We start from the raw sequence: 144,179 nt of genomic DNA, 5'->3' as shown, positions 1-144,179 counted from the left end.
TTCTAAAATTTCATGGTCAGTTGTAATTGTGTGAACAATGATGAAGTAATACTAATATGAATTGGAATGCTTGAAGCTTACCAGATGAAAGTAGGAAAGTGGTTGTAATCATGTTTTATAGGTACTTGTCATAGAAGTGCCACAGAACCATGCCCACTTCAAGATCATCTCATTGATCGCTTTTGTGAGTGATACTTCACTAAAAAGTAATTTCTTTGTATCCTTAACACTTGATATAGATAGTGGGACTTGAGTGTATGGAGTGTTGTGCTTTGATATGGCTAAATGTTGATCCTTAAATGTGCAATTATAAAAACCATTTTCAAGTATGGTGTGATCTTTGCAAGAAATTTATGTAGTAAAGATGGGATTTGTTCCTCTTATGTGTTTAGAGTTATTCATGAATCGCGATACCCATAGTTGAACACCAAATGATATTGATTGAGATCGAAGTCGTATGTTAACCAGGATGACTATAACAAACAGATAACTGGTAAGCTTAACTTATAGATCAGTTGAAGCTTTGCACTTTTTGGAAATAGATGCCGATGAATGGCATTTTTTGTCGTATGTTAATCAGGGCAGGGAAATGTTGCTAGACGTTCACCACTATTTATATCAATCTATGACGAGTCTTGTGCAACTGGGAGATTGAAATATCTTGTATCCCAAAGACTCATGATACAACGATATTTCCAATAACATATAATTGTATATGTCACACCTTATAGCAATTTCCTACCTATTGATTTTTTTATTATTATAATTTATTATTAATAAATATACCAACACTTTAATAAGAAAAATATTTTTTGAAAAATAATATTTTACCAACATATTGGGAAGTATTATTTCTAGGAAATAATATTTAAAGAGACCAAAAGTAGTTATATATATATATATATATATATATATATATATATATATATATATATATATATATATATATATATATATATATATATATATATATATATCATACGGTATGATTATTAAAGTTGTGTACGAACTCCAGGCCACTTTAGGTAACCAAATGTTTACAACTTAACTAACTAGTTATGGTATATGTAATAAGCACTTAGATTTTGTCTCTTTTACTAGGCATGGGGCATGCGTTTGAGTTGTTTATTATTTAATTCTTTGCTTGTAAAAAATCCTTACCTCTTCACTTTTAGGTCCTGAATTTTTTTATACATTTGATGATATATAAAAAACGAATTTATTAGTGATTTGGGTTGTCTCACGAGAATTCTCTCAAATGGCAGCCAATTTTTGAAAATTCTAAGCCTTCCCTCTATTCTTCTTTATTCCATTTGATACTAGAAATAAAGTTATAAATTTGCTTCTCTTTAGGCACTTATTTGGTATATTTCCTAAAGCTTAAGAAAAACTTTATACAAGTTTTTAACGACATATTTTGGTGTTCCAAATCTTGTTTGGTGGATACATTATAGATAGCCTAATTTAGAGCTTAAAGCCATCTTCATCAACTTCCTAATTTCGAAAAGGAACCAAAGTCTTCAAATGATGTATCACTGTCTTCTTCTTTGGTTTTGTTTAATCTTTATATGTTCTTGCAAAATGATCTTGGTGGGTTTAAAAGTAGTTTTAGTTTGTTCAAAATCAAAGTCTTACATTGTTAATTATGTATTATTATGTGTTTATAATTAGACTATTTTGAATAAAAACCCAAAAATCATATGTTTATATGTGTAGGGTATGTTGATCTTTGGTACCGATCAGAGTTAGGTTGATATGACCAAAGATTTCTTAACATCTAAATTCTCATGAAGGATATGGGGGAGGTTGAAGTGATTCTTTGAATAAGAAACAAGCACGAAAAACAAGGAATCTCAATCTCATTACTTTGAGAAAGTACTTAAGAAATTCAATTGTTTTGATTGTTCACTTATGAGTACTCCTTTTGATCTAAATAAGAAGCTTATGCCTAATACTAGTTAATCACTTTCACAATTCTAATATTCAAAGTTCATATTTTTTTTAATTTATTCCATGACCAGTACAAGGCCTGATATTGCTTTTGTTTTAGGAAAGCTATGTAGGTTTACTAGCAATCTTACCACTCATCACTGGGAAATGGTAAGTTAGGTGTTAAATTTTTGAAAAAAAAAACATGGATTATGGTTTAACTTATGTAGGGTTTCCTTATATCATAGAAGTCTATACTTATGCTTGTTGGATTACAATCATTGAAGACCACTCTTCAATAAGTGGTTGGGTGTTTCTTCTTGGAGACGGCGTAATCTCCTGGGTATCTAACAAACAGACATGCACAACAAATTAACCTATGGAATTGGAATTTATAGCTATTCCAACTACTGAAAAAGAAGCATAATGGTTAAGGAATTTGATCTATGAGATTCCTTTGTGGAAAAAGACAATTACCCAAGAAAGTAACAATTTATATGTTGCAGACTTGGAAATTGGTGTTACAATGTCCTTGTTCTAAAATATATGCCTTCGAGTTCTGGGTTGACTATTTTTATATAATTTCCATTTTAGGTTTTCTTTTTAATTTAGTTGGCTGATAATATTTAGTATTTTTTAGGTCATAACTCGAAAAGCAGAAGCAGGACATGGTTTCTGGAGCGTCGAGTTTGAAGTTCTTAAAAACAAATCAACAACTGAAGTGTCTTATATGCTAAGAATATTTCAATTTAAGAAACCATAAATGATATTGGTAAGAAACAGTGGCATTCTAATTTCTATGTTAACTTTTTTGATCTCTATTATCCATCAATGTAGAAGCAGTCAAGCAATAGATGCCTTGTCATTTGATTATCATCAAATCGCACCCTCAATAACAAGATACACTAAACTCTCTCTTTTCTCCCATTTTCTCGATTAATTTCAATCTGTTTTATTTCTTTAGTCTCAAAGGATATGATGGAGATATCTGTTTTCCTATGAATTTAGTTATCTTATTGCAATATGAATCGACTTTTGATTATTATTATTATTTTCATTTATGTTTGAATTTATTGATCAATTTGTTGAAAGCTACACTTTTATCCATTGGGTGTTAATTTCTATATAGAAGCAACATAAGTAAGTTTCATGGTTTTCCACATCGCTATCGCTTTAATGAAAACACAATTCAAGCAGCCAATAATTCTCATGACAACTCAGTCACCTCTAACAATCAACCAGATGTTGCTATCAATGAATCTGCTAATGTCAATCCCATCACCAATCCTACAAATTTGCAATGTCAACAACTGATCATTGCTCTTACTGGTTAACTTACTTCATGTCGGTTCGGGTCAACGTTAAAAACTTTAGGTCTCCCATATTGATAAAGGTAACCATTATGTTCTTACTATTGCTTCATGAAAATATTAGTCAAATATGTGGATCTTAGATACCGTTGTAACTCAACATACATACTATAAGAAGTCCATGTTGATTGATTTATAATGTTTCAATGGTACAAGACTTATGTTACCAAATCATATTCTCATACAGATTGAATAGAAAGGACGTATTGATATAAATTACTATGTTGTCCTTGAGAAGTACATCATGTTTCTCGGTTTGAACTCAATCTTGTATTTTTCTCAAGGTTGGCTATGAATAAAACCATTAAAGCATATTTTTATTCCAACCATGTTATCATCAAACATATTTTAACCAAGAAGCATATTGACACTAATAAAGTTGAAGAAGGTGTGTATTTGCTACAAGGATTACATGAAAAAGAAGTCGATCTTTGTAGTTTCTTTTGATAAATAGAACAAGATATTTGGCTATCCTGCTAATGACAAGTTAAATCATCTTAGTACTAGTTTATATTTTAATAAAATAAGTTATAAACACTTTTTTTTCTATTTATCGTTTAGCCAAGCGGAAAAAAGGCCCTTTTTGTTCTGAAAATCGTGTAACAAGTACTCACTTTGCATTAATACATTATGATGTATGGGTACCATATCCTCTAGAATATTATAAAGGGAATAGATACTTTGTTACTTTTATGGATTATGACACCAAACTTACCAAGACATATTTAACGAAACACAAATTTGAAATTTAATTCATTATTCCAAGGCTCTTTTACATGATTGCTACTCAATTTGAGGCCAAACTTAAATAGTTTATATCTGATATTGCAAAAGAATTGGAATTTACAAATTGTTTTCATTCTCAAGGAGTTATTCGTCAATTATCATGTGTTGAATGGCCAGAGCAACACTCTGTTGTTGAATGAAAATAACAACATATGTTGAATGTTTCAAGAGTCCTTTTCTTCCAATCTATCAGTTCCAATTCCTATTGGTTTGAGTTCATCTGGTGTGTTACATTTCTTATCAACAGAAAACCATTCAAAACATTGAAACAACAAACTCCTTATGAGAAATTATATCTTAAACAACCTATTTATTCTATATTTAAGACTTATGGTTGCCTTGATTTTGCTTCTACACTCTTGAGTAGCATATCCAAATTCACACCAAGGGGAAAAAATTTGTATTTCTTGATGATCTAGTTTGCATGAGACCTGTAAATTAGTAAATATGGAAACAAAATAGATTTTTTTCTCTAGGTATTTTGTTTTCACGAAGATATATATATATATATATATATATATATATATATATATATATATTCCCTTATCATCATTCTTCTCACGAAGGTTAATCTAATCCTTTTCATAAGATTGTTGTTCCTTGTGTTCATGATGATGTGTCCATTGCCATTTTTGATCCTTCTAGTGAAAAACTTTAAAATGAGAGACATGGTGATATTCTACTACATGTTCCAAAAGAGCCATTATTTTCTCTTGAAGTGTCTTATAGACCTACTATAAATAAAAGACTTCCTTTTAACATCTAAAAATTCACAAAAATTTTAAACTTTTAAAACAATCCCAAATCATTACTTGTTTACAAAAATAGTTTCCTAAAACATGTTAATTATCAGATTTTTTCCAAAATCATAAATAATACATGAGGAAGTGCACGATCAAGTCTTCGCCTTACCACGATAATCTGAGGTACCTGAAACATAACCCAAAATTTTAAGCCCAAAGCTTAGTGAGTTCTCCCAAAATACTAACACAACACAAAACTAGAATAATAACAATAAACAACATGCATACAGAGCCTTCAATCTGACTGGAACACCCCAACAGCCTATAGTCTACCAGGTATGCTCATAGAACCTTCAACATGACTGGTACGCCACATCGGGCCTTCAGCCCATCTGGACCATTCACAGGGCCTTCGGCGTGACTAGTATGCCCTAGTGGCCTTTAGTCTGTCGGGGACGCCCTGGGTTTGTTGGCCTTCAGCACAAAGTAGGTATGCCTCAACCCAACCACTCATACACCATAACGACACACACACATGTATATATATATATATATATATATATATACATACATACATACATACATACATACATATAACAGATAATCATACAATTAACCAGCAAATAACAAACAAACAAATCTTACAGATCACTAAACTTAGCATCATCCTATCTACCAAGATACAGATCTAACAAATCACTACGATACTCAATCATGATATATTAATGATAACAATCCAAAAGAGCCGGCGTTAGTGCTTTCGACCCAACAAGTACAACGAGGAATACTCACCTCACACTACTAAAATCATAATGGAAGTCTCCGGCTGCTAACTCACTAAAATCCCCACACTATCACAACGTAAAATCATCCAATCAATACTTGGATTACAATCTAAGCTGATACTCCAATATTAGGGTAAATGGCTACTTTACCCTTATTCCTCAGTTGGGCTGAGACATAAACCCAAATCTTGATCCAAAAGGCCCAACCATTAAATAACCATCCATAACCCATTATTGCCCTAATCTTCCAAATTGGGCCCAAATCCATCTTGGGCTTTTCCCTAAGGCCCAATCCTTCACTTGGCCCAAAACATCAACACTCAAATGGCCCAAAGAGGACCGAAGCATCTAAGCCCAAAAATGTGGCCCAAACTCAAATCCCAAAACCGTAAGGCCCACAGACTAAGTACACAGGGCGTACCCAGCTGTACACTAAGTGTACACGTATCGGGGCTTGTACTGGCTTGTACGCCCAATGTACTCCTCTGTTAAGCCTAAAATCCCATTAAGCACTTAATACCTTAAGATAAGGTACCAAAACATAGATCTGACTTCCATAACTGAAATAAAACGTAAATTTGCTAACTTTACTTTCATGCATGCTTGTATGAAGCTATTAAGCTTAGAAATGACTTAATGAATGGCTTAATACATGAAAGATGACTAAAACCCCATTAAGTTGACACCTTTATGCCAAGGAAACCTCTAACAAAGTCATATCTAAAGAAATGATCCCATCAAGTCGACCCAAACCATAAATCCATGAAAAATGGACCAAAGTGAACCAAATCAATCCATAAAGGAAACTAGACATTGATAAGTCAAGGTTTGAACTTTATACCTTGAGAAGCTTGCAATGTGATGGAGAGTTCTAGATCTCAAATATCCCATGAAGCTATGAACTTCACTCTCTTCTTGGTTCTTCAAAGATGGAACCCAAACAACACAAATTTCTCTTCAATTGCTCAAAGATGGGAAATGGAGGCTAATGGGACGTTTAGGGTTTTCTGGAGGTTTAGGGAGTAAAGATGAGGCCAACCCTAATGGTTAAGGATGAATATATATCGGGTGCAACACCCTACATTAGGGTTTCTGAAAGATACACGTATACGCAGCTACCTTAGCGTACGCCTAGCATACGCACCCACTTGTCCCGATCCAACTATAGATAGTACACTGAGTTTACGAAGTGGTACACCCCGCGTACCAGCTTAAAACGCCAAAATGCGAAACTTGATAAATGAAGGGGGGAAACAATACATACCATAAACTTATCATGAAGTAGTCCAAGTCACTAAATGGTTTCAAGCCATGAATGAAGAACTTATTATTTTAGAGGCTAATGATGTTTAGAAAGTTGTTCCATTACTTAAAGGAAGAAAAACACTTTGCTTAAAATTGCTTTTTAAAATACAAAGAAAATCTAATGGAACAATTAAAAGGTATATCGCCTGCTCGGTTGCCAAAGTATTAATCAGCAAAAGGGTATTGATTTTTTAGACACCAATTCTCTGATTGCAAAATGGTGATAGTGAAATTACTTCTTACATTGGCTTCTCAACAAAATTTCCCCCTTGTACTATTGGATGTGAATAATGCCTTCCATAATGCTGATTTAGAGGATGAATTTTACATGAAATTGCCTCAAGGATATGCTAATTTTGTTATAGATTCACAAAAGACAAATCTGGTAGTAAAATTACAAAAATCATTATATGAATTAAGGCAAGCATCCAAACTATGGTACTCCAAATTCTCAACCTTTTTTATTTCTCAAGTCTTTACACAATCCAAGGCAGATTAGTTATTATTTTTCAAGGGACAAGGCAGGGATTATGTTACTTTATTAGTCGATATGGAAAACATAGTCTTAACGGGTGCTTCCTTAGATCACATTAAAGTAATTATAGAAACTCTAAGTAAGCAATTCAAACTAAAAGATTTGTGCAAATTGCAACATTTTCTTGCATTGGAAAATACAAGATCACTAGAAGGGATTTACATTTCTCAAAGACAATATATATTGGATTTATTGAAAGAAACTAGTTTTATCACATCTAATCCAACTCAATATGCCATCGAACCGACTTACAAAACATCCAATTTCCACGGTGCTCTTTAAGCATATACATCTCGATATAGACGATTGATTAGTCGGTTAGTGTAACTTAATATCATAGACTCAATATTACTCATGTGGTTAATTGTTTAAGTCACTTTGTTACTAATCCTCGATTACCAGATTTGCAATCTACAAGTCAACTTTTGAGATAGTTGAAACTCAATCATGGTCAAGGATGACTTTTATCAGCTAAACAATCTTTGAAAAATCGAGCTTTTAATCACACAAATTAGTTTGTTTGTCCAAATTTGTGACTAGTTTTTGCATCTTCATTAGTGAATCTTTGATTTCTTGGAAATCAAAGAAACAGAGCATTGTTTCCCGATCATCTACAGAAGCAAAATTATGATGCTTCACCGTTTGTTATATAACTTTTTGATTTATCATACTAAACCCACTTTGATGTTCTGCGGTAATGAATCCACAATCAAGTTAGCTTTTAATCCTATTTTTCATGAAAAGAAGAAGCATATAGGGATCTATTTCCAACACGGCTGAATTTTGGACAATACCATCAAGCTTATGCCAATGCAAAACTCACCTTGAGGGGGTAATAATCGTTGTAGAGAAGTTATTGTCTCAATTTGTTATTAGTTGACACTATTAGTCATTTGTTTGTTAGTTACTATAGTTAAATCTTTGTGTAGTTAAAAACATGGTTTGGTTAAGTGATTAGTTAGTTAGTTAACTTAACTCATTCTATTAGATGATGTAGGAGTTCGTATATAAGGCTTAATCCTCAACTTTACGAAAGCAACGAACATTAAGCATCTTCATTTTCTTACTTTGATAATATAGATAGGTTGGTGCTTTTAAAATCTTATTTTGAATGTTTGTATGCTTTTAAATTGGCCTACTAGAATACAATTTTGGTTGTGAATGCTGCTAAATATTTCATGCTTCAAATCTAATCAAGATTTATTTGAATTTGTTTGCTCTTAAATATATGGTTTTTTACCTTCATGATTTTCAATGAATACACTCACCAAAATGACAAAAAGAAGCTAAAACAAGAAACAAAACTGATTTAGATTTCTAGCACTTTTATAGTTGTGGTATTCGGTGATGGTGGTGGCAGATGGTGATAATGGTAGTTGTATGTGGTGTTCGTGGAAAATAAGTGGTGGATGGTGGTGATTTAAATGTATATTGAAGACGAAGATAGTTGTTGGTTCTAATCAATTAAGAGAACGGGAGAGAGACTTAAGAGTTTCTAGCCTAACGGTATCCGATGTTACCCTTATTTCTTGAGGTTGAAAGATCAAATCCTGTAATGGACATATGTGGAATAATTTAGATATAATTTAATATATTTGTTGTTTAAAAAAAAAAAAGGAGAGAGAGAGAGAGAGAGAGAGAGAGAGAGATTATGGCTTTATTTATATAAATATTGAAATAAAAAAATAAAATAAAAGTAAGGCTTATATTAGTCATTTTAAAACAATTTAATCATTGTTAGCAAACGCTGTTTGTCAAGGACTTTCGGTGCAATATTTGAAACCTTCAAGGACCAAGCCATGTTCTGAGTTCTTCATAGGGACTTGTAATGGTATTTTTTATGACCATATGGGCCATTTGTATAATTTTGTCTAAAAATATTGTTGATTCTTGATATCTAAAATTATTTTTACAAAATATAAATATTTAGTTAAAAATAGACAAAATCACATAAAATGTCCTTATGGTTCACAAAAAATATCTCTACAACTTCTTATGAACAAGAATTTTAAACATGGCCATTCTTTGAGATATTAACGCATGTACTTCGCATGTCCTTTTCTCTCACATTTGTCAATTATGGTCATTATCCCTTAATGCGTACCCCCATGTGAGAGCAAAATTATACTTTCATGTAAGGCCTTTTTATATATACCAACGTTCACTTGCAGGCATTAATACATACATTTTTTTTAAACCACAACTACGCAATAATATAATCCTAAAAACTATCTATATCTCATAGTGAGACTTGAACTCGTGGTCTTTTCTTTGAGAAAGTCATTCATTACGGTTAGGCAAAAAACTGTTTGATCATTATTAAGGACATTAAATTAAATAATTTAGTTAGATTCTACTTTCTTCCCCTTCTAGTTTTTTTTTTTTTTTTTTTTTTTTTTTTTTTTTTTTCTTGGAACCTCATACGGTTAGACACCAAATCTCAATACTAATTTGCTCTTGTGGTAGCCCAACAAATATGGTTATATTTTGGACCAAATTGAATCCTGGTAGAAGATTTTGGGGTTATCGGCGCCATGGGTTTATTTAGCCCTGTCAAAAATACCCGATACCCGAATTATTCGCCCGATTTTTTCGGGTATCGGGTAAATCGGGTATCGGGTAAATTTTTCCGGGTAATCGGGTTACCCGATTTTTTCGGGTCGGGTAAATGGTACGTTTTTTGGATTTCGGGTATACCCGAATTACCCAAATTATTTTAAATTTTCATTTTTTTATAGAGCTTGTACTATATAGCAGGTATTTGATCACGCTTAAACTAATATCGTTATTATAAAACATAAATATATTTATTATAACAATACGACACTAACAATATTAAAAGTAATTTTTATATATCATCACGTTCTTTAAAACTTAACTGTTTTCTATATTACAGTTTTTATTACAACTAACAAACTCATTATCTTGACGAAACTTTAGAACATTGCAAAACTTATGACTACATTTATCTTAAACATTTTAAACTTTTAAATTAAGATCTTTAGGTATTTGTTTTTTTAACATCTTATTAGATTAGATTAAGTCGTTACAAAAATACTTGATATCTCATGTATTATTGAGTAGAAAATCTCAATGTTCAAAGCTTGAGTAACTTCGTTTATGTCTCGTTTGTTTATATAAACAAGACTAATAAAGCACGACATATTTATTTCATTAAATTTATTTTTAGGTGAAATTCAAAAAAAAAAAAATCATATATTTCGGGTAATACCCGAATTACCCAAACCCGAACCGATACCCGAATTTAGTTTGGGTAGGATAACGGGTAATTTTTCTAACATGAAAAACCCGAATTACCCGACCCGAATTACCCGAAACCCAAAAAATTACCCGTTCAACACCCCTAGGTTTATTAGGTGGTTTTTCCATTAGCTCCAATAAATAAGCAATCCACATTTGAAGCTTTAGCTTCCATTAGCACCATTAACTCATCGTATTGAAGCACAATCTAATCGTTACATTGTTCTTGGAGCTGCTGAATATCTTGCTGTTTTGGTGTGTCATCTTGCATTATTTCCATTTTCCAAATAGGTATTATAATTATTCATTATTTTGAAGTTATTATTATTTATTAAATTATTTTCTTGTAGGTGGTTACATGAAACGTTGATAATGCAGAATTCCCTCTTGCAACGGTCCTTTCGAAAATATTGAAATAATTTTATTATATGGTAAACCATCCTATTATGCATCTTTATCGCATAATATTGACATCATTTGATATTTTTAAGGGTTAATTGTTTGATATTTTTAAGGGTTAATTGTGAGAAATAGAAACTTATTTTACCAAAGTTCTCGATTATGGCGTCATACATTATGAAGTAGCAATCTACTTTTTTCAAAGTTGTAATTGAGAATTATAGCAAAAGTACATTGCTATTATGAGTAAAAACTCACAATATGTTGTAAAATAATGAAAAAAAAATCAAAAATGGTTTGATATAAATCATTATTATTTGAAAGTATGTAGCTACAATGAGGAATTTCAGAAAAAATACATTGCTATTTCTCATCATTAAATTTTTTTTATTCAAACTTCATGTGAAGGAATATTGTACTTAAAATCAAATTTTTTAGGCATTATTAGAATTGCTACTTGTTAATATTATTCCTTTTTAATTTTTATTCTGCTTTAATGTCAACATTGGAGGGCATTTGTGGTATTTGATGATATATATATATATCTATCTAGCTAACAACTCTCAATGACTAGTATGAAATCCATCGAGCTAATCAAGAAGGATACTCTACATTGGTTTTTGACATCATGAGAATTATACATGAAACTTTTGATACCTTTTTAAAAATAGATTGCTACTATTTTTTTAGCATTATGCATTAAATGTCGAATATGAATTTAATGTATGTCACATATCGAAACTCACTTTTATATTTGTTGGTGTTAAAATATAAATTTGATGAATGTTCTAAGAATTTTCTTTTTTGAATATGTGATTATTTTTAATTTTTTCATGAATTTATAATTTTTTTTAATGCCAAAATCCGTTGCAAATCTGTCACAAAAAATTTGTAGGTAATATGTTAGTGAGTTATTTCGAGATTTCTTTGGTAATTAATCCGTCAGTAAGACATTTCAGATTCTGTTGTTGATCCGTTAGTGAGTCATTTCATCGGCAATCTGTTGCAACCACATTTCGTTAGTATTCCGTTGCAAAAAATATTTCCGTCGGTGATCCGTTACTTTTTACCGACGGAAAAATCCGTCGCCAAAATTTTACATAACCGTCAGAAATCAGTTACAAACAATAGCGACAAGAATATATCGAAGGATTTTGGTCTGTTACTATTCCATCGGTAAAGAATATTAGTGACGGATTACCGACGGTTTTGACAGTCAGTAGTAGTCTGTAATGCTCATTTTTGTAGTAGTGTTATTCTTCTCCAAACCTCATACGGTTAAACTGCAAATCTCAATACTAATTTGCTCTTGTGGTAGCCCAACAAATATGGTTATATTTTGGACCAAATTGAATCCTGGTAGAAGATTTTGGTCTTATCGGCGCCATGGTTAAACATGTGGGTTTATTAGGTCGTTTTTCCATTAGCTCCGATAAATAAGCAATCCACATGTGAAGCTTTAGTTTCCATTAGCACCATCAACTCATCGTATTATTTATTAATTTTTTTTTTCAAATGAGTCTTGAACATTCTACACATTTGAAACTATTGCAAAAGTAACAATGATCAAATGAAGCACAGGATTTTCTCAAGTTAATGTTCGTAATTGAGTTTTGACAGATGAAGAAAATGAAGTAGTAGGTTGCTTGGGAAGACCGATGTGAACATACACAAAAGGATTAGATATGCAAATATCTTCTTTAATTAGCTTTAGGCAGTATATTAAAAGAATAGACAATTTTGGCCTCACATGCCCGCACATGTTAAAGGACATCGGCCAAAATATAACGGGGTGAGAAAGAAAATAGCCTACGTTCCAACATTACAACCTCTCTCAAGAACCAACCGTGTTCAAAAACTTTCTTAAAGACTCATACTACTATTTTCTTTCGACTATAGATACCTTTTATATAATCTTGTCTTGAAAATATAGTAAATAGTAAATGTCCAACATTTTATACTATTCATCTATCATCAGATAATTAAATATGAAATAACTTTACCTCACAATGAAAACTTTAACACAGTAAACGCCAACTATTTTCCTTTCATTCTATTTCTTATGTTATAACTATGAAAAGTTAATTCAGATTTTAATAGTTAATAAATCATTTTGTTTAGTTACATTCTAATTAATAACATTATTATATTTCATGTGGCAGTGTGAATTATAAATGAATAAAATATCTATCTTGTGCATGCCGGTGGAAAACATGAAAGACAAAAGGATATATGGGAAAATAAATAGTGTTAAGTAAATCTCTAAGCTTACAGTTACTAATAGTAGCCTGGAAAAACAAAAGTGAAATTTCTTGAAAGAGCAAGATTATGCGGTACTAGTTTTTGTCTTCGTAAAGGACCCCATCGTACTAAAGCTTACCTCTTTAGGGCAGCAACCATTTTCTCTCTGTGCCCCACCCCCTACCACCTACCCCTACCCCTACCCCTACCCCATACCCCCTATTCCCCTACCTCCTTAGATCTTGTTTATAAGTATTTGTATCACTCATTGGGAAATAAGGGTGAAAGTCGCTGTTTGATCCTACGGTCTTAACTCAATACAAATGCGCACAAAACTCAATCTTTCAATCCCAGAAAGATCATAACTTTACATCTTTCTTCATTATGCTTTCAAACAAAATTCATAAAAAGGAAACAATCACATACTAGTGATTGGTACCATGACGGCTTCTCTTTCAACTTTTACGTATGCCCTAATGAAGAATCAATCATCGGTTTGTGCTAAAATGAGTATACACAACTCCACTTCAGAACCTGATGATTGCAGCTCAAATTCTTGCAATTCAGTCCCTTCTTCGCCTGGATCAACTCAGCCGCTACCCAAATTGCAAAACCCTGAAACCAAAACCGTCAAGAGGAGTCGCGATTCCAGCACCAAGCACCCGGTGTATCGTGGCGTTCGGATGCGAAGTTGGGGCAAATGGGTGTCTGAAATCCGTGAGCCCAGGAAGAAATCACGCATATGGCTCGGGACTTTCCCTACACCAGAAATGGCAGCTCGGGCACACGATGTAGCGGCACTTAGCATCAAAGGCAGCTCCGCCATTCTTAATTTCCCGGAACTCGTGGGATCTTTGCCGCGACCTGTTTCTTGTTCTCCGAGAGATGTGCAAGCTGCTGCGGCTAAAGCAGCGGCCATGACAGAGCTTGACTTTCCTTCTTCTTCTATAGAAACTGCTTCGGATGAACTCGATGAGATAATTGAGTTGCCGGTTCTGGGGTCAAGTTTTGACTCGCTTGAGTTAAAGAATGATTTCGTATACACTGAGTCGGTGGTGGACGGGTGGTTGTACCCACCGCCATGGATGAACAACGGCGGCAATCAAGAAGATGGGTATGTTTCTGGTCAAGCAAACGTGATTTCTACTGCGTTTGAATCTTTATGGTGGAATTATTAGTGTCTGAGTGTGTTATCTCTTGAGCTCTCTTCTCTTTTTACTGTTTTCACTTTGGCCCTTTTCGTTTTTCCATCAAGGGTTAAATCTCTCTGTGCTTGTTTTGTGTATGTTTTGTGCATTCGGTGATACCTTTAATTTATTATGTAAATAGTAAATACCAATAAGGCAGAATAACTTTCACTCTCTATCTGTATATGTATGTGTGCTCAAACGTGAGTTCACAAACGTTGACTCTATATATCGTAGCAAAAATGTTGTAAATGTTGAATCATCTCAGAAAATACATCTTCAGTTGCATTACGTACAACTTCACTATGGCATCCTTAAGACAAATTCTTGGTTGATCCTCGAAGCTCCACATCATTTCTTTGCTTAATTTGATCTACCGGCGAACTCGAAGCTCTAATATTCGTATTCGTTGTTGTATATAGACATCCAATGCAAATTAATCTAATAAGTTTATGTATATTTATATATGCAGTAAACAAATATATCTTTTCTTAATATCTGATATTTGTATATAATTAATAATGTCATTTGCCTAACCATTTATTGATAAGTTTAGGCTTTCGAAAAAAAATATCATATTTCTTTGTACATCGCCTATTCTACAATATAGCTTTGTTTTTAGATTTCGAAAAAAACAAGTAATTGGATGTTTTAAGTATTATTAGATTTCCTAAGTGAATCAATCATGATATGAAAATAATTAAACATCATCCTCTTTAATGAATGATTTTTTTTGTTTGCTATTTGTCACGTTTTTGTTTAATTCATCAAATGTTATTTTATGGTTATTTTGAAATAAATTTGTTCTATATGTTATTCTATACGTTTTTCTATTTTATTATAATTTTATACAATATTTTAATGTAATAATTAGAATAAATGTATTAATAAATAGATATTAATTTCACTAATAAACTTATCTTTTAATTTCAAAATTCTAAAAATTAAAATTGGTTTCTTCTCTTTATTTAAATTTAAAAGATAAAAAATATTTTCATTATAATAAATCATTATTTTTCTTATTTTCTTATAAATTCAAAATTCTCAAATATTTTAACATTTATATTTAACTTTTTTTACATTAATGTAGTACCTGGTTCCTGGTACGTAAAAATTTATCTAAGTAATTGTCATTTTAGCCTTCGACTCGGCGAGTTGTAAGTCCGACTCGCCGAGTAGGGACGCGGTCCGGGGGCATGCTTAAGTTGGCAACTCGGCAAGTCTATATCCTAGACTCGGCGAGTCATCAGTGTTTGATGAAACCCTAATTCCAAGGTTGCCCCCTATTTAAGCAAGCTTGTGCGACCCAAGCTCGCCCCCATTTACCCTCAGAGCCCTATATCTCGTCCAAGCTTTGTTTCCTTGTGAATTTGAAGCATTTGGTGTGTCCTTTTGAAGTTTTGGAGTGGGAAGAAGAGTAGATCAAGAAGAAGAAGAGGAGGTCAAGCATCTTTGAGCTATCTCAGTGTGTTCCCTAAGGTATAACTCGTTTTCCCCTTGTTTTCTTGGTTATTATCCCTCATAGCTCCATTAAAGTCCTCCTTGAACCATTTTCAAGCTTGTGTATGTTTGAGGGTTCGTAATAAGCTGATTGACCTTTAGATCTAGGCATGATTGAGCTCCAGGGGCTCAGATCTACTGCCTTTTTGGAACCATATTGCATGAAAGCCCTAGATCTACCATTTTGGTGCATTTTGGACCCTAAAACCCTCATGGTTGCCTATTTACACGTAAAGTTGGAAACTTTACGTGTTAATCAAGTCCCAGGATCATGGATCTATGTAAGGCATAAGCTGGATTCAAGCAGAATCGATTATATAGAAATTGTATGGTATATGGTATGATGGGGGAACTCACTAAGCTTCGTGCTTACAGTTTTCAGTTTTGGTTTCAGGTACCTCTCCTTCGAAGGGGAAGGAGCTGGTGCGGTAGCAGCCCATCATACACATGTTTCGTATTCCGCATCATGAGATCTTCCTGGGGATTTGTACTTTGACATTATTATGTTTTATGAGATGTTTTCCAGACATGTGATATTTTTATAAAATGTTATGATCAGTAAACGTTTTAATTCGAATGTTTTGCTAAGTATATGTTTTCAAAAATGAAATTTTTGGCTCGTATTTTTGGGGCGTTACAAGTTGGTATCAGAGCCCTGGTTTGAGGGATTCGGACACACCTTCGGGGGTGTTTGAACTCAAATCGAGGGATTAAAAGATTTTGGAAAGAGAAGATGTTTTCTAAAAGGCTAAGTAAAGGGCTTTAAGAAAGAACAAAGTGTGTGATGTGCGCGACCGGCCGAGCTCAAGTAAGTATTCCCTAATGTACCCATACAAGTTTATTTATGTTTATCAGTTTCTATAGAACAGCATGCTAGAATAGGACTAAGGATCTAGGAGTGATGCCTTATGTGCCTGCTTTATGTGCTTCAGTATATGAAAGAGTTGCATGCTAGATTTGAGTAGACAGCAGTAGGGTAGCCTGTTTAGGTTATTCCTGATAGTACGAGTTTAGCATTGTATGCTAGTTCAGTTTTCTCTATGAGAGAGAGTTGCTTGAGATTGTTTTCCTTATGTCCGAATGCTGCTTGCTTTGTGCTATGTGGGCTTTGAAGTGATGGGAGTCAGCTATTAGGTGAATACGTTAAAGTCACATATGATCAGGGTTGAATAATCTCAGAGTATTAGATTTGACTCTATTACGTAGCTCTTGTTTGAGTCCTAACCGTTGTAGGGATGAGTCCCTTACTCGAAGGATTATCCGAGCCTCGTCACATGTGATTGTATTCAGGTAATAGTTAATTGGCATCACCAAGAGGCCTTTAGCAGTTGAGGACTGGGTTGGGTAGAGTCAAAGGTTTCCTATTGTAAACCTAGGATAAAGAGTAGCAGTGATTAGCGGTAGTGGAAGGGACCTGGTTGAATCGAGGCGGTCTTTGGGGAAGGTACGGATAGATGTGGAATGTAGTATGGGCCCGTACTACTGAAAGCAGAGGATCCGTACTCGAACCGAGGAAGGCAAAGATAAGACCAGGGAACTTGTAGTGGGTGGGATCCCTCCAGGGGTATCAACATCGCTAACAGTTGTTATTTCTTTTTATTTCAGAATGGTGGTACTACGCCCGAGGCCAGCAGTTGGCAGTTCAGGAGAGGGATCGGGTTCGGGATCAGGTTCCGAGCCAGTAGATGAGAGGCTGCACGAGTTCATCGCGTCTGAGATCACCAGAGGTATCCTTGAGTCGACCCCCATTATCTTCGGGTCGATCAAGGAGGGGATATTGGAGATGATGGAGCATCGCCTTCGGGCATTCAGGAGTGACATGGCATCTGGCCAGTCGGGATCTCGCACACTGTCCTTCAAGGACTTTCCGGGCAGTGGTGCACCGGACTTTCATGGGGCGAAGGACCCCATAGCTGCCAAACGATGGATTGTAGACATTGAGTCTGCACAGTTGATTAGCTTCTGCCCTGAGGGTTCGAAGGTGAGATATGCAGCAGGATGTATGAGAGATCGAGCTAGGGATTGGTGGGAGTCTATCGGTGACTCGTTGGGAGCCTCGGCTGTCGAGGCTATGACCTGGTCGGACTTCGTGAACAGGTTCAGGGCAGAGTTTGCGCCAGCTGTCGAGCTTCAGTAGCTGGCCAGGGAGTTCCTAAATATGAGACAGACGACGGAGACTGTGGCGGAGATCACCGCCAAGTTCCAGGAGAGGGTGTTGCTGGTGCCCCAGTACGCGGGCGACGAGGATATGAGGAGGACCCGCTATCATGATATGCTACGAGCTGATATTCAGGAGCATGTCAGTTTTTCAGCTTGCCCTACCTTGGAATCCATGATTGCCAGGGCGAGGGAGAGGGATATAGATTTGGAGCACATCCGGAAACAGAAGGCGGAGGAGGGACAGTCAGGTGGGGATTCGAGGAAGAAGCCCAAGGGATCGAATGGTAGGCCGAAAGGCCAGTCAGGACCAAGCCGCTGCAGGAAATGCAGCAAGCCTCATAAGGGGGCATGTAGATTGGGATCATCGGGTTGCTACAAGTGCATCAAGTCTGGGCACTATAGTAGGGATTGCACTGCTCCGGTAGCAGTTATTCAGACGTCTGAGTTGATGTGTTTCCAATGCAACCAGAGGGGCCACAAGAAGGCCAATTGCCCCCAGTTGACAGTTTCAGCGCCGGTAAAGGAGCCAGCTCCAGCGACCCTGCGGATCACAGATGGCCGGTAGGGCAAGGCAGAGGCTCCAGTGGTGAGGAGCCGGACATTTCAGCTGACCGCCGAGGAGGCACGCGCTGCACCCCGATGTGGTGACGGGTATGATTCTTTCCTTCTCATTATTTATATGATATTATGATATTGATATGTGCTCGGTTTATGTATCTATATGTGTTAGGATCGTTCCATGTGAACGGTATCCCAGTCCAGGTGTTGTTCGACTCGGGTGCTACCCGATCATTTGTTTCCCTTGCACTTAGCAAGAAGTTCGCTGAGTCTTCGGGCATGTTGGATTGCCCTTTAGAGGTAGAGATTGCTGATGATCGATTGGTGCGAGCATCAACAGTGTTCAGGGATTGTGTTTTGAGGTTATTTGAGGAGCGTTATCTGGTGGACTTGGTTACCATTCTGTTGCGTGGGAACAAGGTGATTATAGGCATGGATTGGTTGAGCCCCAATGGGGCGGTGATAGATTGCGCACAGCAGCTGGTGCGAGTCAGGACCCCAGGTGGGGGAGAGTTAGTGATCCACGGTGATAGGCCACAGCATGGACCTATAGTATGTTCAACAGCGAGAGCTAGACGCTACCTTCAGTAGGGATGCACGCGGTATGTCGCGTACGTTATGGATACCCGGGAGTCGGGAAAGGCGTCAGTGAGCGAGGTTCCAGTGGTGTGAGACTACGCTGATGTGTTCCCGGAGGAGCTTCCTGGAATACCTCCGGAGCGTCAAGTAGAGTTCAGGATCGACCTAGTTCCTGGTGCGGCTCCGATAGCCAAGGCACCCTATTGGGTGGCTCCTCCCGAGATGCAGGAGTTGTCTACACAGCTGCAGGAGCTGCTAGATAAGGGATTTATTCGTCCAAGTAGTTCACCCTGGGGAGCCCCGATCCTATTTGTGAAGAAGAAGGATGGGTCACACCGGATGTGTATAGATTACCGGGAGCTGAATAAGGTGATGGTGAAGAACCGTTACCCACTCCCGAGGATTGATGATCTCTTTGACCAGCGTCAGGGAGCATCTTGGTTTTCCAAGATCGATTTGCGTTCGGGTTATCATCAGATGAGGGTCAGAGAGGAGGATGCGCAGAAGACCATGTTTCGGAGGCGCTATGGCCATTATGGGTTCGTGGTGATGCCGTTTGGGCTCACCAATGCTCATGCCGTGTTCATGGACCTCATGAACCGCGTATGCAGACTGATGCTGGATCGGTCTGTGATAGTTTTCATTGATGACATCTTGGTTTATTCTAAGACACAGGAGGAGCATGAGGAGCATCTAAGAAAGGTTTTGGAGACCCTGAGGAGGGAGAGCTTGTATGCTAAGTTCTCCAAATGTGAGTTTTGGTTGCGTGAGGTGCAGTTTCTTGGGCACCTCATCAACCAGAACGGGATTTTAGTAGACCCGACCAAGCTGGAGGTCGTGATGAGATGGGAGGTTCCGAAGTCTCCATCCGAGATTCGGAGTTTCCTAGGATTAGCAGGCTACAATGGTTGACTAGGAAAGTCGTGGTCTTTCGATGGGGGCCTGAGCAGCAGGCAGCGTTCGAGACGCTGAGGCAGAGATTGTGTGAGGCGCCAATCTTAGCCCAGCTAAAGGGCGTAGAGGATTTTGTGGTTTACTATGACGCGTCCATTTGAGGGTTGGGCGCGGTACTGATGCAAAGGGGGCATGTTATTGCCTACGCTTCGAGGCAGCTCAAGCCTCATGAGGTGAACTACCCGACGCACGATTTGGTGTTGGGGGTAGTTGTCTTCGCCCTCAAGATTTGGCGACATTACCTCTATGGAGTCCAGTGTACCATCTACACGGACGACAAGAGTATGAGGTACCTCATGGATCAGCCGAATCTGAACATGAGGCAGCGTTGGTGGTTGGACGTGGTAAAGGATTATGATTGTTAGATCCTTTACCACCCGAGGAAGGCCAATGTGGTGGCCGATGCGCTTAGCCGCAAGGTGGCGCCGATCAGGGATGTTTGCATAAGGATGACCATGGTGACTCCTCTGTTGGAGCAAATTCGAGAGGCCCAACAGGAGGCTATGAAGGAGGAGCATCAGAAGAGTGAGCGAATAGTGGGTCAAGTCACCTCTTTCGATTATGATAGCCGAGGGTTATTGACACTACACCGTAGGGTGTGGGTGCCGTATAATGGAGGCGTGCGCCAGATCTTGATGGAGGAGGCACACAAATCCCGATTCTCTATTCACCTAGGGGCGACGAAGATGTATCGGGATCTTCGCCTAGACTATTGGTGGCCCTGCATGAAGCAGGATGTGGCATGGTACGTCGAGTGGTGCTTGACCTGCAGGAAGGTTAAGGCCGAACATCAGAGACTGCATGGAAAGATGCAGCCGTTGGACATCCCGTTATGGAAATGGGAAGATATCACGATGGATTTTATCACGAAGCTTCCCAGGACCGCGTGTGGAGTAGATTCGATTTGGGTCATCGTAGATCGATTGACCAAGAGTGCTCATTTTATTCCGATTCAGGAGAGCATTTCGGCTGAGAAATTGGCCGACATCTATATTAGGGAGATTGTGGTGCGCCACGGGGTGCCAGTATCTGTTATCTCGGACAGGGATGTGCGTTTTACTTCCAGGTTTTGGAAGAGGTTTCATGACGAGTTGGGTACTCGTTTGCATTTTAGCACCGCCTTTCACCCGCAGACAGATGGTCAGAGTGAGCAGACCATCCAGACTCTGGAGGATATGTTGCGGGCGTGCGTGCTAGACTTCGGTGGTAGCTGGGATACTTATCTTCCCTTGGCTGAGTTCTCATACAACAACAGCTACCACGCGAGTATCGACCGCCCTCAATTCGAGATGTTGTACGGACGGAGGTGCAGGACCCCGATATGCTGGGGAGAGGTTGGTCAGAGAGTTATGGGGAGCACCGAAGTGGTGCTCAAGACTACCGAGAGGATTCATCAGGTTCGGAGCAGGCTGCAGACTGCGCAGATTCGGCAGAAAAGTTACGCCGACAAGCGTCGATCAGACCTGCAGTTCGAGGTTGGGGATATGGTTCTCCTGAAGGTGTCGCCTAGGAAAGGCGTCATTTGATTCAGGAAGCGGGGCAAGTTGGGACTGAGATTCATTGGTCCGTTCAGGGTTGTAGCCCGGGTGGGCAAGGTGACATATAGGCTGGATCTACCAGCCGAGCTCAGCCAGATCCACAACACCTTGGAGTTCCAGGTCGGGGATATGGTTCTCCTGAAGGTGTCGCCTTGGAAAGGCGTCATTCGATTCAGGAAGCGGGGCAAGTTGGGCAAGATTCATTGGTCCGTTCAGGGTTGTAGCCCGGGTGGGCAAGGTGACATATAGGCTGGATCTACCAACCGAGCTCAACCAGATCCACAACACCTTCCATGTCTCCCAGCTGCGGATGATTCAACGGTGGTACCATTAGAGGATATACAGGTTGATGACAGCCTAAATTACATTGAGCGCCCAGTCGCAATCCTCGACCGGAAGTCGAAGGATCTGAGGAACAAGTGGGTGGAGTTAGTGAAGGTGCAGTGGCAGCACCGAAAGGGGTCCGAGTGGACTTGGGAGCCGGTGGAAGAAATGATGGAGCATTACCCCGAGCTGTTTCAGGATCAAGCAGCAGACTTCGAGGACGAAGTCTAAAATAAGTGGGGGAGATTTGTAGCACCTGGTTCCTGGTACGTAAAAATTTATCTAAGTAATTGTCATTTTAGCCTTGGACTCGGCGAGTAGGGACGCGGTCCGGGGGCACGCTTAAGTTGGTGACTCAGCGAGTCCATATCCTGGACTCGGCGAGTCAACGCTGTTTGATGAAACCCTAATTCCAAGGGTTTGCCCCCTATTTAAGCAAGCTTGTGCGACCCAAGCTCGCCCCCATTCACCCTCAGAGCCCTATATCTCGTCCAAGCTTTGTTTCCTTGTGAGTTTGAAGCATTTGGTGTGTCCTTTTGAAGTTTTGGAGTGGGAAGAAGAGTACATCAAGAAGAAGAAGAGGAGGTCAAGCATCTTTGAGCTATCTCAGTGTGTTCCCTAAGGAATAACTCGTTTTCCCCTTGTTTTCTTGGTTATTATCCCTCATAGCTCCATTAAAGTCCTCCTTGAACCATTTTCAAGCTTGTGTATGTTTGAGGGTTCGTAATAAGCTGATTGACCTTTAGATCTGGGCATGATTGAGCTCCAGGGGCTCAAATCTACTGCCTTTTTGGAACCATATTGCATGAAAGCCCTAGATCTACCCTTTTGGTGCATTTTGGACCCTAAAACCCTCATGGTTGCCTATTTACACGTAAAGTTGGAAACTTTACATGTTAATCAAGTCCCAGGATCATGGATCTATGTAAGGCATAAGCTGGATTCAAGCAGAATCGATTATATAGAAATTGTATGGTATATGGTATGATGGGGGAACTCACTAAGCTTCGTGCTTATAGTTTTCAGTTTTGGTTTCAGGTACCTCTTCTTCGAAGGGGAAGGAGCTGGCACGGTAGCGGTCCATCACACACATGTTTCGTATTCCGCATCATGAGATCTTCCTGGGGATTTGTACTCTGACATTATTATGTTTTATGAGATGTTTTCCAGACATGTGATATTTTTATAAAATGTTATGATCAGTAAACGTTTTAATTCGAATGTTTTGCTAAGTATATGTTTTCAAAAATAAAATTTTTGGCTCGTATTTTTGGGGCGTTACAATTAACCCATGTAATACATGGGTCTCACAACTAGTTTGTATAACATAAAAGAATGTTCTATATAACTCGTCATAATTTCAAGTCTTGTATTTGTCGTCAAACTTTAACAAAATGTCATATTAAGTCATATATGCATGCAAAAATAAATAATAAATGAAATACATACAAAATTTTTAAATATAAACAAAATTGCCGCCTTAATTCCGACTTTAAAAACGGCGTGACACATTATGGTTCGTAAAAGCTTAAGGCTTAACATTGCTACCACAACCACATCTTACGTTATTTAATACTTTGTCATCAAGTGATGGTTGGAAGGCAATTTTATTTCAAAGTTCATAAGTTGAGGTAAACTGTCACTTTTATAAGAGTTTGATTATAAAATCCTTGGTAACTATATAATATTACAAAATATTATAGCGGTTATAGTATTGTCGGACTAGAATGATTCAACATGATAACATGGAAACATTATGAAAATATACAACATTGATTTGAGCCGTATCATGACAACATGTTGATTGGGACACATAAATACATATTTTTAACAAGGTTACCAAAATCGCGAGTTTAATCATAGGATCTTATGATTCTACGACCACACAATCGCATATCGATACCGAGTCTACACAACACATTTTTCGGTGGGATCATAAACTCTTATCATGGATTGTAAATTAGTAAAAGATACAATCCCCCTCTTGGACTATTGACTAATTGACTTTAACTAGTAGACTTAAAATTGAACCCTAAAAACTCAATCCATACTTCACACTTCTTTGATTCTCTTTTTTTCGACTCTCCAGTCTTCAATGTCATTCCAAAAATCTTGATTCAGTTACAATGAAGTGATCAACTCTCCGATTTCACTCTAGTCCTAACCTGAATACCCTAGCCTCCAACATCCACAGCTTTATAGTTTATACGAACAATGAAAGAAGCAACCACTACTTGTTAGCACTAAAGTCTCAATAAATCCTAAGTTTTGGTGTAGATCTATAACTATCTTTCTAATCCCAGTTCCCACGTAGGTAGATCACTGGCTTCAATAATTTTCTTCAAATCAAAAGGAATCTCACAAACACCAGACAAAGGTAACTTTTGATAAGCCCTGATTATTGCATTGTTTAGAGGGAATTTCTCCATCATCACTCAGGAATCGATCCTACAAATCAAAATTCCTCAGATCTGTAGTGACAAAAAAATTTTTCTGCATCATCGAAATCTCTTCCATCAACGTATCCGTCATCTACGGAACTTTGTAGTGAAGAAGAGCTCTCTTTACCACAACTGAGTAAAATCTAGAATAGGAAATTTCTATGTGTCGAGTAGTCGAATTAACACTCTGTGCAAAATGATTCCATATGACTGAACCAAAATCAAAACTTGTTCCAGTGAAAAGCCCATAAACCAGTGCGTAAACGATTTTACTTGCACTGTCAGATCCTGAAACCCTCTCCGATAAACTTTTGAATAAAATGGTGATCAAACCATTCTAAATCGGTGGCAAAAATGATTATCTGAATTTAGATAGTAATGGAATATCAGAAGTATAACCCATCTGAAAAAACATATCAATCATACTTGTTGCTTGAATCGATTCTGGATCAATAGACTTAGTAGACAATTAGAGTCGTAGCAGTTGACAAAAATGTATTTTCGAAATTTAAGTTTTGTGCCCAACAACTTGAAAATTGATAATCTCAACTAGTTTGCTATAACTGGCAGTTAAATATGCATGTGAGAGATGAACAAGAGGAACTATTTCATGCATCATCATAGCCTTCATCAATGGAGAGAAAAGTAAACACTCAATTGAGGGCTTGATCAGTGTGTTATATCTTGAAGCATCGAGATCAACAATAAGGTTTTGATTTGCTTTAACGTTCAACATAACAATTAAAGCAAACTAATCATCAAAAGAAATACGCTCAGATGAAGTCATGATTGTTGAAGAAGATGATGAACAGTAGAGAAAATTTTTCCGTAATCGCCTAAGCTTTAGTTGACATGGTATCCTTTTAAATCAAAGTTAATGAGTGGAGAAAGAAAACCATTGTTTTCCATGCCCATCACATCGAAAATATTGCCTATAACAGAATGCCATGTCATCATATTCCTATAACCGTCATGCATCGTTTGCATTTTCAAAGCATACATAAGAGAATATAAAAAGACGCGCCATTATTTGAATTATCTTTAATTGAACATGCCCATTTCGGTTTGCAGTAGTTCGAAATCAGTGATTTACCCTTCAGCTTTTCATAAGCCAAAATAGTTTCCATTGGAATTAAAATCAAGATTCACCTTCAGAATTGTAATAACCATTCGGAACAGAAACCAGAGCTTGTAAAATCAGTAGGTCTTTAGTGCAAGAGTGTTCCAAAGAAAAAAAAATTAAGCAAATAAATTTTTTTTATGGGACTTGTGATATCAAAATTATTTGATATGAAAAATAGTATGATTCTGGGAAACGATCCCTTCCTTCTTAGTCAAGAGAGACTCAGAAGTGCTTGTATGGTTTCCCGTTGAATTACGATCGCCAATTTGATAAGAAATTATGAAAGGCTTCTTTTATAAAGTCTTTTGGGTAGGCTTGTTTCCATCTGTATGGAAGAATTGATCTGGATTAAATCACCTCATCAAAATCATACAAAACTTTTGGTACATCATCAATTTATTTAGTAAAAATCCAAAACAACAAATTGTTCACCGTCAATGCATTAAGGAGTTGTTTGTTCAGTTTCACTGAAGTCATGGTGATAAAAACTTCGAAATCATAAACACTGATTTTCATGTAATCTCGACACTAGTTGGTTTTTACCAGGAATCTTAGGATTACAATTCATGAACTAGAACTAATGGATAATAAGATATTAAAAAAGAATGGTTGGTGGGTCTCACGCACATTATGGTAACAATGACTTACGATCATAAACACAAAACGTGTGTAGCCCTATACCGAGGCAATTATTACTTCAATAATCAAGAGACTACGTGTAAGTCGTGAAAAGTTATGGTTGAAATAAAGTATGATGTCGGCCGTCAATTCCTTGTTTCAGACTAAAATCCATAAATGAATTTACGGTTAATTCCATAGAAGTAAAATATTTTTGGTATTACTAATTTCTCAAAATACAAAATTAAAGAAAATATTTTTGAGTTTTTGAATTTATGAGAAGAAATACAAAAAAAATCTACAAAAACAAAGAAAATATTTTTGGAATTTTGAATTTATGAAAACTAAATGCAAAAACAAAGAAAATAATTTTTGGATTTTTGAATTCATGAAAAATAAATGTGTAAAGAGAATACTTACAATTTCTAAAGATCAGAAAAATTCTAAAATGAACAGTTACTTCAAACTTCATGTGAAGGTTAGAACAAATCAAAAAGTGAATAGTGAATTAAAACAGCCTCCGAAGCGCGAAATGATTTGAAAGTGAACAGTAACTGTGATCGGAACTAAGTTGTTGATTTCGGAACAAATTCAGCTTCAGTCATTCCCATTGTAACAACCCAAAACCAATATATATATATATATATATATATATATATATATATATATATATATATATATTTTCATTTTTGACTAAGAAATATAGTCATTCTATTATTCCAAAACCCATTACATAACAACAATGTCAAAACATCAGAGTAATAATATCAGTAAGTGCGGAAAATGGTGACGGGAGAATCTTACGCCATCACGTTGGACTCTTCCCCTTAGTACCGGATGTACCTAAAAACATAAATACAAACTATAACCAAAGTTTAGTGAGTTTCCCTAAAGTACCACATACTAATCATAAATAAGATAGTGATATGGGCCAAACCATAGTCTTACAAGGAATTTCTTGCAGAGGGCTAAATCCCGGTCTTATATACAATTGTCAGGGGCCTAATCCTAGTCTTTCATATAGTTGCCAGGGGCCAGATCCTAGTATTTCATATAATTTCCAGGGGCCAAATCCTGGTCTATCAAACAATTGGTAGGGACCAAATCCTGGTCTTGCACACACATATCTCAAATATAGCTAATAACTTATATAAAAAATAATGGGTCGGCCTTGGTGCCTTCGGCTTATTGATACAGTGAGAGAACTAACCTCAGACTGCTGATAAATAGCTAACGGCTCGACTACCAAACATAAAGATTCCACACTAAACATAAACAAAATACCCTAATCAGAGATAGGTTATAAACCATAATCATGGGCCTAAGTCCCAAGTCCAAACACCTAAGGTAAAGGTCCATCTACCTTTCCCATAATTTGCCTAATCAACATTGGCCAAAATCACAATAATGGGCCCCAAGGAACAAAAGGCCTAACTCATACGTCCTAAGGCCCACTAACAAAATTCCTAGGCTCATCCAATCTAAACAGGCTAAAACCCAACTAACTAAGGCCCAAAAGTTCAAAGCCTAACGAAGTCTAAAAGCCTACTGAGAAGCGTACACCTGGCGTACTCATCCGGTTGCCATTACACACGGCGACTCCATAGTACGCTCAACGTATTGAGCTGCTTATCACGTTAAGCCTTTTGGTGCTTAATCCTTACACGCACTCGATCCAACTTTAAGATCTCGACCATTATGGGGTTCTAAGACATAAAGCTGGTTACCTTATTTCTTCACATGACTTAATGGAACCCAACATCCATTTTTGTCCAAAAAGGCTCACACTAAGAACTACAATCCATGTATGGGCTCATATCTACCACCAAGATGACATTTTTATGCATCTAAAGCATCAAAGTGATTTAGATTTGATACTTCTAGCTTCTGAAGTTGCCTAAATTCACAAAAGAACCCATGTGACCAAAATGAACTCATAAACAAGCTTGACACTCTAATGATTGAAAGAATCTTCAAGGTAAGGACTTTTTACCTTCAAAAGCTTCCTAAGTTTTTGTAAACTTTAGATCTAGAAGCTCAACCTCAATAAATGCTTGATCACGAAGTTCTTTTTCTTAAAAACACACCAAAATGCCACAAAAGTCACTACCAAGCTCAAGAATCACTCAAAAGGGTAAACTAGGGTTTAATGGGTCGTGTATAGAAGTGGAGGTTAATAAGGGTGAAAGTCCAAAGTCCATAAATATGTTTAAATAGGGCTCATGCCTTAAAATTTAGGGTTTAATATTTGGTTGCGTACGCCATACGTACACCACATACGTGGCTAAGCTCTACGATTTCTAGGCGTTCTTGTACGCTAAGCGTACCAAAATGTACACCCAACGAATAAAATTTAACTTCAACAACCAAAGAAGAAAATTCCGGGAATCGAATGTTACAAATCTCCCCCACTTGAATTAGACTTCGTGCTCGAAGTCCGCCGATGCAAAAAAATATGGATAGTGCTCCCTCATCTTGTCCTCCACCTCCCACATCCACTCAAAGCTCTTTCTGTATAGCTATTGCACCTTCACCAGATTCACCTACTTGTTGCGTAGAGCCTTAGATTTCCTGTCTAGAATTGTAATTGGCCTCTCCATGTAATTCAGGCACTCATCCACCTGGATGTCTTCCAGTGATATCATGGTTGAGATATGTGGGAAGTGTTATGGGTCTGATTGAGCTCCTCAGGAAGATCTAGTAGGTCTGCAACCCTGTCCACCCATGCAGTAACCCTGAAATGATCGATAAACTAGGGGCCCAACTTGCCCCGCTTCCGAAACTGAATGACACCCTTCCAAGGTGACACCTTAAGTAGCACCAAGTCTCCCACCTTAAACTCAAGATTCGAATGGCGCCGATCAACATAACTCTTTTCTCGACTTTGCGCGACCTGCAACCTGTCGGGCACCTGCTGAATCAAATGTGTGGTCTTAAGCACCAACTCAGTGCTTCCCATGACCTAATGACCAACCTTGACACAATAAATGGGGGTCCTGCACCTCATCCCATATAACATCTCAAATGGTGGTCAGTTAATACTAGCATGATAGTTGTTGTTGTAGAAGAACTCATCCAATGGAAGGTAAGTATCCTAACTCCCTCCAAAATGCAACACACAAGATCGAAGCATATCCTCGAGCATCTGGATAGTCCACTCTTTCTGGCTATCTGTCTGATGATGCTATGTTGTACTAAAATGCAACCAAGTACCTAACTCCTCATGAAACTTCCTCTAAAACTTGGAGGTGAAGCCCACATCCCGGTCCGAGACCATCAAAACTGGAACCCCATGCCTAACTGCCACCTCTCGGACATATATATCGGCTAGCTTCTCTGGTGATATACTCTTAGTAATTCGGATAAAGTGTGCACTCTTGGTCAGTATGTCCATAATGACCCATATACAATCAACAACACATGTCGTCGTAGGCAATTTCGTGATGTAGTACATAGTGATCTCCTCCTACTTCCACGTGGGAATGGGCAATGGTTGCATCTTGTCGTGGCGTTTATGATGCTCGGCCTTGACCTTTCTACAAGATAGGCACAACTCAATAAACCAAGCGATTCCCTCTTCATCCCGGGCCACCAGTAGCTCATCCTCAAATCTTGGTACATCTTCGTGGTCTATCTCTCTTCAGGGTCTCCAACACCTCTCGCAAATGTTGCTCGTGTTGCTCCTTGGTCTTGGAGTAGACCAGAATATTATCAATGAAAATAATCACAGATCGATCTAGCATCGGCATGCAGACCCGGTTCATGAGATCCATGAATGATGGGGGTGCATTAGTGAGCCCGAAGGGCATCATCACGAACTTGTAATGACCATAAAGATTCTTGAAGGCTTTATTCTGCACATCCTAATCCGTGACCCTCATCTGGTGGTACCCTAATCTCAAATCAATCTTGGAAGACAAAGATGCACACTGGAGTGGATCGAACAAATCATCAATCCTAGAGAGTGGGTAACGGTTCTTCACCGTTAGCATATTCAGCTACCAATAATCAAGGTACAACCTGTGCGAACCGTCCTTCTTCTTCACAAATAAGAGCAGTGCTTCCCATGGGGAACTACTCGGACGAATAAAACCCTTGTTTAGCAGTTCTTGCAGTTGCATAGAGAGCGCCTACATCGCTGGTGGCTCCAGACGATACGGACCCTTAGCTATCGGAGGCTCACCACGAACCTAATGAATCCAAAACTTAGCCTGCCTCTCGGGAGGTACTCGTGACAAATTCTAAAGGAAAACATCAGGAAAATCCCTCACAATTGGTACCCAGCTCAACTCTGTCGTGGCCTCAACTCGTGTTTCATAAATATAAGCCAGAATTCCAGAATAACCCTTTTGTAGATATCTCCTGACCCTCACAGTTGAACATAGAGTTGGCTCATGGGAATCTCTCTCACTATAATAACTAGTTCTCCCCCACTTGGGGTTTGCACTCTCACCAACTGTTGCTCACAATCAATCACGGCCCCATTGGGGCCCAACCAATCCATCCCGATGATAAACTTTGATCCTCGCAGGGGAATCGACACCAGATCAATAAAGAACCTCTCACTAAACATGTTGAGGACACTCCCATGGAAAACTCTCGAAGCACTCATGATACGGTCATCTAAAATCTCCATCTCCCGATGGGAATCCAAAGTCCCTAGAGCGTCTCAAAACTTCTTGTTAGGCGCAAGACATACGAAGGATCGACTAGCCCCCGAATCAAACATGACATGAGTAGAGAAACCGTTGACTAAAAATGTGCCTATACAAGATCATAATAGATATATGCATAAACAAAGAAAGAAATAAAAGATATGGTTAGAACAGATACCAGTAACAACATCCAGTTTTGCACGGACCTCATTGGTGGTCAACTGAAAAGCCCTGCTCTTCACCACAAGAGCCTCTGCCTTGCCCTTGCGGCCATCGATAATCCTCAAGGTGGGTAGCACAAGCACCACCATGGCTCCCACAAACAATCTCGAACAATCGGCCTTTTATGGAAGATCTAATTGGAATGAAAGCAAATTAGAGCCCGCTTGGGGTAATCCTTGATCATGTAGCTCAACTGGACACAACTGATACATCCTGCGCCTGCTGCTCGGCAAGATCTATTGTTCAGCTTTCCGCATTTGGTATAATGGCCCCGAACCTGCTGGCCTTTGGTGTGGGTATCGGAGGTCTTGGGCCTCTTGGTTTAACCTACAACTATCTGAACCTGCTCCGACTTTCACTTCACCCGAAGCTCCAACTCAATCTCCCGCTCACAGGCCTTCTTGATCACGTCATTCAAGGTCTTACACCATGTAAGTCTCATGAACTCACTAATCCCATCCCTCAATATGGCATGATATATTATCTTCATCATCTCTGCATCTGTAGCGTATTGCGGGACCAATAATGCCCTCTCCTTGAATTTTGTTGTGATCTTCGCCACAATCTATATAGTCTGGAGAAGGTCCTGGAACTCCTTCGCCAATGGTTACACATCTGTAGCTGGTGCAAACTCCCTCTAGAACCTATGAACAATTTTCACCTGTGTCATCTCTACGACCCTACCATTCCCACGGCTCAGGTAACCTCCTCCAACTAGTCATGCGCTCTGTCCCTTAGTAAGCAGGATGTAAATCCCACCTTTGCCCCCTCATCGTAAAAGCTCGTGCGTAAAGCATTCTCTATGTTATTGATCCAGTGACGACTAGAGATGGGGTCCTTAACCCAAAGAACTTAGGCGCTCCACATGCCTTGAACTCCCGGAATGAGGGATTTTGAGGCCCAGCCTGCCCAGTTGCAATTTCGACCTGAAAAGACCTGAGCCATTCACCCATGAGCTCGATAATCCCTTCCTTAGTGATACCAAAAATCGTGGGGGTAGCATTAAGAATATCGCGTGTAACTATGGCTGCAATGAGCTTATGCAACCTCTCATCGATCAGTTCAGAGCCAGAGCAAAAACCTGAACCCGATCTAGAGCCTGAACTGGCACATCCTGATCCCAAGCGAGTGACTACCATCCTCAAACTGAAACACAAGATATAAACAATTAACAAACACTCAAGGTACTCTTGCAACACACAGGCACCGTTAAGATCCCCAGATCTACACTTGTCTCACATACAGGTTTTGTGCTTCTAGTAGTATGGGTCCAATACTACCTTCCACACCTACTTGTACCTTCCTTAAGGTAGATACTGATTCCTCTAAATTACCATACTACAATTAAGAACAACCTATGTTACAGAACATACATATCGTAGAATCTTCTATAAACCCTTAACCCTCACCACCAATCAACACGGTTGGTTGCCCTATGCGTGCGAGTTGTACACAAAATAGGATTACATAGACCGTCGAATGAAGATTCTACCCTACGTGCACAACCAAACAAGGAACATAAAATGAGGCTAAATCGATCATTCCATGTCTATACAATCTTAATCATATACAACTATGAAAGCATACACATAGCAAATACCTGAGTCGATATCAATTCCGATTAATATATGGCATCAAATCTATCAAGCTATAAGGCATCACACAAATAAGGCAGTTCTATCATATTATTCATGAAGGTATCCTTAGCCTTAATCTAGCATGCAGTTCACATATTAAGTATCTAATCACAATACATAAGTATAGGTAACTTGGGAAACACTTACTTGATCTTGGTTGATTGCATACATTGCACTTGACCTTTTTATTTAAAAGAATCTTTGTTCAAAAATTCAATTTCTTTTTTTTTTTTTTTAACTTTTTATCATTTCCTTTGTTTGAGTTCTGATACACCCGAAAGTGTGACTAAATCCCTCAAACCAAGGCTCTGATATAAACTTGTAACAACCCAAAACCAATATAAAATTTTATCATTTTTTACTATGAAATATAATCATTTTATTATTCCAAAACCCATTACATAACAACAATCTCAAAACATCAGAATAATAATATCAATAATTGCGTAAAATAGTGAGTCATACCGGGCGCTTCCCCTTAGTATCGGAAGTACCTGAGAACATAAATACAAATTGTAAGCAAAATATTAGTGAGTTTCCCTTAATTACCAAAGGCAAATCATAAATAAGATAGTTTTATGATCCAAACCATAGTCCTACAATCAATTTCATGTCGAGGGCCGAATCCTAGTCTTACAGACAGTTGCTAGGGGCCAGATCCTGGTCTTTCATACATGTAAGGTCTGTGTTTATGGGCTTGTCATTAATGTTGATGTAATAGTCTATGTTAACATTTGTATCCTATCTTGAAATAATAAAGATGTATTATTTGAGTATTATGTATTTTGTGCTTAGTTGTGTGCTTAAATGAATTAAGGATAAAAATAAGCGTCAAAATAAAATGTTACATAATCCTGATATTTATGAAGGATGTGGTAGTGGTCATGACGAGGTTTCCGAATATATAAAGAATACCGAAATCCGAGTTATAACAAAGAAGTTATGACATGTCGAAGTTTCGCGTCAGAACCGATACGACACGGAATGCCGTAAAATACAAATTTAAGTTAGAGCGATATCTAGCCTTAGTAATCTAAACGAAATTCGTAGAATATGTTAAACCAAGAGCGTACATAAAAAGAACGCCCAAATCTGACTTCGTATGAGGAAGTTATGATTTTTATAAGTTTCGACTTAGAAGTATGCAGCCTGAATACTCGATTTGAGACCGAGTGGTTTTTAGCCGAAACAATCTAAACGAGAATCGAAGATCTTATTACTAGTAGTGAAATGATAAAAAGATAGGCAAAAACGGACATCGGATTAAGAAATTATGAATTTATAACGGAGTTTTCCTGTCACAGTCTACTAAAAATAAATAATGAATATAAATTCAAAATTAGCCGACGGAGTCTAAACAAAAGTTTTAAAGCGTAGTCTCACCTACACGGGGATATAAAGAACATCAAAAACGGAGTTCGTATGAGGAAGATATGAATTTTTGAAGTTTATTAAATAATTTCGATATTAAATTTATTTATAAAATATCCAATATTATCCAAAAGGGGGGAGTCAGCGATCCTATCCAGGTTACGACCAACGTACCTAGATTTATGCCCAGCGTAAATCGAGGATCCAGACCCAATAAAAGGGAGTCGAGTTCATCCGATTCTTTTTTCATTTTCTCTTCTCTCTCGCTCTCTCTCTCTCCATCCCTCTCTCTCTCTCTCTCTCGTTTTGCATTATTTTGCGTGCCAATCATATCCTGAAGCCCCGGTATGAAAAAAATAGGATTATAGTAGAAATATTCGAAAGTTCAGGTGAAACTATAAGTCGATATTTCAAGTTAGTCATAGATATGGTATGTCTATTACATAAAGAGTTCTACAAGAAACCCGTGCCAATACTCGATGATGATACCGACGAGAGGTGGAGGTGGTTTAAGGTTACTGATTAATTAATATAAATTTATTTAATTCCAATATTAATAATTAATTTGTTTTATGCTCAAGGTGGCTTAGGAACATTAGATAGAACATATATCAAAGTTAAAGTCCTTGTAGCGAAGAGAAAACCTTATCGAACATGCAATGGTGAGATTTCTACTAATGTACTCGGAGTGTGTTCAAGACAGGGCCGGCCTTAATGTTTTATGAGTGAAGTTAGGGCTTAGGGCCCCCAATTGTAAGGGGCCCCATTTACTTTTGATCCAAGTTAGTAGCTTCCAAAAAATCAGGCGTATGTGTAGATCGATTCTTCAATCAAGGGACGATACGACATAAAACTTTCCTTCTCTTTTCTATTCTCCTTCTCGATCATAGGCCCTTCTCCAATCGTTTAGTCTACTCTTCTGTTTGAGTTGCTGCCTCGCTAAATCGCTGCAAGCTGCTGTTCTTCAATCTTAAGACTTCAATTCTTCTTACTTCTTCATTCTCTGTTTTTCCTGATTTGATGATCTACTCTATTTTGTTGTGATTGAAACGATAAGAGAACATTAATATGCATTGTATTTACACTTTTTAGTTTTGATTTTGCTATTATCTAAGATTGTCTAATTGGGTTAATATCCAATTAATTAGGCCATTAGGGTTAGCCGATGGTGAACAAGTTGTTTACTTTATTGTTCAGAACAACTATAATATACATTTTAAATTTTGTTGTTTATTTTATAATATTTGAGTTGGATGCTTGAGTTTTCCATCTACTTTCGATCATGATTTTTTTGTATTAAAAAATCTTGATTTCACATGTTAAAGTTATTAGAAATTTTCATAGATGAAGGCTCAAGTCTAAAAAGTTATATTGTGCTTTTAAAATGTGGATTTGTAAATTAAATATCATAAAAATGCATGAGAGTAAGGTGTCAAGAAGTGGTCCCAATTATTCCAATTTACATTGCAATTGTTTGTAATTTTAATTTTTTATATTTATCTTTCATTTGCATTGTTTCAAGCATGAGCTGGTCCCAATCATTCCAAATTATAGTGCAATTTTTTGTAATTTTAATTTTTTATATTTATCTTTCATTTGCATTGTTTCAAGCAACTTTCAGTTTCATGCATTTGAAAAATGTTTTAAAAAAAGAAAAACACGTAAACAATATAAAAATCTATAAAAGACTATTTACCCTCCAGGTTTTTCCTATATATATATTCTATTCATCCTTAAGTGTTGATCTGTGCGGGAATGAATGTCCAATAACTAATTCCGGATTTGGCAGATTTCATTGTTTTTGAGCTTTCCATTATCTCAGGGGCGGTATAATCTTAATCCATATCCTCTATAGTTATAGTTATTATCAATCAAATAATTAATAATCATGTCAAAGAGAAAATACGAATCCGGTGCCTCAAAAAGGAAACGAAAAATGCAAGAAGAAGATTTTATAGATAAACAAAAAGGGTCATTTTTAAAATATTTAACTACAAACAAAAATGTTGATAATAAACAACAACAAACTAATATTGATAACGAACAAGAACAAGCTAATGTTGATAATAATGATCATGAGCCAACAAATATTGAAAATGATAATGAACCAACTAATATTGACAATGATAATGAAAAAACTAATATTGAAATTGATAACGAACAAACTATTAGTGAAAATGATAAGGAACAAACTAATAGTGAATATCATAAGGAACAAACTAATATTGAAATTGATAACGAACACACTAGTAGTGAAAATAATAACGAACAAAGTAATAATGAAATTGATAACGAACAAACTAATAGTAAAAATGATAACACGCCTTTAAACATATATGATCCAAGTAGATAGGATAATATTAGTACTAATTTAAGAGATTTAATTGTAGAAAAAGGTCCTATTAAGATTTGTGATTTTAAATTTCCAAAAGATCACCATTTAAGTAGCTTTAGTACATCTCTTTACATGCAAAAAATACCAAATGGAGAAAAATACGAACGAACATGGTTGATTTATTCCATAGATGTAGATAGAGTTTTTTGTTTTTGTTGTAAATTATTTAATGTGAATGCATCTACATGTTCGTTAGCACATAAAGGTAATAATGATTGGAACAATATTTCTAGTATATTAAAAAGACACGAAGCAAGTAATGGACACATTCTCAATATGAAGTTATGGATTGACTTAGAAACTAGATTAGCAAATAATAAAACAATTGATAAGTAAATCCAAGAACAAATAAATAAAGAAAAAGAACATTGGAAAAATGTATTAATAAGAATCATTGCTGTAGTAAAAACATTAGGAAAAAATAATTTAGCATTTCGTGGAACAAATGAAAAGATTTATGAAGAAAATAATGGTAGTTTTTTTTAACTATAATTGAAATGATTGCGGAATTTAATCTTATTATGCAAGAACATATTAGGAGAATTAATGACAAAGAAATTCATAATCATTATCTTGGACACAATATGCAAAATGAACTTATTAGTTTATTAGGAGAAGAAGTTAAAAGTAAAATAATTAAAAAGGTAAAAGAGGCTAAATACTTTTCAATAATACTTGATTGTACTCCCGATACAAGTCATAAGGAACAAATGTCGATTATCTTACGATGTTTAGATCTTTCAATAACTCCAATTGAAGTTAAGGAGTACTTTCTAGGATTTTTAATTGTAGATAATACAACCGGTAAAGGCTTATATGATGCAATAGTTGATGAAATTAAAAATATAGGACTAGATATAAATGATGTTAGGGGTCAAGGTTGTGACAATGGATCAAATATGAAAGGAAAACATCAAGGTGTACAAAAACGATTGTTAGATATTAACCCTAGAGCATTCTACACTCCGTGTAGTTGTCATAGTTTAAATTTAGTAATTTGTGATATGGCTAATTCATGTGATAAAGCTAGTGAATTTTTTGGAGTTATACAACGTATATATTCGATATTTGCTTCATCAACTCAAAAGTGGAAAATATTACAAGATAATATATCAAACCTAACACTTAAATCATTATCGCAAACTCATTGGGAAAGTAGGGTAGAAAGTGTAAAAGCAATTAGATTTCAAGCACCACAATTAAGAAAAGCACTTTTACAATTATCCAAAAGTTGTGGAGATCCAAAAATTAAAAGTGAAGCTAAATGTTTAGCTACATATGAACTTTAAAACTATGAATTTTTATTATGAATGATTATTTTGTATGATGTTTTGTTTGCTATTAACATTGTTAGTAAAAGCTTGCAATCAAGTGATATGTGTATCGATGATGCTATAGATCAACTAAATGGACTTTTGTGTTTCTTTGAAGAATATAGAGAAAACGGATTTGAAAAGGCTTTAGATTATACAAAAGAATTGGCTTTAGAAATGAATGTAAAACCTGAATTTCGTGAAAAACGTATCATTCAAAGAAATAGACGATATGATGAAAATGTTGCTAATGAAACTATTAAAACTTCTGTTCAGTTATTTAAAACTGATTACTTTTTATATGTAGTAGATAAAGTCATTACTTTACTTAAAAGTAGATTTGAACAATTTAACGAGTTCAAAAATATTTTTGGTTTTCTATTTAGTATAGAAAATTAAAATCATTTGATGAAAATACTTTAAAAAAACATTGTTTAAATCTTGAAAAATCTTTAAAGCATTATGATAGCTTAGATATTGATGGTTTAGATTTATTTCATGAACTAAAACTTTTAAGACATATTATACATTTAGAACGTGATACAATTATTAATATACTTAATTACATTAAAGTTTGGTTCTTTTCCAAATGCATATGTTGCCTACAAGATTATGTTAACTATTCCTGTAACCGTTGCCTCTACAGAAAGAAGTTTTTCTAAATTAAAACTGTTAAAAAATTATTTAAGATCTACAATGTCATAAGAAAGATTAAATGGATTAGCTATTTTGTCAATTGAAAAACATTTAGTAAAAGAAATTGATTATGAAAATTTTATTAAAGAATTTGCATCTAAAAAGGCTAAAAAAAGTAAGTAAGAGATATTCAATTTATATATGCTCGAACACCTACAAATGCTAAAGAGTTATATAACATGTGACACTCATAAGCAAGGAACGTAACAGAACGATGTTTTGGATTGATCAAATCTAGATAGGCTATTTTATGTGATAATGCATACCATCCAATAGAATCTATGTCACGCATAATCATTGCATGTTGTTTGATGCATTTCATACATACAACCATGACTGAATACCCCCTTGATGAAGAAATACCTGCAAATCACACACAATTCGGAGATGAACATGAAAACATTATTTCTGCCATAAAGACATCACAAGGATGGACTGACCATCGAGATCTTCTTGCTAATATTATGTTTACTAATTAGAGTGCAAGACGTGCCATGGTCATTAGTAAAACCTTTTATATCATTCTCCTAAATTTCATCAATCCCTAAAAATGATATACCCTACTTTCATATATCTACCACAAGCTTAAAACAATCACCAATTTGATAAATCAAATTCCACTTTCGAATGCCCATATCAAATTCTCTCAGTTTTATAATCAAAGAATGATTATAAAACCTTCAAATAGGAAAGTGAATAAACTCAAATTCGATATATCAATGCAATACTCCCCCTCGACAAATGAAATAAACTTGAAGCTTTAAATCGGAAAAAGTCAAAAAAATGTGACATTTTGTGAAACTTGAACTTCCGAACAGCCATGACTTGAATTCGAATTGCATAAGTATTGTTCACAAGAAATATGTTCACTAAAAATCAAAATATGCTCATCAGCCCTTGAAATTTTAATAATTTCTGAGAATGGACTAAATTTGCCATTTCGCTGAAAATTCAGGGGACTTAAATTGAAAAACAATTTTATTCTTCCCCTTTAGATTGGATAAAAGTTAAAGGCTTCAACTTGCGAGATCATGCAAAATGATACGTACTCTGATCCGAACTCCTTAGCAAACTACGAGACCAAACCATTTACAATGTCTTTGTTCTGATTGCATGTCATTGCTTCCAATTGCGAGAGGTAGCATCCAATTGTGGGACCCATCATGATTTCGAGATTCATCCACCATACAAAATCGAAAAAATGCAACAACAATGTATTGATTACGAGACAGTTGCGAGAAGAAGATCAATTGTGAGACATACACCCAAAATGCGAGACAGTATTGTATTTTTTCCCGACCTTCCATTTCATACCAAAGAACTTATCCCATTTCAACATACGAAATAAAATTTGAAATTACAAAATCTTCTCTCAGTTTACTGTTTGTCTTCTTTTTTCGTCGTCTAGAGGTTTCATCGTTATGAATTTCAGCCGCGTAAAACCCACCACAAGACGGACCCTTTTGGGACCTAGATCTTTGAACTCGAAAACTTTGAAAATCGGGAGGCTTTGAAGGAGATGTAATATATTTATCTTGCCCTAACTCCCTATTTCCTAAAACCCCTTTCCTGAAACACGTACATTTAATTTTTGAGTTTCAAGACCACATGAATATCATCAGCAACATCAACCAATTTCTTATTAATCACCCCATTTGATTCTAATACCTCATCAAAATTCACTTCAAAATTATTTTCATCAAATTCCTTATTATACTATGATGCTCCTATGGATTATTTGAGTAATTTGATCCAATATTATTGGAAACTCTACATAATGTGGTAATTAACTTGACCCAATATTATTTGATTCTCTTCAAGTAAAAATGAATTGTTTGATTCTAGATTTATAAACAAGAAATTGGTTAATAATTTCATTGAAAACACAAGGGACCATTTTTAAATTGATTCTCTAATTCTTAGGTAAGACAACCCACGTTTTCATGTATATTTAATCTCTTTTTAAAACCAAAAGATGTATTATGGATCCTTTTACAAAAGGGGGTTGTTTTATACTTTACTTCGACTTGAATATCCATGGTGATTGACACTTTGGCCCCACAACATGAGTCTGGCTTGCATTCAGGCCCATAACTCATGTCCGACTTACTCCTAAGCCCACAACATAAGTTTGGCTTGCCCCTTGGGCCTACAACTTATGTCTTGCTTGCTCCCAGGTTTATTGGCTTCATCACAGAGCAGTAACGCCTCAACCCAATCAAACTATATCGACATATAAAGAACAAATATCATATAATATTAATAGATAATCATATAACCAATCAATAGGCTAACATGCAGATCTATAGATCAATATCACATAACAACACCCTATATACCAGGACTCAGTACTAACATATCGATTCATCATATCAACATGCTCTAACCAAGATACATAACTCAGTGGGCCAACATTGGTGCCTCCGACCCACAAGTACAGTGAGGAAACTCACCTCTTTGTCCGAACAATAGCTGAATAAATATATGCTTTGAATATCGGCTCTACCCGTCACCTATTAATTATATCATAGCCACACTTAACATATAATCAAAATGCCCAAAATACCCTTAGGTTAAATTTGGTCAAACCCTGGTCAAGGTCAAAAATCAAAAAACTCAACTGAGTATGTTGGGTGTACTCATATGTATGCAGGGCGTACTCATACTTGACCATGCAATCAGGGCATTGACTGCGTACATGCAACGTATCGTTTGGTACACCCTATGTACGCACCTGGCTACCTCTCATTCTTATTAAAAGCTTAATCCTTAATCACTTTTGCTCATATTCCAAATCTAGACTTCAACTCACATCCTTAACCATACAGTTTGTAACTTTATGGCATAGCATGGCTAGAAAGTGCTCAATAAAAAAACCCTAACTACTTAACCCATTAAGACCTTGTAACTCATGCATAGAAGGAAACTAACAATCAAGATTGCATTTTTTATGCTTCTAAATGATCCAAAACGTCTGAAAGGACATCTTATATGGATTAGAGTAATCCGTACTTGTAATACCAAGTGCATGGGACTAAAAGAGCACCATTTCATGACTAAAGAAGATCTAATAAACACTTAACCAAGTCCGAAGCTTTTTACATCCAAATGATGCCAAATGATGATGTGATTCTGGATCCAAAGTGTCCCACTTCTCCAAGATGATGTTTTGTTCTTCCTTCCTCCTTCAAGGTCACCAAAATACATTCAAAGGCTCACAAATGCTGTCAAATGGATTAGGCTTTGCAAAAAGGGTAGAAATGAGGTTGGAGGCTGATGGAAGGGAAAACACTTAGGACTTAAGGATGTTTATATAGGGTACAAACCCTAAAAAATAGGGTTTAAGGTTCTAGGATGTACGCCCAACGTATGTAAGCTTCGCACAATATTTACAAAAAATGCCACTGTGGGCCATTTTGCAACACGTGTCAAATACAAGGGCTAAAATGAAAATAACTGACATACTTAGGGTTAAAATTGGAAATACCTCATCATCAGTATGCTATTACTACGAATGACCAATACGTCATAAACATATATTTGAAGCTTTGGATAGAACATAATAATATATATTTTGTTATGATACTGTAACAAGTCATAAGTTCCATTTAGAGGTAAAGTGTTGGTTTTTGGAGGAGATTTCGAACAAATTATCTTGGTTATTCCCAGTGGAAGTATACAAGACATTGTGAATGCCTATTTATAATCGGGGAAAATACAAAGTCTTTACATTAATAAAAAAAACATGAGGTTAAGTGTTGGAAGTGAATAGTCTGAAGTGAAACAAAAAAGATATCTGCTAAAAGGCTTTTAGAGTAAGGAGATTGAAATGTAAGTGGCTTGAACAATGCCAATACAATTATTAATATATTTAAGGATCTTCTTACTACCAAATCCTTTTGATCTTCTATGCAGCTAAATTAATTTTGTCTGTTCTTTTATTCTTCATAATTTCAAGAATGCTTCATATTTTCAAGAAAGAGCAATTCTTACACCAAAAATAAAGTCATTCAAGAAATAAATGATCTTTCTCGGAAATGAAAAGGAATACATGAGTTCAAATGGTATTTCTTATTGAGAGTATGTCGAATATAAGTATGACGAAAATTTGTATTAATCTAATGTTGAAAATGGATTTAAACTCTTAGGTTTTCCAAACCATAAGCTACCACTAAAGTACTAAAACTCGTTGTTCCAATAATGCTAGTATGAAATATTGATGAAAAAAGTGGTTTATGTAATGGTACTAGGCTATAGGTGATATCATTGTGTTGAGTCAGATTTTATTGTAACGTGTCAAAGTTTGTTGAGTTAATTCTTTAGTTTTGTAATCAATTTGCTAAGGCATTTTTTAGTAACGAAGTCTGAATGTCAAGTCCTTAGTATTTTTTTTTTGTACTTTCAGTTCTCTTATAAATAGGAGTTGTACTCTGAGATAGATAGAACTTTTGCGTGTAATTTTGTCTAATACTCTTTGTGTACTTTGAAAGTATAATTGAGCTGAAACAAGATCTTATTTACTTCCATGTGTTCATATAATTTAATTACTCTGATTTCTTTCATACACTCGATTAATCACTTCTACAGTTGGTATCAGAGTAGGAATCACTAGTGAAGTTGATCTGATTTTCATTTTGAATCATAAGTTTTTTAGTCACGGTTTTGATTCAAAAGTTTCCGCACTTTTTGGTTATGAAAATCATCTCTGATCTTCAGTTGTGATTTGATTCTACAATTGATTTGTTTAGTTGAGTGATCGATTTGGAATTTTGATCAGTTCATTCATTAATTTGTAAAATTCATCAAGTTTTTCTGAAAATCACATCCGTACTTTCATGGCGAGCTTTAACATGAATACGGTGACCTCTTTTTCTCATCTGCTAGGATCTTCAACGAAGATTCCTATGTTTATTCCAAATTATTATGATCAGTGGGCTGATCGAATGGAGGATTATCCGAATGGACTGGATGAGAAGCTATGGAATTGCATTTCTGGAATGTTCATCCTCCTTCGAATGTTCAAACCATTGGTTCATCTGGTTCAACTCAAGCTGTTGGTGAACAATCTAAGAGGCTGAAGAATAATAAGAAAAGATGCATGAGGGAACTACGAGGTTCATGCCACCTGTTGTTTACAACTATGTGTGTGGTTGTAAAACTGCTAAAGGTATCTAGAATTCTCTCAAAGAGAAGTTTCAAGGAAGTGAAATGACAAAGATTAATTCTGTGAAGCAATGCTTAGTTGAGTTGAAAGATTTCAAAAAAAAAAGGTGAATCCATTGAAGGATACTATGATTGTTTGAACAAACTCATCTATAGATGCAATCGTTATGGAATCACAAGGTCGACCATGGACTTTAATCTCACATTCATTATGGGACTTCGTAAGGAATGGAGAAGCGTTAGCATGATTGTGAAAAATCAGCAGAGTTTCGATAATTCAACCTTGAATGATCTATACAACTTGTTGAATACTCACAAATGAGAAGTTAATGAAATAGTTAAGGGGACAAAAATGAGTCTGGGAGGTCCATTAGCGTTGGTTTCAAAAGTTTCTAAGAAGGAGACACTTGAGAAAGAGAATTTTGATGAAGAAGGATTTTTAATGTATTCTGACGATGAGGCTGTTGCTTTTTACTCTAACAACAGAGTAAAGAAGTTTTTCAAGAAACCTTTTAATCTAAAGTCGAAACAAAATGATGGTAAAAGAAGTTTTGTCAACAAAGTTGTGAGTGATTATAAGAAAAAGGTTGAAAAGAATGTTGTTAAGGATGACGATGAAAAAGTTGAAAAAAAACTGAAAGGTGACTCTGGAATCAATTGTCATTATTTCCACGGTGAAAATCACATGGCTAATGATTTTTTGCTTCGAAAGAAGGATGAAAAGAAGAACAAGGTGAAAGATGAAGCATACTATGTTGAACGTCAGGAGGAAGTTCGAGCAAAAGCTAAAGGAATGTCTTTGGTTGCTATAGGTGAAGGTGAAGATGATGGTACTTTTCAAATCTGGTCATCTGGATCAGATGATGAGGAGATGCGTAATCCTATGGATGGAGCAATGTATGCAAGGTTTGAGGAAAAAGATGTAGAAGTGGTGATTGGTCGTTGTTTCATGACCAAGGGTAGAGATAAATCACCAATGACTACCAAGGTACGTTCTATTCTTCAATATTTCAATATTCCTTTACAAGCATAAATTCTGAAATAACTGATTTTAATGATATTGTTGCATATTTCGATACTCTTTTTGTGTCTTCTGGTAATGAGGCTATGAAATATAGTATACAATTGATAGATACTCAAAAGTTGTTGGATTCGAAAAGAGGGAGGGTTGAGTATCTAGAACTTCAATTGAAAAATCTTAGTTGTGATAGGGAAAATTTGGACAATGATGTAAGGATGTTATTAGCACAAAGGAACATCTATTGTAATTCTACTAAACGTCTATACGCAAAATTAGCTTCATTTCATGATTCATCTAATATAAGCAAAGAACAACATAGGAAGTTATTACCTTTTCTAGATTTCAAAAGAGAAAAGGTTGCTAGCATATCTTATGACTGTGAAAAAACCATAGCATAATTCGATAGAATTCCTTATAATCGATTTGCTTATAGTATTATTAATATAGATGAATATCTTGATGTTGATGAACTTGTTGAAATTGTGAATGACACATTGACCAAAAGCAACAAACTAAATTTTTTGAAAAGAACTGAGAATTTGAAATCTGACTCTCAATCTAATTTCGCTGATATCGATGATAATTCTTATAGTTTTAGCGAAATCTGTGAACTTGAGGAAGATGAAAGTGTCGATTGTTCTAAGTTGTCTGTCATTAATGTCAAAGAAATATGCAATGATTCAATGGTTAAGATTGACACTGACAAACCCTCTACTTCGAAAGTTTTTTATTTCGATCTTGTTAGTGTCAGAGATAGTTAAACTGATAGTAGTGATGATGAGGACATTGGCAAAATCTATCAATCTGGAAAAAAATTTCAACAAAAAATCAAAGATTCCTATGAGAAATATGTGAATGAATCTTCAAGTGGAAGCTCTTCTTCAAAAGATTCAACTCAGTTTGTTCAAACTTGGCAACCAATTTCGAAAGTAAAGAATTTTGGGAATCAAACTGAGAAGAAAAAGGCAAATGTCAATGACAATCCTAAATCTTTGAAAGTTTTTGTTTCTACGCCTTTAACTCATGACGTGGACTTAATTTATAGTTTAAAATCAAAAGTTCAAAATTGGGTTTTAAGTTCAAATTTACATTCTGTTTTCAAGCTAATAACCAAGGACCCAAACAACCTTGGGTACCTAAATTCTTTCATTAATTACAGGTTTTGTGTGGCGAGCAATATGACGAAAAATGGTATATTGATAGTGGTTGCTCATGTCACATGACTGGAAAGAAGGAGGATTTACCCGACTTTAGAAGTTTGGATAATGCAGGAGTCGTGAAGTTTGGAAACAATCACAAATGTCAAGTGAAAGGTTATGGTAAAGTCACGAATGGGAAGTTTACAGTCAATCGAGTTGCTAATGTCGAAGGTCTTCAACATAACTTGATAAGTGTTTCATAACTTGTTGTGGGCACTGCAAATCAAGTGGTGTTCAATGAAGAAGGAACCATTATTTCAAATGTCGAAACAAAAGAGGTTTTGTTAAAATCAAAGAGGCATGGTGACATGCTCACTCTCGACATCAAACCAATTGTTGGGAAACCTTTAGTATGCTTACTTTCGAAAGCTCCAACAAATATTAGCTGGTTATGGAATCAAAGGCTTTCTCATTTGAATTTTCAAAATCAAAACAAATTGGTGGTAAATGATCTTGTTCGAGGTTTACAAGTTTTAAAGTTTGACAATGACACTTTATGTTCAGCTTCCGAACAAGGAAAACAACATCGTTAAGAACATCCAATTGTCATAGATTCGAACATTTTTGAACCGTTGGAACTTCTTCATATTTAATTACCATTAACTATTGAAACACTCCACAAGAAACGGTACATTTTAGTCATTATTGATGATTTTTCACGATTCACTTGGGTTTATTTTCTGAGGTTAAAATCAGAAGTAGGTCAAACAATGATTGATTTCATCAAGCAAATAGAAACAATCCTAAGGAAGACAGTTCGAAAAATCAAGAGTGATAATGGCTTGGAATTTAAGAACAATGTTCTTGATTCATTCTTAACTGATAAAGAAATTTCAAATAATTTTTCTTTACAATATACACCACAACAAAATTTTGTAGTTGAAAAACAAAATCCTTCTCTTTGTGAAGAAGCAAGAACGATGCTCACATATGCGAATCTTCCTTAATATCTCTGGGCTGAAGCATTTTCTACAACATGTTTTACTCAAAATCAATCATTCATTCATCGTTGTTTCAATATTACTCCTTATGAAATTATCAACAACTGAAAACCTAATGTCAAATTCTTTCATGTTTTTGGTTGTAGGTGTTCTATTATGAATCTCAAGGATAATCTTTTGAAATTTCAATCTAAGGCTGATGATGGCATATTCTTGGGATATTCACATAATTTGGTTGGATATCGAATATTAAATAAATGAATAAGAAAAGTGGAAGAGACATATAATTTCAGGTTTGATGATTATTATGTAAAAAGAGTTGAAAATTTCTTTGAACAACATCCAATTATTAATTAATCAAATGATGAATCTACAAATGTTAATTCGATAGATTTTGATTATGATTTAATTTTTGGTGTTCCAGATAGGGGTGCTGATGCTGAAGTTAATGTTACAGACAATGGAATATCTAAAGCATCAAAGCATTCTGAAGAATCGACATTAATACAAGAAAATTTGGATTTAAACTCAGCAACAAATTCTCTTATAATTGACGAAAGTATGTTAAGTGATCAAGTGGAGGGGAAGCACTTGCATTCAACTTCTCAAGCCGAGGGGGAGCATTCTTTTGAGGGGGAGAATAGAAGAACGAATGGAGATGTCAAGGGGGACCATCAAGATGATAATAATGTCGAGGGGGGGCATATTAATACAAATATATTGAATGTGAATCAAAGTGAAAATTTTCATGATTAAAATGATAATGTTTCTATTGCAGGTTCAGAAAATGATGAAATATATGAAGATGCACCATTGGATTTTGATCCAGCATATACACCCTAGAAAAATGGACACAAATCATCCAAAAGAACAAGACATTGGAAATCCACAAGATGGAGTATTGACAAGAGCTCAAATTCGTGCAAAGAATGACGTACTTAATGCTCATCAAGAGTTTTGCAATTTTAATTGTTTATCTCGAAAATACAGCCTAAGACAGTTAAGGTTGCAATGGAACACTTAGATTGGGTTGCTGCTATGCAATCTGAATTAGCTAAATTTGAAAGAAACAGGGTTTGGAGATTAATTCCTAAACCTAGAGATGTTTCAATTGTTGGTTTAAAATGGATTTTTAAAAATAAAACTGACAAAGATGGCAACATTGTTCGAAATAAAGCTAGACTTGTAGTTAAAGGCTATTCGCAACAAGAAGGTATCGATTATGAAGAAACCTTTCCCCATGTCGCAAGACTCGAGGTCATTCAAATAGTTTTAGCCTATGAAGCTCACAAGGATTTTGATGTATATCAAATGGATGTCAAATGTGCTTTTCTCAACGGCAAACTTGAAGAAAAGTTTACGTTGAACAACCTTCAGGTTTTGTAAATGAAGAATATCTTGATCATTATTATATCTTAGATAAAGCTGTTTACGGGTTAAAACAAGCACCACGAGTCTGGTATGCAACTCTTACCAATTTCTTAAAACAATCGAAATTTAAACAATGATCAGTTGACCCCAGTTATTTCGAAAGAAAGCTGGGAATCATCTAATGCTTGTTCAAATTTATGTTAATGATATTATTTTTGGCTCTACTAACCCTGCTTTGTCTAGTGAATTCGAAAGTTTAATGAAAAGTCATTTTGAGATGAGGATGATGGAAAAAATAACAATTTTCTAGGGTTAAATATTCGTCAAAGCAGAGAAGGCATATTTACCAATCAAGAAAAATATACCAAGAATTTTCTTGAAAGGTTTGGTTTGATGAATAGCACAAAGTTAAGAGTGCATATGGCAGCTGGAACAAAGCTTACACCTTCTTTAGATAAATCTGCTGTTGATCTTACTTTATACAGGAGCATGATAGGTTCGTTGCTTTATCTTACTGCAAGTCGACTTGATATCGTGTTTTCTATTTTTAATTGTGCTAGGAATCAAGCAAATCCTAGAGAACCTCACTTAACTGCTGTGAAAAATATTTTTCGTTATCTCAAAGGAACAATTTCGTTAGGATTGTGGTATCCTTCGAAATTAGGCTTTTTCATTCAAACATACTCATATTCAGATTTGGGAGGTTGCAGTCTTGATCGAAAAAGTACAAGTGGCGGATTTCAATTATTAGATGGGAAGCCTGTCAGTTGGCAATCGAAAAAGCAAACTTGTGTTGCAATTCCAACTGATGAAGTAGAGTATGTTGCAGCAGCTGCTTGTACTTCTCAAATAATATGGATCCAAAGCCAATCACGTGATTATGCAATAAATATGAAAAAGATTTCATTATATTGTGATTCTCAAAGTGCAATTCACATTTCTCATATCCAGTACAACATTCAAAAATGAAACACATTGCACTTCATTATCATTTCATAAAAGGTCATGTGGAAGATGGAAATGTCGAAATTCACTTTCTAAAGACAAATGATCAGCTAGCTGATATCTTTTCATAAACCTTAGATGAATAGTAATTTGTTAGAATTTTAATAGTTTTGAGAATGATAGAAGCAAGTTCTGTTCCAGAACAAATTTCGAAAGAATGAAAAGATGGTGTTGAGGAAAAGTGTCGATTCAGAGGTAATGGTTAATCGTTTAGAGGTTACTAGGGTTAATCATTCAGAGGTTACTATTCATATTCAGCGTTTCAACACGCTTCGCTTTCGACATCTAGAATGAAAAACTTTCGCAAGTTTGGTACATTTATATTTTCATTATTTTTTCTTTGTTTTCGAAAAATTCAAAAATCTCAAAAATATTTTCGTTCTTTGTTCTTTGTTTTCGAAAAATCAAAAATCTCAAAAATATTTTCATTATTTGTTCTTTGTTTTAAAAAAAATGAAAAATCAAATAAATATTTTTTTCTTTCTTTTCAAAAATATAAAATCCAAAAAGATTTTTGTTTTTTGTAGTTTGTTTCTAATTAGTTCATGCAAATTAAAATGAAGATTTTCACAAATCATGCTTGCAGTTCTAGGGTCAGGTATTCTTTCGAAAAACATTGAACTAGCTAGGTTGTCCCTAGAAGCATGCTGCAACATGTCAACCCATGGCTCCATTAACTGAATGTGTATTTTCGAAAGCCTTAATGAATTTTTTTTACGAAATTATTTTTCCCAATTAAGCTATATTCACATTAGTCCCTAAGATACCTTAATCTTCTTAATGGAGGTAAGAGTTTACTGCTTGGTCCATACATAGCAGAGGTACAATCACTTCGAAAACCAATCTTTTTCATCCAAAATTTCTAACACATTCATACACAAAGACGTATGTCCAAGAAATCATTGATAGAAACCAATCAAGATTTAGACATATCCAAACTCTGTGTTAATGATCTGGAATCATGAGGCCGTGATGAAGGTGAAACCCAAAATTTTGAAAACTTTCTAAGGAATTAACGGGGAACTTTGTTCTAGATTTTCACGAAACATTTGTTTCAGTACCAATTTCTCGATATTCAAAATCATATTCTTTCGTTATGAGTGATCTTGATCAAATGTTCGAAACCCACGACATTTGTTTCCAAACAGGATCCAACTAAAATTTTGTTTCTCTGAATATGATTTATGTATGAGTATCATTCGTTATCTTTGTCACGTTAAAACTTTTCAAAAGCATACTTGTCACTGACTACACTGGTCAAACAAGTAATTTCGGTTACAGTTGATCACACGTATGTTTAGTGCTGAAATGTAATGAAATTCTTAACCACTCACAAAGCCTTATAACAGAAGCCCTTCGATACTTCTTTACAAGTATTTGATTGTAATTCACGGGAAACCACACAAGCAGTTGATTATCTCTCTTGATAATCAACGAAGCAATCTTTGCCCGGAATTTAACTGCCTTTATGTCAAAATTATATTTTCGACATCACACATCCAAATTGTATTTATTTTTTGCTTCTTATCTTATCTCATTGGCACACTGCACTCATAAAATCCTTGACGTTCTGAGTACTACCAACTCAGGCTGAAGATTTCGAAATTTTGGCTTATGACATCGCTTATAAACCCAAAAGAAAAAGAGCCCAACCTCTATGCCAAAGGATTTGGTTCTTATCTTCTTGGTACTAATGAACAGTTTGATGTGATCGTTTGGCAACATGGTGCCAGTTTCAAGGTAACTTTATATGACGTGGCGACAATAAGGACTAGTGGTGCAAGTTTCAAGGAGAGATGTGGCTAGTGCTTTGATTAAATCGTTTGGTATTTAACTGAGGATACATATAAAAGGAAATTGGATTATCCTTAACACTTTATGCGATCAAAATTTTCTCAGATGATTTAAGCCCTAATTTCTCTCTATTCTTCAAAACTTTCAAACCCTAATAAATAGTTGCTACTCAAACTCATACCACTGAAGATGTTTCATCCCAACCGATCATGAAGCTTCAGAGCTCTAATTACCAAGTTAAAGATGATGTTTCAGTGTATCTCGATGAACTCTAGATGTTAATTGTTGCTCTCAAACATTCAGGCTTGTCAACTGCGATGTTCAACTATTTCGATGTTCCTATGTCTTGGATGTCAATTGTGGGTTCCACTACAACTTATAGCAAGGCCATGTATGTCGTTACCTTCAATCTGGTAAATGACAAGAAGAGTCATCTCACCAAGAAGTTGTTCACTCAAATTCTTGAAATCCCTAATTCACCGCCATTCTACAAGGTTACGAATGCTCAAATAATCCATATGTTCAATGATATGGGTCATCAACCACCGCCTACCAAGATCAGTGACTTCAAGAAATCAAGTCTGCCGGGTATCTGGAGCTTTCTCTTTGGTATTTACCTTATATGCTTAACTGGTCGAAGTGTAGGGCTTGACAAGGTACGTTTGGAAGTATATGCTATAGTGGATGGTATATACTATGATCTGAATGTAGATTATGCTTCACAAATGTGGAAGGAATTTCTTAAAAGCATAGAAAACACGAATATGGTTCAAGGGATTTCGTGTGCTCGATATTGGAGCTTGATCATATGTTATGCATATGAGAATGAAGGAATTCAAGTTCCAGTTGATGAACCAAAAGCCGATTTTTTGAAGTATCATTTTTCAAAAACAATAGAAGATGATGCAGAGGTATTTCCGAACATTGCAAGAATTCCAGATGCTATGCTCAAAAAGATAGATTTGTCAAATCCAATTTTGGTGGCATATTTGCAGAAGATTAATCCATAAGTGGAAATTGGGGTTCTTTTATCAGGAAGTGGTGAGGGGTCTTCCAAGAAATCCAAGAAGTCAAAGAAGGCAAATGATGATATTCCTTCGAAAGAAAGTCCTAAGAAGATTGTGGTTAAATCACCAAAGAAGTGGGTTGATGATAAAGTACCAGAAAAGAAGAAAGTGGTCAAGCAACTTGAAGTGCCTACAACTGGTCCTTCGAAGGAGTTCATATCTTTGAAATCAGGGGTGCTTAAAAGACTGGAGAAGTTGTCACACAAGTCCAAACTATCTTCTGATGACCAGTCTCCTTTAGTTCGAAAACTGCAATTGAATAGGAAGGGAGTTATTCTTCGAGAAATCCCAACACCAGTTTCACCATCATCAAAGAAACGAAGAGCTGAAGATGTGGCAAAATACATAGCAGATAAGTGAAAGAAGAGAAAGTTGGTCATTCAAGAAGAGTTATAAGATAGTGAGATTGCCCTAGAAACACCATTGGGATCGAATTCACCAATTCCAACATCAACTCCTAAAACAATCATTCTAATTTGACCAGAAGTTGTGATAACTGAGTTAGTTACTAAGGAGGTTCCAACTTCAGGCATTTTTGTAAATGTATCTAATATGCATACAAATGTCAACATGGGTGATGCTATCACGAAGCCAACTATTTCTCAAGGTATAATCACTTCATCTACTATCGAACCCACTTCTGTCATTAACAACTTCACTTCCACCATTTATTTCTCAAGTTCTCACTACCACAACTTCACCTATATTCGAAACCATATTACAACAGCCCTTCACAACTTTGTTCACATCACAATCCACTAATCCACAAAAGCCTACTTCCGACAATGAACTGATGGAGGAGGTTTCGGAGGAATATTTTCAAACTAAGAATTTAATTTTGAGGAAGAAAAATGCTAGATCATATGATAATGTCTGGAAAATAGTTCAAGATACTTAATCGAAAGCTCAACTCTATTCTTCAATCACAAGCTGACTTAGGGGAAAAACATTCACTTCAAGTATAGAGGTAGATGTAATGCTCAAGGCACAGGAGTTACGTCTTCGAGAAAAGATAGATATCTTGGATAAAAATAATGAGCTCAGAGTCAAGGCTCAAGCTGACTCATTCAATGGCAAAATCAAGGATCTTAGGATGGTAGCAAAAGAACGTCATGTTCTATTTGTTAAAGATGCCAAGCCCATGCGAGAGGATGTAAATCACAAACTTGAGGAAATGAAGGTTTAAGTTTCAAAAGAAATCAACGAGTTGAGTACCAATTACTCTTCTCTTCATTCAAAAGTGGATATCATTGTTGGCGCTGTTACGAAAGTTGTGGAATACTATCAGCCCTTAATTTTTAAGAATGAAGCACAGGCGAGTAAAGATGTTTTGAATTTCGAAAAGCTCAGAGTCTTACTTGCAGAATTGAAGGAAATTGTGTCAAAGCCTACTACAACATCTATTTCACTCCTGAGTTTTTATCTCAAAAATTCATTTATTTTAAAGCAGCAATAACGAAAGCAATGGCTCCTCTATCAAAATTTGCAAATATCTTACCAATTGGTGCCCCACCTGCTGTCATAGGGGTGCAAGGGGGAGAAACGGAGTTAGTTGGTAAGGAAGGGAAAGTAAGCAAAGGAGGAGAGGAGAAAGAAAAAACAGTTGGTTAAGTGATTTCAACTCAAATCCCAATACCCATTGTTATGAAAGTCACTACAGTAATGGCAATGAAAACAACGACAATACCTATTAAGAAAGGGATTGTTATTAGTACAAAAGTTGTTGGAGGAGGTTCAAGCTTTTCGAAACCAAAAACAACTGAAGCTGTTAGAGATAAGGGAAAGGGGATTGTTGTTGAAAAGTCAAAAGATGAGAAGAAGACAGAAATCGAAGCAGAAATGGAAAAGCAAAGACAAATACAAAGTATTCTGAAGCTTCGCGAAAATGATCCACCAACAATAGATAAAGACGATCCAAGGAAACTTCACAGTTATGAAAATATCGAAGCTAGAGTGTCATACAACCACATGTATGCATTCGAAAAGAAGCCAAAAAAAAGCTATTCTATCGAAAATACTGATATGAATCAGCTTGATTTTCCAGTAAATGAAATGATGTTCATCACAACTAAATATAAAATAATTGAGAAATTTCTGAATGAAGATGATTTTCTTCATATGAAATTAAGGTTTCATGCTGTGGTTGGAAAAGAGCAGGAGGAGGTGTGGTCCCTTATCAAGATAGTTAGAGTGATAAGTGTGACAAAAGATGTTATGTTCGAAAAAACGATACAAAATTTTTGGTATCATGTGGTAAGGGCAAACAACGTGGCATGTGATTTTTCTGTAGCTGATTTTCCATTGATGAACTCGAATGATCTTATTCAAGTTGCATTAATTCTTAAGGATATGGATGCTTCGAAACTTCAAGGAACATGAAAGGAAATTTTGAGACGTGGGCTTGGTCTTATCAAAATTTTCATAGACAATTACTATGATTGTCTAGCCTTGACTGATATAGAGCTATCTACTGCGTTGGGAAGAGAAGTAAAAGTTGATGGGTTTTGAGCATTCTAACACTTCCTAAGTGTACATGCAACCCTAATAACCTTGGATCTATGTTTGTCTAATTGTCATGCAAAGTTGAATTCCAAGGTTAGATTCCTATCTAGCATACATGGGGAACAATTTTAACTTAAAGTATAGATAGAATAACTTACCTTGTTGTTGTTTGTGTTCCTTGAAACCTTGTGAGCCTAGCACCCCAAGTGTGATGCCTCAACTGCTTCACACAACACCAAATGCTCTTGGAAGAACTTATGAGAGAACACACACTTCTCAAAATCGGCCAAGCCCTCTTGTTTCTTAGTGTAGCCGATTTTAGGTGGAGAACATGTTACTTATATAGTGTTGACACATCTAGGGTTAAACCCTAATGTGTCATGACTCTTCATTTCCATGACCCATGGGTTTGTAACTCCCATGGAGCATCCATGGAGCATCCTATGGGTGGAACCCAACTTGATAGTCCATGGAGCCTTTTAGCCCACTATACAAGATATGGATGATTTACATAATCAACCCATATATTTAATTAGTTATCTTTTGATCACATAATTAATTCTAAATTAATTCTTGATCAAACTAATCAAATAATATTATTAATATATTAGAACTTATAATATATTAATAATCTCCAAGTGTTATTTCTCTCATTTAGTCTATCCAATTGCATGGTGCCATGCAACCCAAATGGACCATGCCGGGTCGGGTCAAGTACATACCAGAAATAGTTATGGACTTAGACACCTTATCCAACAGTCTCCCACTTGGATAAGTCTAATAACTATTACTGCAAGTATGACTTCAGGAACCGATCGGCAATCGTAGCTCTTTACAAGATTTCTCGAAACTGAGAAAATGATGGTACGCCATTTAAGATAAGTGATCATATAATCCTCTGTTCTAGATATCAGTCGGACAAATACATGGAATAATGTCTTACTTATTGTCCAACAATTTGTTTCCCGATTTCTGATTTGTTTGACAAAGAACTTCATTGAACACATCAATTTTAGTTCTGACCGGGCCTAGTACATAGGTCAAAACAAAATCATCGAGGGGCCCAGATATCAGCTTCTAATCCAAGAAGGAACAGATAAACTTCGACTCATATGTTTGTTCTACTACTCATTGAATTACACACAAGAGCGCGATTTTATAACATCGAGTTACCAATGCGTTTTTCGTACAATCAATGCATAACCAACTTGTAAGTAACAAATCATATCTCTAGGTTTAAAGACTTATATGATATTACCGTCTCACGATCACTCGAGATAGAATTCCATGAAGTGATTCCAGTGAGCGTGGGTTGAGTCCAATGCTCAGAACTTATGAGCACTCATGATTGTTGTAGCCTTGTCCAAGACCTCTACAACCAAACATGAAAGTCTTGATTCATACCTACTTCCGACATATGACCGACTGTGGAGGTTTGAATAATATGTTATACCAAACAAAATTATTCTGGAAGTCAAAACATGCAAAAGAAATATAGTAAACGATTGACAAGAGATAGCAACACTTTACTCATAAATAAAACACTTTTATTCATCATCAAATGTCAATTACACTTTACAAATTTCGAGGTTATCTAACTACTAAATCTAATATCATCCTTCAGCCCTATGCTCCGAGCATGCTGGAGATGCTTAACCCGAGTCAGTCCCTTCGTGAGGGGATCTGCCGGATTCTCATCTGATGATACCCTCTTTGCCACGAGGAGTCCTTCTTCGATCCGATGTCTGATGAAATGGTATTTTCTGTCGATGTGTCTGGATCTCCCGTGATCCCTTGGTTCCTTGGCTAAGGCAACAGCACTTTCACTATCACAGAAAATTTCCATTGGCTCTTTAATAGCTGGTACAACTCCAAGGTCTCCAATGAAGTTCCTCAGCCATAAAGCCTCCTTTGCCGCCTCGCTAGCTGCAATATACTCTGATTCACAAGTAGAATCTGCCACTGTCTCTTGCTTGGAACTCTTCCAAGAAATTGCTCCTCTATTTAGGGTAAAGACCCAGCCCGACTGAGAGCGGAAGTTATCCCTATCAGTCTGGAAGCTAGCATCACTATACCTTACAACTCTCAAGTCATCACTCCCACCGAGGGTAAGGACCCAGTCCTTAGTCCTTCGTAGGTACTTGAGAATATTCTTTACCGCAGTCCAGTGTGCCTTGCCAGGGTTCCCCTGAAACCTGCTAACCATGCTCAGGGCAAAAGCTACATCAGGTCGAGTACACGTCATAGCATACATGATCGATCCTACAGCCGAAGCATAAGGTACTCGACTCATTTGTGCTATCTCAGCCTCAGTGCTAGGGCTTTGTGTCTTACTCAGTTTGGCATTACTCTGGATGGGCAACTCTCCTTTCTTGGAGTCTTGCATTCTGAATCTCTTCAGAACCTTATCCAAGTAGGTACTTTGACTAAGTCCAATTAGTATTTTACTCCGATCTCTCAAGATCCTTATCCCCAAAATATAGGCAGCTTCACCAAGGTCCTTCATAGCGAAGCACTTTCCAAGCCAGGACTTTACTTCCTGCAGGGTTGGAATGTCGTTTCCTATGAGTAGTATGTCATCCACATACAATACCAAAAAGCTAACTATACTCCCACTAGCCTTAACATATACACAAGATTCATCTTCACTCCTAGAAAAGCCAAATTCCTTGACCTTTTCATCAAAGCAAAGATTCCATCTGCGAGGTGCTTGCTTTAATCCATAAATGGATTTCTCAAGCTTACACACTCTATTAGGGTACTTGTTGCTGACAAAACCCTCTGGCTGACTCATGTAAACATCTTCAGCCAACTTCCCATTAAGGAAAGCGGTTTTGACATCCATTTGCCAAATTTCATAGTCATGAAATGCGGCTATGGCTAACAGAACCCGAATAGACTTAATCTTGGCTACCGGAGAAAAGGTCTCATCATAATCCACTCCAGGAATTTGTGAGAAGCCCTTTGCAACCAGTCTAGCCTTATAAGTGTGTACTTTACCATCCATGTCGGTCTTCTTCTTGAAGACCCATTTGCACCCTACAGTCTTTCGACCTGGTACATTCTCAACCAAGTTCCAAACTTGATTGTCGTACATGGATTGTATCTCGCTATCCATAGCCTCTTTCCATTTAGTAGACTCGGGGCCTGCCATGGCTTCCTCGTAGCTGTTAGGGTCATCTTGACTTACTAGTGTCTCATCACTAATAAGTGTCTCACCTTCTGCAGTAATATGGAATCCATAGTAATGCTCAGGTGCACTCCTAACTCTCGTGGAACGCCTCAGAGGTACAGATTCGTCAATTGGCTCAACAGGAGTTTCCTCCTCAAGTTGAGGGCTAGAGTTTGAAGTTCCTTCACCACTTGACTCTTGAATTTCTTCAAGATCAACTTGCCTCCCACTGTCTCCTTGGCTTATAAACTCTCTTTCTCGAAAGACTCCTCTTCTTGCTACAAAGACCACATTGTCACTAGGTCTGTAGAAGAGGTAACCAAAGGATTGCTGTGGGTAGCCGATGAAAATACACCTCTCGCTTCGGGGTTCGAGCTTATCATGAGTCTCGCGTCTCACGAAAGCCTCGCAACCCCAAATCTTGATGTGGTCTAGTTTAGGTACTTTACCAGTCCACATCTCGTGAGGATTTTTGGCAACTTTCTTTGTAGGGACTAGATTAAGGATATGGGCGGCAGTCTCTAAGGCATACCCCCAGAATGAGATTGGTAGCGAAGCTCGACTCATCATGGAACGAACCATGTCCAACAAGGTTCGATTACGCCTCTCAGCCACACCATTCAACTGCGGTGTCCTGGGAGGTGTCAATTGTGAGACAATCCCACATTCCCTTAGATAGTCGAGGAACTCTAAACTAAGATACTCACCACCTCGATCGGATCAAAGCATCTTAATGTTCCTGCCCAATTGATTCTCGACTTCCTGTTTAAATTCCTTAAACTTCTCGAAAGTCTCTAACTTATGCTTGATTAAGTAGACATATCCATATCTACTGTAATCATCAGTAAAAGTCAAATAATAACGATTAGCATCCCTTGTGGCATGTTTGAATGGTCCACACACATCCGTGTGTATAAGGTCCAACAAACCTTCACCCCTTTCACATGAGCCTGTGAGGGTGATTTTGTCATTTTTCCAAGTAAGCATGATTCGCAACTATCATTTGACTTTAGGTCAAACGACTCCAAGACTCCATCCTTTTGGAGTTGGCCTATGCGTTTCTTGCTTATATGTCCAAGACGACAATGCCATAATGATGCTTTATCCAAGTTATTATTATTAGTAGAATCAATACACAAAACATTATTTCCCAAGTTATCTACAACATATACAGCTTCATACACACCATCACAAGGTAATGCTTTAAAATAAAGTACATTATTAAAGAAAGCATTAATCGAACCAACTTCATTATCAAACGAAAAGGTGAAACCTTGTTTGTACAATGCATGAAAGGAAATAATATTTCTTGCCATTTCTGGCGAATAACAACATTTATTCAAATCTAAATTTAACCCACTACTTAGCGATAAAGTATAAACTCCAATCTTGGTGACAGGTGTAACTTCCCTATTCCCCATGATTAAGTTTATTCTTCCTTGCTCCACATTCTCACTTCTTCCTAGTCCCTGCAAGTCATAACAAATATGAATACCGCAACCGGTATCAAGGACCCAAGATTTCGAATGGGGTGAGTTATTAGAAATGATAGTGTAAATACCTGCATGGTTGGGTTTGACTTTCCCATCCTTCACATCCTGCTGGTACTTTGGGCAGTTCCGCTTCCAATGAGCTTTTTCATGGCAATAGAAGCATTCAGCCTCTTTTGGGTCAGAAGAAGGAGTAATGAAACCTTTCTTGGTTCCACTTGAAGAAGAGCCATCAAGGGTCCGAGCCTTGGTACCCTTCGAAGATCTCTTTCTCTTCCTCCCTCGACTTTGCCCGATTGCCAAGACCGGAGTTGAGTCTGGAGTAGGAGTGATAGCAACCGACTTCCCCTTAAGATCTGTTTCTGCGGTCTTGAGAAGTCCCTGAAGTTTGCTGAGGGTGACTTCTTCCTTGTTCATGTGATATGTCATGCGGAATTGATCATAGCACGATGGTAAGGAGTGCAAAATGATATCTATTGCAAGCTCCTCAGGGAAGTTCACATTGAGCTTCAGCAAACGATCCACATACCTTTGCATTTTCTGCATGTGGCTCGTGACGGACTCTCCGTCCTTCATCATGGTTGTTATCATGGAGCAGATGACTTCGTACCTCTCTTGCCGTGCACTTTGATGGTATCTTTCCATCAAATCTTGGTGCATTTCATAAGGGTAGAAATCTTCATAAGACTTTTGGAGTTCAGCTATCATGGTGGCCAACATGATGCAAGCCACCTTGGTTGCATCTCTTTCATGAGTATGAAAGTCAGCGATCTCCTGTGGAGTTGCAGTGGACTCATCAATTTCCTTAAGCTCCTTGTCAAGGACATATTCTTTGTCCTCGTAGCGGGTAATCATCCTGATGTTTCTGATCCACTTATTGAAGTTGGATCCATCAAAGGTGACTTTCCCACACAAACTCATAAGAGTAAAGGAGCCATTAGGATTCGAGCCAGAAGCATTATTTGAAGACATCTGAAAGAGAAGAACAAGTTTAGTATAGATTTAAGAGAGTCCTTAATAAAACACCCAAATGTAATATTAAGGCTAGGATCCAATCACAATATAATATAACTTAGAAGAGGTATGCCGTAATCTAAGCTATACCATATTTGAAAGGTAGGTGAATGACGATTCACCAATTTCCACCACGAAAACCGAAATATTAGATATTTAGTTTTTTTATTGGTTTTAGAAATTCCTAGATTCTTTGAGATCCAATGAACTTTTCAAAGGCATGTTTCAATCTCGAGAGTGCCCTCCAAGTTTTGTGACTGGGATACCGAGGATCACAAAACGAGGTGTGAAGTAACCATGCAAATCACTTGGTACCCTTAAAGTTTATCACTCAATCAATGTTCCGGTAAACCACACACGCTCCACCGATACTATAATAAACCTTAAGTCACCCTTTACCTACCTTGTTAAGTCCAAGTTAGTGTGCCGGTTAACCACACACGCTCTACCAACGACTTAGACAAAGTGTAAAGTGTAATTTCATGGATTAGCACCTTATTCACATTTTCCTAAAGTAACTAAGATTGGGAATTTAATAAACATTTAGTTACTTTATTATATTCATCATACTTTGAATGAGAATTTATAAGTCCTTGTCTTACCCGTTCGGCTAACGACCCTCCACCAGTCAAGCAAGCGGTGGGTGAGAATATACACCCATTAAGTCACCATTTTATAGGCAACAACCTTATACCCACCTTATAGACCGGCTTCGTGAATGAGGCGTACTAGCGGTAAGACGACTTTATTCTTATACATATATATATATAATTATTAAATCATCATAATATAAGTATAAGGGTTGAATTTTAACTTTTAAAATTCTAGGGGTTGGAACTTAAAGTTTTAACTTAACTTTACTTGTTCCAAAACTTGAGGACAAGTTTTGTAACTTTCAAAACTTTTCATTTCTTGTAACTTATGAGTTTAATAGAGTAATAAAATGAAGACTCTTTATTTTTCTAACTCTTGTGTTTTTAATGGTTTTAATTCAAGTGTGACTCTTGGTTTTCCATAACTTAAGGATAAGTTATGGACTCCATTAAAACACATTATGATCAAGAATTAATCTACCACATAGGTTACAAATAATTCCTATGATCATCTAAAACATCATAAGAACAAGAACATGAATATGAACACAATCAAAAAATTACATTTAAAAATTTGTAATTTTGATAACTAGTTGTTGTAAATAAATTAGCAAGGACATTACACCACCAAAAACAAGTTTTCAATTACCAAAACAGTTTATGGTAATGTTTCTAATTCATTTCCAGCAACTAAATCGAAATTCTGCACTCAGTCGACCCTACTCGCCGAGTGCATGAACTCACTCGCCGAGTTGGTTGAAGATACTCATGAACTCGACGAGTCCCCCCTACAGACTCGACGAATCCATTCGCAGACAGCAAGATTTCCGATTCTGTTTTCAACTTTTAAGCACAAATAAGATCAAACAAGCCTAGGCTCTGATACCACTGATGGGTTTTGAGCATTCTAACACTTCCTAAGTGTACATGCAACCCTAATAACCTTGGATCTATGTTTGTCTAATTGTCATGCAAAGTTGAATTCCAAGGTTATATTCCTATCTAGCATACATAGGGAACAATTTTAACTTAAAGTATAGATAGAATAACTTACCTTGTTGTTGTTTGTGTTCCTTGAAACCTTGTGAGCCTAGCACCCCAAGTGTGATGCCTCAAATGCTTCACACAACACCAAATGCTCTTGGAAGAACTTATGAGAGAACACACACTTCTCAAAATCGGCCAAGCCCTCTTGTTTCTTAGTGTAGTCGATTTTAGGTGGAGAACATGTTACTTATATAGTGTTGACACATCTAGGGTTAAACCCTAATGTGTCATGACTCTTCATTTCCATGACCCATGGGTTTGTAACTCCCATGGAGCATCCTATGGGTGGAACCCAACTTGATAGTCCATGGAGCCTTTTAGCCCACTATACAAGATATGGATGATTTACATAATCAACCCATATATTTAATTAGTTATCTTTTGATCACATAATTAATTCTAAATTAATTCTTGATCAAACTAATCAAATAATATTATTAATATATTAGAACTTATAATATATTAATAATCTCCAAGTGTTATTTCTCTCATTTAGTCTATCCAATTGCATGGTGCCATGCAACCCAAATGGACCATGCCGGGTCGGGTCAAGTACATACCAGAAATAGTTATGGACTTAGACACCTTATCCAACAAAAGTGGATATGGAAGTTGTGAAGTCTCAAGCTAAACTTAAGAAGTATGCTGATGGAGAAATTTGTTTAAAACCATTGGGGTTAGTCTTTTCAGGAAAAGACAAGAAGGGAAAAGCGAAGAGATTCTTATTTCAAGCTTCAGAAGTTGAAAGGTATACAACAGCTCAGTATATAAACTTTATTGTTCATACGAACAACTGCAAAAAGAACAACAATGGAGATAAAGCTGAATTGAAGAAGGCGATGAGTTGGTACTCTGAAATTCGAAGGATGATGCATTTTACTGCTCAAATTCTCACAAACTAAAGTTCGACATTGATTACAAAGGAGGAGAATGTTGAGTCAAATTTTATTGTAATGTGTCGAAGTTTGTTGAGTTAATTTCGTTAGTTTTGTAATCTATTTACTAAGTCATTTTTAGTAACGAAGTCTAAATGTCAAGTCCTTTGTATTTTTTGTGTACTTTCAGTTCCCCTATAAATAGGAGTTGTACTCTGAGATAGATAGAACTTTTGCATGTAATTCTTTCTAATACTCTCTGAGTACTTTGAAAGTATAATCGAACTGAAACAAGACACATTCAAACAAAATGATTTACTTCAAATTTCAAATAAAACAGTTTCCACCTATCATGTGATTTCTTATGCCAACAAAACAAGAGTCAATATAAATCACTATTTGATATTGGTTTGTTTTTACTAGGGGTGTCAATTTATGACACGACACGATAAAAATACATGACACGAAACGAAATCGGGACGAAATCAAAATTCGAATTCGTTTTCGTGTCGTGTTCGTGTCAAGTTTAAAAAACACGATGTCGTGTCGTGTCGTGTTCGTGTTTACAAATCCACACGAAATTGACACGATTGAGCATGTATTTGTCGTGTTTTCGTGTTTGTCGTTTTTATCGTGTTATATATGATTAAATATGAATTAAATAAAATAATAGTTATGTAATATTATATTTGTCGTGTTGTGTCGTGTTGTCGTTTTTTAATTGGTTCGTTTTCGTGTTAGTGACAAAAAACACGACATCGTGTCGTGTCGTGTTCGTGTTACAAAAAACCTTGTCGTGTCGTGTCGTGTCAGACAAAAACACGACACGATGGCCCGATTTGACAGACCTAGTTTTTACAGCAACCATATTTCACGCACTTATAGTTGCATGTTACATTATCCAAAGTTAAAAATAGACGATGATCTAAATTATTAATTTTAAAAAAGATGAATTTTTTTTCAATAAAACATCAAATATTATATAAAAAAAAAGTCCTTACAGAGTTATGACTATAACTTTATGCTTTTCATTTTCAATATTATTATTATAATCTCCTTACGTACTTCATTCTTTTTATAATTTCAATCATACGTTATCTGAAATAATTGTTTTATTCATCTTATTTTTTCTCTATCCATGCGTATATATAAGAACATATTTCACTTAATTTTATATAAATTATCTTGTTGAGTAAATAAAAAAGAATAAATATATACCTACATATATAAGGACATATTTCATTTTTATATAAATTATATTATCTTTTCTCTATCCATACATATATAAGAACATATTTCACTTTCATATAAATTATCTTGTTGAGTATATAAAAAAGAAAAAAGATATACCTACATATATAAGGCCATATTTCATTTTTATATTAATTATCTTATCTTAACCTGCACAACTTGCATGTGTCCATCATTACAAGGTATTTATGATTTAATATAAACGAAATGTAGTTTTTCTGTATGATAGTTTCTACATATATAATATCATGAGCATTTCAACCCATCTAACCCCTGTTACTATCTTATTTAGATTCCATGTTCCCTGGCATTCCACATATATACACACTATCAATAAATTTCTAATATGTGTGTACTTTCTATGTAGGAAATGCATATTATATAATGGAATACGTGTTTATTAGAGAATAAAAAGATGGGAAAAACAGTAGAAGATTTTTTTATTTTTATTTTTTATTTTTATTTATTTATTTATTTATTTATTGTTTTGGAAGCATGTAGAAAACGAGGAAACAAGTGTCGATTTACGTGTATGGTTTATTTACAGGAAATACATGAAAAACACCAAGTAGAAAAGTGAAAAGCTATTTGTTATATGTATTTAAATTAGAGTATGCATTTATGCATCTTACAAACGTAGATTATGTGTATCTATGAAAAACAAAATCTAACAAATATATAATAGGCTACGAGACAATATATTAAAAATATTGTAAAAATAAAAAATCATTCAAAAATATGCATACACGCAAATATGTAAAAAGAGAAATGCATGTAGAAAACTAAGAGGTAAAAAATTGTAAATAACCAAACAATAGAAAACTAATTTCTCGAATCCTTTTTAATGAATAAAGTTTTTTTTTTTTTTTTTTTTTTTTTTTTTTTTTTTTTTTTTTTTTTTGTCAAATGTTAAAATTAAAATTATATACTTATATATGTAAAGTATTAAATATCATATATATGATATTAAATTGTAATAAATACGTTTTTTTTTTTAATTCTAAAGTTCTACGTTAAAAAATATTTTCTATTTATAATTTAATTTAATGTTTAATTTTTTTTTAAATTGGCTCGTGTAATACACGGGTTTCACACCTAGTACATATAAAAATAAAGTTGTTAAAAAAAATGGTAAGAAAATAACATATAAGATTCTGTAAATATTTGAAATCACATGAATTTAATAACGATGTCATTTTCAATTAAAAACGATAGTCTATTTTCCCATGTAGAAACTAATTACACCGTTTTTTTTTATCGTTGCAGACCATGAAGTTGCACTAGAAAACATTTATTTAAAAAAAAAAAAAGTCTTACAATTTATGAAAGTTGATGAAGTATTATGGAAATTTCATACAGGAAAATAGATTTTGCGGTACATTATGAAATAAAGTGAGAATGTAATGGACTAAGTAATATTTCTTTTTAAAGCCAAGTCAAATTTGACAAATTACAAAAGTTTAGGTGGTAATGTTTAAATTCCAATCAAGATTAAGAAAGAGATTTTCTGATAGATTATGAAATAAAAATGAAAGCCAGGACTAAAAATATAACATGGCATTTGTTAACGAATAGGATTCCTAATTTTTAGGAGATATAAAAGGCTTTCATTTATGGTTTATGTTTTTATTTTAAACACATGTCATTTCATTCTTACTTCGTGTTAATATCAAGGTTATTAAAATCTAGATTTTGATTTTATGATATTAAGATCCTAAAAGTGATAAACGATCCGGATCTTATATTTTTAATGTTATTATATAGCCAAGTTTCAAAAATTTGTCTAATCAACTTGAAAACCAATCTCACAAATTATAAAAAATCTTCAGCTTAAAATGAACTTCCTAGTATTATACCACCGCATATAATCTATATTTTTTATTTTTTATTTACTTTAATACAACATTTATATAATCAAAATTATACAATGTAAAACTAAATTAGCTACATACTTAAAATTAAAAAAAAAAAGACAATAACAATTAAAAGTTCAACGTTATGAATTAAAAATTACTATTTTTTGTTGTCGTTGGTCTCATCATAGTCATCCTCATCAATATGGTTTTATTGTTTTTTTTCGTATATCTGCACTGTGTTCTATTGTTTTTTTTTCGTATATCTGCACTGTCAAATCTTAACTAAGATTCTAGATTGTTTCTATGTTATATTTTTCCAAAACTCTTATCTACTATGTTGCTGGTGATGACTTGTATTTGTACATGTAGATGAAGTAAATCATTTAGATTATACATAAAAATAGCTGATTCTTTTCTTTTATTAATATATTATATAAAATAACACTAACAATTATTACCTTATTTTTTTCCCGGCCCCATGATCGTAACGGGTTTTTCCTTATGTACCATTTGCTCGCGAGGATTTTAAAATCCGGTTTTACACCCTTTTTTTCCATTCTAATGCCAACTTAAACATCTGATTTTTTTCATGTTGTAAATATGAAAATGATTTGATAAGTATAAAGTACTTTTGATACATCCTATCACGAAGGTAATTCTGGAAGCTTGTGTGTGTGTATATATATATATATATATATATATATATATATATATATATATATATATATATATATATATATATATATATATATATATATATATATTCAAAACATACGAAAAATTAGGTGTTTTACCCTGCAAACTATCATTGAAAATCGATGACTCACCTAGCACATTCAGATCATTGTTTGACTCTGACATAGAAAATTATACATGAGAAAACCATAGATTGTTTGAAGCTATTACTTCTAGTATTATAGTTAGCATTCCATAATGACCTCATGTGAATTGACATCGCCATGCATGGGGATAATTTCCCACACCAATGTGTTCAATAGATCCTACAATTAACTCCTAAAAAACCATGTTTAGTGTAATGTGCGTCGTGTAATTGTTCAATATCACTTCTCATCGGATTATGCAAATATATGCTACCATAAAGATCTACTTGGGCATGTAAAGGCATATTAAAGTTTCCTTAAAGATCTTGGAAAGTAAGAGCTCTAGTATTGGGAGTTGGAACACCATTGAGGCTTATACATGTATGATGTCCCATGTTTGATGTTCTTAAGATGTTCTAGTTTCGAAATTCTAGTTAGGAACGTAGGTGAAACTGGCATAGTTTGACTAGATTTTCTTGCATTTGAACTTAGTTTCTCTATCCGTTCAAGCAATATCTCATTGGTTTCAGTTTGTTGATTTATGCGCTGCTCTGTTTTAGTAAACATAGATATGATCTCGATGTTAGAGATTAGGATTGGGGCCTTTTTGAGTCATCCCACTTCCAAGATTTGAGTATAGAGAAATTAAAGATGCGAAAGTGGTTTTTCTCATTACATCGGAAATTTTCTTTTGAGGCTTAATAACACTTGGATGAGGAAGGTTCATTCTAGCATGGATGGAGGGAGTAATGCTAGATGTGGATTTTCAAAAAGTTGACATGGCTTATAAAAAAGTCAGAATGATTAAGAACCAAAGAATTGTTTTAACAACCAAAAAGAAGTTTTTCTATAAATATAAATTTGAACATATTTCAATCATATTCTATTTGCTGAGTCAAAGTAATCATATTTAAAGAAGTTTTGTAATCATATTCTTCAGCACAAAACCTCAACATATGAATTAAGTTACTCTGCCTTTGAAATGCTATTAAAAGAAGAATATGATTACAAGTTCTCGCTGATAATGAAGTCTTTTGAGTGTGAGTAGAGATTTCAAGAGCTAGTTTGTGTATAAAGGTCTATGTATGTTTGAATGAATAAGCTCGTTTTTTACATACATGCATTCTATAAATAACTATCCTAAAAACCTGAGATATTTCCCTATCTTCTATTGACCATATAAATCCAGAAGAATCAATGTATAATCATGTTAACTATGTGTTCTTTTGACTTAGTCTTCACCATGTGGAATAATCTTCATCATGTATAATAACAACTACACGAAAGATATAGGAGATAATACCAAGATGCAAGAAAGTAGTCAACATCTTGGATACAACTCAGCATGTTAGTCATTATTTAAAAAATTTAAGTATGTCTTAAAAAAAATACTAAGATAAGTTCAAAAACTACTAACCAAAACACATTCACTAACTATAGGTTGGATGGCATGGGTTACTACTTATAGGGTAACAAGAATAAACGGGTGAAAGTGTCCATATAGTGGAAGAAGTTCATGGAAGAAGATTTGAGCTTAGGTGATAGAAACCTACTACATGGTTATGTTACCATCATGTAATAAAGCACTAAATAATAAGTGGGTGTTTCCAGTAAAAAATGAGATAAATGAGAACAAGAGGTACAAAGGACAATTGGTAGTTAAGGGATTCCAATAGAAAATATGGGTAGACTATAATGAGATCTTCTCTTTAGCTATGAAGATAACTACTATCAAATTGGTCATGGGTATAGTGGCTAAAGAATACCATCATATAGAGCAACTAGATATGAAGACAATTTTTTGACATTGTGATATAGGGGAAGACATATGTATGGAACAACCAAAGGGTTTTATCATAATCGGTAAAGAAAGTATGGTATGCAAGTTGAATAAAAGTTAGTATGGGTTGAAGCAAGCTCCAAGGAAGTGGTACTTGAAGTTTGATAACTCTATGTAGATGGGGTGGGTATAGAGGATGTGATGTGGACCATTGTTGTTGCCTGAAGAAGTTTGGATAATCACCCATCATCATTTAATTGTAGGTTTCTAACATGTTAATTGGTGGATCAAACATATATGAGATTAACAAGATGAAGAAGTAGTTATCCTGAGAGTTCAAGATAAAGTACATAGGGTTGTTAAGTAGATATCGGGCATGGGCATATCTAGACACAAAGTAATAGGTATTTTGAAACTTTCATAACGAAAGTACACCAAAAAAGTTCTAAATAAATTCAACACGGAATATGTAAAACCCAGATGAGACACTCAAAGAAAAATTCCCCCAAAGACGGAAAAACACCAAAAAAAAAGGGTGGATAAAGCTCCCTACACTTAGTAAATTGACGTATGTTATGTTTTTCACCATATTAGATGTTTCTCATGTCGTGAGAGTTGTAAGCCAGTTTATGTAAACTACAAGGAAAGAGAAGTGAAAAGGTATCAAGTTCTTGTTATGCAAGTTGAAACCTACCTTCGTAGCTGCCTAATGCTTTAGAGTAAAAGGGGTTGTTTTAGAAAGTTTTGACGATGCTGATTTGGGAGATTTACATGGATTCTAGAAAGAGCACAACTATTTATGTGTTCACAATTGGAGGTATGATAATCATTTTGATGCCTAGGGTATAAAAGAGTATTGTTATCTCAATTATGACAAGCAAAGTGCAATCTACTTTGAAAAAAATACAATGTTTGAAAGTATTTAGAAGAGGTACCACTTTATGCGAGAACTTGAAGAAAATCATTCCTATGAAGAATACAACAAACATGTTTACCAAGGTGGTGAAAACAAAGATATTGAAGTTGTGAATCACCTCAACTAGAGTTCCAGGTAGTTGATGATAAGGTGCAGACTTGAGAGAGATGAAGGCTATACAAGCTCTAGATTGGATGACATTAGATTTGTTTATCAATCTTCAAGTAAGATATTGTTCAGTTGTTGAGACTGATTTCCCTTTGAGAGATAGTTCTTATATCATATTCACCTTCACTCTTCTTCAAGGGCTATTTTTCATTAGAGTTTCTATGATTTGCCTTACTGATAATTTTAGGTCAGCTTTCTAGTATTTATACCCTTTGGATTTGTATGACATAATGGAACACTGAACTCTTTTGGCATAATTAATAAAACTTCTCTCTCTCTCTCTCTCTCTCTCTCTCTCTCTTATGTTCGTCCACAGATGTAGCCGATCATCATTATTGTTTAGTATTGTGACTTTCTTTTATTTTTGCATCATTACTTAGCTTTTAGAATCAGTGAATCAACTTTTAAAGTATTTAACTTAAGCACATGCATCATTAATAGAAGCATAATCGACACCTATTGTACAATTGCAAAAATTAAAGCAAATGACTTTTAGCATGTAGTTCTCGTATATTTCAAATAATTTTTATTATATATATATATATATATATATATATATATATATATATATGTGTGTGTGTGTATTATTTTTTCTAAATTATCAAAAGTTTTCATATACATCATTTATATGTAGAGGCTTTTTAAGAAGTTGTATTACATATTTTTTGATCTTAAAAAATTGTAAATTATTATATCAAACAAATATAACCAAATAAATAGAGTATATAATTAATTGCAATTTATTTTTAGAGCACATATTTTATTTATAACTAATTTTCTCATTAAATAAATTTGAAATAATTTTTAAATTTACAATATAATTATACAACTAAATTAACTAAAAATATACAAACTCAAACTAAAAATAATCAATACAAACCTAAAAATATATAAATTTAAAATTAAAGGTCCAAAAATTATACACAAACAAGGTGCTACTAAACCATATGGTTCCACGGAATCAATATTTTTTTATTTTGACTTATTACATCATCCTCTTTTATTTATCTGATATGTTGCTTTTAGATCCTTTTTATAGTTTTTATATTATTATTATTATTATTATTATTATTATTATTATTTGAAATAATTAAGATCTAAATTAGGATAATTAAATTTAAATATATTGTTTTCGGTAAAATATGAATATTTATATTGGTAATCTAATCTCCTAATATCTAGTATCTTTGAATTATCCTCATGATATAATTAAACGTAATTATTTGATTATTTAAAAAAGATTAATTTTGAAAATGGTAATATAAATTTCTAAACATTATTTTAAACGTTTAAAATACACCTTTATACTTATATATATATATATATATATATATATATATATATATATATATATATATATATATATATATATATATATATATTAAAAGTTTAATACTATATGTGTAACATCAGTCCGTTGAATTGCTAGTATGTCTCATTTACAAAGTCATGCTATAAAGAGGGTACAAGGAAGCAACTTATAAAATGGTCATTGAATGGATGTCGATTCTCAACGACCACTCTCCAATGTGGTGGAGGCTTGTTAGCAAAACAGGTTCAATAGGACATAATCATATTAATAGTATAATGCTATAAAGTAATAGAACCTTTTACAAAAATTTCTCACTCTAATTACTTTACGAAAAAAATATGAAAGCGTATGCTAATCCATGAAAATGCACATCAATATTTATGAGTCGTTAGTCGAGAATGTGTGGTTAGCCAACACCCTAATTATGGAATATAAAGTTGAAATGATGACATAACTCAAATATTATCATTAATTAATCGATTGTGAGGGGCTTACTAGCATGCTAATTTCAGTTGATAAAGGACATTGAGGTTTTCAAGTGGATTTGCATGGCTATTCTTATTTTATTTGTGATCCTCAGCATCCCAATCACAAATCATAGAGCATAATTGAGATTAAACATGGAATTGATAAGATTCAAATAATCTCAAATGATCTAGAAAATTCATATAGATTGAATCCAAAGCAAGGTGTGTGCTTTCATTATGGCTAAACGGCCATTAGAGAAGAAATTGCCCCACGTACTTCTAAGAAGTGAAAGATGCCAAGGACAAAGCGGGCATATCCTCTTCTGGTATGTATTCTATTCAAATCAATAATACTAATATTTCAAATTCTTGGGTTCTTAATACATAATGTGGTTTCCTCATTTGTTTTGATATGCTGGGACTAAAGGAAAATGAAGAGGTCAAGCATGGGAAGCTAAAATTAATCATGGGGAACAAACGAAGATCTACTGTTACCAAGATTGGGACTTATGAGATTGTGTTTGATAGTATTAGGGTTAATCTGGATAATTGTTTCTACTCCCTACAAATGAGTCGAAACATAATTTCTTTTCATTCGTTGTCTAGACAAAGATATCATTATGGTTTTAAGAATAATTATAGTACTACATTAGCTTATTTTAATGGTATATTTATTTTTAAAGCTTATCCTTGTGATGGTGTGATGAAACTATTGTTTGTGTGAATAATTAAGCAACAATGTATATAATATTGGTTCTTCTAATATTTTAGACAAATCATGCCTACGTCATTTTCGTCTTGGAAAAATCAACAGGAAACTCATCTCCAAACTCCAGTAGGATGGAGTGTTGGAATTGTTTTACCTAAAACTAGACGATGAATGTGAGTTTTGTTTGATGGGCAATATGACTAAATCACCTTTCACAGGAACATCTGAAAGAGGTGAAGATTTGTTCGCCATAATCCATCTGGATGTGTGTGGATCATTCAGATCTGCCATAAAGGATGCAAATCACTAATACGTTACATTTGCTGACGATTATAATAGGTATGTCTATATTTAGTTGATCAAGCATAAATCATAAACTTTTGAAAGGTTTAAAGATTCTTAAGAAGGAAGTAGAGAACCAAGTGGGTAAAAAGATAATGATGCTACCATTTGCTAAAGGTGGTGAGTAACTTAGTATCAAGTTGAATGACTCTCTAAAGGAATGTGGAATTGTTTCACAATTAACACCTCGTAGGACACCATAATTGAATGATGTAGCTAAGAGGTGTAATCAGACCTTACTTGATATGGTTCATTCCACGATGAGTCGAGCTTTGCTTCCAATATCATTCTAGGGATATGCCCTAGAAACAACTGCCATATCCTCAATCTTGTTCCAATTAAGAAAGTTGCTAAGACACCTGATGAAATGTGGATAGGGAAACCTCCATCACTTGCACATATCAAGATCTAGGGTTGTAAGGTTCTTGTTAGAGGGGAAACCTCAGACAAACTTGAACCTAGGGCCGAGAAGTGTTTATTCATCGGTTATCCACAAAAATCCTTTGGATACTAGTTTTGTAGACCTATTGACAATGTGCCATTTGTAGCTTGAATAGGGCTCTTTCGTGAGAGAGAGCTCATTTCCAAAGAGGGCAGTGGGAACATGATTGAACTTAAAGAGATTCAAGAGTCATCACATTAAGCAACTTTAGAAGATACTAACTCTCAACCTACGAATGAAAATGTTGAGCCTATTTACAATTAGTTGTCCATTTCTTAGTTTAGTAGGGTTTGCATGCCACCTTTATTCTATGGTTTCCATATAACTAGAGAATGTGATACAGTGATCAGTGATGTAACACTTGTAAAGTTGGATGAGCTTTCTAACTACAAGGAAGAAATGGTAGGACCTGAGGCTGCTAAATGGAAGGAGGCAACAAATAGCAAGATCCAATCCATGTATGAAAACCAAGTGTGGACCTTGGTTGAGCAAGAACCTGGTTGAAAGACAGTGGGGTGTAAATTGATCTTCAAGAAGACGACTGGTATGGATGGTAAAGTACAAACTTAAAACCTAAGTTGGTTACAAAAGACTTTACTCAAACCCAAAGGATTAACTATGATGAGACATTTTAACCCATTGCTAAGATTAAGTCAAGTAGGTTAATGCTTGCCATAACTAGTCACTTTGGCTATGATGTATGGCAAATGGATGTCAAAAGTACTTTCCTTAATGGGAAATTGGTTGAGGATGTTTATATAGCTCAAATAGAGGGTTTTATACATGCAAAATTCCATAATAAGGAGTGTAAGCTTGAGAAGTCCATCTATAGATTGAAAAAAGCCTCTCGTAGCTGGAATCATTGCTTCCATGAAAAAGTCACAGAGTTTGGATTTTCTAGAATTGAAGATGAATCTTAAATGTATGTCAAAGTTAGTAGGATCATTGTAACTTTTCTAGTTTTCTATGTGGATGTCACACTCCTAATAGGAAATAGTGTTCCAACCTTGAAAAAAGTCAAGCCTTGGCTTGGGAAATGTTTCATTGTGAAGGATCTAGGAGAAGCTACATATATTCTTGGTATAAAAATATAGAGGAACCGCAAGGGGAGATTTCTAGGATTAACTTAGAGTACATAGTTGGATAAAATATTAAAAAGGTTCAATATGGAAAATTCGAAGAAGGGAGACTTACCCATAGATCATACTGCTAAGTTTAGCAAGACTTAATTCCCTAGTAACAATAAAGTGATAGATACTATGAGTCAGATTTTGTATGCTTTGATTATAGGATCGATCATGAATGCTGTGACGTGTACTCAACCTGATGTAGCTTATGCTTCGAGCATGGTTAGCAGATATCAAAGAAATCATGGTTTACCTTATTGGACGACAGTGAAGAACATTATTAAGTATTTGTGAAAAACAAATGATATGATTTTATTTTTTGCTGGCAAAGATGAACTTAAGGTAAGCGGATATGATGATATCAGTTTTCAAATAGATCAATATAACAATTATTCTCAATTTTTTTGGGTTGTCTTATTAAATGGTGGAGTGGTAACTTGGAAAAGTTGTAAGAAAAAGACGGTGGCTGACACTACCTGTGAATCAGAGTATATCGCAGCAAGCGAGGCAAAAAAAGAGGATATGTGGTTAAAGAATTTTATTGGAGACCTTAGATTCGTTCCATTAATAGAAGAACCAATGGAGATTTTTTATGGCAATGAGGGTGTAGTATCTTTGAAAAAAGAAACTAAATATCATGGTAGACCTAGCCTCATCGAGAGGACATATCAATATATTAAACATAAAGTTGAAGAGGGTGCACTCGTAGTAAATCAATGTATTAAATATAAGGTTGAAGAGGTTGCACTCATGCTAAATCCTGTTGGTCCTCACACGGAGGGTCTAAGAAACGTTAAGCACTTTGAGCATGCTAGAAGCATTGGACTGAGTGACATTATTAGATTTTAGATGTTAGTGTTGATGTGATTTTTGAAACAATATAGCAATTAAAAATGTAACTGAATTGTGATTAATTAAATAGAGATTCTTTTATATTCAATGTCTATGATGTTAATTTTCAATTATAATTTATTATTATATTTCACTTTGTATGTTTTACTTCCTAAATATTAAGTTATTCGAAATTCCATAGTCGATCCTACTATAGAAGTAAGTATTTATTTAAGAATATCATGAATCTTTTGTAGATTGTCCATAGAGACTATACATTGCATTGGGATTGTTGTAGAATTCATAAGTACTTAGAAATAAACATTTTAAGTATTAGTTAAACTCGCTATTAGAGATTACTTCATGGATTTAATCACGAGTAATTCGAAGATGATAATATCCTCCATTCTTTAAATGGATATATGTAAGTCATATTTTACGAATTGGTTTACTCCAATACACCTTATAACTGGATGCTATAAATGGTATTTCCATGTGTGACTTAATGAGTAAATATGTATAATTATATAGTTGAAGTTTATTCATTCCTTTTTCCATAATATGAAAAGTGATATATTTGGGCCCCTAGGTGTTTTGTTGTTGATATTATAGTGTTGGGCCCTACCATGACTAAATTGATGTGTTTGATTGGTAGTCTAATGACGTCATGGAAAATCGAGATTACATGGAAATAGAGTCTTGGATAGGAGTTTGATTAATCCATGTGTCATTTTCGTATGATCTCGGGAAGAACGAAAGAATAATTGATCACTTATCTTAGGATCAATAAAGTCTGCTAATGTCTTCAAAACATTCTTTACAGGTTATTTGGAGTTGTATGATAGTTAGCGGCTTATCCAAGTGGGGGACTGTTGGATTCAGGTCTCTAAGGTCCTAACTAAATTGCTATAATGTTGATGAATAAAGTTTAACTCCTTTTTGGTCTGCCCTCACAAACAAGAAATTATCTAAATTTATTTTAGAGAGAGATAATGTAACACCCTATTCCGAATCATTTCCTAATTCGGGGTTGTAACCCGAAGATCGGTTATCACAAGGCTTAGGACCTTTAGGAAAGGGAGGTTTGAACCCATTTAGGTGTGGGTATTGTAATTTAGATGATCCGGGATTTCGGTTTGTATTTTCGAGCCAAAGGGGTATATTGGTAAAGTGACAGTTCGGGCTTGTTTTGAAAATGAAATTTTGGTTCGGAAAGTTTTAAGGCAAGGATGAGTTGATAAGAGCGTAGAGCTTCTCGTTACCTTTCCGAGGATATAAGGATACTTCGAAATCGAATTTAGAACGAAGAAGATATAGAAATCAGAAGTTGAAGGTTTAAGTGTCAGTCTAGTATGCGGGGCGTACTTGGGGAGTATGATGGGCATACTAGGCAAGGAAGTCATGGATGCTCCTTTGGGTATGATGGGCGTACTTGAGTTATGCATGGCTTACTCCATCCAAACTCAAGCCCTAATTTAAGATTTTGGACCCTATTTAAGCTCTTTAACTCGACACCAAACCCTATTATCTTCAACCTCCCTCCCCTTGAACCCTGAAATCAAAACCCGATAGTGATTTGGTGAGTTTTGAGCTTGAAAGAGTGTTTGTGCGTGGTTTGTGAAGGAGAAGAAGAATAAGAGCACCTAGGGGAATAGCTTGAGCTTGTGGACCTAGGATCTTCTGCTCATTTCCAAGCATTTTTAGGTAAAAAGATCTCACCTTGATGGTCTTTAGTGTTAGATCTAGCTTATGGGGTATTTTGTGCATTTTTTTGAGACTTTTGAGTTAAATGTGAGCTTTTGATCTACTCCTGAAGTAATGGATGCTAGATATTAGCTCCATTTAGTCACCATGTTCATAAGAATGCAAGCTTTATGGAGTATTTTTGGTCCAATCATGTAATAAGACCTTTGTCAAGCTCTTTTTGAGCTTTTGAGTCCCGTTAAACATGCATGTAAGTAAAGTTGTCAACTTTACATGATAAGTCATCCTTAGGAATCAGATATGAGAGTTTGGAGAAAGGGCTTGACTGATTAAGTGCTTAATGGAATAGAATGGTAATCTCTAGAGTACGTTGGGTGTACTCAGTTAGTGCGCTGCAGGTACTAGCCCTGGAGGGAGTACGCTAAGCATTTAAGTTGAGTAAGCCCCGCTTACGTAGCATATGGGCTTATTGCTCACGGATTGGGCCATGCTTTGGACTTTTAGGATTTGGGCCTAGTTTGGTCATTGGACTACTGATTTTGGGGTTTGCTTATATATTGGACTTTATTTCGTTTAGGTTCATGATGATTTTTGGGCTCAATTAGTTGGGCCTTATTGGGCCTTGTCAAGCCATTTAAGGAATTTGGGCTTATGATGTTAGTGGATTGGGCTTTGGATTTTGGCAAAGTTAGGAACGGGTAAAATGGACTTTTACCCTGAAGATTTGGACATCAGACTGGGATTCTTGATTATGGGTCGAGATCCAATTATTGATTGGATGTTATTTGATAATGTTAGCACGGGGATTTTTCCAGATCAGCAGGTCGAGATTCGTTGTATGATTTAGCAGCTGGAGGTGAGTCTTCCTTCGTAGTATCCGTGGGTCGAAGGCACCAATGCCGCCCACTGGTTTATAATTTAGTGTGATGATTGTGTTTATGACAATTGTTAGTTATGCTAGTATTGCTTAGCGACTCTATAATTTTTGTTATGATATTATGTGGTAATAGTTAGGGGTGAAATAGACCTAATATCCAATTGAAATAGATCGAAGGAGATTGCAAGCAACCATATATGCTTGATAGTATCCGGTTGAAATAGACCGAAGGGGATTGCAAGCAACCAGATATGCTTGATAGTATCAGGTTGAAATAGACCAAAGGGGTAGGGAAGCACCTAGATATGTTTGATAGCATTCGTTTGAACTAGACCGAAGGGGTAGGTAAGCACCTAGATATGATTGGCAGTATGTTTGTTTAGTATGTTGTATTTTGGGGAACCCACTAGGCTTTTTGCTTATAATTTTCAGTTTAGGTTTCAAGTACTTCTAGTTCGAAGGGGAATGGATTGACCTGATCGCATCACGTCCACCCATGTTTTTCGCATTTTTGTGATTTTGCGATTATACTCTGATAACCGTTTTCACATTAATACACTTTTGAATGTCTGGTAATACTAACTGGTTTTTTATGGTTAAATGAAAATTGAATTTTTTACCTTGAAAGTATGGGACATTACAAGTTGGCATCAGAGCCTTGGTTTGAGGGATTCAGCCATACTCTTGGGTGTGTCTGAACTCAAACTGAGGTTTTGGTGAATTTTTCATAAAATAATTTTTTTATTAAAGGATTTTCAAAGAAAAGAAAAGGGTATGCTGCGTGGAAGCGGTCGAGCTCAAGTAAGTGAATCCTGGAATACCCATACCTGTTTGTTAGGATTATATGTTAAGAGAATTGTATGCAACATTAGAGCTAATTATTTGCTCATGATTTAGTATTTAGGAGAGATGGCTTTATGTGTCTGATTGTTTGAGCTTTGTAGACTTGCATGCTAATATGGATTTTAGAGAATTCGATAGAATGGCTTGATTAGTTGGTTTGCTGGTTAGATTTTTAGTTGCTTGAATGCTGCATGTCCTGTGCTTTGTGGAAATCTTAGTGATACAAGCTAACTATTAAGTGAATATGTCAAGTCACATGTTGTAAAGATTAAATAATCTTAGAGTGATGGATTTGACTATATTATGTAGTTCTCATTTGAGTCAAATTGTTGTATGGTTGAGTCTGTTACTCAAAGGATTATATAATCTTTGTGGCATGTGATTATATTCATGAGGTAGTTAACTGGTATGAGCGGGAGTTCTTCAGCAGCTGATGGTAGGGTGAGGTCAAAACCTATGAGAGCATAAGAAGTTCATTAACTGGATTCGTTGCGCTGCATGGTGAGTTTTCTGATTGTCAGTTTGAGAAGGTGGCTTAGAGGATTCTAGACGATTCTTGAGGAAAGTATAGATAGGTGTGGAACGTAGTATTGGCTCCGTACTACTAAAAGCACAGGATCCAAAATCAAATTGAAGAGAGTCTTGGAGAATCTAGGGAGCCTATGTGATGAGGATTCATGGTTATGTTCTGATCATTTGTAAGCATGATGTTAAATATGGTGTTGAGCAGTCTGGAGGGAGGTTTAGGTTTTGGTTCAGGCTCTGGTGTAGGTACCAAGCCGATTGATGAATGGATGCGGTAATTCATTTCGTTGGAGATTACCCGCAGTATTTTGGAGCAGATCTTTGGTGCGGTCAAGTAAGGAATCATGGAGTTATGGGAGGATTGTCTTGGGCTTCTAGGGATGGGATTGCAGCAGGACAGTTGGGGGATCATCGGGAGCTTGAGGCTTAAGGAGCTTTAAAATCTTTTAGGGAGAATAATCTTATTGTTAGCCTTTGTCTTGAGGGATCAAAGGTGGTTGATGCATCATGCTTTCTCGGGGATCGGTTCCATGATTGGATTGCCAGTAAGGTTTCACGTGTTGTCTATAGGGAGTTACATGACATTATTGATAATGTCACTTATAGATTGGTCGTCACGTTCGAGTATCAGATTTTGACTATTCAAGCAGTTGATGGGATGGTCAATGTGACTTAGGAGTAGGAGATTGGGTTGACGAGGCAATTGGGGGAGAGGAAGCAGAATCATGGTTTGACTCTACTAGCAGCTAAATGTTGCCATGTCTAATGTTAGAGGCCCGAGGGGCCACAATGTTTATGCAAAGAATGAAGAAGCATATGAGTGTGTACACAGAAAGTCTAAATATGCAGGTGCGGATGGAAGGGTCACCTCCGACAAGAATGCACCCTGAATGTAGAACTATGTCATCATTGTCATCAGCCTGACCATGTCAGTGCGAATTGCCCATGCTTACGGGTTGGGGCAGCTCAGGTTCTATCACAGGTGTGTCGACAGTAAGGGGAGCAGAACCCTAAGATACTACATGTATGTATCATACTCTTTTCTTTCATGTTTAATCTTTATATTTATAACTCCATGTTGGCGTATGTGTGAAATATTATGCCCTGATTATCTAAGAATGGAAGCACTTGTATTCGTTATATAGTTAATTTATCCAGAAAGTTGTCATATTTCATTTTGCATACTGAGATACATGTTTAGGGGATGTTTAGGTAAGCCGGATCTATATTGTAATATGGGAGGCATTGACTATCGTCGGAGCAAGTGGAAGCAGATCGATAGTCGATTTAATCTTTAGAAGTTGCAACAATGATTTCGTGAGGTGGTCATCTAGGGTTCGGATGCAGAGTACGTAGGGGTCCCTCTTGATTTCAAGGCATTAAGAAGCGGCTTGATCGTGGATGCAATATCGATAGGTTCCAAGTTCATTTGTCATTTTGTGTTCAGTGGCAGGTTTGACGGGGGTTGCTCTGAGTGGGAGTGGATCATGGAATCGGTTAGGTACTCGTTCCTATAATTATGATATTGTTGTTCTTCATCTGATAATTCACCATGGATTTGTAATGAGGTCAATGGAAAGTGCTTGGGATTGTAGAGCTCGTTGATACTTTAGTAAAGAGTCATCCGGTTTTGGAATGTGTGTGATCGTGAAGATTGGCTAGTGTTGGAATGCTAGTTTTTGTAAGTTCAAGTTGTCAACAGTTTGAATTGTAAGGTTGCAAAATGGATTGGAAATCCATCAAATCTTGGGGGTAGGTGTAACAACCCATTTATTAAATAAATAAATAGACAAATTTATAAATGAACAGTAGCTCTAAATCGATAATATCTCAGCGGGGTGTTGGTCTTCAGGAGTTAAAAGCCATAATTGAGATATTAGAGGTTAAAATGTAATTTTCAGATTAGTTGTAGAGAATTTTGAAGGATGCGGGTTGCTTGGTAAATTATAGATTTAATTTGACAAGGGTTTCAGAAGGCAGGGTGTGATTGGTAATTTTTGGGACTTATTATGAAAGGATTTTTGGAAGCAAGGGATAAAAGGTAAAATGTGGATTTAGTTTGTAAAGATTTTTGTGGGGTAGGGGGTGTTCGGTAATTATTAGGCTTATTTTGAAAAAGATATGGTAGTGAGGGACTGAACTTGTCAAAATGGAAATGATGTTTGAATAGGGACACATGAATTAAACCCGGTACACTTCCCTCCCTCTCGCTTTAGTGAAGCATCAGGCCCTAAACCTAAGTTATTGTAGCCGCCACCACCTTTGAAACTTCAGCCGCCACTTGCAACACAATGTTCTGTCGCCGCCGCTATAGGGCCGTTGGACATCGCCATTGCGACGTCTACTGTCGGAGATGTCGTGGGTAACCGAGGAACCGCCGAGGACCAGGGAAAAAAGTTATGTTCATCGTGTGAGTGTCGAGAGTGACTAGGAAACCATCGGTAAGGTAAAATGCAACCCACATTCTCTCTCTCTCTCTCTCTCTAGTTCTTTTCTGTAGATATGATTTGGAAATCATCATTATAAGTCGTCAGCGGCCCTTGGGGCACTGTATTCATCCATTTCTAGTGGCGTTAGCCGCCTTGTTTGTGTATTAGTGTGCTCATCTTCGAATATAGATGTTGTTGTCGGTATGTGTGATGTTGTTGAGCAAATTGAGTCGGTAAAACCGAGGGAAATCCCACCACCACCACTGTGAGGTGGTGGCTGCCACCCACTACCGTTTTCTACCACCCTTCGCCACCACCAGCCACCATAGGAGGTGGATGTGTGTGTATATTATGTGTGTGTTGTAATGGTGAATGTTATACCAGTTTTTCTTAGTCAAAAGTGAAGAAGATCACCACCACTGCCGTGAGGTGGTGGTTGTCGCCATGGGCCGCTGTTAACCACCACCGCTAGAGGTGTTAGTGGTGGTGTACAACATATTAGATGCTAATTTACCTAAAAGCTTAAACTTTTGGATCTAATTGACATGTGTAGGGTTAAAAACCCTAATTAGGGTTTAGAAACCCATAATTTTGGAAGATGTTAGTTTTGGATGGCCAGGACCCGCGTTTGGACTGTTATTGGAATTTTTATTGTTGTCCAACTACATCATATGAAAGGCCTATTGGAGTGATGGAATTAATGGATTAAGTCCTTAATGGGTTAAGTGAGAACACTTAACTCTGATCATCATTTGTAACATCCTATTTCGGATCGTTTTGAGATTCAAGGCTTGTGGACCGTAATCTGAGTGTGAGAGGGTTTTAAGGACTTGAAGGAGAAGGATTTAGGCCCTTCTTGGATATGGCTAAGGTGGGTTGTGTGATAAAAGGGTTCGAGTTTTGCTTTATACCCCTAGGGTATCGGTAAAGTGTTGGTTTGGGCCTTTATTGAATTTTGGATTTCAGTTCGAGTGTATTTCAGGAAAAATAAGGTTAATGTAAGTGTAGGTCTTCTCGTTACCTTTCCGTGGATATAAAGAACATCAAAAATGGAGTTATAATGAAGAAGTTATGACCATTTGAAGTTATGATGGTTTTGGGCCGAACCGGGTATGCGTGGCGTACCAAATGGGAACGCATGGCGTTCAAGGGAAAAGTGACGCGGGCCAAGATGGGAACGCAGGGCGTTCGCTGAGCTGTTTCAAAGAATTGATTTTAGGGTTTGGCCCCTTTATAAGCTTCATTATGGCCCCAATCCTCTTCCATCCCCTCCAACCCTAAGAACGAAACTCTAGCCTCCATTTAGGTGGTTCTTGAACTTTTTGGTGAATAAGAGGGTTTTGGTACTTATTGTGGAAGAAGGAGTTTCTTGAGGAAGCATTGCTTGGCTTGGAGATTGTGGATCTAAGCCCTAATCATATGGATCTAGCTCCAGAAAGTATAAAGTTTGAATCTTGGTGGCTTTCTCATATGGATCTAGGATTTGACTCCTTATGTTTGGTCCTTGAAGAAGAAGGAACTTGGTGATCAAGCTATGGATGGGGTAAAGCTTCTAGATCTAGAACCTTCATCAATTTTTCAAACTTATAGAGGTACCAAGCTTCCATCTTGGTGAATCACGTGTTTGATCTAGCTACTTGTGGGTTTTAGGTGCTTTTTGTCCCAAAGCTTTGGTCTTTATGAGTATGGGCTACTCTAGACCATTTGAGTTGTCTTTTTTGAGGTATTTGAGTGTTCTACGTCATAAAAATGTGATCTTGGTCCATTCCTTCTATCCATGCAAAGGATTATGAAGTTTGGGTTTTTGTGTTAAAAGATTGGGTTTGGGTTTTAGAACATTTAGCCATGTCAAGGCATAAAGTTGGGAACTTTATGTTAAGAAATGCCTTCTTCGACTAGATCTGAGTGTTGGGTGAAAGGAATTAATGGATTAAGTCATTAAAATAAGAATTGGACTTTCACTGGGAACGTCGTGCGTAATCTCTTGGAACGCAACGCGTTCCGGCCTGAGTCCCCGTCAGAGATTCAGTGAAGAACGTCGTGCATTCTGCTCATGAGCGCAGTGCGTTTGTCTGATTAGTAGAGTTGTGGGCTTTGGACTTGGGCTTGTTCTTGAGAACGGGCTTTGCTGTCTTGGGGCCTTGATGGGCCTGCCTTTTTGGGATGCCCTGATTAGGCCTAAGGAATTTTTGGGTTTGGCCTTAGAGGGCCCATTTAGATTGGGCCTTGTGCTTTGGGTAAAACTCTAAATGTTATATGAGAATGATCTTGTTCGGATCAGTAGGTATGGGGTTGTTGTGCAGCGGATGCGAGTGTAGGAATTTGTAGCTGTCGACTAAGATGAGTCTTCTCACTATACTTTACCAAGAGTGGTAATTAGAGTTATGTGATAGAGTATCTTGTATGCTATTTATATGATGTGATACACTGCATTATTTCTATGTGATTTATGCTATATATGATTCAGAGTTTACAAAGTTAGGACCAAAAGGTCCACATAGTTAGGGTCAGAGGGTCCACAGAGTTAGGACCAGAGGGCCCACAGGGTTATGGGACTGGAGGGTCTCACTGTGACACATTGACCAGAGGCTCAATCAGAGTTATAGCCTCGAGTGGCTAATATGTGTTGTATGTTGTATCTTGGTGAACTCACTAAGATTTCTGCTTACCGTGTTATGTGTTATGTCTTTCAGGTTCTTATCTAGATTGCGGAAAGGCGGCGGCTCGATTTTACACACACAAGAGAAAAGAGTCACAAATGGGGATCCTGGATTTTTATGATGTTTGCAAACTTGTTAACTATTAAATGGTGTTTATTTAAAATGACATGTGTTTTATGAAATTGAGAATGAAAAATTTGTTTTGAAAATTCACGGTGTTACATCATTTCATGTGAGAAACCCTAATTTTGGTTGGGCCTTAAGTTAGGCCTTTGTGCTGGGTTTTAATGATTTGGCTCCTGATGGGCCATCCAAGAACAAATGTATGGACTATAATATTTAGATTGTGCTTTAGGATAAGGCGTATTGGAAAGTCTTGGGCCCAATTGGTAAAATTGGGCCATAGATGGGCCATAACTGGGCCTTGATGATTATGAGATATTCGACCATCAAAATACCAAATGCTTGGACTAGAATAAATGGTTGGGCCTTAAGGTAAGACCATGTAGATGTTTGGCCCCAATTTGGAAAATTGGGCCATATGTTAGGCCTTGGATCATTGTTTAGATTTTGGGCCTTCAGAGTGTGTGTTTGGGCCTCGGTCTTGGACCAAGCTAGGTTAGGGGTAAAATGGTCCTTTTATCCCAATTGTGTATTTACGGTTATGTATTGAAACCCAAATGGTTAATTGGGTGTTGTTTCGATGATTGACAATTTGGGGATCTGTCAGCCAGCAGCTACATATTTGTTCACGGGACTTCAGCTGTACGAGGTGAGTCTCCTCATTGTTTGTATGGGTATAAGGCACCAATGCCGGCCCATTTGGTTTTTGTATGGTAGGAAGACCCGGGGGGTTAGACCTAGGCATTATGTATGAAGACCAGGAGGTGGCTCCTAGCATATTGTATGCTATTATGTATTGTAGGAAGACTCGGGGGTTAGCCCTAGGCATTATGTATGAAAGACCAGGAGGTGGCTCCTGGCACACTGTATGCTAACTAGCTAAGTAGAGTAGTACATATGCTAGTTTTCTTTGAGATGCTTACATGGAAGACTAGGAGGTAGCTCCTGGCACTTGTTTGTAAGACCCAGGTGGTGCCCCCCGGCTTGGCAAGATAGACCAAGTGGCGGCCCATGGCATAATGGCAAGACTATGTTCGGCACAATACACCTTTACTGATTATGAAATATCTATGATATGTGTGGCCCATTATTATTCATGACAGTATATAGTTGAAAGGGACCGAAGGGGTAGGCTGACACCTAGATATGCTAGGCGGTATGTTATTGTATATTATGTGGTTTTTGGGGAACTCACTAAGCTTTGTGCTTATGATTTTCAATTTTGGTTTCAGGTGCTTTGTTTTCAAAGGAAAGGATTCGGCGATCAGAGCGCACCACACTATGTTTTTCGCACATGAGATCCTTTGGATTACACTCTGATATTGTTTTATGACAACATGTTTTGATTATTGACACTTTGGTTTTGATATGGGATGTTGGCTTTTTAATAACTTAATTGTAAATGAAATTCTTGGTTTTAAATTTTGGGATGTTACAAGTTGGTATCAGATCCCTGGTTTGAGCGATTCAGACACACTCTCGGGTAATCGACCAACCTTAAGTAAGTGGTTCCCATAATACCAATACATATTTATTACGTGGTTTGATATGATTATGTGGTTCACATGCTAGAATAGGGTTATGGATCTATGAGAGATGCCTTTTTATGCTTATATGAACTTGTAGATTTGCATTCTAGAACTGATCAACTAGTGGTAGGATGACTTGTTTAAGTTATGCCTAATTATATGTGCCTTGAATTGCATGCTAGTAAAGATTCCTTATTGGACGATAGTTTGATTGGACTATGTTGGTTAGATTTTCCATTGTCTGAATGTTGCTTGCTTTGTGATTTGTGGGACTCTTTGTAATGTGAGTTAGCTACTAAGTGAATATGCAAAGTCAAATGGGGTACAAGCCAGATAATCCTAGAGTGGTGGTGTTGAATATTTTAGTGTTGCGTCTTGGGCTTTTTGTTTTGTAATCGGATTGGGCTTATCCATCCGTAGTTATCTAGAATAGTTTCCTTTATCTAGATAAGTTGTTAGGGTTTTATTATAAATATATGCATGCATGTATGCGTATATAATAGAATAGTCATTCACGTTGATTCTTGTAACCCTAATATTTACCTCCACAGATTGAAGTTCTTAATCGAGCTCTTCTGGGGAATTTTTCATTAATCATTCGACATATTCTTTGCAATACTTGTGTTCTTATTTACGTTCTGATTTATATTCTGCTTAGAATCATACGATCCTAATAGAACTTTGTTCTAACAATTGGTATCAGAGCAGGAGATTGTGTTCGTCGATACACTTCTCTTCTGTATTCACAAATAGTTAGGGTTTCCGCTTTTATCGAAGTCATCGTCTTCTTAACGACGACTACTCAGCTTTTGATAAAACCCTAATCTTAAGTTTACAGGTAAGATTCTAGCAGCTAACCATGTCTCATGAAGATACGCATACAAACCCTATTAACATCTCAAACAGCATCGGTTCTACAACTAGAGTTCCCATACTCTACACTTAAGACTACGAAGTATGGGCTCATCACTTTGAAGATTACGTGGTTGGATCTGAAGATAATGGCTATCTCATCTGGGAAGCTATTGTTCTTGGACCGTTTGTGCACTCAGAAACAAACATGATCGTCAAGACATAGAAAGATTACAACAACCTGGTGACAGATGTTCAGAAGATGCCTCAAGATGAGAAGGACAAGATTCTGTGTAATTTCAAAGCCATGCGAATGATAAGATTCGCCTTACAATCTAACACCTTTCCGCTTGTAGGCTCATGCACAACTGCTAAGGAAATCTGCGATAGGTTGAAGGAACTCTACTCAACTGATGAGGATCTAGAACACTCCATTCAAACTCTGTTGCTGTCAGAATTTGGAGTATTTGAACAGAAACCTGAAGAGAAGCTCATTCGGACCTTTGATCAGTTCAATCATCTTTTAAGTAAGATGATCAAGCATGGAATTGAAAGGAAGGTGATCGAATAGAAAGTTACATTCATGAACGGGCTCAAACCAGAATGGATGGCTGTGGTTTCCACTGTGAAGGCGCATGAATAGTTCAAATCCTACTCTCTGGCGAAACTAGTTGGTATACTGAAGTCACATGAAAGTGTTGTAACTAAGGAGGCGAAAGTGGTCTCTGGCATGGGAATGTTGGCTCTTGTCTCTAAAGGAAAAAGTGTTGTTGAGGAAGAAGAAGAGTCAGACATGTCAGAATGTGATCTTACAAGTGAGGAGTATGCTCTAATGATAACAAATCCAAAGAAATTCGCAAGAAAATTTCCCACCAATAAGAACCGAAATTGGCAAGGAAGTTACAGTTTTGAAAAAGTAAAAGAGGAACCTAAAGGTTCTTCTCAAAAGGTGGAAGAGAAAAGGAAAACAAGCTTGAAGGAGACTCTGGATGCGACTGCAATTACTGTCACGGCAAGAACCACTTTGCCAAAGATTGTATGTTAAGAAAGATTGTTGAGAAGAGAGAGGGTGAAGATGATGAAGCATATTACATGCGAAAACTTGAAGAAGTCAAAAAGAAAAAGGCTTCCAACAGCTCGATGAATGCTCTAATTGTACAAGAAAATGCATAGGTCGATGAGTTTGGCGGAGTAGAAGTCTGGTCAACAGACTCTGAAGACGAAGAGGTTAGAAGACCCACGCATGGAAAGGCGTTTCTGGAAAAGAATGGAGGTTTTGGTGGAAAATGCTTGATCGTCACTGCTGGACCATCAACTGAAAGTGCAGACACAGAACCGAACATGACCGAAAACAAGTGTTTTGCAGCCAAGCCAGTGAGTGAGAAGATCAACGACTATGATCGATTGATCAAGAAGGTACATTCTCTCCTTAAATCTCTTAAAATTTCCAAAACTAAATATCTAGAAGAATTAAATGAACTAAACTTTAAATTTAACAACCTAAGTAGTAGCCTCATGCAAACCTGCCTAGCAAACTCTAACCTAACTGACCAACTCGGAAAGGTGTCTTCAAAAAGTGAGGAGAGAAGGATCTGGATTGAGCAGAAGGAAGCGGAGTTAGTTAGGGCTAAGGATGAGAGTATTTATTTGCAAAGAGACAATTTGAAATTATTAAAACAAAGAAATGTTTTCTGTTTAATTGCTAAGCATCTTTATACTAATATATCTCAATTACATCTTACTTGTGAAATTGGAAATAAAATACATAAAATGATTTTGCCCTTTCTTGAATTTAAGGAAGATGATGTTATAGCAGAGTGTGAATCAGAAGTTTCCTCTGAAGAAACATCCATGTCATATAGGCTAGGTTTAGATAAGATAGAAACTTTCATCGATTCTAAGGAACATAAAAGTATGTTAAGAGATATCTTAGATGAAAATGATAGGCTGAAAATTAAAACCGAAACTATACAAACGTTCGATGAATCAAATGCCAAAATCGTCAAGGATAATAAAATTATAATAGATAATTCTTCTGAATTTGAAACAGAGAGTGAGATGAGTGAAATCTCAGTAGAGGATGTTGTTGATTGTTCTGAGTTTGTGAAAAATGAAGCCAAGAGTGAAAAACCTCTTATTTCAGAAAACTCAATTGAGTTTGCTCGTCTGTTAAAAGAACAGAAACCGAAACTCAAAGAAAAGGCTTTGGTTTATCAAAAGGTACAGATCGTACCAAACCAAGTTTATGCTGTGACTGGAGTCACTCACAGACAAACAACTGAATTAAGGATGATAGTTGCAGAGGATAATGCTGAAGGATGTGAAGACTATTTCTGGTTTGCTCCCATTGACAATGTAGATGAGACTGTGGGTCTGTTTGAGAGAACCACTTGGAGAGTCAAAGGACGATACATACCAGAACCCATCAATAAACCTTCCAGTTTTGATATTCCCAGCACAAGCGGAACGAAAGATATTCCTGAAGAACCATCAATGCAACCTGATGCTCCAATCGAAAGAAAAGAACCGAAAGGTCCACTCAAGAGACAGGAAGCACCGAAAGTTCAAACTAAGGAACACACCGAAACCAGAGTGGAAGACAAGATAATGAAGGAGAAATCAAAGCCAAGTTTCAATGTTCACAAATCTCAGAAGGAGCTAGCTGAACAGAAAAGACTCGGAAATCAGCGATATGCCTCGAATCTAAATGAACGGAAAAGGCATTGGAATTCTCAAAATCCTAACTATGAGCCTCCTAGGAAAGAATCCATGGATAAAGGAAAGCAGAAGTTAAAGGAAGATTTTGCTCCTAATTCCTATTATTCCAAATCCCAAAACCGAAAGTCAAGTCTCGGTTCGAAACCAAGTTTCGGTTCTCAACCGAGTTTCGGTTCTAAACCAAGTTTTGATTCTCAACCAAGTTTCGGTTCTAGACCAGGTTTCGGTCATCAACCCAAGTTCAGTCCTAACACCAGATTCAGTTCTAACACCGGTTTCAGTCCCAATTCTAGATATGGATCCTACAGGTTCCAATATAAACATAAGCGATCCTCCCCTAAACCTAAGAATCAAACGAAAAACACTAAACCAACTAATGAAGATACATTAAAATTTAAAGAAGATAAAACAAAAATCAAGGTGTTTACTATCAAAAGAAAAGATCAAACAACTCTCGTCAAACGAACTTATTTTGTTGATGCTTCTATTGTTATTCCTTTCTCTGTGAAAAACTCACAAGGACCCAAGAAACTTCGTGTTCCTAAATCTGCTTGAAATTGCAGGTAATAAGTGACGAGCAGTTCGACGACGAATGGTATATAGACAGTTGCTGCTCGCGTCACATGACAGGAAGAAAGGAGGAATTAAGGGAGTTTCGGTCTCTAAAGGATGGTGGCTCTGTGAAATTTGGAAACAACTCCTATGGAACAATTAAAGGATACGAGATGATAACTAATGGGGACTTTTCCATCAGAAAGGTGGCTTATGTGGAGGGATTACAGCACAACCTAATCAGTGTCTCGCAATTAGTTGTCGACATAGGCTTGAAGGTATGATTTGATGACACAGGATCTGAGATAATAGAAAAACAAACCAAGAAAGTTCTGCTAAAATCTGCACGAAAAGGAGAAATGTATCCTCTGAATCTTAATCCTATTCGAGGGACACTAGCTATCTGTCTGCTATCAAAGGCAAACACTGATGAAAGTTGGCTTTGGCATCGACGTCTATCTCACCTGAACTTCAAAGATATCAACAAATTGGTAATTGGTGATCATGTTCGAGGTCTTCCTCTTCTAAAGTTCGAAAAGGAGCATTTATGTGCAGCATGTGAAATGGGAAAGCAAAGTAGAAAAAGCCACCCAACACGCATTAATACCAAGATCGTGGAAGCACTTGAGCTGTTACATATCGATTTGTGTGGACCATCTGCTATAGAGAGTATCGGTGGAAGTAAGTACATTCTAGTAATTGTAGATGATTTTTCACGTTTCACGTGGGTTTTCTTTCTTAGACAGAAATCAGATGCAACTCCCAAGCTGAAGATGTTCATCAAGCAAGTGGAAGTTCAATTAAAGAAGACGGTGAGAAACATCAGAAGTGACAATGGGCTGGAATTCAAAAACAAGGATTTCGAAGACTTTCTGGCTGATAAGGGGATCACACACAACTTTTCGGCTTCTTATACACCGCAGCAAAACGGAATCGTTGAAAGACGAAACCGTTCGTTGTGTGAAGCAGCCAAGACCATGCTCAATTATGCCTCTCTACCTCTATACTTTTGGGCTGATGCCATTGCTGCGGCCTGTTATACTCAGAATCGGTCCCTCCTCAACAAGCGATTCTCAATTACTCCTTATGAGATTTTAAACAATCGGAAACCAAACGTCAAGTTTTTCCACATATTCGGTTCGAGGTGCTTTATCCTTAATTCTAAAGAAAACCGAAATAAGTTTGATGTTAAAGCCGATGAGGGGATCTTTCTGGGTTATTCTCTGTCATCAAAAGCATACCGAGTGTTGAACAAGCGTTCCAAAAGAATAGAAGAGACTTACTATGTCACCTTTGACGACAATTAAATGAAGAAGATTCAAAGGACAGAAGATGCCTATGGAGACATCTTTCCAGCATCTGGACAGGTCTCGGTTCCAATATCAAATTTGTTTGATGAATATATTCGGTTGTTTGATTAACCAGAAAAGGCAATACATTCGGAGGTAACAGCAATAGACAACAAGGTAGATAATCTGAAGCAAGTAATAGACGAAGCTTCCAAATCAATGGAAACCGAAACACCTACTCCTATACCATCACCTAGTACTTCAAACTTCGATTCAACGTTCCAGGGGGAGAACTATAACACTTTCAAACCATCTGGAGTTTCTGTCGAGGGGGAAAATTACCATTCCGCCACATCTGATACTCAAACAACTGAACGAAAATTAACAAGCGAACATCCAATCGAGGGGGAGACCCCTACTGCCGATTCTGTTGAAGACATAGGCTTCACTTCGCCAGTCGAGGGGGAGAAGGAAAGAACAAGTGATAGTTCAACTGAAAAAGGTGAAGGGGATAAGTCAGATGTTGAAGTTGAAGTTGAAGCAGACCTAAATCCAGAATATGATCCCAGCTATCCTCCGCTAGTAAAATGGACAAAAGACCACCCCAAAGAGCAAATTATTGGTGAATCGTCTGAAAGTGTTCTTACTAGATCTCAACTGAAGGCAAAACAAACAACATTATTCTCCAAAGTGGAATTTTGTATGTTTAACTCTTTTATCTCCAAAATAGAGCCGAAAATAGTAAATGTTGCACTTGATCATTCTGATTGGGTACAAGCAATGCAGGATGAGCTTAATGAATTCGAACGAAACAAAGTTTGGAGATTGATTCCTACACCGAAAGATGCCTCTGTTGTTGGCTTGAAATGGGTATTTAGAAATAAGCTGGACAAAGAAGGAAATGTCATTCGTAACAAGGCTCGGTTGGTTGTAAAAGGCTATTGTCAAGAAGAAAGGATTGATTATGAAGAAACATTTGCTCCTGTGGCAAGGTTAGAGTCTGTTAGAATTTTTCTAGCATATGCCGCTCACAAGAACTTCGAAGTTTTCCAAATGGATGTCAAATGTGCATTCTTGAATGGAGAATTAGAAGAAACCGTCTATGTTGAGCAACCAGCCGGTTTTGTGAATGAAAAATATTCGGATCATTGCTACGTACTGGATAAAGCTGTCTATGGGCTAAAGCAAGCACCAAGAGCCTGGTATGAAACTCTTACTCGCTTTCTAAAAATTTCAAAGTTTAAACAAGGTTCGGTCAACCCAACCTTCTTTCGAAAGAAGGAAGGCGAACATTTGATGATTGTTCAGATTTATATCGATGATATCCTCTTCGGCTCTACGGATCCTAGCTTAACCGCTGAATTCAGAAAGTTGATGGAGACTAAATTTGAAATGAGCACAATGGGTCCGATTAACTTTTTCCTTGGTTTAAATATTAGACACGGACCAGAAGGAATCTTTATAAACGAGGAAGCATATACCAAAAATCTACTAACTAAATTTGGAATGAAGGGTCATTCAAAAGTAAAGGTTCCAATGGCATTCGGCACCAAGCTAACCCCATCTCTGGAGAAACCGGCTGTAGACATAACTATTTATCGACAAATGATAGGATCCCTTATGTATCTAACAGATAGTAGACCAGATATCATGTTCTCTGTTTGTTATTGTGCAAGGTTTCAAGCTAATCCAAGAGAACCCCACATGACTGCTGTAAAGAATATTTTTCGATATCTGAAGAAGACATCAACTCTCGGTCTCTGGTATCCCGCAAGATCTGGTTTCTTCATACAAGCCTTTTCATATGCTGATCTTGGAGGATGTGGATTGGACAGGAAAAGCACTACCGGAGGATGTCAATTCCTTGACGGAAAACTTGTCAGTTGGCAATCAAAGAAGCAAACCTGTGTTTCCTTGTCCACAGCAGAAGCAGAATACATCGCTGCCGCATCATGTACCTCTCAGGTTGTTTGGATTCAAAGTCAGTAGAGAGATTATGGGCTGAGTATGAAAAAGATGCCTCTCTACTGTGACTCTGAAAGTGCAATCAGGATTTGTCATAATCCAGTGCAACATTCGAAAACCAAGCATATAGCACTAAGGTATCATTTCATCAAGGATCACGTAGAAGACGGGAACGTAAAAGTACATTTTGTTCGTTTTACTGATCAACTGGCCGACATCTTTACTAAAGCCTTACCCGAAACAACCTTCAATAAAATCTTACAAGGCTTGGGTATGATGGAGGGAGAGTCGGTAACGAATCCTCAATTTTCTCCTTAAAATAAAGACGACAGAGATAGACAGAGCGCTCGGTCTATCTCTGCTCTAGATTTTTGGAAATAAACAAACCGCTCTATATATCTCGACTCCGTAAATCTTGGCTTCGCTCTGTTTACTCTCATTAATAAGACAAGGTTTCGGTTATATATATTTATTATCTTTCTGTTTTTAGTTTTTGTAGAAAATATCCAAAAATCCAAAAATATTTTATCTTTCTGTTTTATTTCTTTCAGAAAATATCCAAAAATATTTTTTGTTGCTTGTTTGTTTTGTTTGGTGTCTGTTATTAATAGGTAAACACAAGAATAACCGTCGAAAAATCTCAAGCAGGTATGATTTCACTTTTATACAACCTAGCTAAGTGTCCCTAGAAGCGTGCTACTGTATGTTGTCATAAAGCCTCTACGATCTCGAGTAAGCCTTAATGATTCGATTGATACCCATCGTTTCTTCCAAATCAGGCTGTTTTTACTCACTCGCTCTAGAGCTACCTTACTCTTCTCATTTGAGTAAAGAGTTTCTCTGCTCTGTCATGCTTATCTAGCAGAAGGTACATTCGGTTCCTTAACCACCTCCTTATATTCTCCATCTACCTTCGGTTCACTAATGTAACCCTTGAGACTCTCAGTCTTTACCACTGAGGTTTATGGTTACACAACATCTGTGTTGATGATCTTAGATACGATTACCACGTTCTAAGTGAAACCCAAAATCCGACACCAAAAATGAATTAACGGTGAGTGAAATACTCAAGCATTAACTGGTTACCCAAGGAAATCTCTTTTTATTTTGCGTGATCTTTTACGAAATTGTCTACAGCTAAGACATTTCTTCCCAAAGAGGTCCAGTTTATTTTTTATTTTTTTTTGAGATTTCTGCTTCCTATAAGTCATAAACATAATATATCCCACCTACCTGTTCAATAGATCACATCAGTCTCACAGGTACCTCTACCAACGATCGGTTATATGTTAAAACTCGATGTTCGGTTGGAGGAAAGCCAGCTAATGCATATGATCAAAAGAAGCCTTTCATTGTTTATTAACAAACAGTTGATCGTATTTTTCGGGAAACCGCACAAGCACTTCAAGTCTCTCTTGACTTTGAAGGAAGTGATTCTTGCCCGGAATCCTCTGCTTTCTGTCTTCTAAAAGGACATCACTCACATCCAATACACACTTGTTTTATTTCTTTATCTTTCACACTCTTATGCACGAAAATTAATATTTTCCAACATTCTAATTACTGATTGGTATAAGTTTTGGTTATCCATTGTAACCAAACACGGGGTAACAGGGAATTTCGAATGGTTCGAAGATAAGATTTGGGCGCGTGAATTTGATCCGTTTCAAACCTACGCGTGCTTATGTTTTCCTGGGATTAACCACACTGTCAAATCGCGCTTTTTTAGGCGGCGTTTTAGCAACCTCATCATCACAATTTCTCTCTCCAGGCAACCATATAAATAGGGGTGATCGTTTTATTTGTCATTTACCAGTCTCAGATTATCTCTCTCATACAAAGCTTAAACTGTACATCTTCTTCTTCGTTCATCAATGGCGACCTCATCCTCCGCGCATGATCAAACTGCAACATCCTCCTTGCTTACAATCCGACCCAACCAAAATATGATAATCGAAATGAGTCCATTCGCATATGACTCATATATGTTGCATGTGGTGGAGTGTCTGAAGTATTCCCCTCTGGTAATGGCCCTAACCCTAGTCGAAGCAGTTCCGATGTCGCTACTATCTCAAGTGTACTCATCAGCGAGTATGACAAGAATAAGGATCGCATCTACTTCAGTATTCATGATAAGAAATCCTCGATTTCAAAGGCGAAGTTTTGTTCCCTTTTAGGGCTCGGAGTTGATTCCTCCATCATCTCACCTGACTTCATTACAACTACCCAAATCTTCACAATGTTGTACGATATGGGGTACACCGACGTCCTTACATCGATTGCGAAGGTCAAGAAGTCCTGCTTACCATCGCAGTGGAATGGGTTGTTGACCCTGCTCATCAAGGTTTTGGCGGAAAGAAGTGGTGGCTCTGATACCACAAGCAAAGGCTTTCTCACCATTCTTTGTGGTTTATATAACGGGATCAATCTAGATTATGGCATGATAATCTGGTCCCAAGTGGTGCAGAGTTTGAATACCACAACCCGTCACTCAGAGATTTCATGTGGCCATTTCTGGACCGTGATTACAAGAAAAGCCATGTATTCTTTGGAGATTCCGGTTATGAAAGACGCTATTCTTGCCTCTATCGCTTCATTTCACACCACGAAGATTATTTTATCTGATCCACATAAGTTTCCTCATTATGGATCAATTCCTGAATCGATGTACAGGTGTGTCACAACACAGAGCACGGTAATGGAAGATTACAGAAAATTGTCTCCAGTTGGTCCAAGGGTCTTATCTTCAGAACAACAAGCTGCACCAGATGCTTTGGAACAACCTGCTACCAGAGGCAAGCAGGTGGTGAAAACAGAGAAAGAAGAAGCAAAGGAGAAAAAGCCGAAAATTTTAAAGTGAAAGGCTGGTGAGGAAGCTTCTTCTCAAACAAAGCCAAAGAAGATTAAAAAGATGGCTTAAAGGCCCAAGAGAAATTTGTCTCCTGAACCTAAAACCATTGAAGATCAAGAAACAGAAACTGAGAATCCTCCAGTCTTCACCAGAGAGCCTACACCAACGAGATCTCCAAACCCACCTCCATCTCCTAAAGATACTCACATTCCTACTCCACAAGTCTCTCCTGAAACTACTAGATTTCCATCTCCTCAACCCACAAAAATTTCCACTCCAACCCAATCACCAAAACAGAAAGCTCCACTTTCTGTTCCCACAGATATACCAACCCTTCCTGTTGAAACTACTTCTCTACCAACTTCAACCACCAATACCTCTGTTCCTGTCTCCACTACACCCATCTCAACTCCTCTTGCAACGGAATCCATCACCACCACCATTCCCCAAATCCTAGTAGAAGTCAATGTATCTGATACAGGGGCTACTACTTTGATTGATCCTCCTGTTTCTAAACCATCATCTCCCACCCCATCTTCTAACTCTGGTGCTACTTTAGGAGGAGATGACGAAGAGTATGATTCTTTATACTTTAGTCCTTACCGGCTTCCAACTGATACCGATGCTGATACTCCTGCCAATAATCAACAACTTCAAGACATTAATGAAAAGCTTGATCGATTGCTTGCAGACAGCAAAGCTTATAGCGGGGTTATTATGAAAGCTTTTGTGGAGACTGCTGTTCAGCAATATACTGAATCCATTGAAAAATCTACAACTGCAGTTAACAAGTCCACAGCTTCGTGTTCACAGGCCACAGAGAAGGTTACTGAGGTTGTTCATACAACTCAGATTTTCCTTGATTCGCTCAAAGATCATGCTGATACTAATGCAGCACAATATCAAGCTTCTGTGGACTCCTTTTCCCACACTCTTCAAGAAGAAACTACCAAGTTTGATGCCCTTCGTGCTGATCTCAAAACAGAATACACATCTTTTCTTTAATCCTTGGATTCTCATTTTGCTTCTTTAACTGCAGAAAGCACATTGAAGGAGGACTTGATCAAACACCAGGAAACTATTGAGCTACAGAAAGTACACCTGGCCTAGGCTGAAAAGGAGATCTCTCTGCTCAAGACTCAACGGGCTGTCTTTCAAAGTTGTGCTGGTGATGTGAAGAATATGTTGACTGCTCTTCTCGAAGCCCATGATCCTATTCTGACTTTGACTATTCGGAAGCATCTCCAAACTAAACTTCTTCCTGCCATTTCTCTTCTTAGTGAAATGAAAGGTGTCTCGGAGAAAGTCTTTCTTCCGAAACAAGGGGGAGAGGAGAGTAAATTTAAAACAGAACCGAAGGTTAATGTAGCTTCGGCTTCTGGAAAGCAAATTCTAGACGATAGTGACTCTGATCCTGAAGAGACTATTGTTGAAGCTCTCAAAAGAAAGAAACGAGACAGAGATCTTGATGAAACTCTGAAGGTGGCAAAAGAGGCTGAAGAGAAGGAGAAAAAGAGCAAAGAAGAATACTAGGTCTTGCAGTGCAAAAAGACTTTGTTTCCCGAGTGGGACAGAGACACTCTTATCACCCAAGCGATTGATTTTCCTTCCATGTATTGGTTGGAACCGATTGCTTCTTTTGAATGTGAAAACTCAAATTACTCGCAGTTTGACATGCCAATCACTAAAAGAGCATTTAATTATCATTGTTTTAAGGTCACTGCTGAGGTTCCTTTTCCTAATTTGAAGCTTGACAGGGAGTTAGTCGATTTTTATTTCAAGAACGGTCAACCGCAGTACTTGACTTGGAGTGTATAGAAGATTACAAGAGTCAAGGTACTGAAATCATCACTTGCTGGGAGATTTATGAATGTACACTTCAAGATTAACCGTGGTACTGCAAACACGGAATATTTCATCTCTCTGGCAGATCTTCCCAATCTTAATCCTCATGATTGGATTTTGCTATACAACATTCTGCTCTCAAATCAAAGAGAGTATGAGCCGATATTGAAACATCTTAAAAGAATGTTGGCCTCCTATATCCATGAGCTTGCCACAATGGATCAGGAGATAGCAAGAGTGATGAATAAGAAGCCGACAGTCAAGCCAACATCTAAGCCCGGTGATGTAAATAAAATGAAGTTAGGGCAGATTGATTCAACCAATCTTACTGTCATGTTCACTAAGGGTGACAGACATAAGTTTCTGTTTGCATTGGTTGACAAGAATCTGTTTTCAACAGATTGTTTGGAGCATATAATCAACATCATTCATCGATGCAAGCAGAACTCAGCATCAGACAAGAAGAATTTTACAGATATGCTTCGGTGGTATATAACGTTTAGACAACACGCTCTAGCCATTATACCGAGGATATTTGAAACGGTGAAGAAGCCCACTGGTGTGAAAAGAGAATAGAGTTTTTGCTCCAAAGACGCAAAGGGGGAGATTGTTGAATATTTTAGTGTTGCATCTTGGGTTTTTTTTCTTGTAATCGGATTGGGCTTATCCATCCGTAGTTATCTAGAATAGTTTCCTTTATCTAGATAAGTTGTTAGGGTTTTATTATAAATATATGCATGCATGTATGCGTATATAATAGAATAGTCATTCACGTTGATTCTTGTAACCCTAATATTTACCTCTACAGATTGAACTTCTTAATCGAGCTCTTCTGGGGTATTTTGCATTAATCATTCAACATATTCTTTACAATACTTGTGTTCTTATTTACGTTCTTATTTATATTCTGCTTAGAATCATAAGATCCTGATAGAACTTTGTTCTAACAGATGGACTTGACCCTATTGCACAGCTCTCATTTGAGTCTAACCGTTCTAGGGATAAGTCTTTTACTCGAAGGGTTATCGGATCTATGTTGCATGTAGTAGATGAGGTAGCTAGTTGACATTATTGGGAATCATTCTGCAGTTGAGGACTGGGTGGTTTCAGGAACCTTGGAAAGCCTAGGATATGTTGTAGTGGGTTCGAGGATGCGATATAGATTGGGAGCACATTGGGAGTTTGTCTTTTAGCTGTTGTCAAGTGAGCTAGTGAGCATGACATGGTGTGACACCCTGAAGGATATGACTTCCAGAGTCCGAGGATGCGATATAGATTGGGAGCACATTGGGAAGAGAGGGTCATGCCAGTTGTGTATAGTAGAGGGTCCCAGGAAGAGATCCAAGACTTATGATCATTGGGTAAGAGGGCAGCAGGGCCGGAGGTAGTGCAATACATGCAGGAAAGTGCACAAGGGAGTTTGTCATTCCAAGGGATTAGGCTGCTTCAAGTGCGGCCGAATTGGCCATTATAGCAAGGATTGCACTGTTACTACCACCTAGGGATCATACATCATCTGTTTTCATTTCCATCAGCAGGGCCACAAGTAGGCCCACTGTCTAACATTAAGGGGAGGAGCAGTGAGCGCGCCTACTCCGACTTCTTTAAGGCCACCGATAGATGAGATGGAAGGGAAGGAGCCCCAACAGAGAGGAGTTGAGTTCTGCAGGTACGCATCTTTTGCCTTCTTTCAAGTTATTTATATTTGTCTTCATGGTTGTTAGAGTATTGCATTAGTTTGGGTAAGCATGTAATCAGTTTATTCTCTACCTGTATTTGTATTATATTTCAAGAGATGTCATATGCCAATTTCATACTGATAATGATTAGCGGGTAGCAAAAGGTCAATCCCATAATTGCGGGTTGAGGGTGTACAATGTCATACAGTTTACGGCCGAGATCGGTTCAGGGTGTTATGTGGAACGTCTACAGTCAGAGTTCCATAGGATGGTCATCCAACATCGTCAGGATTCGATAGTCTTAGTAATCGTTATTGATCAACTGATGGAAGTGCCAATGTAAGTCGCCTATTACTGAAGTTTGGGTTAGAGCATCAGTCAATTTGACTCCAATATTTGAGTTCGATATCATTTCACGACATCCGGAGTTATTAGTATTGTTGGGATTTCTTCAATTTTCATGTATTGTGAATAGTTAGTCGAATCTAAGTGGGGGAGAATCGTCCATGGATTCAGAAGCAGGAGTAGTTTTGAAACTGGGATAAGTTTCGCATCCTTTTCAAGAAGGAGGATAGCCCAAGAGGCAGTATGGAATGAGGGTAATGTGAGTTGGAAGTTCAGAAAACTTGCGAATGATGAGATAACATTCTCAGGATGTTTGATAGTAGGCCTTAGGGAACCATGTTGGGGATCCCAGTAAAGACATAATTTTAGCTTGGGATATTAGATCGTATATATGTGTTCAACTTAGGATCAGCATAGACGGATTAGTGGTAAGACCAAAGTTGGTAGATAGTGCCAAAGTGTTGTAAGTCTGAGGGTGTAGCTGTAATGTTTGCGAGGTTGACAGATCGTGATAGAGTGTTGTAGGTCTACTGGTGTAGCCATAACATTCACTAGAGGTCAGATAGTATGGAAAGTGTTGCAAGACTGCAGGAGTAGCCGTAGCATTCACTAGCGGTCAGGTAGTGAGGGAAGTGTTGTAAGTCTATAGGTGTATCCATAACATTCACGAGGTTGGCAGATAGTGCTAGAGTGTTGTGTGACTACAGGTATTGTCGAAGCATTCACTAGGTTGGTAGATAGCATGAGCATGTTGTTAGAACAAGGAAGGAACAATAGTACCCCCCCAGTTCGGGTGCAGTAGTGACGACGTCAAAAAGCCACAAATTGGTCTGCAAATTTCACCGAATTAATTGGACCTGGGTAAGCCAGTGATAAGACCATAGGAACACCACTACACTTATGAGATCAAAGAAGAAATTGACTGCTTAAGGTTGTTTGTGATATAAGGCTACCGCTGGTCATGTAGCAATCACTTTTAGCCTTGGATTTGGTGACGTTAGGATTCTATACATGAACCCGATCAGTTGGATTAGGATGTTACTAGATCCATAGTGGTAAGATAACTAATGGCATCTAATGACAGATGAGGATTTCGTTCGGAAGTCACGAGGGATGGCTGTATGGGAGCTTTTGGTTTAATAACCAGGTAGAAACTTAGTAATTCAGATGTATTGCAAACGAATTGAGACCAGCGAGGCCTCAATAGATTTTGGAGAGCAGCCAGGAGGCAACATACTATTTCATGCAATTTAGTGTTTCAGACAGTTTCGGGGTCTTCGACAATATTAGTGTTTTACGTTTGCCAGTACGGATGAAATAATTGATTGATTGGGAAGTGATAAATCACCCATAGTGGGATTAAATAATCTCAGAGTAGTCTATTTGATCCTGTTGCACAGCTCTCGTCTGAGTCTAACCGTTGCAGGGATGGATCTTCTACTTGAATGATTATCTGAGCCTTCGGTCAAGTATAAGTGCTTTATAGTTGATTGTGGTCAGTAACTTTGTTTCTAATGGTAGAATCGTGATGATCAAGGCAAAAAGTGTGCATTTGGTCGGTTATTCGAGGAACATTGAGGTTGGTAAAGCTCAGCATGGGTGGCCTGGCAGGGAGTCAGAACACCTCGAGGCTGTAGATTTCAAACAGAGTAGATGTGATCATGTTGCAAGGAATTCGTTCATTTTTGGGTTTTAGAACATTACGAGGGATAGTTTTGGTTACCCTAGGAAGGCTAGGGTGTGCCCGGGATTATGGCGATGTCACCTGAGTGGTTTCACGTGCCAATAATGGTAAAGAATCATTTCGAGGACGAGATCTAATTTTAGTGGGGGAGAGTTGTAATACCCCATTTATTAAATAAATAAATAAATAAATAGACAAATTAATAAATGAGCAGTAGCTCTAAATCCATAGTATCTCAACGGGGTGTTGGTCTTCGGGAGTTAAAAGCCCTAATTAAGAGTTTGGGGGTTAAAATGCAATTTCCGGATTAGTTGTAAAGAATTTTGAAGGATGAGGGCTTCTTGGTAAAAATTTTTAGATTTAATTTGAATAGGGTTTCTGAAGTTAGGGTATGGTTGGTAATTTTTGGGACTTATTATGAAAGGATTATTGGGAAGCAAGGGCTAAAAGGAAAAATCCGGATTCAGTTGGCCATTGTTGGGCTTAGTTTGAAATAGATATGGTGGTGAGTGACTGAACTTGTAAAAATGGAAATGATGTCTGAATAGGGACACGATAATTATACTCGGTACCCTTTGCTCGTTTTAGTGAAGCAGCAAACCCTAACCCTATGTTATTGCAGTCGTCGCCACCTTTGAAACTTCAACCACCGCTTGCAACACAACGTTCCGTCGTCGCCGCTACAGTGCCGTCGAACGTTGCCCTCGTGATCTCTGTTGTCGGAGACGTCATGGGTATCCGAAGAACCGACAACGACCAGGGAAAAACATTATGTTCGTCGTGCGAGTGTCGAGAGCCACCGAGAAGCTATCAGTAAGGTAAACTGAAACCCACATTCTCTTTCTATTATTCTTTTTTGTGGATATGACATCGGAATCATCATTATAAGTCACCAGTGGCCCTTGGGGCACTGTGTTCGTCCATTTCCAGTGGCGTTAGCCACCTCAGTGGTGGATGAGTGTGCTATAGATGTTGTTGGCGGTATCTGTGACATTGTTGAGCCCACTACCACCACCATGAGGTGGTGGCTGCGACCCACTACCGTTTTATGCCACCCTTTACCGCCACCAACCATCGTAGGAGGTGGTTGTGTGTGTATATTATGTGTGTGTTGTAATGGTGAATGTTATACCATTTTTTCTTAGTTAAAAGTGAAGAAGATCACCACCATCATCGTGAGGTGGTGGCTGCCGCCACGGGCTGATGTTGACCACCACCGCTCGAGGTGGTAGTGGGTGGTGCCCGACTTATTAGATGCTAATTTACCTAAAAGCTTAACCTTTTGGATCTAACTGAAACGTATGGTGTTAAAAACCCTGGATAGGGTTTAAAAAACCCTAATTTTGGAAGATGTTAGTTTTCGATGACCTGGACCTGTGTTTGGACTGTTAGACTGGAATTTTGATTTTTGTCCAACTACATCATATGAAAGACCTGGTGGAGTGATCGACTTAATGGATTAAGCCCTTAACGGGTAAGTTCTTAATGGGTTAACTGAGAACACTTAACCCTAAACATCTTTTCTTGTGAGAAACCTAATTTTGGTTGGGCCTTTTTGTTGGGTTTTAGTGATTGGACTCCTGATGGGCCATCCAAGAACATATCTATGGACTAGAATATTTAGATTGGACTTTAGGATAATGCCTATTGGATAGGCTTGGGCCCAGTTAGGAAAATTGGAGCATAGATGGGCCATAACTGGGCCTTGATGATTATGACATATTTGACCATCGAAATGCCAAATGTTTAGACAAGAATAAATTTTTGGGCCTGAAGGTAGGACCATGTAGATGTTTGGGCCCAATTTGGAAAATTAGGCCATATGTTGGGCCTTGGATCATTATTTGGCTTTTGGACCTTCAGAGTGTGTGTTTGGGCCTTGGTCTTAGACCAAGCTAGGTTAGGGTAAAATGGTTCTCTTACCCCAAGTGTTTATTTACGGTTATACATTGAAACCCAAATGGTTAATTGGGTGTTGTTTCGATGATTGATATTTTGGGATCTGTCAGCCAACAGAAACAGATTTGTTCGCGGGACTTTAGCTGTGCAAGGTGAGTCTCCTCACTGTTTGTATGGGTCTAAGGCACCAATGCCGGTCCATTTGGTTTATGTATGGTAAGAAGACCCATGGGTTAGCCCTAGACATTATGTATGAAAGACTAGGAGGCGACTTCTAGCAGATTGTATGTTATTATGTATGGTTGGAAGAATCGGGTGTTAGCCATAGGCATTATATATGAAAGACTAGGAGGTAGCTCCAAGCACACTATATGCTAATTAGCTATGTAGAGTAGTATATATGCTATTTGTCTTTGTTATGCTTTCATGGAAGACCAGGAGGTGGCTCATGGCACTTATCTGTAAGACCCAGGAGGTGGCCCCTGACTTGGCAAGAAAGACCAAGTGGCGGCCCGTGGCATAATGGCAAGAATATGTTTGGCACATAAAAACTTTATTGATTGTCATATGTGTGTGATACTTGTGGCTCATTATTATGTATGACACTATACAGTCGGAAGGGACCGAAGGGGTAGGCCGGCACCCAAATATGCTAGGCGGTATGTTATTATGTGGTATGTGGTTTTTGGGTAACTCACTAAGCTTCGTGCTTATGGTTTTCAGTTTTGGTTTAAGGTAATTCGTTTTCAAAGGAAAGGAATCGAAGATCGCAACGCGTAACACTATGTTTTCCGCACACGATATCCTTGGGATTACACTCTTATATTGTTTTATGACAACATGTTTTGATTATTGACACTTTGGTTTTGATATGGGATATTATTATGAATGTTTTTATTCTGTTGGTTTTATAATAAATTAATTGTAAATGAAATTTTTGTTCTTAAATTTTGGGTGTTACAGTTGGAAGAGCGTAGTCGAATCCAAGTGGAGGTGGATTCTTTGGTTTATGGGTTTGTAGAGGAATGAATATTCTAGTCTCTTTGTATATCAGTGGTGACGCATGGTGGGTAAGTGGATGGTTGAGTTATAGTCAGATGCGGGTTCGACACAGGATGATTTTGATTGGAATGGTAGGTGAGTGATAAGACCATGGACGGTGACCATGGTAGAGTAGAAATGTTGTAAGACTGCGGGGTAGCCGTAGAATTCACTAGGTTGGCGGGTAGTGTGGTCGTGTTGTAAGTCTGTGGGGTGGTCGTAGTATTCACTATTTGGCAGGTAGTGTGGTAGTGATGGAGGGCTGCGGGGTGGCTAGTAGCGCTCACTTGGTTCTTGAGTTGTTGTGAGAGCATGGTAATTTATGTTTGACTGTAGTTCTTGTTGGTGGGATCAGATCATGGCATTTCTGGTCGTGAGACTATAGGAAGGCCACAACATTTGTAGGATTTAAGGAAGGTGGTGGGCCATATGAGGCGGGCTAAGATATAAGACTACAACAGGGTATGTGGCATTCATTATTAGAAAGTGGATTTTTGTGCATCAGGTTGATGGTTGGTTAGGTACGGTTGGATCGGGAGGTTTGTTGGAGCTTTGATAGTAAGAAAGCTAGGACTGCTCTTGCCAAACAAACCTATCTTCGGAAGTCGCGAGCTGTGAATGTGTGAGGCTTTCAGTGTCAACAACCAGTTGGAAATCTGGTTTATTGGTTAATTGGTAGGTGAGTATGAGACTAGGGTGTCTTGTTTAACGGGGCAGCAAGATGAGCCACAGGTAGTGCTAGTGTCCGAGACTCGTGTCAGGAGTTGCCCTGTTAATAAGTGGTCATGTTAAGTTACTTGTTTCATGGGTTAAATAATCTCAGAGTAATTGATTTGATCCTACCGTGTAGCTCTAGTTTTAGTCTAACTGTTATTGGGATGGGTCTTTTATTTGAAGGATTAACTAATCCTTCTAGCAGGTGAAAAGTTTTTGGCGACAATAATTAGTCACGGGTAGTGTTATGATTGGATTGGAAGTGGAAGTGGATTTGAACTGAGATTGATTTATAGTGGGCTGTCTGTCGGGGAGTTAGCCAAGGCTTTAAGATTATGGATTTCGGATAGGGTAGTAATGGTTATTCTTCAGGGATTACTTTAAGTGGGGTAAGGATCCATTTATCACCATCATTTAAGAGTACTGCGAAGGGTGGGTTCAGTTGCAGTTTTGAAATGATGTTGTATGCTTGAGTTGCTTCTTAGTGCGTATCGGGGTTGTTGAAGAACAATTCAATTTGTGTAGCGCATCTGGAGGGTGGTAAGGAATGATTTCGAGGGTGAAATATAGTTTAAGTAGGGGGAGTTGTAACACCCTATTCCGAATCATTTCCAAATTCGGGGCTGTGAACCAAAGATCGGTTATCACAAAGCTTAGGCACTTTAGGAAAGGGATATTTGGAGCCACTTGGGTGTGGGTAATCTAATTTAGTTGATTTGGTAATTCGGTTTGTATTTTGGAGCCAAGGGGTATATCAGTAAAGTGTTAGATCGGGCTTGTTATGAAAATCGAATTTTAGTTCAAAAAGTTTTAAGGCAAGGATGAGTTGATAGGAGCGTAGAGCTTCTCATTACCTTTCCAGGGATACAGGGATCGGCGGAATAGTATTTAGAACGAAGAAAATATGTCAATTGGAAGTTGAAGGTTTAAGGGTGAGCCTAGTACGCTGGGCGTACTTGGGGATTAAGTTGGTGATGTTTTAGATGAAATGGGTTACTTATTTGTGTTCTAGAAGCCTATTCTAACATCCCTATATGGTTATTGTGTTGAAAATTGGAGGAAACAGCACGTTACCATGCCTGCTGATCTTCATGCTTTTGGAGCATGTTGTGGAGATGTATGTGCGTTGTGTGCATTCGTGTACAAGATGAACCTTGCTCGTTTGGTCCATTTCAACACCTATGCAACATTTTACTAATCTAGCTTATTCCCATCGGTTTTATTGTCTTTTTTTTTCTACAGATATGTCAAGACAAGGTCAACAAGCTACGAGTCAGTTTCCTCGTAATCGATGATCACATTATTTCTTGCACTTCCCTAATGATATTCTTGATCGGAGTTCTTTGTTTCTCATCTGATCGCTCTTCTATCCAAGAAGATCAAAACTCCTTAGGCTCTTTCTTGGAGGAATGTGGACGAGTTCAGGTTGACAGTTCGTTTGGAGCCATTCCTTACCCGTGTTTTCCATGATAGCGGACTAGGGCTTTTTGGCTGTCATGGGTGTCGGCAGCTTCTTGGGGTCCAGGAGGTTATTTACAAGGATCTTTGCTGGGAGTTGTTTTTGACAGTCCGCTTCGACAAGACGTCGATGAGATTGGCTGATAGATCAGTCTTTAGTTTTTGCCTTGGAGGCATATCTTGCTCCTGCAGCTTCATTGAGCTAGGGAGGCGTGTTGGGATTATACAATGGTGGAGACTCTCAGTCCTCATTTTTATGCCTATCTTGATAGTTGTATTACTGAGCCACTACACGAGTCGAGCTACATGCAGGCCCGGGGTTATGCTAGGTGGATCTATATTTCTAGGACGGCCAAGGAGAGCGCCTTCTGATCTCCTATTTACTGGTTGGTCCACCGACTGGTCACTTCCACTATTTGTCATCGCGTGGAGTGTGACAAGGTTCCTTCTGGCGACCTCTTCTATATGTGGTGCCTCACTTAGATCAAGGTTTGCCTCCATCTTCCTTTTTCCTTAACTCTCTATTTATCTGGTATGGCTCTAGGTTCCTTGCCTTAGAGCATGATTTGAAAGGTTCACTGGGTCACTCGGCTGGACCTATCTTATGACGTTGACACTAGTGGGATGGTTCCTATGTAGATTCGAGATATCGGTACTATTACTCCCGGGAGGATACAGGTGTTGGTTCGGGTTGGGCAACAATGGAGGATTTTGGATGATGATATCGTTGATCCTCTTAGATAGGTGGAGCTGAAGGACATCCCTGAGCCTACCTTCGGGAGGCGTCAGAGACCTAGGCATGTGGAGCATGATCAGACAATGACTACTTTACGTGACGTGATGCGGTGTCTGGATGTTACATGGGAGGAGCATCACTGGATCATGGCTTCGATTGCAACAGCTAGGGATGGACCATCCACCTTTTCCTCAAGCAGCTCCTGCTGTTCTACCACCTACTCAGCCAGGTCATGATGGTGTTGTTCCTTCAGGAAAACATCATGTGGATACTGATGATGACTGTGGCGAGGAAACAGACAGCAAGGAAGGTGAGTTTGAGAGCAGTGATGAGTAAGTTGATGTGTTTGGTTTGATATTTTGTATTTTGATACTTATACCGTGGCATGTATTTGATACACTTTATGTATGCTTTTGATTTTTGTTTGTAAATATATGGTTTCTGTTTTATCATTTATGTAACGCTAATTCAGTCGATGCATTGCTTCAGCCAAGACTAAACATAGTTGATTAAGATATATTTAGGAGTGACTCAACCTTTACATACTAAAGTAACTTAGGTAATTGACTTACATACATTGCATTTTTGATTTGTATACTATATTTATGATTGGAGGCTATTATCGTTTTGTACTTCTAAACTACCAAGATAGGGATTGGCGAGATGATAAGTCTCGGAGGGCAACACCAATTTAGCTTATAGACGTTCTAAAATATAGCAACCCATGTGCCAATTCAAACTATTCACCTATCTCATAAGTAGTCTTTCAGTAGGATAATTAATAGTAATACTTTTATTTATCGGCTTGAGGGCAAATCTAATAAGATTATATTTCGTAGTCTATAGTCCTAATTTCTATGAAAATACTAATTTGCTATAGCAACTAGCATTGATACCATTATGTCACAACATCCCCAGCCGCTGGCGAAGTCGAGTGGTGACGATAGATCGATTACCCAAATGAAAGAGCACAAACCACAACTATCTATTGAACAAAACTCATATATCATTGAGTTGAAAAATCCTTCCTTGACTTGATAATTAACCGATCATATGAACACATGCGATTTTGAAAACGTCAACATAATGTTAGCGAGTGCATCGGTTTTGAGTTAAACGTATAATAAACTCTTATTAGAGAACATTCTAGAAATTTTTATGGTTCTTAGATTCCTGATTTCCTATGATTTATTGTATCACGTTACTTGAATTAGTAACTCTTTAGGACATTCTTCTAATCCTATCTTATTATCTCTATAGGATGCTTTATAATTTCTAATTTACGATCTTTGTATGATATCTACCGATCCTATCTTATTTTCTTTAAGGATGCTTTACAATTCCTAATTTACTATCTTTGTATGATGTCTGCTTATCCTATCTTATTATCGTTTAGGATATTTTATTAATCATAATATACTATCTTTTGGATAGTTTACTACTCCTAACATATTTTATCTACCACTTTAAGATGTCCCACTTGGTAGTTATATCTCTAAGTTGGTTGTAATGCATTACCATGAACTTCCATAATCGACTCTGTTTGACTAGTTATAACCCTGCTACGATGCTTCATCGAATGTCGACTAGTGATTAATAAGAAAGTTATCCTACTGGGATTATTGCTAGCAATCACAAGTGGGGGTATCAATCCTTGTATAGATCTATACATGTATTCCTAGCTCCCGAGAGATTACGATTACGGCTTTGGGGTAGCCGAAACTAATCGGGCTTAGGATGAATATTAACAGCTCACTAATGCATTAACCTTAGGTATTTTATCTTTTATCTTTTATCTTTCTTAATGATTTCCTATAACTATGATAATATAAACTCCTTCAATTTTATATTTGATAATTATATCTTTTAGATCTCATAATTATCTTGTGTGTTTGTATACCCTAATTACGGTTATTTAATATTGGATATTTGGGCAGAGTAATGCTTAGGTATAGTGCATATCCCTATATTTGTCGAGTATTAATTCTAGGTACTATGTTATCCTAAGAATTTGTTGATTCTAAGGTTTCAATCTTTATAAAACGATTGATATTTATACATATAAATATATTTAGATAAAGCAGTTTGGAAAAGAAAGTATCCCCCCCCCCCCGGGGGGGGGGGGGGGGGGTAAAACATTTAAAATAATTAAAATGAGGCTACAAACTCACTCTAGTAGTGTAACCTGAAGCATCCATGCTATTTCATCCGAAGCTTCATACGATTGAGAGGACTTCCAAAACAACTTAAGAGATAGAGAGAGAGTTTCTAGGTGTTAGAAAATCAGAAAGTGGGCACCTCTATTTATAGTGGTTGTGCACGCGGCATACTTCATGCACGACATGCACTCGATTCCTGGCTCCATCCAGACTTTTCCATGTGTCACACTTCTGATGGTCCACATCTCTTTAATCTCGACGAATATGGGTGTCAGACGTGCACGTCGAGCATGCACTACAAGTAAAAGGCCCTTTAACGACGCGCAAACCACGACACTCATTAATTTATGTTACGCAAAAGAGAGTGACATTAAAAAAGTGACATCTCTTCAAAAAATTTAAGGATTTAGATCACGCATTATTGCGCGGCCTTAAATTAGTATCATAAGAAAAAAAATTAAAAACACGGAGGGCGCTGTATCTTAAATGCGCGCCCTCTATAAGTGTCGCTTTATAATTGTAATGAAACGCGCGTTTAGGAAGTAGACAGGGGGAAACGAAATCCCCAAAATTTTGAAAACCCGCCTTCTACCTTCTTTCTATCTTTCATCTTCCTAATCGACTCTCCCCTCTCTCTCCTTCTCTCTCCTCTCCGATCCACTTATCCGCTACTCCTGACCTCCTTCTTATCGGTCTCATACAACATCTCGTTCCTCACCTTTTCCGTTGACCACTGGTACTTCTCTAGCGGCCAAGCTTCCACCCTATTATTTTCATCTTCAAATCGATTGTAGTATCTCATTTCTGCTTATCATGTACCTTCGACCCTCTTCTCTCCATCTTTGATTATCACAACAATTGTCTCTTTATAGCAACACGGAGTTCCATCAGATAAGCACCTCAATTTTCCATCTTTTTATTGGCAACTCAGGCTTAAAATTTTCTTTCTCACCGTCTCACCTCAATGAAGATCGATTTCATGCCTTAAATCTTGCAGATAGCTGCTCCGGTGAAGTTAACTACAGACGAAGGTTGATTGGGGAGGAATGAAGGTGGGAGGATGAGTCGACCGCCTGATCCCTTTGAACCACCCCGTCTGATCATCTTCAGATTTTCATTATAAAAATCGGCAATGGGAATTTTTAGGGTTTTTAAGTAGAGTGACAATTACGATTTTGAAGCATTAAAGCTTTTTATTTTATTTTATTGAGGGCACGTTAAAATTAGGAGAGAGTTCGAGAGTGGGTTTCGATTTGCCCACCGTCAGATAACCACTTCCACCTTCAACACCAGAACAACACCATCATCTTCTAAGGATTTGGACTTTTGGTTGTTGTCGCTCAATCAAGCTTCAACTTTTTTTGTTCCATAAATCAAGGTATGGTTCCCAATCCTGAAGAGGTACCTATATTTTCTTCAATGGATACCAATCACAAAATGAAACCCTATCTAATTTTCTTAATTCGACAACTTTTGTGAAAGGAATTATGACTTTGGTGTTATCCATCATGAATTTAAGGTCTATGCATCTTAGGAAAGTTTAATTATTGATTGAGTATGTAACTTTAATTCGTATTTTGTAGAAAATAGGTGTTGTGTTCCCCTTCACCACATAGGAAGATATGGATAACTTCTGGCTATTGGAATTAATTTTTTTTTTCTAAATACCTGTTTTGAAGACTAGCTGCGATGTTAATTTTTACATCCAAGGACAAATTTTATGACTTTCTTTTATCAAGTTTCTGGCATTTTTTTTTTAACTTTTTAGGCTATAAGTGATTTGAGCATGACCAAGTGGAGGGTCTTCATTGGGATACCTGTTTGTTTATGGGAAGTCAACTTCTTAAGCTCTCCATTTTTTCTTCAGGTATTGTTATCCTTTCTCTAAACCCATATAGATATGTGTTATTTAAGGTTTATTGGGAAAAAACACATTATCTGTTGATGTTCTTTCCATTGTGATAATTCCTTTAGGGTCTAGTGGGTTTAACAATCATCTGAGATAAAGTCAACCCAATTTTTTCAGTGAACTATTTATTGCCGGCATTCAACCACACCACTACTGTTGCTGTTTGGATAACGCCTTCTATCATGTTCACCAGGTTCAAATAGTACCTGTTGCAGTTTCACATTTTTGTTACGTCCTCACTTTACACAAAAATGGTCATATTTTCTCATTTATTTGTCAATCCACTTCAGTAATGTCCAATATATACATATATATATATATATATATATATATATATATATATATATATATATATATATATATATATATATATATTGCACACCAACTGTTCGGTAAAATGCTTAAAACAAAATTTTTAATTTTTATTCAATATATGTGACAAAGAATATTCATTTTCTGATTATCGACTTACTTCCTCATGTTATTTGGTCCTTTTTATTCAATATATATATTTTTTATTTTTATTCAGTATCCTTTTTATTGTTTCATTTCTTGATTTACTTATTTGATTGCAGGTCATTTTATTACAACTTCAGGTTCTAATTGTGCTAGTGAACAAAAGCTCAAAAGAAGCATTTTGATTCTTAAACCACTTTTATCCCATTATAGAAGATATTGGTCGGCAGCTCCAAGGAGATCCTAGGCTATTCTCAAATCCACCTCCACTGATCCATTCTCAAAAGTAGCAATAATGGTATTTGATTTAGCTTTTTGATTTAGATTTATCATATGAATTAAGGTACACTAACAAGGGCAACTTTTGTTTTCATCATAGGTTTCTGGATGTTGGATCTTGCTAATAACACCGTTCATGTAACAATTTATAAAAAGATCATTTAAAAAAAAAACTTGTGTTTTAAACCATTATTTTAAATTCAAGTAACAATTTTAATAATTTCAGGGCCCCACTCGTGCTCTCCTGGCTGATTTAGCAGGTATGTGCCAAGTTTTCTGAATTCCTCAATCTTAATTTTGATCAAAACCCTAAACCCAAATTTGTTAATAGTTTCACCTTATGATGTTTATGTTATGTGACTAGCAATGCTAATTATAATTTTTATTCATTTATTTGATAGGCCCTGATTTTTTACAAATTTGCCCTTACTTGTTAAATATAATGTTTGTAACAGGGAGTCCTAGACCTGGATGAGGCGATTTCTCAAAAGTGTGGACTTCTTTTTCCTTGTTGGACTGTAATACTTCAGGTAAATGATAAATAATTAATAAGTATTTAAAATATTTTCTTTTTGTGGTCTTTTATTTTGATTTTATGGGATCTGATTATAAAATTGTTACAGGGTGGTTACGAAGTTTTGTAGCAGATTACTGGATATGCATATCATCGTTAGTAGATTACACACTACTTATTAAAGAGGTGTGATTACTGATTAATAAATAAATATTTCTAGGAGTTGGTGCTACAATTGCATGGATGCTGATGGGTGCATTGATCTTGGTTGCCTTTTAAGGGTTACAGCAGGTTATGGAACAAAAGGTATGCTACTTTTTGTTATGGTACTTGTAGTTGTTTAATGGCTTTTGTTATATTAAAACTTAGGGGCTATTTCTGTTTGACTTAATATGGACAAAATGGCCTCATGTGTTAAGCCAAGTTAATGTATTAAGACACCAACCCCTTTAACCTTCCTTTTTCCACCCTCACGTGTGAAATTTGTTTTTTCGTATGTAAGGGTAAAACAGAAAAGAAATAGACTTTATGTATCCAAACCTACATCATCATCCATTCAGTCTGATGATTTTTCTTATAGTTATTTAGATTCCAATGTTGTTTTTATGATTTGAAAAGTCAATTGTCATCAGTATCGCTCTCTGTTTGATCGGATGGACAACCAGATATCATCAAGGAGTGGCAGATTGAGGAAAGGCAGCTGAGATTTGCATCAATGGTCTGAAATAGTTAATCTAATATCTCCAAAATTTCATTAACAGCAAATTATAATTAAAAATAATATATGTGGCCCCTGAGCTTTCGATTTTGATCTTTGCTTGTGGTTCTTACTGTTCCAAGTAAATGACTATCTTTGGCCCCTACGAGTAGCTGAATTTTGTATATTTGGTCCTAGAAAGTCATTTTACTTGAAACATGTATGGACCAAAATTCTAATAGAAGTTTTTGGGAATTAAAAAAAAAAATCAGCTACATGCTGAGACAAAAAAAATGCAATTTACTCTTTTAGTTAATAAATTCCAAGCAAGCATACACTTGTTGATGTAATAATTGTTGTTGCATTTGTAATTTTGCATTGCAGGTATATTTGGGTGAGCAGTATGTGAACAACCCTACACTTTCTAATGTAACTTTAATGATTGAGGGTACACATATGATATATGATATGTTTTTTAAAAAAGTAAAAATTAAGTAACGGATGTGGCTGGCAGTTTATTTATTTGGTATGATATCAGGCAAAAGGTTTTATGCTCATAGAATCTACCTGCTTGCTTCTTCTGATGCGTTTCGGGCAATGTTTGATGGTGGTTATAGGGTTAGTATCAAACTAGAAACATATAGTATCATATATGTTTATGAATGATGATGATGAATGTGGTGGTTTGGTTGCATTCTAGGAGAGAGATGAAAAAGATATTGGGAGACATTTGAGAAAATGATGAGGTGCATTTACACTGGATCAGTGGAGGTGGATTTGAGAATAGCCCATGATCTCCTTAGAGGTGCCGACCAATATCTTCTAGATGGTGTTAGTGAACAAAAACTTTTTAGGACCAAAATTTCAAAAATAAACTATACTCAAGAGACCTAAAATGTAATTCACTCTAAGTTCAAAGATATTAGAATTAGTTTTAAGTATGATTTTCGTTAATCAGGTGATAGATTTTCAAGATGTTTCATTGCAACCATTGTAAGTGTGTAAGTGTGTAATGTCTTAGTTTTAAGTATGATTTTCGTTAATCAGGTGATGGAAAAAGTACATCCAGGTACTAGTAAGTGTGTAATGTCTTATGTAATCGGAGTTCACAGCCTTAAGGTAATCAGCCTTAAGACATACGATTGAGAATGAATGGATTATTTGATGAAGAGAAACGTGCCATTCAATTCACCTAAACTTCATTGTTTTGTACAAAATCGGTCCTGCAGGTGGTGGTGGTATCAGGTTTATCTGAATCTTTGATTTTCATAAAAATAAAATAGAAAATCACCATGTGTGTACTTGGGGATATAAAAGGAAATAAATAAATGAGGGCACATTTGTAAAAAGTTAATACTTATATTAATACTCTCTCTTGTCTCTGCTTGGCTTACAATCTTGTATTTTGAAATGCAGTAAGGGACACAAGAAAGAGATCATTCTTTAGAAAGGATTGGTATGTTCTCACAAAACGTATGGAATTGTAGAAGGGTGAATCTGAGGGTGCATAGTGTAGTGAAGAAAGCACATCTTGGCCTTGTTACAACCCTAGACTTCTCACAAGATTCAAGGTTCCCTCTCTTTCTTTCTTTATAAATTCTTTAATTCAGACTTCATACCTTTAACCTTTCCATACCCGTATTTTTTTTGTATAAGAAAGCTTGTTGTTTTTTTGTAATACAGAGCCTTGGTGTTTGCATCTCTTGATTCAAGTGCAAGGGTCACACAAATCAAAGAAACCAAAAACAATGGTATATCACTTTTTCTCTCCTCACTCACATCATCATATAAACACGTGTACTTTCTATTGGATTTTTGTAGCTTGCTTCAAGTGTTACAGAAGAGAAAAAAAACACTGATAAGAACATGTCAACCATGTTTGATGTGTTGAGTAGGAACAGAACTATAAAGCTTGAAACTTTAGTCCTGAAATGTAAACCCTAGTAACTTCCCAGTTCATACTTATATATATTTTCTATGTACCATTTCTTGTCGTTTTCCTCCTTGACCAGGCAATATCATCAATTTGTTTCTTTCTACTTAGTATTTCTTACTGGTTGTGAACAAGCCTCTCATCTCACATTTGAGTTTATAGGAATCAACAATCACTGTGAAACTTCTAGTGTTTAGATTTCTTACTGGTTGTGAACATTTGTTTCTTCCCTTTCTACCCTTCACTTGCAGGTTGATGATTTTTCAAGAATGTTCAGACTATTTTCCAAAAATACCCCATGGATTGGATCCTGTCTCTAGTATGTTTAAACAGGTTTGTGATTTAGGAGTTGGATTCTATTTTTTTAAGTAGAATGTAGTTATTTGTATTTGTTGTCATCTGTTTTTATCTTTTTGACGCAATGCAGCATGTTGCTGCTGAAGGAACAACCTTGGTCAAACAGGCAAAAGATGTTGCAAGTAATAAGAAGGCAGAAAAGAGATTGCAGGTTGATCCTGCTACATGGCCAATAATGATCTTTAAGGTCTACTAGAAGGATTGGACATTGCAGTTAAGCTACTATCTAAGACTTCACGCCAATGACTTGATGAATTTAAGCTAGCAATGTTTTACTTGATTTGGACATGAACCCTAAGATATCATATTTTGGCATGGCTAGAAGCTTTGGAGGAAACGAGACTCAAGCAAAAGTAAAAACACAGAGAGTTGTTGGCATATAGTAAGCTAGATAATGCAATTGTATATAAATGAGTTCATTTTTTTATAACATTTACTCACTATTGGAATAATTATTTGTATTTGACATATTAGTGAAATGAATTATCTTTGTTATTTATGGTATTTTATTTTGAATTATGAGATTTTTAATGTATTATTTAATTTGAAAATTAGTAAATCTATAAATAATTTTTTTTAAACATTTAAAATTATGATACATAAAAATTTGTGTCATCTTCATTTATGACATGACCTTTCTTGATAGGGGCTTTCTTGATACGCATTGCGTGTCATTAACACACGCATCGTAAGGTTACGACACACGAATGCGTGTTGTCTTTCTTTATGACAGGGCCTTCCTTGATACACATTGCATGTCGTAAACGCACGTTGTAATTGCGCATCGTAAATGAGCGTCATAAATGCGCGTCGTCTATAGACGACGCACAAAAGCGCGCCGTCTCTCTTTATGACAGGGCCTTCCTTGACGCGCATTTGCGCGTCGTCTAAGCCTTTTACGACGCGCAATGAGCGTCGTAAAAGGCTGTTTTTCTAGTAGTGATGGTGCGCACTTAGCGTGCACCTCTAGATCTTTTATAATAATTCATATATTCCTTATATGAACCTTATTTCTTACACTCTTTATGTATTTGTGTAGCTCTCTACTAGTACTACAAGTTTCATTAAGGTTACGTTGCCAAATTTTAACTTCTATTTTATATTTTTCTAAAAATCGTATCTCCTTCATACAAACTCCGTTTTTGAACCTTTTTTTATTTCATTGTCCTTATCTCTCAGAATGCTACAATTTTGCTTTTAGTGACATTAGCGAAAACTCAATTGATTTTTTATGTCATTTTGACGTTAATAGCGTTATTAACGCGACTGATCTATATCTTTTACAAAAATCATAACTCCTCCAATCAGAGTTGGATTTTTACAATAATTATATCATTGGGATCACATTGTTGTGTACTTTCAAAATACACTAACCATTATTAAGAGTGATATAACTTTTTGGACACTCATTTTTGACCTTATTATTATTATCTAGCCAATTATATTTTTCCTGAAATATGATAAGTTTATTATCATCATTTTGTCGGTGCTAATCTCTAGTGATGGTTGGTGACGGGAATTTTCCAATTGTCACAATATATATATATATATATATATATATATATATATATATATATATATATATCGTTATAAATGAGTAGATTCTTGAACAGTTAGAAGATTGTATTCAAGTTGGGGTGATTTTCTCTTTACATTCGATGGGTATTTATATACTACATAACATCCTATTCATACATCACCTAAATAGTTATTCAATAGGAAAAGGAAATTATTCAAAGGGTGAAAATTATTCATCCATATACATTGTCTAACTCAATACTTTTATGTAAGTTTTAAAACTCCCCCTTAGATGATAATTTTTCTAATCTGAGTTCATCCTTGAAGTACTGCCTGATTATAAACCTTGTTAAAGAAAACTTAGAGGGAAAAACCTTTAACTAAGGGAAAAATGAGTGCAGTAGATAGTTGACTCCCCCTTATTTAGACATCTGTTACATTACGTACTATGTACATGTCGCATTCCGATGGCATGTGCATGTTTTTTGGAAGATTGTAGTAGGAAGTAATTTTTTGAAGAGGTATGCTACATTGTTGCTAGATTGAACATATTCTATCTCAACCTTTTGATCTTTTATAAGCTCTTGAATGTACTAAAAAAATTAGAGGTATATGTTTTGTCCTACTGAGTTATCTTGATAAATTAAAGTTGGACATTTATCTTTATGTAGTCCACATGAAGACAAAATAAGTTGTCTTATCGATCTTAACCATGTGCATTCTCTTCTAGCTTCATTTAGTGCAATTACTTAAGCATTATTTGAGGATGTGGTAACAATTGTTTGCTTTTAAGAACATCAAGCAATTAAAGTCCCTCCGTTGATGAATATGTATCTAGTTTGAGATCTAGCTTTATGAGGTTCAGATAAATAGCTTGCATATGCATAACCAATCAAAACTTGTTTTGAATCATTCGGATAAAGTAACCCAAAATCAGTAGTTCCTCGAAGGTATCACAAAATATGCTTGACCCCATTCCGATATCTTTTTGTTGGGGATGATCTGAACTTTCTAGCAAGTTTATAGAGCAAGACATACCAGGTCTAATACAACTCGTAAGATACATAAGATCCCTAATTGAATTTATATATGGCACTTCTAGACCAAGAACTTCTTCACTTTATTCACGGGGACAAAATGGATCTTTGTCAATATTTAATGATCTAACAACCATTTGGGTGCTTAGAGGATTGCCATTGACCATGTTTAAATGTTTCAAGACACTTTATGTGTAATTTGATTGATGCACAAGTATTCCTTCATGCATATGCTCAATCTTCAAACTAAGACAATATATATATATATATATATATATATATATATATATATATATATATATATATATATATATATATATATATATATATAATCAAAATAAAAAAAAGTTAATAGATTTAAAGGTCAAAAACCTAGATGTGTTTTCTTAATAAAAGTCCAATCACTTCAAGGATTTATTTATTTGTTCTAATGATGTTTAGATCATCAACATAGAAGGCTATGATCACATACCTAGATGTTGTTTTCTTAATAAATATGCGTGGACAAATAGTGTTATTTTTATATTCTTTTCTTGTCAAATAATCGCTTAAGCGATTGCAGCACATGCATCCAAATTTCTTTAATCCATACAAAGATCTTTTCAATTTGATAGAATACATTTCTTTTGGTTTTGCACTTAATGCTTTAGGCATTTTAAATCTTTCAGGGATTTTCGTAAAGGTATCATTATCAAGTGATCCATACGAGTAAGTTGTAACAACATCCATAAGCCACATCTATAAATTTTCAAAGACTGCAAAACTAATTAAATATTTAAAATTGGTTGCATGTATTACCGGTGAATAAGTTTCCTTATAATCAATTATCGATCTTTAAGAGATACCTTAAGCCACATGGTTGGCCTTGTATCTTACAATTAAGGCCCTGTTTGTTTACCTCTTAATTGTAAAATTAAGAGGCAATGTCTTAAAAATTTAGATGCAGATCATTTGTTTGCATCTTATTTTTTACATCTTAAAACTATAATTACCTCTTATTTTTTCAGCTATTGAACCAAGTCTGAAAAATTAAAGAATGGACGTGTTCCTTATTTGCCCTAAACAACGATTGATAAAACGCCTCCTCTTCTTTTCTTCCCTTCAAGTCAACTCCCAATCGTGTCTAGTTCTCTTCACCACCAAGAATCCGACGATGCCTATGTAACAACGTTGCCCACCCAAATCACCGACGACGCTGCACCCGACAACGCCACTGCCGCCGTACTTCCTCCGTCTCCAACTCGTTTTCGGATTCTGCCCAGCAGGTATGTTTTTCTTCTTTTGAAAATCGAACTCGTTTTCGGATTTTGTCCACTATTAATAGAAGAAGTACACGTGTGTACAACCAGGTCCTTTCAGTGGGTCGATCATTGTCAATACAATCCCATCCATAAGCCTGAAATGGCTCTAGCATTAACACAATTCCAAGCCTTATGCGGGTTTATTATTTTTGAGGTATTTCCTATAACAATTTCTTTTAAACTTTGCCTTATATATATATATATATATATATATATATATATATATATATATATATATATATACATATACTCAAATTAAGAATCCTGTGATGTGATTAATGATCATAGGAACTCGATGTTGTCCTTGAAAGTGTCCCTGAGATTAATGAGTTACTTTGCACCTGCAGGGACTGAGGTTTGTGTGAGTCCAGAAACAGAGTTGGAGTTGTATAGAATTGGAATGAATAATAAGGTTCTTAGGAACCCAACCCGGTTGATATGATGAGGTGAGATCATGAGATAAGAATGGATGGACGGACGACTGAGATAGTTTTTATATATCTCAATAATATAGGAGTGAATAATCACTCATGTTTAAGGCTCCCCTTTTGACCAATACCGCTAGAATTGCTTTATTTTGTAATCTTTGTTCATGGAAAGAATATGAAACATGGACTTGGTGTCATGGGTTAGGTAAACATGGAGTGACACATAGGAGGTTGAAAAGATTGGAGATGATGAGGTTTTAGATGAAATTGATGATACCATGATCAAAGAACAGGTGGAAAATGTGTAATTGTTGGCTTTGATATGTACCAAATGAAGAAGACCTTGTGAAGAAATTAATGAATTTTGATGAATGTACCAAATGAAAGGATTGGTGTTTTTTAATGAATTTTAATATGTACCAAATGAAAATATTAGTGTTTTTTAATGAATTTTGATGTTTTTATGAGTTTTGATGATTTTTTGGTGAAATTAGTGGTTATAGTTTTTAAAGTACGAGCTCTTATATGGAAAAGTTTGAAGTACAATGTTGTAGTTGAAAGAAATGATAGAGAAGGGTAAAATGGTCATTTTTATTATTCAGCACAAAAATTCAGAGGTTCCAACCAAACAGAATCTAAAAATTCAGATCTTAAAAATTCAGACCGTCTTAGAAATTCAGACCTCTTAAAAATTCAGATCTTAAAAATTGAGATCCTGCCAAACAGCCCCTAAGTCTTTCTCATTTATTTTTTGTATGAAGATCCATTTATACCTTAATGGTTTTACAACTCCAAGTGTGAGGATAGTGACCCGAAAAACCTTTCTCTTGTTAAGATAATTTAATTCAACCTGCATAGCCTCCTTCCATTTAGCAAAATCATTTTTTCTTTGACATTCAATGACATATTGTAGTCCATGATCATCATTCATAATATCACATGTAACTGAATAAGAAACTATTGAACTTATATTATCAGTTTCATTTTGGTCACATATTCTATTTGTTTAAACATACTTTAGTGCATCATTTTCCTTTCCTAGGGGAATTTTTGTATTTCATGTTTACCCAATAATACTTTCCTCATGATCTAGTGTATTTTCTACTCCTCTTTTTTTTCCTGGGTTCTTATACATAGAACCAAACACCCTTCCATCCTTCAAGCGTGTTTTAGACTCTTAAGTGACTTTATCATCATATTGTCCATATGGAATGTCAATTCGAGCCGGAACATTAACATCTAGTATATATTATTTAATCACCCTTTTTCTATTAGTAAATGCATCAGACAATTAATTTTCCATTTCTTGGAAATGAATTATCTTTTCAACTTCTATTTCACATTGCTTTGTGATAAGGTTTACTATGATAAAGAAGGTGCATGCCATGAAACATCCTTTTCTAGATTCTTCTTTTCTCCCCTAATGATGGGAAATTTGCCTCATCAAATTGGTAATCAACTACGAGTGTTTGTAAAAACAACACCCGTTAAAGGTTTCAAATCTTATAATAGAGATTGACTTATAACCAACATATATTCCCAACCTTCTTTGAGGATCCATTTTTGTCTGTTGTGCTGGTAAAATACTGTCACACCCCTGAACAGTCAAACAAACATTTATACAAATTTAGTGACTAGTTTTCATTACAAAAACATGCTTCTGAACTCACCAGATTTATGCTGATATGCTTTCAAAATCGTTTGTATTCTAAGGACAACAATAGACAGGTACCCTTGCCAACTTTTGGAGAAGACGGAGCATTTTGGAGTCTCGTCTTTATCTTTTGCTACTTTTGATATACATACAAAATTATACCAAACAACATTATAAATATTCACATTATATTGTAATGGTTTTGTTTACTTTGATTACTATGATGAAATTGTTGTGATACTACATATGACGTCATCCACCTCCGAACATGTCCGCCGTTTGTTTGACGGTTCGGGGGTGTGACAGATTGGTATTAGAACTTTTGTTTATAGTGAACTTAGTATACTGAACCTTACAAGGTATACAAATATAAACACTAAGGGGCTAAGCTGCTTTAAACTAAAAGTTTACTTTTAAAATATAAGTATTTTACAAGAAGTATACAAGTATACCTACATACAAGAAACTGCATCATAAGTAGAACAAATCAATAGTAATTGGATGTTGGACACTACGGTTAAACTTGGGCAGTTATGTAATCATGTCTAGGGTCAATATAGCCTGATCAACTATATTTATTCGAGACATGACTAACATATGCTTGGGAGTGACTGTGGTGTTGCAGCAGGCCTAAAACTTACCAAGTATATATACAACGAGATAACGACAGAACAAAACATACAACTTAAAATACTGTAGGATTATTTTAGTCAGAGCCAACTACATTGTAGAGATTCATTCCAAGTGTTGCTACTTATTCCTTCTTAGCGATCGTTTACTTGTATTAGTAACCCTTCCTTGTTTTTCGCTTAGTAGAACACTTTATCTAACAGATGGAGATATATCTTGTTTCATATCTCTTGATTCAAAAGTCTAAGAGACTTACCATCTTTTTCTTCCTGGATGTTTATAGAACAAGATGCCTCCAAAGAAATGACCCAACAGAAGAACAACAACCCTCCAACAGATCCAGCTCCACGACCTCCTCAGTTTGATCTTGGTATATTTCAAGAAGCTGTTATTGCCGCGGTGGATGCCACAATGTCACAGATAAATTCTGGTGGCACTAGCGGGTCGGGAAGTGCTGCCCAATCCCTCAATCTCGACGGAAACCAGGGACACCAGAAGGAGCTTTCCTACAAAGATTTTATGAACGCAAAGCCCAAACCCTTTGATGGCAATGGAGGTGTCATTGCCCTAACTTGATGGATCGAGAAGATCGAATCGGTCTTCGAGAGCTGTGCATGTTCTGAAGCAAACAAGGTGAAGCTTGCTGCTTATACCTTCACAAATAGAGCACTGACCCGGTGGAATAGTCGAGTCAAATCCCTAACCCTGCTAGTGGAAAACGCCATGGGTTGGGAAAGTTTGAAGGAAATTATGCTCGTGGAGTACTACCCAAGGAACGAGATGCAGAAACTGGAGCACAAGCTTTGGAACCTAGAGATGAAGGCTTCTGACAATGCCTCCTATACAACTAGATTCTGTGATATAGCTCTCCTCTGTCCGAGAATGGTCACTCCGGAAAGCAAGAAAATAGAGTGGTACATATGGGGATTGACACCCTAACCCAAGGAAACGTCTTGGCTACTAGGCCTACCACTTTTGATAGTGCCAAGTGCCTGGCGCAGACTCTCATAGATCATGAGGTTGATCTTGTTGCAGCAGTAGTCGCTCTCGAGCCAACGAAGGCAAGTCATGGGAAGAGAAAGTTCCGGAAGCAGCGTAAGGGCTAGTCTTCGTAGGAGCCCTCAAAGAAATAACAAACTGTGGCAGTCCATGCTACTACTACTCCTGCCTCTATTCCGGCAACTCAAGCACTTACTAGTAGATATGTTGGTGCCCTACCTCGGTGCGACAAGTGCGATTACGATCATAATCCCGGCCCATGCCGTGAAATGCTTTGCAACAACTGTGGAAAAAAGGGGCACACAGCTCGAGTTTGTAAGGCACCAGTCCAACCAACCAATCAGGCTTCTGGAGCAGGTGTTGATCAAGCCTATTATGGCTGTGGTGAGGTCGAGCACTAAAAGAGAAACTGCCCCAAGGCATCAACAACTGGCCGAACAGGGAGAGTGCTAGCGATGGGTTAAGAAGAGGCAGTTGTTGACCCTACCATTGTTATGGGTACATTCCTCCTCGACAAATCTTATACATGTATTCTTTTCGATTTTGGTGTGGAGAAAAGTTTTGTTAGTCATGCATTCAAACATCTACTTAAACATGAACCTTAACCTCTAACCGAAACTTTTACCAATGAGATGGCTAACAGTGAGAAAGAGAGCATTAACGACATATTCGTAGGTTATACCCGTACCCTGAACGATCATTCCTTTCTTATTGATCTTATGCCATTTTCCATAAAAAGCTTTGATGTCATCATTGGCAAGGATTGGTTAACCCCCAATCGTGATGATATCCTTTGTTACAAAAAAGCTATTCGCTTTAATCTTCCCTCTATTGAAACCCTCATGATTTATGGCGATAACCTCAGCTCAAACCTCCATATCATTTCGTGCATCAAAGCCCAAAAATTTATGGGAAAGGAGTGCCAAGCATTCCTAACCCATGTCATTAATGAGAAACAAAAAGTTAAAAACCTCGAGAGCATCCCCAAAGTTTGCAACTTTCCTGATGTCTTTCCCGAAGAGCTTCCAGGAATCACTCCCGAACATCAAGTCGATTTTCCCATCGACTTAATCCCTGGAGCTACCTCCGTAGCTTAAACCTCTTACCGCCTAGTGCTAGCAGAAATGCAAGAGCTATCCAGCCAGCTCAATGAACTCCTCAACAAAGGATTCATCAGACCAAGTTGCTCACCCTAGGGAACCCCGGTTTCATTTGTGAAAAAGAAGGATGGATCTTTTCGGATGTATATCGACTATCGCGAACTGAACAAACTAACTGTCAAAAACTATTATCCTCTTCCTCGAATTGACGACCTTTTCGACCAACATCAAGGACCCAGCTACTTCTCAAAAATAGATCTAAGATCAAGGTACCATCAGCTGTGAGTCCACGAGAGTGATGTTCCTAAGACAACATTTCAGACTCGATATGGTCACTACGAGTTCGTAGTAATGCCCTTTGGTCTAACCAACGCACCGACGGTATTCATCGATCTGATGAATCAGGTGTGCCGTTCTTTCGTGGAAAATTTCGTAATCGTGTTCATCGATGATATACTTGTCTATTCCATAAGCGAGGAAGATCACAGACATCACTTGAAGCTAGTGCTGGAAACTCTAAGAGCGGAGAACCTATACGCGAAATTCTCCAAGTGCGAATTCTAGATTCGAAAAGTAACTTTCCTAGGTCACGTGGAAAGCGAGGAAGGAATACACATGGACCCTTCTAAAATCAAAGCGATAAAGAATTGGTTAGCACCGAAGACGTCCATAGAAATCCATCAATTCTTAGGTCTCGCTGGCTACTATCACAGGTTTATCCAGAATTTCTCTAGAATTGCCAAAACCTTAACTACTCTAACTCAGAAAGGTGTACCCTTTTGTTGGAGTAAAAGAAAGACATTGCGTTCCAAACATTGAAGCTGGCCCTATGTAGCGCACCTATCCTTTCGTTGCCCGAAGGGACAGATGACATCGTTGTTTACTGTGATGCATCCAATCAGGGCCTAGGCTGTGTGCTCATGCAGTGAGGAATAGTTATTTCTTATGCCTTGAGACAGCTGAAATCACACGAAGTCAATTATATAACTCACAATTTGGAATTGGGAGTAGTAGTCTTCGCATTAAAAATATGGAGACATTATCTCTATAGAACCAAATGCACTGTCTTTACCGATCACAAGAGCCTACAACATATCTTCGATCAGAAAGAGTTGAAGATGAGACAACGATGATGGGTAGAGCTACTCTATGATCACGAGTTTGAAATACACTACCATCCCAGAAAGGCCAATGTGGTAGCGGACGCCCTCATCCGGAAAAAGTAGTCAAGTAGCAGTGCGAAAGCACTACCCATGACCATCCATTCCCACTTATCCGCCAAAATTAAAGAGGCTCAACTGGAAGCCCTAAAACTAGAGAACGGGGTGGATAAAGCCTTGAGAGGAATGGAGAAGAGCTTAGAGGCTAAGGGAGATGGAGTCTATTATTTCATGAACCGGATCTGGAGCCCAAATTTCGGTGGTTACAGAGAGGTTGTCATGAATGAAGCTCACAAGATTAGATACTCCGTTCACCTAGGTTCGGACAAGGTGTACCTTGGTCTCAATAAATTGTATTGGTGGCCAAACATGAAAGCAAAGATCGCTAACTTCATGGGAAAGTGTCTGACTTACGCCAAGGTGAAGTTCGAATATCATAAGCCCTCAGGTCTGCTCCAGCAGCTGGTGATACCTGAGTTGAAGTGGGAAAGGATTACTATGGATTTCATCACAAAATTACCCAGATCTCCGAGTGTGTACGATACCATGTGGGTAATTGTCGATCGACTAACCAAATCCGCCCAATTCCTGCCAATCAAAGAAACATTCAAGATGGAAAAGCTCACACGAACCTACATCCAAGAAATAGTTTGACTTCACGGTGTGCCTGTGTCCATTATCTCCGATCGAGATAGCAGGCCCACCTTGATATTTTGGCAGTCCCTGCAGAAAGCTCGTGTAACTAAGCTGGATATGAGCACAGCTTACCATCCTCAGATAGATGGGCTGAGTGAGAGGACCATCCAGACCTTGGAAGACATGTTGAGAGCATGTGTAATCGACTTCGTAAGTCATGGGATTTCCATTTACCCTTGGTTTGAATTTTCCTACAGCAATATTTACCATACCAGCCTTAAGGTTGTGCCATTTGAATCTCTCTATGGTCATAAGTGCAGATCCCCTCTGTGCTGGGTTGAGTTGGGCGACACGCAGCTAGCCAAGGGACAAGTCCCCGACAACACCCTCATAGGCCCAGAGATCATCCGTGAAACCACAGAAAAGATCGTAAAAATCCGAGAATGACTGAAGGCCTCACGAGACAGACAAAAGCGCTATGCCGATAAATGACGAAAACCCTTGGAGTTCCAGGTTAGATACTGTGTTCTAGTGAAGGTCTGGCCCTGGAAAGGCATGGTACGCTTTGGAAAGCATGGAAAGTTAAATCTAAGGTACATAGGACCATTCGAGATCCTTTCCAGGATCGGTCTCATAGCATACAAACTCCGTTTAACTCAAGAGCTTAGTAACATCCATCCCGTTTTCCACGTCTTGAATCTTAAGAAGTGTTTATCCGATGAAACCCTTACGATCCCTCTCCATGAGATTGAAATCAACGAGAACCTCAACTTCTTGGAAGAACCAGTCGAAATCATGGATCGGGAGGTCAAGCAAACAACACAAAGTCGCATCCCGATAGTGAAGGTTCACTGGAATGCCAAGAGGGGACCTGAATTCACTTGGGAGCGTGAGGATTCAATGAAACAGAAGTACCCCCATTTTTTTTCCAAATCCATGATTTGTATCCCTATTCATGAATTTCTGGATGAAATTCCCTCTAACGGGGGGATGCTGTGACAACCCGAAACTTCTATCTTATTCAATTGGTCAGTTCTATCAATGTTAAACTCGATTTTGTCACCTTTTAACACCGTTTAAGGGTTTGTTAAAGTATTCTAAGCCTAGTGCAATCAAATTTTGGGTTCTAGGTCGAGTTATTCCAAGTCATAGCACAACATTCGGGTCATACACCCTCTTGGGAGGAGTGTACGACCATACACCCACCCTATGACCGCACACTCGAGTTGGTGGGTTACCTACCTCTCTCTCTCTCTCCCTATCTCTCTCTCTCTCTATATATATATATATATATGAGGAGACCCCTTTCTTTCACTCTTTTCTTCTTTTGGCTGCACACTACTACTTTCTCTCTCTAGAATCTACATCCAAGAACCCGCCAAAGGCTTCAAAAACATAAATAGTTCATACCTTAGCTGGTTATACTTCAAAGATCCCTTGATTCTTCATGTTTTCAGCCTTGTTATTAATCTCCTAAGTGAGAGTTAGCCATACACACCTTTGCTCGTTATACTTCAAAGATCCCTTGTACGACCGCACACCGTCATAAGGTTGGCCATACACACCCTAGAGGCTCTCCAAAGTGAAAGTTTGGCCCTTATCTCCTAGTTAGACTTAGTATTAGCCTTGATGCACCTCAAAATCGACATCTTCGGCATGAACATGGAGAGTGTACAGCCACACACATCTTTGTACGACTGCACACATAACCTTAGGGTTGTGCACCCACTTGATGATCACGTTTGGCCTTAAACTTGCAAAACCACTAAGTATGGGACCTAGAACACTACTTGGATGCTATTAGGACCTTGGAAACACCTCAAAAACACTTCCCATCATGACTTTACGGTCGTACACTCATGGGCCGTACACTCATGACCGTACACACCCTTAGGGTGGCCGTACACTTCCCTCATTCGATCGTATATTGTTTAGACACTTAGTTCAAGCATTTTCGGGTCCTTAGAGTGGTTTCCTATCATGTTTTGTCATGAAATACTCTAATCTATTACATGTATGTGCTGCTACATGTTAATAGGATCCATTTGAGTCGAAACTTTAGTTGACACTCGACATCCGTACCGATCGTGCACTCGAATCCTACGTCAAACACTGAGTTCATACCCCTATGCTTTTAAGGTTTTTAAACGTTTTTAGAGGGAATACAAGCCAAACACAAAAAGGATTTTGTGAACTATAAGAAAAATGTTTTCAACAAGTTAAAACTGATGCAATTGATACGATATAACATGTTTTATAAGACATATAGACAATTACTCCCTTTTTATTATGCGGAGCTTAAGGGATGTTTTCTAAAAATAATTGCATAGTTTTCAGAACAGTACATATACATAACACATCATTCAAACAATAATAGGTATAGTTTGGGGACTTCATTACTAGTGTTACAGATTCAAATTACGTACACAGTCGAACATATAAACTATGATAGATTTAGTTTATCCATTTCTACATACCGTAACAAGAGTAACATACCAAATAATTATTTTGTATAATTATTTATACTCTACTCAATATTCAAATGATTTCAAACATGAGAACAACATAACAACACGTGAACTAGGTAATACAGGATTGTGAGACATCTCTTCATTGTACCCTTCGGGGTACTGGTAAATCGTCTACATTTAGTATAGCCAGAGTCTCCTGGAGGGAGAGCGTGATATTTGTGAATAGATCTATTTGCGACCGACAATCCCACACTTGAAATGTTAGCTACAGTTAAGCAGGCATGCCTGGGGTTACAAATTTTGTAACATTCAACGCATGAAGAAACGCCGCGGAGGTCATCAGTCACATTAGCATGGCTATACGAACTCACAACAATATAAACTAACCTTTGTTTACGGGAATATCATTCTTCAATAGTTTTATTTTAACTAATAAGACTACCTACATACTGCACTGGTGGGTATTCCAGGGATACATCATTTGGTTTTATTTTAAGTATTAAGACTACTTTACATACTAGTGGTAACTAGGGTTTTCAAACAAGAACATACCTACTGGTGGTAACCAGGGTTTCAAACAAAAACATATATATTGGTTGTAACTAGGGTTTTCAAACAAGAACACTCTTACTGGTGGTAGCCAGGGTTTTCAAACAAGAACATACCTACTGGTGGTAGCCAGGGTTTTCAAACAAGAACATACATACTGGTGGTAACCAAGGTTTTCAAACAAGAACATACATACTCATGGTAGCCAAGGTTTTCAAACAAGAACACTCATACTTGTGGTAGCCAGTGTTTTCAAACAAGAACATACATACTGGTGGTAGCCAGGGTTTTTCAAACAGATCATACTATTCATACCGAAGCCAACAAACATATTAGAAAATATCGGACTTTCTGGAAAAGCAAACAAACATTTATACAAATTCAATGACTAGTTTTCATTACAAAAACATGCTTATGAGCTCACCAGCTTTATGCTGATATGTTTTCAAAATCTCATGTATTCTTAGGACAACAATAGACGAGTACCCTTGCGAGATTTTGAAGAAGACAAAGCATTTTGGAGTCTCGTCTTTATCTTTTTTTTACTTTTGATATACATACAAACTTGTACCAAACAACGTTGTAAATATTCATATTATATTGTAATGGTTGTGTTTACTTTGATTAGTATGATGCAGTTGTTGTGATACTACATATGACATCATCCACCTCCGAACGTTTCAACCATTTGTTTGACAGTTCGGAGGTGTGACAAATAGGGACATATACTGCACACCCAAAAATTCTCAAATGAGATATATTTGACTCTTGACCAAAAGCAAGGTGTAGGGAGAATATGCCTGTTATGAATTTGGTCTCATACGTATCAATGATCTAGCATGTAGGATTATATAACCCCAAAGAGAAACATGAAATTTGGTCCTCGTTATTAATAGTCTTGCTATTAGCTGGAGACATTTAATAAGTGGTTCATGTAAACCATTTTATGTGTGTACATGAGAAACTGGATGCTCAACAATAATTCCTATAGACATTCATTAGTCATTTAATGCTTCTGAAGTAAATTCACTAACATTATCAAGTCTCACTCTTTTGATAGTATATTCGGGGAAATATGCCCTTAATTTCATAATTTGTGCAAGAAACTTTGCAAATGCCATATTACGAGTTGATAATAGGAAAACATGAGACCATTTGATGGATCCATCTATTCGGACCATGAAGTATCTGAATGGTCCAAATGGTGGATGAATTGGTCCACATATATCACCTTGAATTCTTGCATGAAATCTACGTGACTCCCTTTAAATTTCATTTGAGAATGTTTTATAATTAACTCTCCAAGAGGACAAGATGTACATGGTCTTATGCTATTGGATTAAGGGAACTTCTGGTCAATTAATGAGTACCCATGTGTATTCTCAATTATCCTTCGCATCATTGTTAATCTTAGGTGGCCCAACGTATCATGCCATAAACTAAATGTCTCGAGATCACAATGTTTTTCTTTCACTACCATATTTGATTCAATCATATGTATATATGTACAATGCATATTAGAATCAAGTATTGGTAGTTTTTCAATGAAAGGAAATAACAATGATGATTTCATCATGCGGAATTTAATAACTAACACACTCATGAAGATGTAGTTAGTTAACAAAATATTGTGTTCAACTATGATGAGGAAATTACTCAAAAATGAAAGACTACAATCTAACGAATCTAATCTAAGCAATCTCTACCCATTCAAGGACTACATCTTGCCACACCTACTAAATGAACACAACATGACTATTTATACGTTTATAAACAAGTCTAGCTAATTAATGCACATGTCATAAAAGGAGGCTCTTTGTCATCATACATGGAAGACTTTGAACTTTACATTCACCACCTTAAAGTATGGAATGGATGACAAGGCTTCATCTTCCAAAATAAGCATTTAGCAGATAAGAAGAGAACACATTACAAAGCATTAAAGCGACCTACGAACCTTGATTCTTCAGTAATCTTCAAAAACGGGTTATAGGATATATGAATGAGAAAACAAGCACCAAAGTAAAACTATGAACTTCAATCTCAAACGAGCTTCTAGAAGGAATATTTTGAAACTTCATCTTCGAATGTAATCCCAAAGATTCTCAAGAAAGTCAAACCCACCATAAAAACCAAATTCGGAATTGAGAAACCAATTCACTTCATATGTCTAAAGAACTCCCCCTCAAATGACAATGATATTCAACTAAGCTAATGATATAAATCATGAAAAATATCATGTAACAAACCAAACTCAAGATTCTTAACTTCACTTGATCGAGAAATACCTAAAAGTTAGAGTCAATCAAAGAACTATAGTTATTCGTAGAACTTATAGGGTCCCCATCCTAAAGTTCTAAAATTCCTAAGAATAATATACCCACTTTCATATCTCTACCGCAAGCTTCATAAAAAATCAACCAATTTGATAAATCACAATCTAATTTCGAATGGACATATCAAATTCTACCCCTTTTTATAATAAAAAATGATTATAAAACCCTCAATTGGGCATGAGAATGATCTTGAATCAGATAAATCAATACTATACCCCCCCCCCCCCCCCTTGACAAAATGGAATAAACTCTAAAGCTTGAAATCTAAAATAGTTGAAAAAAAATGTGTCATTTTTCAAAACTTGACCTTCACGAAAAATAATCCAGGAAAAATTTCAATATTGCTCATCAGCCCTTAAATTGTAACAACCCAAAATTTCTCCCCCACTTAGATTCAACTAAGTCTTCGCAATACATGAGATTTGAAGGATTCTCGATCCTTCTTACTCATTAATAACAAACTACTGACAACCTGCTTCTTGTCCATGGGAGTGTTCTATTATGCGCCTCAAATCCTTCATGTCTACCCAATCCCTGAAGATCAGGAAAACACCTCTCGATCCTAGCAAAATTAATAATCTCAGACGCCTTGAAATGATGCCCTTCTTATATCTTAAGGTCTAAATAACCGATGTCCAAGACTAGCCTCAACAGTAAACCAATTCCCTTAGTGCCTTCAAAAGCCGACTCGTGCACAATGTCTGAGTTACCAATCCTGACCGCAGACCTTCCGCATCACGTTTTTGAACCGATCTTAACTACCGACCCAAATAACATTAGTCGCCCCAAACCATCAGAAAGAGAAACGATTGTTCACTAATCACCCCGCAACTTATGGTATTGAAACAACATAAGAAATTGTTTGAAGGTATAACCCCAAACACAAGCAGGGAAACAAACCTTGATATACACTTACTAAACCCTTGAAACAAAAAGCCTCGTGCAGTTTCCCATAAGAACTGCACTGATTCCTGCCCTGTTGGCCTCTCAAAAACTGACCCGAACTCTTGGGTCTCTTCCCGAGACCCTCCATTATAGGCACCCAATCTTTTGCCCTCTTCCCAACATGCTCCAAACCAATCGACACTCTCGAGCTCTAGAAATCATATCATTCAGGGTCTCGCACCCTAACCTACTCACCAACTTAATCTTCAATGGCTGAACTGCAATAGTTAGAGCAGCCTCTACTCTACATCGGGCTATCAACTATCCCAAGACATAGTCTGCAATCCTGAAAGTGCAATTATTCATACAATCAATCCTTGCCGCCTGATAAAAGAGATCCAAGGTGAACACAAACTCTTGACAGTCCTCCCGCTATCTGGCTCACAACTGGAGCCAGGACCAAACCGTGGTCCTCCTTCATGTGTACCCATCCTCATATGGAAAAGCGGCTATCCCCACGGTCCAATCATAACCAAGAACTCTCCTTCCCAAGCTTCTTAGATTCTCCAAAACTTTCCCCGATTCGAGTATGGATCTTGTGCTTTCAGTAGTACGGGCCCAATACTACCTTCCACACCTATCCATAGTTTCCTACAGAATCATCCCAGATCCTCTAAGTCACCTACTCCATGATGTATATCAACACAATATCCAACGAAGCACCTCCTAGGCTCCCCCTAGGTTCATAACCTCACTGAACCACCCCACTAACTCACTGGAGCATATCCTAGGCTTTCCTAGGTTCTCAACCTCGCCCTTCCATCTACTGCTGAAGAACTCCCCACGGTGCCAGTCATCTACCTCCTGGATATCGTTACATCTACTTAGTAGCTTACTCTCATCACATAAGATTTCCACGAAGCACAAAGCAAGCAGGATTCGTGTAGTTGCACTACGATCCGAAAAACTGCCATAGAACATTCCGCCCACATATCACAACTAGCACTATCCACATGCATCCATCCTTACTGTCGGCTGCCCTATGCATGCAAATTATACACAGAACAGGATCCAATAGACTGTTGAATAATAGACTCTACCCTGGGACCACAACCAAACAAGGAACAGGAAATAAGGAGAAATCTATTATTCTAAGGCTATAAGATCCTAACCATATACAATTTTAAAACCATACATATAGCAGTCACAAATACCCATTATCATTCTCATTCCATCATGGCATGCAATATTCCAAGGCTACAATCATCACATATCAGGCCAATGTATTGCTGACTACTCAGCACTAACATACAACTCTACCAGCTCATATAACGTATACACGCATCTCCCCTGTCCCTAACTAGCATGCGAGTTACAGTTTCATAAACCAAGTCATAACAAACAACATATGTGGGCATTCTAGGGAAACTTACTTAAGTTCGGCTGATTGCATGCATCACACACATTGTTCTTTTCATATTTTTTTTCCCATTTTAGGTTTTTTTTTTTCAAATTCCTTTTTGTAAAATTGATCTTCTTTTGAAAAATTTTATATCAAGTACCCAGTTTGAGTCCAGACACACACAAGATATTGTCCAAATCCCTCAAACAAAGGCTTTGATACCAACTTGTAACATCCCAAAATTCAAGGCTAGAAATTTCATTTTTAATTATGTCATTATAAAAATCAATATTATAAAAGAATCCATAATATTTAACTAATGTCAAACTAGTGTGTCAATAATCAAGCATGTCATCATAAAATAATATCAGAGTATAATCCCAAAGATCTCCTATGCGGAAAACATAGTGTGATGCTCTGCGATCGAGCCAACTCCTTTCCTTTGAAAATGAAGTACCAGAAACCAAAACTAAAAACCGTAAGCACAAAGCTTAGTGAGTTCCCTAGAGCATACCCTACTCACATTCTACATAACACATATCATATTAGCTATAAAGCGACATATACCACATAAGCCATGCATACATAAACCTTTAAGAATGCCATGGGCTACCCTACATGATATATACCTTGGACTGCCATGGGCTACCCCACATGTTCTTACATCCAATGTCATGGGCTACCCCACATGGTCTTATACCTAGGACTGTCATGGGCTACCCCACATGTTCTTACATCCAATGTTATGGGCTACCCCACATGGTCTTTACCTAGGACTGCCATGGGCTACCCTACATGGTCTTACATCCAATGCCACGGGCTCCCCCGGGGTCTTCCATTCGAAAAACACAATCACATATCATATCAAATCACAGAAAGACTAACACCTATGCCATAATCACATAATGGGCCGGCCTTGGTGCCTTAGACCCAAGGTATGGTGAGAAGACTCACCTGGCACTGCTGAAGTCCCACAGATAAAACTATAGTGCTGGTTGACAGGTTCCTAAACTGTCAACATCAAAACATCACCCAATTAATAATTGGGTTGCACTACATAACCATAAGTACATACCTTGGATAATTAACACATTACCCCAAGCCTGGCTTTATTCCAGCCTAAGGCTCAATCCATAGACCCAAAAGTCAAACTAAGAATCAAAGCCCAACATATGGTCCAATTTTCCAAATTGGGCCTAAGCCTTTACATGGTCTTATTCAAAGGCTCAACCATTTATTCCAGTCCAACATTTGACATTCTAATAGCCGAATATCATATATAATCATTAAGGCCCAACTATAGCCCATCTATAGCCCAATTTTCCAAACTGGGCCAAAACCCTCATGTGCGCCTTACCCTAAGCCAATCAACATATTCTAGTCCATATGATTATTCTTTGATGACCCATTAATAAATCAATTACCAAAGCCCAATAGAAAGGCCCAACTTAAGACCCATGTGAAATTAGGGTTTCACATAAAATAATGATTAGGGTTAAGTGTCCCTACTGAACCCATTAATGACTTAAACCATTAAGTCAAATATTGACTTATGTTGATTGCAAATGATTATTATATATATTAAATTCATTAAATAATCCCAATGCGGTCCCGATATGTCCCAAATTAGGGTTTCGTGGCATTATGGTTTTCCCAAACCTTAATTAGGGTTTCGAACCCATAATAGCCCAATAGGCCCAATAGCTAGGTCATTTGATCAATAAGGTTTTATTTGGCCCATTATGATTTCACCAAGCCCATTAAGATTTTACTAAGCTCATTAGGGCTTCATTGGGCCAATTAGGGTTTCGAACGTCTTAATCGAATCAACACAACACGAAAAAGCATACCACCACCCGACACGGCGACCGGTGGCGGCAGGAGGCGGCAGCCAACACCTCACGGTGGTGGTTAGGGTTTCTTTCATTATTCCTTTACATTTTACAAATTTTACAAAGCAAAATCTCAATCAACACACACACACACACACAACTAAACATGCACACACACACATAACCACCTTGTGGTGGTCGGCGGTGGGACGAGGTGGTAGCCACCATGGATAGCGGCCATGGTGGTTATCTTCTCCTTTTCCAGCCATCAACACTACCTATAACACATACAAACACAAGTTGGACACTTAGAACACACTCATCATCAATTTGGAGGCGGCAGGCAGTGATTTGCGATGACAACGCCAACACAACGGCGACATAGTGGTGGATTGCGGGGACAACCACCACCTCACAGTGGTGTCGACGGTTCTCTTGATTCCCGTGAGAAAAATAACACACATACACCCCGATTAGTTCCATAAATGGCCCTTAAAGGCAACACACGTGTGTTCAATCACCTACAAGGTTGCAAGTCATCGCCTAAATCCCACTGTGATGGCAACCAACAGTGGTTATGACCCCAAACAGATAGAAAAATGGATGAAGAAGATGAAAGGTAGTCTTACCATGAGCATTTCGATCGCACACGACTCTTGTCCACCGGTCACAACTCCGCCTTCATTCTTGGTGGGGCTTCTCCAGCTGCTAAGGACTTCACCGAAAGCAGCAGAGGAGGTTATGGTGGCGTATGATGTCAGGGTGGCAAAGATTGGAACGGTGGTCAGGCTTGTCGTGGTAATGGTGGCTGAGACGGGTCCGGAGGTGGTGGTCGAACCCAGCTAGGCGGCGGCAGTTGGAGGTGCGGTGCCCGAGGTCGTGGGGGATGAGGGTGGGAGGACGGCGGCTACACTTCTTTAGGGTTAGGGTTAAGGGACCGGTGGGTTATGGCTATATTCCTGGTGCCCTCAAATCTTATTGCCATAATGGCATAAACAGTCCCACTCCATAAAATTATTTCCTAAACAGCTCCCATATTTACCTGTTATACCCTTAATCTAATAATGTTTTTCATAATTAATCCAACAGTTACTAAACAACCCCTCCCTAACAATTTATTTTCAAATGAAATCCAAAAATTACCATTCAACCCCCCGCCTACTAAAATTCTTACATAACACATCCCAATAATAAGAAACAACCCCTTGACTTCAAAAATCCTTTGCGAGACAAGTCCTGAACTTACACTTTAACCCCCGAATAATCCAATTTATAACATTCGACTCCCTAAAACCAACATCCCACTAAATAATATGGATTTAGGGAAATTATTAGTTTATAAATTTTATCTATTCATTTATTAATTAAACATGATGTTACAGAGAACCCCCTTATGATTGAAATAAAGTTGATTTCGATGTAATCTTGGCCGAGTACACTTCTCGGTGGGATATTTTAGACCGAAATCCATGATGTCGGTTAGAAAGCTACGCCGAAAACACTTGCACACCTTTCAAAGGGATAAAATACACATCCCAACGTAAACATCCCATCACTTTTACCCCATATTTATATGCCTCAACCGAAATCACTCCTCATTTCTTACATTTCCACTTCGAAATCCTTCAATATTGCAAAACTCATAAAAGAATCCTTCACATCTTCGTATATTTACCCAGTAACCTTTAAATCTTCATAGTTTATCTCAAGAACATCATCGAACTCCCCAAGAACATTCATACTACCTTCATATCTTCAAAAGATACCCAGGAACAACTTCAAACAACTTTAAGGATTTTTGTGAGTATTTATACGTAAACTAGTGTTATTTAACACTTAAATTAATTATTTCACTTATTTAGATACAATATCGTGTATAAATACTATTAGGATTTTGAGTAATTCGCGAATTCTAACACCAAGAACGTTACTACCACATCGTACCCAACCAAGAACACACACTCGAGGTGAGTTCATAGCCCCATGTTTTCACTATTTTCCACGTTTTGAGAAGGGGGGGGGGGGGGAATACAAGTAAAACACAAAGAATCTTGATTAATATCTAAACTATTTCAAAATTGTTTCAACTATCGTTTTTACCAATATATATATATATATATATATATATATATATATATATATATATATATATATATATATATATATATATAATAGTTCATGCGAAAATACAAATAATTTGTGAAAACGCGAAAACAAGAAAAATTATGAGATTGTGCCACCTCAGCATTATCTTTTTGGACAATAATTCATCCAAACTTTGAAATACATGATGATAATCAATAATGGATGGAAAATTGTGTCATATTAGCAAAGTATGATTTTTGACATTTTTATTATGAAAACATGAATTTAAAAATGGTTGAGGACGTGAAAAAAAAGTAATTATTAAAAACGTTTTTAAATCTATATTATCATAACACAATCGAATGTAAACTTATTATCTTTAATTTATTGTTAATAAATTTATTTTTTTATAGTACATGTGTTTAATTTTGCTAAGATAAAATCTGTTTTTGCATTTTCGCAAGATATTTATGTTTTCGCATGTACCTACGTGTGTGTGTGTGTATATATATATATATATATATATATATATATATATATATATATATATATATATATATATAATTAAGATTCTACAAGCTTAGAATTGGTGATTTCACCTTAACTCCTATTCTTAGTTTGGTTATTGGCTTATGGTAGAATAATTTATTCAACTGTCTTTTCAATCTTAATTATATTTGCATTATATATAAGTATAAAAATTATTTCAACACGGTAAATGAAAAGAATATTTACGCATGTTATTTTATTACAGTTTGTACAAAATGTTAAATTTCACGAAATATCTTTATCTCAGAAATACGAATATACACATTCAAAGTTGTCAAAAATACAAAGGTTATAATTTCATCAGAACCTACTCGTTAAACTATAATGGGTACAGTTTATGGAACATACGTACCATTTTACAAAGTTCAAGATGCAATGGAAAACTAGCTGTATAAAGGTAAAATTATTTACACTATGATTACACTAAGAACGGAGACATACATGTAGTTTATTCATTTTAAAATGGTTTTTCATTATTCTCCACGTAACTAACAATATAGCTTTGTGAGATACACTTCAAGTACTTATCTAAGTACCACGAAATTCCTAAGTTTATAACCAGAGTCTCCTGGAGGGAGAGCATAACACTTGTGTATAGATCTATACGAGACTGATAATCTCACACCTAAATTGTTAGGTAGAGTTAGGCTGACAAGGTTGGGTTACAAATTGTAACGCCCGTGTTTCTAAGCTTGTAATTAATAGCAATGTAATACTCTAGGTTAACCCTTGTAACCCATTTTGAAATAATAAGAATATATTATTTGAGTATTATGTGTTTTATGCTTAATTACTTAATTGTGTGGCTTAAATGAATTAAAAATAAAAATATGAGTTAAAATCAAATGTTAGATAAGCCCGATATCGATACATGAAGACATGGTGGTCGTGATGAGGTTTCCGAATATATAAAGAATGCCGAAATCCGAGTTATAACGAAGAAGTTATGACCTGTCGAAATTTGGCGACAGAACCCGTATGTCACAGTGCGACGTATATAGTGAATTTACGATAGCGCAATATCTAGCCTTAGATATCTAAACGGAAGTCGTAGAATATGTTAAACTGAGAGCGTGCATAAAAAGAACGTCTAAATCTGACTTCGTATGAGGAAGTTACTATTTTTCTAAGTTTCGACTTAGCGGTGTGCAGCCCGAAACTCGAATATGAGATCGAGTGATTTTTATCCGAACAATCTAAACGAGAATTGAAGATCTCATCGATAGTTGTCTAACAGAAGAGAGACAGACGAAAACGCACACCAGATAAAGAAGTTATGAATTTCTAACGGAGTTTTCCTGTCTCGGCCTACTAAAAATAATATAATAAAAATAAATAAATAATTAGTCGACGGAGTCTAAACAAAAGTTGTAGAGCATAATCTCGCCTACGCGTGGATATAGAGAACATTGAAAACAGAGATCATATGCAAAAGTTATGAATTTTAGAAGTTCGAGGCATGCATCCAAAAGAGGGAACTCCCCACGTTCAATTTAGGAATTCCCTACGTTCAATACTTGGCTCCGGAGTGACCACGTCGATGCTAACTAAACAGACAAGGGATAGGATCGGAACCCCGCTCCTACGCACCGCGTTCGAAGGGAACGCCCAGCGTTCGGGAATGCCCTGCGTTCGCGGCAAACTTCAGCACTCTAAATAGAACATGAAGGCAATCGATTTTGGTTGCCAAATTTCTTTTCTCTCTCCCGTTTTGCCGCGTTTTGTGTGCAAGTTATACCCCGAAGCCCCGATATCATTCCTGAGACCCGAAGCAAGTCCCAAAGCCCCGAGGATCCAGAGAAGTAAAGTTTCCGAGCCGAAACTCTGCCCATGAGAAACCCAACGTGTAAATATATATCTCGGTTTCACCGAAGAAATACTACTCTTAGAGTCGTAGTGGAGCTCGATCATCTTCTGATCAAGTGAGTGTATATTCCCTTTCTTCTAACACATTGATATGAAGTATCTACTTTAGAATATGTGTTATGTGTGTATAAATATACGTGCATATATATGTTATCTGTTTATTTGGAATAAGTATTGAATGAGTATCTTATCAGTTTTTAGGTTTCATATGAATGCATATGTATGTTGTTATCTACAAAAATGTTGGGTAGAACTTGGGTAGATAATTGATGTGTAATAACCATTTTTTATTTCTATGGTTGATTTGAAAGTGTTGGTACTTACAAATTAACAATTTTTTTAAAATACTTGCAAATTTTGGAGCTATTTATGTAAAAGAGTTATGAAAGAATTTTTTCACGAACAATATCGCTAGTTGTTGTTGACCTTGTATGTATAAAAATCAATTTACTCAAAATCACGCCAACCGAACTTGACTCTATTGACAACTTTTTCATAAAGCTTTATATAACTCATACTTCAAACTATTACAATTATTATATAATTCAAATCGATCTATGCATGAGATTTCAAATGGATTTCATCCATACATCACTCCTCCCATAGAAGATATGTGTTTGAGATGAATATTGTGATTTAGGAGCAATAGTTGTTTCTTTTTGTTATAGTTGCATGTTTGGCATAAAATTCAAACATGACCCAAAAATGTTCATTGATTTATGAATATTATTTTATCCACTACGTCATTTTATTGTATTACTTTGGTTGGTATTTTGTGAGAACTAAATGTTGACTTATTATATGGGACATTACTTTTCTCAAATAGTTATTAATAAATATAATTTTATATTTAAATGATATTATGTATTTCATTTTTTATATAAATATCTTTTGAATAATAAAAATAATAACAATAATAATTATAGGATGTTTATGTTGGAATCCTAAGTCGATGAGGACTTGGAGACCAAGCAATCTAATTTATGGAAAGTTTAGTTTATGACAAGTTGATCATAAGTTTCCTAGTCTAATACAAGTTGGTATGTTAGGCTATATATATGTGTCCATAATCGAGTTTATGATTATGAGAACAGATTGTAAAAACATTGGTTTTGAATGATTTTCCAATTAATCAAAGAGTTATTTTGGTTATTTGTTTTGCATTCTTGTTTTCAAAACTTTAGTTGGTATCAGAGCAAGGTGAAGACGGTGCCGGTTTGAGAGTCGGTTTCAAGAATATCGTAGCCTTTCACTGTGGGGCAGACGTAGCGGGAACCGGGTTCGTTTTAAGGGGGTGTGGATTGTTTTTGATTATGAGTTGAAGCATCTCAATAGTAGCCTCAATTTTTCTTGATCGGGCTGGTTCTAAGGTAGAGAGAGACCAACCGGATGCACAAAATAAACGGACGAGAAAACGTCAAAGTGGGTGACTTTGATTCGGTTCGTTTTGCGAGTGACGGAAGACGGTAAATGTGGTCGTCACCTAGTCTTGTTGTTAGGTGAAAAGTTGCTCTCAGAACAAGCTTGATAAAGAGGTCAAGGTGGTGAAAAGAGATAATATGATACGGATCGGGTTGAAGAATTCTCAAGAAGGACTTAGAGATTCGGGGGTGATTGTTGGAATCCTAAGTCGATGAGAACTTGGAGACCAAGCAATCTTATTTATGGAAAGTTTAGTTTATGACAAGTTGGTCATAAGTTTCCTAGTCTAATACAAGTTGGTATGTTAGGCTATATATATGTGTCCATAATCGAGTTTATGATTATGAGAACAGATTGTAAAAACATTGGTTTTGAGTGATTTTCCAATTAATCAAAGAGTTATTTTGGTTATTTGTTTTGCATTCTTGTTTTCAAAACTTTAGTTTATAATAATAATAATAATAATAATAATAATAATAAATCACAAAAGACGAAAACAGGAAAGACAAAAGAACAAAACAAAGCAAAAAAAAAATGGTATTAGAGAATTCATATTAAACGGTATAACGAGCAATGAATGATATATATATATATATATATATATATATATATATATATATATATATATATATATATGTGTGTGTGTTAAGGTTTATTTGAGATTATTCTAATTTTGTGAAACCGTGAGATCAAATCTAAAAATAATTTTAAAATGCAAAATAAATGGAAAAATTCAAAAATTCTTTTTTTAAATATTATTTTCGGAACTTGTATTAACTAAAAACAAATAAAAAAAAATACCATTTTTTTTAAATACCTTAAATATTTCAATAGAATATTACACTAACATATTCTAAAAAATAATTTTAAAATGCAAAATAAATGGAAAAAATCTAAAAATTCTTTTTTTAAATATTATTTTCGGAACTTGAATTAACTAAAAAAAATTCAATTTTTTTTGAAAAATACGTGAAATATTCTAATACAATATTACACTGTATATATTCTAAAAAATAATTTTAAAATGCAAAATAAATGGAAAAATCTAAAAAAAAAAATTAAATATTATTTTTGGAACTTGAATTAACTAAAAAAATTTAAAAAAATTTAAAAAATAATAAAAAATGCGTCTCACGGTTTCACAAAATTAGGGTGTCTCACATGAACGTAACCATATATATATATATATATATATATATATATATATATATATATATATATATATATATATATATATATATATATATATATATATATGAAAAATATGTTGAATAGTACCCCAAATTTATTATTATATTGAAATGACACTAAATGATAGCAATTTTGCACCAAAAGTAATTTATGGAAAAAATGCCATTATTGTCTAATACTAATATAAAAACATTTAGGATTTTAAGTTATAGTTTGTGTGAGACTGAGACATGCCTGTACTTTGGGAAATCATTAATGTTGGAAGAAATTAAAAACAAGTATTGAACAGTTTAATTAAAAAGGCCGTCGAATCCAAATTGAATTCCGTCCAATGTCCAATTGGGGAAATTTTGTGACGTTTATCATCTATATAATAATCTTGAATTATTAAGCTAACACCAATAATAATATATGCCTAGATGTCTTTTGGTGAAAACAATATTTAAACTTTGTTTTAAAACATAAAAAAGATTTGATTCCTTTGTCTCTATAGGAGAAAAAGGCATGGAATATTTGCTTGCGCAAGTCACACTCAGGAAATAGAAATTGTTTATATTAAATGTCTTAGGATTTTCTAATACAGAAAATATGTATATCATTTTATTCTAAAACACTTCATTATAAAGTATTTTTTTTTAGAGCTAGTCCTTTTAGTTTATAACGAAACTTAGGCGTATACCATCATCTTCCGATAGTAAGTAAAAATCATTGATAACAGGAGTGTTCAAATCTTTGATAGAAAATATTGATGTCATACAAGAACATGGTAACATTATGTATAATCTAAACCTTTAGAATGTTATGGGTTTGGTCTTCTTGAGTAGTTTTAGTATTGCATAGGTCTCTAGTGTTAAGAACTATTACTCTATCGCTATTAAACCCCTCGCGTGAGTTACACACGAGGCCATAAACGTCTTTTTCCAAAAGGGACTATTTTTACGATTTTTCTACTAATAAATATAATCCTTCAGCAAACGTTCTTCCTCAACGTCCGGTTCGAAATGTAGCTTATAAGTTAGTTTTTTGGAAAACTACTTAAAATAGCTTTTTAGGAGTTTTTTTTTTTTTAAATTTTCCAAATGCACCCCTTAATTAATTATATAAACACATACTCTTACATGTCTTTTTATGTAATTTTATATATTTCAGCTAGATTTTAATATAGTTTTACCGAACGTTATTTTTTATCTGTTAGTTTTTCAGCTATCAGCTATCTATTTATTTAACACCTAGCTTTTAAGTTATCAACTAACTTTTCAACTAGTATACCAAACATAGCCTTAATACAATCCAACGATTATGTTTTTATGGAAAATGTATTGTTGATAAAACCACCTGCAGACAGACAATTATATGCTTGCCCAGAGCAAGCAAATATTCCATGCCTTTTTCTCCATGTAGAGACAAACAAATTAAATCTTTTTTAATCGTGAACACTTATATAGTCGGGTTTTTCTTCAAACGTGGTTTAAATTAAAAAAAAAAAAAAAAAAAAGATGTGACTTTTTTTTTTTGGTTAAAGATGTGAGTTTTATTGTATAATCCAGTGTATGTATGTCGAATATACAAGTGTATATCCATTCCTTTGGACGTTGATCATTTTAA

General features: G+C 36.5%; 1 protein-coding gene across 1 annotated transcript; it reads left to right on the top strand.

Moving 5' to 3' along the window:
- Positions 1 to 13,617: 13,617 nt before the first annotated feature.
- On the top strand, positions 13,618 to 14,839 carry LOC145001089 (dehydration-responsive element-binding protein 3-like). Its single transcript, XM_078960418.1, has one exon. It carries the CDS (start codon positions 13,795 to 13,797, stop codon positions 14,530 to 14,532), a length of 738 nt encoding a protein of 245 aa, XP_078816544.1. The 5' UTR covers positions 13,618 to 13,794; the 3' UTR covers positions 14,533 to 14,839.
- Positions 14,840 to 144,179: the final 129,340 nt, after the last annotated feature.

The sequence above is a fragment of the Lactuca saligna genome, chromosome 6 (genome assembly GCF_052625555.1).
Source record: "Lactuca saligna cultivar CGN05327 chromosome 6, ASM5262555v1, whole genome shotgun sequence".
Lineage (NCBI taxonomy): Eukaryota > Viridiplantae > Streptophyta > Magnoliopsida > Asterales > Asteraceae > Lactuca > Lactuca saligna.
The sequence above is the reverse complement of the archived record's forward strand: the minus strand, read 5'-3'. Positions and strand labels throughout refer to the sequence as shown.

Coding starts and splice junctions, on each gene's coding strand:
- LOC145001089 (XM_078960418.1), top strand. CDS start 13,795: ATGACGGCTTCTCTTTCAACTTTTACGTATGCCCTAATGAAGAATCAA.